A 144,179-nucleotide genomic window follows, 5' to 3' on the forward strand; every position below is an offset into this window, starting at 1 on the left:
AATGAAGCCCCCCCCCCCCCCCGGGAGCCTTTTGGGCTGACCCAGAGATTAAAAACCTTCAAACTATGGCCCTCCCTATAGATACCAAATGAAAAGAGAACAAGGACCTTTAAGCTTCCCCTATTTTACACTATTTTAGACAGAACCACAGTTTGGGTACCTCTAAACTAAGGTGTTTGCCATAGATACCAAATGAAAAGAAAACTAAACATGATAATAAATGCCACCATCAACAGGGATAAATTGAATAGTGATAGGCTGGTATCTATAGGGAATAGAAAAGCATACTGGCAGAATCCATCCATATAAAGAGAAATAAAAATATGCTAAGCCTTTGTACTTTATCATCTATTGAATAGCAATATATTAAAAGGAAATCCCCTACTAAGGAAAGTGGAATATTTGCCTATAAGAACATAGCGTGAGTGGAATAGTAAGGCACACAAGGCTTATACTGTATTGATGTGGTTTATTCCCATGTGATGATGCTGTCAGGGAATACAATCCAATCTACACCCGGAGGAGGAAGGTGAGAATAATTACATTTCTAATGCATATTAAAAACATCTAGAAGGCTGAATAAAATGTGTAGAAATAAAGTGAAATGATGAATGCCGGGGAGTAGGACTGCAGAACAACGCGTCTCGCATCTCATAACGACTTTTTATTCTTCAGTCTCGAAATGAAGAACTGCAAGTGAGAAGTTTTTTTTTCTATTATTATTAAAAAAACGGGGGAGAATAATTGGCTTCCAATATTTAATTCTACAGGTAAAAGTTTTGCTAATGTACAGGGCAATGAATGGGTATTTAAATGGCTTCATCAGCCTTAGTAAGTCAGAGATTTCATTACAAGATTCTTGTAAACCCTCCCGTGCATGAAATTTTCATTAGTTTTTAAGGTATTGAGTTACATTCCCAGGTGTGAAATGTACATGGAAGAACTATATAGAGCAGGGGGCCCAGGGCCCAAAAGATTTATGCTGCACACTAAAAAATTTCTAACACAGGTATAGGATCTATTATCTGGAATGCTTGGGATCTGGGGTTTTAGGAATAAGGGATCTTTCCGTAATTTGGATTTCCATACCATAAGTCTGATAAAAATCATTTAAACATGAAATAAACCCTGCAGGATTGTTTTGCATCCAATATGGATTCATGCAGCTTACTTACCATCAAGACAAGGTACTGTTTTATTGTTACAAAGAAAAGGGGATCATTTAAACATGAAATAAACCCAATAGGGCTGTTCTGCCCCCAATAAGGGGTAATTATATCTTAGTTGGGATCAAGTACAGGTACTGTTTTATTATTACAGAGAAAAGGGAATGATTTAACCATTAAATAAACCCAATAGGGCTGTTCTGCCCCCAATAAGGGGTAATTACATCTTAGTTGGGATCAAGTACAGGTACTGTTTTATTATTACAGGGAATAATTTAAACTTGAAATAAATCCAATAGGACTGTTCTGCCCCAATAAGGGGTAATTATATCTTAGTTGGGATCAAGTACAGGTACTGTTTTATTATTACAGAGAAAAGGGAATCATTTAACCATTAAATAAACCCAATAGGGCTGTTCTGCCCCCAATAAGGGGTATTTATATCTTAGTTGGGATCAAGTACAGGTACTGTTTTAATTTTACAGAGAAAAGGGAATCATTTAACCATTAAATAAACCCAATAGGACTGTTCTGCCCCCAATAAGGGGTAATTATATCTTAGTTGGGATCAAGTACAGGTACTGTTTTATTATTACTGAGAAAAGGGAATCATTTAACCATTAAATAAACCCAATAGGACTGTTCTGCCCCAATAAGGGGTATTTATATCTTAGTTGGGATCAAGTACAGGTACTGTTTTAATTTTACAGAGAAAAGGGAATCATTTAACCATTAAATAAACCCAATAGGACTGTTCTGCCCCAATAAGGGGTAATTATATCTTAGTTGGGATCAAGTACAGGTACTGTTTTATTATTACTGAGAAAAGGGAATCATTTAACCATGAAATAAACCCAATAGGGCTGTTCTGCCCCAATAAGGGGTAATTATATCTTAGTTGGGATCAAGTACAGGTACTGTTTTATTATTACAGAGAAAAGGGAATCATTTAACCATTAAATAAACCCAATAGGGCTGTTCTGCCCCCAATAAGGGGTAATTATATCTTAGTTGGGATCAAGTACGGGTACTGTTTTATTATTACAGAGAAAAGGGAATCATTTAACCATTAAATAAACCCAATAGGGCTGTTCTGCCCCCAATAAGGGGTAATTATATCTTAGTTGGGATCAAGTACAGGTACTGTTTTATTATTACAGAGAAAAGGGAATCATTTAACCATTAAATAAACCCAATAGGGCTGTTCTGCCCCCAATAAGGGGTAATTATATCTTAGTTGGGATCAAGTACAGGTACTGTTTTATTATTACAGAGAAAAGGGAATCATTTAACCATTAAATAAACCCAATAGGACTGTTCTGCCCCAATAAGGGGTAATTATATCTTAGTTGGGATCAAGTACAGGTACTGTTTTATTATTACAGAGAAAAGGGAATCATTTAACCATTAATTAAACCCAATAGGACTGTTCTGCCCCCAATAAGCGGTAATTATATCTTAGTTGGGTTTAATTATTACAGAGAAAAAGGAAATTGATTTAAAAAAGTCTGAATTATTTGATTAAAATGGAGTCTATGGGAGACAGGCTTTCCGTAATTCGGAGCTTTCTGTATAACGGGCTTCCGGATAACAGATCCCGTACCTGTATATCCAATACGTTCTTCAAGGGGCCAAACAAACAGAATGTAAGAGGAGGCCACCAAAAATACACAGATTATCATACAAAACACGATCTTGTCTGTATGTGACCACCTTTGACACAACAAGAATTACCTGGCCCAACAGTCCCCAGCTTAGGGTCCTACTTATAAGGATATTAAAAAGTCTTCTACACTGCTTGACCCATAGTAGGTGCTGAGAAAATGTTCAGGCTTACTGGTGCACTCAGTGGTTTGTAATATCTAATAGTATGAGACCTCCCTTTCTGCAAACAATTATTTAAACAACAAGCATCCACAAGGGTTCTTTCCTCACCCACTCGTCCCTACATCACTAGTGACCATAACAGCCCCTGGGAATAAAATGGGACTCTCTTCTTTCACATCTTTTAATATGCAGAGTAACCAGGTGGTCACTAGCAAACAAACCCTATAATAAAAATACCTCACATATGTGCCTTATTGCTAGATAAGAAGGCCCTGAAGGCAAAAAAAACACAATAACAGGAGCAGGCAGGCAGCCAGATAACAGGAACACTTAAGGTCCAGATATACCGATACTTCCCTGACCCTATATAGGTGCTCCCCAGTCGCACTGCCGGTATAAATACGTAAGAAATTCACAAGGACTTGGGAATGCAGTACCACAGGTCAAGATGCACTGCTAGGGACATATGCCCACTGCCTCAAGGTTAGTAGATTGGTCAATTCTTCCACTAACTTAACATAGTCGCACTTATTCCTTGGCCAAATCTGGTGCCCCTCCATAGATACTGTCCTTTAGCAAAATCATAAGGGAATTCCCATTCCTGTGGCATTTAGATTAGTGCACTGCTTCCCTATCCCTGATGCCCTGTATTCTGCACCATCCATTCATTCTTCATCTAAATCATTTGCCCAACCCCTGGGCATGGGTATGCTCCACACATTGCTTTCATCTTTGCCCACAAAGCTCTATCTTAGTCTCTAAACCCCAAAATATTTCCCACATCACAAACTATAGACCTCAATCACTTGATTCCTTTTGAGTCATTGTTTCTTCTATGCCCCCTCCCATACAGGTCAGTCATATGCAGAGTTCTTGAGATGGTTGGACCCAGAGGTGCAGTGAAGTAGGGTGGTGGTAGCATTACACTGGGGAGCTGCTTTTATCAGCATCTGGATAAAATGAAAGGAAGAAAATTAGAAATACAGATTAGTAGACAGTCACAACAAACAGGGAAATGAAGGGGTTGTTTATACAGAGCTCAGTATCTCTAACTAATTAATAGTGAGATAGCAAGTGTGAAAGCATTATAATGCTCTGTTATTGCTTTATGATAAAACTAAGAAATATGCATGAGTTTTAAGTAAAATAATAGGCAGAATGTAAATGGCAAAGGTCCAACTGAGATCAAATTTATAATAAATATATTGCAATTATATGATTAAGGCCCCTTGGATTGCTCTATTTACTAATTTCATGACTAATTTATATTGCAACACCAGGGCAAGGACTAGATTGAGTATATGGTACTCAGAGTGAGTGTGTGCCCATGTAGCCCTGTATATAGAAGTACTAACCCACTCCCTGTAATTACAGGTGCAGTAGGTGCTCCCCCTGTCTATGTATGTATTTATATTTATATCTGAATATTAGTAGGCCCCTGACCTGCATATAAGAGAAGTGGTACAGTAGTACAGGTATGGGACCTGTTATCCAGAATGCTCGGGACCTGGGGTTTTCTGGATCTCCGTGACATAAGTCTGCTAAAAATCATTTAAATATTTAATAAACCCAATAGGATTGTTTTGCCCCCAATAAGGATTAATTATATTTTTCTCTGTAATAGCAATGAATAGCAACATGTCCTGCGTATAACAGCATTACTAGAGGCATCGGACCCCTTATCCGGAAACCCATTATCCATAAAGTTCTGAATTATGGAAAGCCCATCTCCCATAGACTCCATTTTAATCAAATAATTCACAATTTCAAAACTGATTCCCTTTTCTCAGTAATAATAAAACAGTACCTGTACTTGATCCCAGCTAAGATATAATTACCCCTTATTGGGGCAGAACAGCCCTATTGGGTTTATTTAATGGTTAAATGATTCCCTTTTCTCTGTAATAATAAAACAGTACCTGTACTTGATCCCAACTAAGATATAATTACCCCTTATTGGGGGCAGAACAGTCCTATTGGGTTTATTTCATGGTTAAATGATTCCCTTTTCTCTGTAATAATAAAACAGTACCTGTACTTGATCCCAACTAAGTTATAATTACCCCTTATTGGGGCAGAACAGCCCTATTGGGTTTATTTAATGGTTAAATGATTCCCTTTTCTCTGTAATAATAAAACAGTACCTGTACTTGATCCCAACTAAGATATAATTACCCCTTATTGGGGGCAGAACAGCCCTATTGGGGTTATTTAATGGTTAAATGATTCCCTTTTCTCTGTAATAATAAAACAGTACCTGTACTTGATCCCAACTAAGATATAATTACCCCTTATTGGGGGCAGAACAGCCCTATTGGGTTTATTTCATGGTTAAATGATTCCCTTTTCTCTGTAATAATAAAACAGTACCTGTACTTGATCCCAACTAAGATATAATTACCCCTTATTGGGGCAGAACAGCCCTATTGGGTTTATTTCATGGTTAAATAATTTTTTAGGTAGACTAAAATTACAGAAAGATCCCTTATCCGGAAAACCCCAGGCCCCGAGCATTCTGGATAACGGGTCCCATACCTGTAGTGTAATGGTACCTTTATATCAGTAGTAACCCCCGGGTCCCTGGCCTACATACAGAAGCTGCTATACAGTAGCAGTGCCTCTATAAATGTATACAGGCCGGCCCATGAGAATGGCAGCAGTCGGCCCGGGCATTGGGAGCAGTTGTACCTCACAGCGCTGAGCCGCCCCCTCCCAATCCCGTACAGCAGGGCAGAGGGCCAGGAAACCCGCAAGCAGCCAATCAGACGGCAGAGAAGGGCGCAGAGGGGCGGGGCCAGGAACCTCTCCTCAGGTTTTGGCTATTTTTTTTTATTTATTCTTCTCCCTTTCTGCCCGTGAATCCGGGGCCGGGCCGTGAGACATCGGGGGAAGGCGGCGGATCGCCGGATCCATTCGAGTAACGGGAGGAGGGGGGTGGCGCAGCCCATAGCGAGCGGTGCGCAAGGAACGTCAGAGCTCGGAAGGGACGGGTCCCAGCGGGGAGAATATCGGGGAGGATGGTGTCCGGGATCATCTGCAAGGCCGTGGTGTGAGTACCCCCTCCTCTCTCTATGGGTTATTCTGCTGCCTGGGCCCTCCCTGCTGTCAGTATGGGGTTCGGCCCTCAGGGCTTCCCTATGCAATCCTCAGTACTAGGGGACATAGAATATTACAGTATTCTTTAGTAAGTCATAGGGGCTCTACCTATATAGGGCCCTGGGGCCAATTGGCTTTCAGATGGCAACAGCCTTATAGAGATAACTGTATCTGGGAGATGTGTGGCCCCTGTGGCAGCCAGGCATTAGATATAGTGGCCCCTGTGGCAGCCAGGCATTAGATACAGTGGCCCCTGTGGCAGCCAGGCATTAGATATAGTGGCCCCTGTGGCAGCCAGGCATTAGATACAGTGGCCCCTGTGGCAGCCAGGCATTAGATATAGTGGCCCCTGTGGCAGCCAGGCATTAGATATAGTGGCCCCTGTGGCAGCCAGGCATTAGATATAGTGGCCCCTGTGGCAGCCAGGCATTAGATACAGTGGCCCCTGTGGCAGCCAGGCATTAGATACAGTGGCCCCTGTGGCAGCCAGGCATTAGATACAGTGGCCCCTGTGGCAGCCAGGCATTAGATACAGTGGCCCCTGTGGCAGCCAGGCATTAGATACAGTGGCCCCTGTGGCAGCCAGGCATTAGATACAGTGGCCCCTGTGGCAGCCAGGCATTAGATACAGTGGCCCCTGTGGCAGCCAGGCATTAGATACAGTGGCCCCTGTGGCAGCCAGGCATTAGATACAGTGGCCCCTGTGGCAGCCAGGCATTAGATACAGTGGCCCCTGTGGCAGCCAGGCATTAGATACAGTGGCCCCTGTGGCAGCCAGGCATTAGATATAGTGGCCCCTGTGGCAGCCAGGCATTAGATACAGTGGCCCCTGTGGCAGCCAGGCATTAGATACAGTGGCCCCTGTGGCAGCCAGGCATTAGATACAGTGGCCCCTGTGGCAGCCAGGCATTAGATACAGTGGCCCCTGTGGCAGCCAGGCATTAGATACAGTGGCCCCTGTGGCAGCCAGGCATTAGATACAGTGGCCCCTGTGGCAGCCAGGCATTAGATACAGTGGCCCCTGTGGCAGCCAGGCATTAGATACAGTGGCCCCTGTGGCAGCCAGGCATTAGATATAGTGGCCCCTGTGGCAGCCAGGCATTAGATACAGTGGCCCCTGTGGCAGCCAGGCATTAGATACAGTGGCCCCTGTGGCAGCCAGGCATTAGATACAGTGGCCCCTGTGGCAGCCAGGCATTAGATATAGTGGCCCCTGTGGCAGCCAGGCATTAGATACAGTGGCCCCTGTGGCAGCCAGGCATTAGATACAGTGGCCCCTGTGGCAGCCAGGCATTAGATACAGTGGCCCCTGTGGCAGCCAGGCATTAGATAGATATAGTGGCCCCTGTGGCAACCAGGAATTGGATATAGTGGCCCCTGTGCTAGGTAGCGGGGTGCAGGCATTGTGGGACACACCGGTTAAGCCTCTGATAGTGCGTAAGGCCAAGGTGGGGGGGTCCTCTTGCCCCCCAGCTTCCTAGGGGCCACTGGGGGTGGGAATATTCTAAGGACAACAGCTATAGGTTGTGTAACTTTTTAGGAAATGTAAATATGTACATCAGTCCCACCCTTGTTGCTGAACTTCAACCTGAGGGCTGCAGGTTGGACATCTGTGAATGATGTAATCCTGCCCTTGTCCGGGTGAACTGCAACTCTCGCCATCCCTTGCTGGGACGTAGGGTTCGGCAGCAGCTGTCGGGCAAAGGTTGAATATTGATTCCTGTAAGGCAGGAATGTATTGGCCAGCGGCACTTATCTCTTTATCCCCGTGGCATTTATTGGATTGGTGAGGCAAAGTTTAAATAATATCTAATATTGTGCAACGTCAGTGTGCGTCCCTAAGTGATAATACCAAACCCGTGTTAAGGGGATCTTTAACATGTGGCTGTTGCTAAACTACAAGTCCCAGCATTCCCTGTAAGCATTGCATGGAGGTGAGGCCTGTGCCACATATTGAATGACCCTTCTATTCTGCATAATGTACAATATCCTTGTTACTTGGTCACAGTTGGAATCCAGTTCATGGCCACTGAGCAAAGCAAATCAAGAGTTCTTGATAGGAAATGAATGCTGAATGGTGATTGGCCCCCAGTTGAACAGTATCCATGTGGCCTGGTGTATTTATTTCTCTGCTCAATAATAAACTTTACTCCAGGCCTAGACATGAATTTTGTTTCCCGGTGTATATAGTAAGCGGGTTTAAATGGCTGCTGCGGAACCTCTTGGGGAGAGAGAGTGAGCAGGATTCCCTGCCGATGACACATATTTTGATTGTAAGCTCTTTACCTCCTGCCTGTAATATGTATGACTGATGTATACGCCCTTTAGTGCAGTGCTGCAGAATTAGTTGGCACTATATACATATAATATTCAGCCTCCCTGGCAATAAAGTTACAGAGTACCAACGACAGAGAGTCACCCGTTTCCTCATTCCATTCAGATGAATGGCGGCTGCTGGCAGGGGCGGGGTTAAACAGCAGTATATTCATATTTAAAAAATGCAAGTGGTATGGCATTGGGTCATATAATGAGACTCCTAATGAAAGGGGCGTGTTCCAAAGTAATTAACGGCTAGGAGAGATCAGAGAGCCATAGAGATCCCACTGGAACCAAAGAGCCAATATTTTATCATTTATTTTGAAATATCTTAGAAAACGAAAACCTGAAACGTATGTCATGACCCAAATGCACAGGGGTTACTATCTAGTAAAGTCAAGGGAGAAGCTAAAATAACTTATGTTCTACCCCTGGCTGGAGGGTATATAGGTATTAGGTTTGGGTACTGAGTTGGGCAGCCATTAATATAAATACAGGTATGGGACCTGTTATCCAGAATGCTTGGGACCTGGGGGTTTCTGGATAAGGAGTCTTTCCATAATTCAGATCTCCTACCTTAAGTCTGCTAATAAAATAATTTAAACAGTAAATAAACCCAATAGTATTGTTTTGCCTCCAATAAGGGGTAATTATATCTTAGTTGGGATCAAGTACAGGTACTGTTTTATTATTACAGAGAAAAGGGAATCATTTAACCATTAAATAAACCCAATAGGGTTGTTCTGCCCCCAATAAGGGGTAATTATATCTTAGTTGGGATCAAGTATGGTACTGTTTTATTATTAAATTTTTTAAAAAAATGTGAATTATTTCATGAAAATTGAGTCTATGGGAGATGACTTTTTCATAATTTGGAACTTTCTGGATAATGGGTTTCCAGATAAGGGGGTCCGATACCTGTACCTGGCATTCCCTGGGCAACTAAAAGGCTCTCTACTGGTGAAATGCCTTCTGGCCCAGTGGTAAAGTGCAGTATGAACATAGGAGGGTAACGTTGATTTTCCAGTTTCACTATGAATCTGCTTTTATGTGAGACTAGTAGGCAATAAGTTTCCCCCCTCCAGGCTACAGGCTTTGCACCCTCACCTTATGTAAAGGCCTGGGCACAGTATTATGGCATTCCTGTTAATATCAGACAGTGGTGTGTTTACCCATATGGGTGCCCATTGCACACTTATGGCTCCTTTTGGTTCTGAATAGTGGATAAGCAGATTTGGTTCTGACCAGTGGATAAGTGCGTTTGGTTCTGACTAGTGGATAAGCAGATTTGGTTCTGACCAGTGGATAAGTGCGTTTGGTTCTGACTAGCAGATAAGCAGATTTGGTTCTGACTAGCAGATAAGCAGATTTGGTTCTGACTAGCAGATAAGCAGATTTGGTTCTGACTAGTGGATAAGTGCGTTTGGTTCTGACTAGCGGATAAGTGCGTTTGATACTGACTAGCGGATAAGTGCGCTTGGTTCTGACTAGCGGATAAGTGCGTTTGGTTCTGACTAGCGGATAAGTGCGTTTGGTTCTGACTAGCGGATAAGTGCGTTTGGTTCTGACTAGCGGATAAGTGCGTTTGGTTCTGACTAGCGGATAAGTGCGTTTGGTTCTGACTAGCGGATAAGTGCGTTTGGTTCTGACTAGCGGATAAGCAAGAGGAAGCTGTGGCCCTTCTCACTTGATTGGCATCACATGAAATATTCAGTGTGGAAAAACTGGCTGCAATGTGATCCCAGGGACTGTCTGTCAAACTGCGCCCTGAGGGGCTGGACGTGTTCTGACATTCAGCCTGAAATCAGCTCAGTCCATATCTGTTTGCATATTGGCCGTTAGGGCTGTATATATCACTGTTTGAAATTGGAAAGTTACTTTGTTTGGGAAGCCCTGCTGCAGGGGCGGAGAGAGGGGTGCTTTGTGAGAAAGCCAGGGGGCATGCATGTACCCCAACATGGCATAAAAAATACCTCATTGGCACAAGTAATATGACTGAGTCCCTCTCTAAGATAGAGGAGTCGGGTATAGTGGGAACAGGGAGGTTCGGAACTGCCTCTTACACCAGTCAGGAACTAGTTAATGAAGGCTATTTGTTTCATAACAATAAATAAATATCCAACATCCTGTAAATTAAACCCTTCTAAACAGTGCTTAGTGATGTGATCAGTTATAATCAGTGCTTAGTTAGGTCATTTCAGTCACATGACTTACTTGTGTATTATATATATGTGTGTGTTTGTGAGAGTGGTTGACTTGGCAGGAAAATTCATGCATCACAACATCTGAAGTTAAACAAATGAACATGACTTGATGGTATTCACCCCACATCACATGATTTTGCTATCTTGCATTGTGTCAAGAGATGGGCTAATTGATAAAATGGTGACATTATTCAACCAGGAAACCCTCTCAGTTAGGGAACTATTGCTCCTGTGGCAGGGAAGCTTTTGGCAGGCGTATTATGGGTTCAGTTTACAGAAATGTGAGCATGCCCCATGCATTATTTGTAATAGATCATGGCAGACAAGTCTAATTGCCTTCTGCAGGAGATGAGCAGAAACCTAGACCTTGAGGTTGCAGTGGATGTGGTTGTGCTTAACCATTTGATACAGTATGAAGTAGTAAGTATTTAATGAAGGACTATTAGACTAAAACAGACTTGGATTGATAACTCGCTCAATAAATGGAATGTGTTCCAATATGGAATACTTGTCCTTGTATAGGTGCTGCCTGCTGATTGGTTGCTACAGGTGACTAGACCTGTAGCAAACTTTGCCCCTTTTACTAGAGTACTTTTTTTAGAGTAGTTTTTTGTTAAATTTACATTTTATAATGATATATTTTCCTGTGTTTCTCAGTTGCAGTTAGTGAGCCAACCTGCTGGTTTTCTAAGTCGGGGACCTGGTTTACAAAGTTCATAATAGATAAACTACACTAAAAAAATGGTTAGTATAGTAGGCTAGTGATCTTGAGCCGATCCACTGAATGTTTTCATTTATTATCCTTCAATTTGAACTTCATAAAATCCTATAACTGTGATGAAGAAATAGTTCATGTGCACAATAAGTCACATCTCCTGTACTTCTATAGCGTTACTTTCCCTTTAACTCTGCACAGTAGGCAGAGGGAGATAAGGACAACACATAAGGATTGGCATTTTATGAGGTTCTCCCCCCAGCCTGTATCTAACGCTTCCTACTAGAATTATTTGGCATCTCTCTCTCTTATTGCTGACTTTCTGGTTCACTGAGTTTCTATCAAATGATTCTTTTTTTGCCAACTGAAACAATGTGATCCGTATCGGGGCTCAGAACAGAATACAAAGATACTGCTTGGTTGCCAACTGCAAAGCAAACAGTGAATGGCCCTAGCTGCCCCGATATACAGACTGGCCAAAAAGCATCTCCTGGTGACCCAGGGCCTATAGCAGGGGTACCCAGACTTTTCCGCACCGTGATCGACTTTGGCTCCTCCCCATGTAGGAGGGAGGAGTGCGCCGCACTTCCGCATTTCAAGACTTAGACGCGGTCCAGAAGTCCACGGTTGATCGACTGGTCTACCGCGGTCGACGGTTTGGCCACCCCTAGCCTATAGTATGTATCTAAATCTCTAAGTCTGATGTTTCCTCTAGATCAGGGGTGTCAAACTCAATCACATAAGGTGGCCGAAATCTAAAACACAGGCTAAGTCGAGGGCCAAATTTTTTATTAATGTACTTAGTAAGATACCAAGGGGTATATTTATCACAATGTGTAAAAAGTGGAGTAAGACATTACCGGCGATGTTGCTCATAGCAACCAATAGATGCTTTGCTACTGTTGAAATCTGATTACTGATTGGTTGCCTTGGGCAACATTACTGGTAATGCTTCACTCCACTTTTTACACAGCATGATAAATATACCCCTTAGTCTTCGTTACTATGTGAGGAAAATGGAAATTGATCAGGCTGGATGGTCAGACACACTCACCAAGGGCCACATAAAACAGCCACGTGGGCCGGATTTGGCCCCCGGGCCTTGTGTTTGACATATATGCTCTAGATCCTCTACATTCTATAGGGGGACCCTATATTAGATGTCACCTTCAAGTTCCCCCTCTATCAGGAATGAATAGATGGGTGTTGGAGCTACAGCTGCTCTTTCATCCCTTGATTTAATACAGACAGAGGCGTGGTTAGTCCAGATAAGGGTGTGGCTTGTAAAGTTGGAGGCATAACTGCGAGATACCATATTCAATGAAATTGGTGTCATGGGAAAAGTCTTGCCTTTTGATGATTAAAACAGTAAAGTCAATTTAGGAAACATATAAAAACCTGTATTGGGGAGAATTATATGTTTGTGCTCGATGCAAGTTTTAATTCTAAAGAGAAAAGAAGTAAGTGCATGTCCGTCCTCCATTATAGGGAGGGACTGAGAATTGGGGTCTTTTTAGAAGTCCACATTGCCCCCCATTTTGCAGCAAAGGTAAAGGCCCTAATCTTTAAACGGGCACCTGTTTTGTGGGCTATAAAAGGACACGGCAGAGAGGGAGTCGCTCTGTAGCATCAATCATCTGGAAGCAAAGAAAGGCTCCAGACATTGTAGACAGAGGGTCATTAATCTCTGCAAGTTGCTTGATGTTTTGGCCATGGCCGGTGATTTATGGAAGGCAAAAGAAAGATCAGGTAGAGCTCTCCTTAAAGGAGCAATAAAAAATATAGTATATCTCATAGAAAATAACGTGCAGTGCTTAGTAAATAAAGTGTAATCAAATGGTTTTCTCCTTCCTTCATCTAACAAAGCTGCAGTTGTGTCTTGCTTTATGGCTAAGGTTGTTTAGACCACAGTGGTCAGAGATCTTGTCTCAGCCATTGCCAACATTACTGCAGGACTATGGGCTCTTAGGCTAATGCCCCATGGAGAGATGCCCACAATGAATCTCTGCTAATGCAGACGACTAGTTGCCCCACAATGCCTTTCCATCAGCAACAAAGTGGATCACCCGTGGAAGGGCAGACGTGTCGCTTTATTTTCCGTGTGAAGTTTCTTGCAAGAGGAAACTTTGCGCGACTTCGGAAAAATTAAGTAACACGTATGTCTTTCCATCTGTGAATCGCTTTGTTGCCGGTCAAAAGGCATTTGGGGGAGATTAGTCGCCCGTGGTAGCAAAGATTTATTGTGGACGATAGGGCGTTAGCCTTAATGATATTAATAAACTGATTGAGATAAGGAGCATTAATACACATGAAAATCATTGGAATACACTCCATGTTAAACCTTTTCTTCAATAAATGCCTGCCCATTGGCTAGTGATTACTGCCAGTGTATGGTGGGCTGCTAGACCATTTGTCTGTGGAAAATGGGGCTTCCAGTTGTTCCAGTTTGATCCCCAAAGCTGTATCAGTGCAAGTGCTTCTGTATATCTGTACTATAGATGTCTGCATAATACGTTGAAAAGGGCTTTGTCTGGCAATGGTGAAAGGATTAGTTGCCCTTTTACACCTGCTGGTACTTGTGTTATGGCAAATGGAGGACATACACTTGGGGGGCCCTACACAAGCATTAGGTGGCTGGCAGAGGGGTATAACTTTCCAGCTGGAGCTAGTAGGAGTTTAACGTTTAAAGGAGAAGGAAAGGTAAAAACTAAGTAAGCTTTATCAGAAAGGTCTATGTAAATACAGCCATAAGCACTCACACAAACGCTGCACTGACTTCTCTGAAAAAAGATTTCTTGTGTCTGTAATTCCTGTGCCAGAGACACGCAGCTTTCTGTTCTCTGCTCTATCCTGCTCCCCCCTCCCTCAAGAATGGGAACTTTCTTTACACAGGTGAAATATCGGGAGACTTAAGGGCACTATTGAGACAACTGAAGGTACGCCTGCAGCTTGAGATTAACTCTTTACTAGCCTTTCCTTCTCCTTTAAGTCATGCATTTGCGCTCAGATGATGTCACAAATATATGTCCATGCCTGCGCCAACCACTGATTGGGTGCTGTATAAAAGCTAGTGTATGTCGAGGACACACACTTATGGTAAACATAACACATGGTATTTTTACCATGTGTCCTAGCCCACAGCGCCGCTGACATTAGAAGTACATAATCGCTCAGTCAGGCACACTCTCCTGGATGTCACCCCAAAGGCAGCTGGGAATGGTAGTACAATAACAGCTGAAAGACTAGAAAAAAAGTGGCCCCATGCAGCTTACCCCAATTAGGGTTGACCGTATGTAGAGGTAAGTGTGTAGTTTGTATACTTGGGTGCAAACAGCATTACTCATCCCATTCCATCCGGCAGCGTCACTGAATAATCGATCAATTAAATAATATTCCTGTAATCCTCTGTGTGACTTGTCTGCCTGCGTGCATTGCTAACGATAATGAACGTCTGTTAGGTGAGTGTCCTCTCTGCTTCATATCCTGGGCATGTGGAAACAAAGCACCCAATCACATTAATATGCAGCGCTGAATGCTGGGAAGCACCCTCCCCGGGTAGGAATGCAGGCCTGTCATTAATAGTACCAGGGGCAGTTATAGTCGGGGTTAATGTGTGCCATGTGAGAATGTGTGCGCGCTGATATACTCATTATAGTGTCACTAATGTTATCTGCTTGTCACAAATGTCTAGCGAATCCGCTTATGTAAATAGGAGCACTTCTCTCTGGCCCATCTGGGATGTCATTTCCCAAATGAAACACTTCATCGCATGAATTCCACCCCCGGCCCAATTATAGTACTCTCCATAATATTATTACGCATTACATGTAGCCAGCTACAGTACATACTCTGAATAATCTCGTGTCTATCTAAGGCTAATGCCACTGCCCTCCAGTGGAAAACAGCAGTGGTCAAGGTGCCCATGTCCATTTTGCAGCATAACCAGGTCTGGACTGAAATTCAAAATAGGCCCTGGCATTTCAAGTACACAGAGAATCAAACAGACCCCCCCACCAGGCCAATAAATAGCGACTGTCCATCTAGCGCCCCGGTCCCCCCTTGTGTGGCCCCCACCTGTCTGGCTTCTGTGACTGCTTACCTTTGTGTAAGCTTTAAATGGTATCAGTACTGAGATTAACTGCCTCCTGCATTGTTCACACCTCAGGTTCAGGCTGTAAGTCCTGGAATTGTTTACACCTGTAAGTAGCTGCTACTAAATAGCTCCGTGTTTTCACCCTAAAACCTCAGACTCGGACTGTAAGCGCCCGCATTGTTTACCTTTTTACACCTTAGACAGACTGTAGGAGCAGTGCCAGCATTGTGTCATTGCACGTAGTACAGTACAAACTGTTCATGTTGAAGTGGTCATGATCAGTTATTTACATAGACATGATAGGTTTCCCTGTCTCCTACCCTGCCTGTATGTACCATACTCTGCCTGCCCTATGCTGCTTTTGTGTGCCATGCTCTGCCTGCCCTATGTTGCCTGTATGTGCCATAATCTGCCTGCCCTATGCTGCCTGTGTGTACCATAATCTGTGTGCCCTATGCTGGCTGTGTGTGCCATACTCTGCCTGCCCTATGCTGCCTGTATGTGCCATAATCTGCCTGCCCTATGCTGCCTGTGTGTGCCATAATCTGTGTGCCCTATGCTGGCTGTGTGTGCCATACTCTGCCTGCCCTATGCTGCCTGTATGTGCCATAATCTGTGTCCCCTATGCTGGCTATGTGTGCAATACTCTGCCTGCCCTATGTTGCCTGTGTGTGCCATAATCTGTGTCCCCTATGCTGGCTATGTGTGCAATACTCTGCCTGCCCTATGTTGCCTGTGTGTGCTAGAGCTGGGCGGTATGACCAAAAATTTATATCACGGTATTTTTCAAAATTATATCGGTATCACGGTATTTGACGGTATATAAATAAAAAATAAATAATAAATATTGGTGGCCCCCCCCCCAATTCAATTTCTGGTTTTCCAATGACACCGAAAGGAATAAATGGCACTTGAACTGCACACGCGTGATAGCTTTTCCTTACTTGTAAAATAGATTGGGCATAGCGGGAGCTTGCAGTAATGCAACATTTGTGCAACTGAAGATTAAATGAAAATAGATTCATGTTCTGTTCCCTGATGCTTTATGGCAGGTTAGTGATAGGCGTAGGTGCATTATGCAGGATGCACTGGTTTCTAAGCAGCCATTCAGCATGCAAATGCCCAGATGACCAAGAGGCATAAAGATTTAAAACCAGCCAGCTCAATCCTTTTAAATAGGGAACCATGATGTGAATGCTGCATTACTTCTACTACCACTGTGGGCCCCCCCCAACCACAACCACCCCCCCCACACCCCCACAACCCCCACAACCCCAACCCCCAACCCCCCAGCAGAACTTACCCAACTTGTGGTTCCTCCAGCGATGCGTCCTAGCGACGTCGCGTGCGCGCTGACGTCACATGTGCGCTGACGTCACGTACGCACGGGCGCAACCCGGATATAATTGGAGAAAAATAGCAGGAGGCGCGCATACCGGTATAGCGGTATGTTGAAAATTCATATAGTTTTTTAAAAAAAAAACGGTATACCGGTTAAACCGGTATACCGCCCAGCACTAGTGTGTGCCATACTCTGCCTGCCCTATGCTGCCTGTGGGTGCCATACTCTGCCTGCCCTATGCTTCTTGTTTGTGCTATACTCTGCCTGCATATGCTGCCTGTGTGTGCCATACTCTGCCTGCATATGCTGCCTGTGTGGGCCATACTTTGCCTGCCCTATGCTGCCTGTGTGTGCCATTCTTTGCTTGCCTTATGCTCCGTGTGTGCCATACTCTGCCTGACCTATGCTGCCTGTGTGTGCCATTCTTTGCCTGTGTGTGCCATACTCAGTATTCAGAGCTGTACTTTCGATATATATAGGCATTGAGGCATGTACCTAACATGCAGCTTGGGCTATGGGTGCCTATATATATTAAAAAAATTCACATGTATTTATCGGCAAGAGGTGGCGGACAAGGGGGGTGCTGGGTACTAATCCATTGCTTAGTCAGTATTTGTATGTAATCTGTGTAGGTATACACCATCCTAGTGTGCAGCATTGCAGAATATGTTGGACCTTTGTAGATACAGTATGTGTCGCAAGTATGGGATCTATTATCCTGAAAATCATAATCCAGAAAGCTGGATAATGATAATTTTCTATTGAGTCCTTAAACAAACAGTTCTTTTTTTTCTCTTATAATAATAATCTGGAAAGTCACAGGTTCCAATAATAATTGCACTGTACCTATTTACAAGCTGGGCATACCTGGCAGTGTCAGTCTAATGCTGCATTCCTGCCATTGGGGATGTTTGCTATATCCTTATCTCTATCCGCACACCTTGCTGTTTGCCTTGCCCTATACCCCTATTTGATTTCCTCCTGTAGCAGATAACCCTACAGAATGGTGTAGTCATCCTTTTGTCCCCACTGACCTCCTGCCTTCCAGCCTGACCCATGGCGGCTTTGATTAATTGCCCGGCTACCTTCTGTCTCATCCTATATATCTCTCTGATTGGATCCCCCTGTCCTTCCTATAAAGTGCTTTCCTTTTATTTCCAGTAATGGCTGCTGTCTCGAGTGATCTGTGCAGTTACGTCTATCGCTGTTCCTGGCATTCTGCGGAGCCAGCAGATTCTATCAAAAAGCTCATTTATTTCTCTTATTGTTTTCTTTAAAAATATGCTTTCACTTGTACTGGCCAAGATAGCCCTGTTCGATATGTGCACTTGCTTCCTGTTCATTTAAGCTTTGATTCTATGTGACATATACTGCGTTTATATATAGTGTATATAGGCCGCTATATTGAATTTGAATATATAATTCATTATTATATTATATAGTATTATATAATTAATTTGTATAATTTAAAAATTTAAGTCTAATTATTCTAGCCCCAAGATATTCAGTATTCAGGAATATTCAAGCCCTTTGTCTCAGCCTACACGTTCAGCCTTGCCTAAGCAAACTTTGGGGGTAATGTAATAAAAGGCACTATGTTTGCCCATGAGCAGTACCCATAGCAACCAAGCAGCGAATAGCACAGGATACATGTTTAAAAGCCATTGGTTGCTATGGGTTACTGCACCTGGGCAAACTTAGTGCATTATATTATATAGCGGGATTGTCTCTTAAGCTGGCCATACACGCACCGATAATATCGTACAAAACCTCGTTTCGTACGATATTCGGTGCATGTATTGCGAGTCGACCGATATCGCAGGAAGCGGCTGATATTGGTCGTCTCGCCGATTGGGCAGGTTAAAAGATTCTGATCGGGCGCCATAGAAGGCACCTGATCAAAATCTCCCTTCAGCGCTGAATCGGCAGAAGGAGGTAGAAATCCTATTGTTTCTACCTCCTTATCTGCCGTTTCAGCCCTGAACGGTGTGTGGTCGATTGTACGATCTTTCGTGCTACCGATAGTCGCACGAAAGATCGCAAATTGCCATGTGTGTGGCCACCTTTAACCTATCTACCCTGCTATTGTGTTAAAAAGCCATTACAACAAACTGAAGGAGGTGTGGCTCATGACTCTATGATGTGTCACATGATGTCATAGTGGTAAATGGCACATTGTGTAAGAAAACCTAATTGGCCCTGTTTGGGTCCAATTAGTGAAACCTGGACCTGACCCAGACCCACAATCTGCATTTTTACCTGGTTGGACCCACTACCCTTATCTGCAGTCCAACCCACCTCTATGAAACTGTAAGTGATGTCATTGCAAACTGGACGTGACATCATCAGAAGGCAGGAAATATGAAAAAAGAGTAAGGGAGTCAAATTAGTTTATATTGAGACCTGCGCCCATACCTGCTACCTGCAAAATACCTTCTTATTTAGGGTAACCCATAAGTACCCCAACCAATTCAGGACTCATACAAACATACTTACACAGGGGAAATTTGGGACAATAATAAGATATAATGAGGCTCAATACTATAGTATACACTGTATGGTGATGGCTGCTCTAATGTTTTAGCTAACACTCTTAATTATATGTGGTATATTAATTTCAACAGTGGCCTTGTTGTGCCATAAATGTCATTCTGACTGTTTATCCAAAAGTTGCTTAGAACTACATTTTTTATCGTGACACAAATAATAGTGTTTGGGTGAGGTTTCCCTTTATCCTGTGGCTCTCTAGCATACTGGGACTGGAAACTGAGCAACATGGCAGTTTTTTTTTAATATTTGTGTGTGTGACGTGTTCCCTTCTTCTGCAGTGGAAACTATAGCCCTTGGGTACTTGTGTCATTCTCTCTGTTGCTATTCAGCATAAATTATTCTTTGTTTTTCATGTGGAAACCAAACAGGACAGGTCTATGGGATGCACGTGGGGTGGAACATGAGGGGTAGCAGACTCGTTATGTAATAGGCAGCAGTCAGACTTTTATGGCTCTTATTATTGCATTACTTTTTATAACCTTCTACTGTGAATTACAGGAGTGGCTACGTCAGGCTGAATTGGGCCAGGTTTCCTTTAAAGCATTGGGTTACAGACCTTTTTTTTTTAAAGTTGGTCAGGGCTCCCAATAGCTCATTACAAGGTTACAGATGTAGGAAAACTTTACTGTATTAGCCATAGTTACAGGAAAATCTAGGAAAGCATTTTAAGGGGGGCATAAATACCTAGATGATTGGGCAGTTTGGCTGATTTCAGCAGTTCTGTCCAACTACCTGGGCCTGTATGTTACTCAGGGTGGGGGGGTAGTTAAAAACGTGTCAGATCACAGTTGGCCTGTTCACTGATGCATCTTCTCGGCCTTGGCATGGGACATGGTGTTTGGCTCAAATACAAGCCCCAAACAACTCCTAACGTTGCATAGAGCTCCAACCAGACCTCTCCATATGTTGTCACACACCCCTGAGCAGCAATGGCACAAATCTCATTCAGAACCTATAGTACCACCTTACCACCAATTTGCTACCCAGCTCCTTAATACAGTTCCTTCTACACATTTCCACAAGCCTTTAACAATTCAATTCCATATTTTTCTTTCTTACTGCAATCTTCACCTCCCAATTAACCTGCACTAATCACCCCTGTGCTGAAAATCCTTCATTTGACCTCTCCAGTCTTGGTACCCTCTATCCTGTTTCTATTCTTCTCTTTGAACTTCAAGCAACTGGTGTCCATCCAACTGAGATTCCCATAGCCACCAAAGACCACCTCACTGCAAAAGCCAAAACTCTTCCCCATTACTAATAATTACTAATATCTCAGAAGCTGAGATACTGATCGATATCTAGCTGAACAATTAGCCAGGTATCTATCGGGCAGGCTTGAAAATCCCGTCGGACAAGGACCGCATCCGCATTTTAATGCATCCCTCTCCCAACGGGACCTGAATTGGTCTGTGTTATGATCCAGTCTTTTGGCCCTACAATTAAGGTCCCCATACACGGGCCGATTGTAGCTGCCGATATCGGTCCCTTGGACGGATTCGGCAGCTTATCGTCCCTTGTAGGGGCAGAAATGAGGGGCATGCCCGACTGATATCTGGTCTTAAATTGGGCAGATATCGATCGACCAGGTTAAAAGATTCAGTCGGATTGGGGACCACTCCCCCAGGACCAAACGATTGAATTAGCCCCCAATATCGCCCACCTGTAGGTGGGGATCACTTGGCGTTCTCGCCAAGCGAGCGAATCTTAACGTGGGGACCTTAAGGTGGTCAAATCGGGCAGACATCTGCTCATTCAGTGACCTTGTTTGGTACCCATGTGTATGGCCTGCTTAAGGCTGGCATCAAGCTCTTTATCATCTATCTATTATGTGCTTCCAATCCAGTGGGTCTGGATTCATAGATGGAAACAGGTCCCTAGCTTTTTCCCTAGCCTTTACTGAAAGATACCGTATTGATACCAGTATAGATATTTCCCTATAGAATGCACATTATTCTGTTGGAAAGTTTCCGGTATAGTGGGTCTTTAACTCATTATGTTGAATGGAAAGTAAAATCTACTGTGCTGGTATAAAAGTACCAATGTGCCAGTGCTATTGACTTTCATTTTCCTGTTGCTCTTTGATCTTTGCCATGCCATGTGTTTACCGGCAACATGTGCCAACACAAGATCAAAATGTTTTTCCATGTTAAAGGGCTGAAGGTCAGTGGTCTCAGTTCAGGTTTCAGGGACACAAGTATAAATGATTTACAGTTATAAAATATGTGACTGTGTTCTTATCTTTTTGTGTGTGTGGTCCCTAATAGAGGTGCTTGAGCTGCTTTTCAGGCTGATTTATTCTGGTGCTTTGCTAGTTTCCCAGTCCAAATGAAAGCCGGCAGTAATAATCCCAGCACAGTGCTGTTTAATCTGTGTTTGTATTCATTCGAGCACCAGAGCAAGGCCGTGTCTGGAAAAAACTACGGTCACAAACAGCTTTTTAATGAAGTGCCGGGGACACAAATGTGAAATACGCGCAATGAAGCAAATCATGGGGAGTAGCTGGGTCTTGAATTCACTTTAAAGGAAAGTTTTTCTGCTGAACAGAATGTGGCTGCACATATTCCAGATCCCGGTGCAACTGGAAGGGCTTGGGGGTTGCTGTGCCACGTTGCAGGATACATTGAACACTGTCTGGCAACTCTTCTCTGTGGTCTCTGCTCAAGCCTCTACGCCGCGTAAACATTTACTTTTCTTGAAATTGCTGAGTACACTTTTTTATTTCAAGGGTAACTACTATTCAAATACAGGAAACAGACCAAAGCAATGGACAAGGAACAGTTATATATGAACATGAACTAAAAAAAGGACATTTTGCAGTCCAGTGGCTTTGCTGATCTCCTATGTGCTATTCAGCTTTTTGAGTACAGGTATGGGATCCATTATCCTGAAAACCTGTTGTACAGAAGACTCTGAATTACGGGAATCTCCCATTGACTCCATTTCAATGATATAATTCTTAAAAAATGATTTCCTTTTTCTCTGTAATAATAAAACCGTACCGTGTACTTGATCCAACTAAGATATAATTAATCCTTATTGGGGGCAGAACAGCCCTATTGGGTTTATTTCATGTTTAAATGATTCCCTTTTCTCTGTAATAATAAAACAGTACCTGTACTTGATCCCAACTAAGATATAATTACCCCTTATTGGGGCAGAACAGCCCTATTGGGTTTATTTAATGGTTAAATGATTCCCTTTTCTCTGTAATAATAAAACAGTACCTGTACTTGATCCCAACTAGGATATAATTACCCCTTATTGGGGGCAGAACAGCCCTATTGGGTTTATTTCATGTTTAAATGAACCATGGTGGCAGTGTACTGTAGATGAACTACCCTCAATGGTGTTAAAGAGAGTTGGCCTGGGGAAAGACATAAATGATTGGGGCATGCCTAAGTGACACTTCCTTGTCATTGAAGTGCTGTGTTGAAACAGCTAGGGGTGACCAAGGTGGGGGCATTCACAGAGATGTGCCCAGTGATGTGCTGCTTGGCATGGAAGCCAAACCTGATAGGCTGACCAATTGTGGTTACACCCAATCTTTTATCTAACTAATTGGACTGACCTGTGAGATAGGTGATGATAACTGTAGAACTTTCTTGGGGTGCCAAATAAGGGCTGAGATTGGCTATTTAGACTGGCAGCCTATAGGAGACTCTGTTTTTTTTGCAACCAAAACTTGATCCCAATCCAGTAAGTTAAAAATAAGCACCTGCTTTGAGGCCACTGGGAGCATCACCCAAGAGGTTGGTGAGCAGCATGTTGCCCCCGAGCCACGTGTTGGGGATCACTGATTTTGGGGTATTACTGTGGACTTATCTTGGCACCAGACGCACTTGAGAGAAGATCTTTGGTATTAGCCACTGATTGCTTTACTGTAAAATGGGGGAAACAATTTCAATTGCACTTCTGGAAAGAAGCACAGAACAAATCTGCATTTGGGAATAAACGTGCAAACCTCCCCCCTCCCCACAGGTTACTGTTTGCTGTGCCATAAAGGACAGACTGTTATTACAGATTGCCTTCGGTTCTGCCAAGTGTCTGTATAAGAACTCACTGGATCCAATTTAGAATTTCATAAGAGCAGTTAGGTTTTGTCTGGTGTGCAGCACAGTCCCCCACCCTCGTTCATTGCTCTCCTGTTTCATTTCTTATTCTTCGACTCTACAGTTTTACCATTTTTGGGTACAGCCGTCGGTGCGGTGAATAGTGAGAGCGCAGGCTTTTGGCTTCTGTCTCTTCAGTGTTATTTATACATGATATGAGCATTATAAACCCTAATTCCTCACACAGGGCACATTTCTCACAGTCGGCCAGGTAACCAGAAAGAGCACAAAATGGTAAAGTAACAAGAAGCCTCTGTAGTGACTACTGACCAAGTGCAGTGTTTGGCTAAGACATAGATGAATCTCAATGTACTGTATTTATGAGCCAATCGTTTATCTCGGGACATAATTACTGCTCAAGGCTTTTCCAGAGTGGCAATCCCAAAGGTAGAAGAGCCATGCCCATAGTAAGTGATACTTGTGGAGCATTAGGGGGCGCGCTGCATGGTGCCAGGATTGGCCCTTCTTTGCTCGGGTCTATAAAGATGTTTATGTTGCACAGCACAGTGCCAGGTATAGGGGACTGATGTGAAGAAGAATGATCAGTATATATACCAAGCTATTGAGCTGCCCCATGGCCCCTATAAAATGATAGAAAGTGTTTGCCCAACCTGTGCTTCCATTTATGAAAAAAATGTGACCCCGCAGATGGACATGCACCCCAATCAAGTTCAACATACTAAAACCCAATCCCATGACCCAACTAAACCACACCCATTTTTCCTTTAAGCTCCACCCCTCAAATCACATTTATGCTTTTTCTTTTAGGGCCCTCTCTGAAATTCAGACCTTGTCCCTGTACCCCACTCCTTTCTATTATTTACCTGTCCCTATATGTGTCTATATGTGTCACTTTTAGCCCAGCAGGGGGTTTATTGGTGAGCAGGGGCATTTGTACCAGGCTAGAAATTCTGAGCGATCAGAAGTCATGTTGTTGGAACATCTCCAAACCCAAATTCCGATGGCACGTGGAATGGTGTGGGGCTAATGCCCAGTCCTGCTTACTCATTCCAGTTGGTTGGGTGCCAGTATTACTCTTTACTGAACCTGCTGGTACCCACCTCCTTGCCCTGCTCTGTATGGATTCTGGGTCTGACTATGAGCTGATCGGCACTCAGGGATATATTCATATTAAAGCTTCTTTCATTATTCTCCTGGCTTCAGGTTACTTATGATTAAAGGCAAGTAATTGCCCAAAGCCTGGTATTTTTGCATTGCATAAAAAGGAAAAAGCAGACAATATGTCACAGAGGCAATAATACTAGGATATTTAATATCATTGTGGAACAGAAAAGCGCAAATAGCCTGTAGTGCCGGTTCCATTGTATTAGCACTTCTCTATTCCTTCTCTTTTTAGTGACAGATACTTTTACAACAAAATGTAAGCGTTGTCAGATTTCCGCTGCCAAGCTGCTACATTTCTGCATCGAAAATGTTACTTATTAATATAAATTAAATAATTATATAAATATAAATAGACAAACTATGTCCGTTGGGTGTGAGAAGGTGGGCTGCACCCAAGGAAGGTGTATTCAGAGGCTGTGGTTGCCGGCTGTGTCTTTAAGCTAATGAAATTATTAATTAGCTGTCTCTTGCTAAATTCTTTCAGAAGTCAGAACCAGTAGTGCAGAGAATATAACCAGAAAGACAGTTAGTGTTTGCAGCTGCAAAATACAAATTACAAATAACCTGCAGACCAGGGAAAGTAAGGGTTTGTGTTCGTCACGGTTTATAAAATTTAAACCCAAACACTTTAGCCGGAGCCTGTGTTACAGTAGCTGTCACTCGCACGCTTCCCCCCTATTACTCACGCATTGGATACCCCATGGATCGGCCCTTATGCCGCGTGACTGAGTCAGCAGGCAGACATAAAAGCATACGGGGGTAGGTGTCTGAGTGGGCGAGTGGGGGCTGGAGACAATACGCACGCAGGGAAATATTGCATAAAGTCACCATTAGGGGAGCGCTGTTATTTACTTTATGTAACCAAAACAAAATTAACTGTTTAGCAAGGTCTGACATTCTGCCTGTGTATTATATGGTAAAGTTGCTAGGAAATATTCCTCTGTTTCCTTGCTTTACTGTAGTCGTTGTAGGATTGATGGCAGCAGTGCTGACAGGGTGAGGCCTGGGCGCTGGCTGATATGTATGGGAGGCCTTGGGTGCAAAACGGATGAGAACTGCTGCACTGAAAACATAATTTCAAGCAACTTTTGAAAGCTGCATTCGCTGAACTCCTGGTTGTTTCTTTTCAGACAATGTTGCAAAGGTCAGTCTCCTCCAGCAAGTCAGGTCTGTCAGGCTGCTGCCTTGTGTTACATTGTTTCAGTCAGAGCTCCCAGGGCAGAGAATAGAAAAGGACAGACAAAAACTGCTTTTAATAGTAATTATATATACAAATCAGTCAAAAATCATTGCAAATTTGTAATGGATGTATATTGCTTAGAATTGTGTTTTCTTTTATTAGGTAAAAAATTATATTTTGGGTTGACTTTAAAGGACAGGTCAAATCCCCAAAATCCATTAGCTTACTTTATTAGCTTTATTGCATAGGATGCAGTGCCCTGTGCCAGCGGAGCCCAGAAAGTTGACTATAGTGGAAGCGACAGACTGAATGCACACTGCACAGAGAAATACATATAACTGTCCTGCCGCCTCCTGAAGACTGTAATCCTTATTGTCTGGAAGTGCTGCTAATGGCATTTATCACCACAAAAATGTGCCCTCAAGTGTTTTTTTTTTTTTTTTTTTTACCATTAACTGTTTTTTTAGGCTGTTGACATCCCAGTCACTACCCCAAAAACTTTAAGATTTGGCTTATTGCACACAGAGCCGTAGGCCGCTTACCATAGACATATTATCTGCTGGCATTTTTCAGCTGGCAGAGAAGCATCTGATTGTGGCAGTTGTGTTTAATGGTTGTGAGTGTTTTTGGCTGAAATCTGCCAGTAACTAGTAGTGGGTGGTGGACTACTAGTCACTGAATGACAGGCTGCATCACGCACTATCAGGCACCCCCAAGGCCCCCCCACTGGCTGTAGAGCACTAGTAGTGTATATGCTCCCTGTGCCATAAGCCTAAAGGTCCCCATACACCTTAGGATCGCCAAGCGAGCGGATCTTCTCCCGATATCCCCCACCTACGGGTGGGCGATATTGGGAGAATCCAGGCTAATTCGATTGTTTGGCCCTGGGGCCAAAGTCGGTTCGGGGACTGCATCAACGAGCCGATGCGGTCCATGATCCGACTAGATTTTTAAACCTGCCCGATTGAGATCTGCCCGATTTCAGGTCAGATATCGGTCGGGCAGTCCCACCGGTAGTGCCCATACACGGGCCGATTAGCTGCCGAATCTGTCTAAGGGACAGATATCGACAGCTAGAATCGGCCCATGTATGGGGACCTTGACAATGCTGGGCAAGGGATGGTACACGGCAGCCCTGCTGATGTGACCAAGAGAGCGAGTGCATTTTCTGTATATGAAACAGTGCCCCCTAGGGAATGTGGTACTAATAAGAATGGAAGGATTTTTTCCTTAGTTTATTTATTTATAGCAGTTGAGCAGATACTTATTTTTTGTTTTCTGCTTGTAAGAAAACTCATAAGGGTTCCTGCAGCACCATACATCAATAAGCACAGCACATTGCACTGAAAGAATAGCTAACACTATGAATGACACCAGTAAACACTAGAAATGGCACAGTGCAGTTTTGTGTCATGAGAATCGCAGTAGGCACAGCACATTTGCACCAAAAGAATTAGGCGCCCACATCACTCGTACGCCGAACAACAGACATGCCAGCGAGATGCCAGAATTAAAGCTAGATTGTCTTTGTAAATATTGAGTACAATTGCCCCTGATATAAGGCAAGAATTGCAGTTTTGTCCATTTTGTTGAATTGGATGCAACTTCAGTAGGCACAGTGCAAGGGAATCATGACAGTGCGAAAAAAAACTGTGCATTGTGGGAAAAAAACATGGCGATTGGGCTCAAAATTGCACTTTGCTCACTGCGCATGTGGTTGTTAATGAGCCCTATGTTTTGTTATGTAACATGGATAAACTGCTCAGTATGAGCCCTTTTCCTTCTGTAACAGGCGTTATTAAAGAGCCTTTCCTCTATAGACCAATCAAGCTCATGTTTAAACTGGATTCTTTTTATCTGGATCATACAGTTATTACTCTTCCTTCCCACATTTTTACAATTACAGAGCCGCGGAGTTATTTCCCCGTTGAGGTGTCAGATCTAAGATAAGTGATGGCCAAGTGGGCGCAACGTCATAACACAAACAGCTTCGAGTCTTGGATTTCCATAAGCGTTCCAATGACCCAAGGCTAGTACAGTTATTAATCATAAGCCATAAATAAATGGAAACTGCATCCACAATAAACACCAAAGGGGAATCAGATTACTGTTTTATATAAATCCTGTCTATCCTTAAAGGGGAACTCCAGCTTTCTAGCCAAAATTTGTTAAAGAGCCCCACACAACACAGACACCCCTAATATACCTATCACTGTAATCTGTTCCTTCAAAAAGTATGAATAAATACCATTTTTATATGCTGAAATCCAGCTGCAAAACAGTTTTCCTCTTTCTGCATCATTTGAAATCCTGGCAGGGGAGGAGGGACTAAAACATTGATGTTACAAATTCTAACAACTTCTCCACAGCTTACAGACAGCATGCAGGAACTACATAACCCACAATGTATTGCATTGAGATGTTCCTTTTGGACAGGCGACTACTGTTACATTTTATTTGAGTCTCAAAGTATTCAGCCAGATCAGCAGGGGAACAGGGGGTGGGGCTTAGGGAACTGTTCCAAACCATATTATTACATTAAAAAACATATAAAAGGCTGCATATTTTTAATTGATGTATATTGCATAGTTGCTAGAAACTATTTTTACTTTTCAAAAAGCTGGTGTGTTTGGGTGCAGTTCCCCTTTAAACTCAGACATCATTGGGTTGTATTTTCTGCTCCCTAATATAAATGGTACTGATTGGATGAAGCCATTCCCACTGTAAAGTTTGTTACACACACATCTAAGCAGTGATTAGTTTTGGCTCTCACTTACCAATGAAACGTAAATAAAAATGAGAGAACTCCTACTTGCCAACATTTGCAGGCCTATTGGCCACAGGTTACACCCAGATGCACCCCATTTCTGTGAGGAGTGGGAGTAACATGTGAGGTAATATTGATAGTGTTAAATTAATAGCATAAAAATAAACTTCTTTTTCCAACAATACAGTCGCCCACAGAAGATCTTTTTGTATTGGCAACTTCCCTTTAACGAAATGGCCTTGGCAATCTTGGCTCCGAGGGCAGGGCGTACTTTCCGTGACTTGTTTCCATGGCATTTGTGGCTCTCCTCGGAGTAACCATGGCGATGTTTGTATGTTCGTGCTGGCAGGCTCCCAGTGAATGTAGGCCCGAGCCTGTTCCACTCACCGTTATGGCTCTCACTAGCGCCTCCGCCCGATCCTTTAGTCGCTGAGCGAATTGGATTTTTCTTTGTTCGTCTGCGCAGCCTTGGCCAAGGCAAATAATGAAGCATTAGCCTGGTTCCAGTGGAAAGAGGAGGCAGGTTCCAGCAGCATGGAGGGAATTATTATTATTATTCCAGCCTCGTATTGTCCGGACAAAGGCCACACACTTTTTTTTTTTTTTTTCCTCTCGGTGAAATTGAATTTTCCACTGTCTGTTTTCCTGAACGCCAAACCTGAATATTGGGAAGGTTCTTAGGCCGTGGCTTGGCCTGTTTACTGGAATCTTAGATTGTGGGGAGTTCTGGGGGTTTGGGCCTAGAATGGAGACTGTTTTGATAAAGGCACAGGTACAGCATTTCTAGCTTAGTTCTGGGCTTTTATTTGTTTTAGTTCAACCTCCACTGTTAAGTTATATAGGGAAAAAACTATTTTGATTTTAAATATCACCACAGGGTATTGTGACCCTATCAAGGCATAAGGCCTTTTACCGTTTATAGCCTCCTACTGTCCCATAGGGTGCATTGTTTGGCCCAATTTTGCCTCGTGGGCTGCGACTCCTGTCATTGCATGTACATACAGGGCAGACACAACGCGACTCCTGTCACTGCATGTACATACAGGGCAGCCGGCAGACACAACGCGACTCCTGTCACTGCATGTACATACAGGGCAGCCGGCAGACACAACGCGACTCCTGTCACTGCATGTACATACAGGGCAGCCGGCAGACACAACGCGACTCCTGTCACTGCATGTACATACAGGGCAGCCGGCAGACACAACGCTGTGTGGCACATTATATTGCATTAATGGTTACACTAGTGGCGTCTCCAAGTGTCGATTGTAACTGATGACATTGCTGTAAGAATATAGTTTAGAGGCTATTCATGTCTCTTGGGTATTTTATGGGAAATAACGTACCCCCTTTCTGTATGACATTAGGATATTACCTAAGGATTTTCATGACCATGTTTAGGCCCAAGGCTGCAAGTGGAGTTCATTTGTTCTTCCATAAACAAGGAGCACAACATTTTATATAATATTCACATTGTGTCATGTTGCACGAATGACATATATATATATATATATATATATAGGGAATAACGCAACCGGTATTGTGAAATATAATATTATAAGTCATATAAGGAGTTCCATGACCATAGAAAGGGCCAGGGCTGCAGAACTCTGAGTATCACTCGTGTATTATAAGGGATAATGTACCCCCTACTGTAAATGATAAGGATATTAGCAGTCACTGAGGGGTTCTGTGCCCATATAAAGGCACAAGGCAGCAGGCTGAGTTATACAGGGAACTCTGAGTATCACTCATGTATTATAAGGGATAATGTACCCCCTACTGTAAATGATAAGGATATTAGACGTCACTCAGGAGTTGTGTAACCATATAAAGGCACAAGGCTGAGACCTTTTCTACAGGTCAGGCAAGGCCAAGGTAACTTCTAATATTGTCATAATTTACAACAGGAGGTACATTATATTTTATACCTCACAAGTCATGTGACTCAAATGATGTTACCAAGTGCCATTTATAACTGATGACCTCACTACACAGAGTTTAAGTGTATGTCCATGGCTCCTGGGTATTATAAGGATAGGTTTTACAGATTATAATGCTACAGAAGTGGCATGTATGCGTGAATAGCTGCCATCCTATTAAAGCAGTCTATAACTCAAACAACAAAGTGGGAAACTGCCTACTCTTTGGATTATCTTTTTAACCCTTTACATGCCACCAACCTAGAATCCCTGGCGCTGACATGAGAGTACCAGATGCTGTAGTTCTGTAGCTTTGTTTACCCATTCTGTGAACAGCAAAGAGTTAAATTCTGTTCTTGAGGGTTAAAAACACCCAAGCCAAAAGTCTTTAAAAATGGCAGCGTGGGAATATGGTATTTTCAGTAAATGCAGCGGTGATGAGTGCCGTGGGCCTGGCTGGGTTTCCCTTGGAATATATAGCGTCCATTTACTCGGTACTCGGTGTTCCTTCGTTTGACTAAACACTCATCTTCCATGTTTGTGTTCCGGTTGCCAATATTTTTTCCTCAGCTCCAGTTTTTCATATATGGTGCCGAATAGAATAAGCCTCTCTGTATTTTGAAGCGAGGGAATGAATAATATTGGTTTGGACATGTCTCCGAGTGATATTTACCATTTGGGTTTCTAGTTCTAAGAAGTGTTTGGCAGAGCCGGCGGTGAGGCTTTCCAGCTGCCTATCCCCTGTCTCTGTGGGCTTTTCATCATTGCTTCTGGATTAGCTAGGAAAGTAGCAAATGAAAATCATTTGGGCTTAAAGGGAAAGTACACCCATAATATCTAAACAAGGAAAGGAAAAAAGAAGAAGAAGCCCAGATAATAAGTATGGAGTAAATATATCTTTGTATGGGTGTACATATAATTATGTTTCTTTCCACTGGAACATCATATGGTTCATTTTGGCTCAAGCCCCAGTTTAAAGTCCAGTATTTGGTCCTTAAATTATTTGAATTCTACAGATATGTGAAATCTCCACAACTGCAGTCGTTAGGTAGTTTCTTGGATATGTAGTATAGCTATCACCCTAAATACCACCCTAATTACCCTTCAGATATCCTTCCATATCTCGTTCTTAACCAGCCTTCATGTTGGGACCCCTAGCCCTGCTCAGGGCAGCCCACAGTTTGTGAACCGGTGTGCTATGGCATCTGAACTTGTTTACTGGTGGCTATCCAAACCCTGGGGAATGCCGCTGGTGCCAAGAGAAGGCCGTTTCCAAAAATATACACACACCTCTAAATGTCACTGAGAAGGCTGGGCATCTGCAAAATAATGTGGGTATTAGACTAATGTCCCACAGAGCGAGTTAGTCGTCTAGGCCTATGCCTAGGCATTTTCACTGGCGACTCCTATTGTTGTTGGGGAAGGGGGTAGGTAAAGAGAAATGGGGTTATTGGGTGGGAAGGGGGTAGGTAAAGAGAAATGGGGTTATTGGGTGGGAAGGGGGTAGGTAAAGAGAAATGGGGTTATTGGGTGGGAAGGGGGTAGGTAAATAGAAATGGGGTTGTTGGGTGGGAAGGGGGTAGGTAAAGAGAAATGGGTTTAATGGGTGGGAAGGGGGTAGGTAAACAGAAATGGGGTTATTGGGTGGGAAGGGGGTAGGTAAAGAGAAATGGGGTTATTGGGTGGGAAGGGGGTAGGTAAAGAGAAATGGGGTTATTGGGTGGGAAGGGGGTAGGTAAAGAGAAATGGGGTTATTGGGTGGGAAGGGGGTAGGTAAAAGAAATTGGGTTATTGGGTGGGAAGGGGGTAGGTAAAGAGAAATGGGGTTGTTGGGTGGGAAGGGGGTAAGGTAAAGAGAAATGGGGTTGTTGGGTGGGAAGGGGGTAAGGTAAAGAGAAAAGGGGTTATTGGGTGGGAAGGGGGTGGGGAAAGAGAAATGTTGGTATTGAGCAGGAACAGGGTAGGTAATAGAAATATGGGTACTGGGTGGAAAGGGGGAAGGCAAATAGAAATGTGGGTATTGGATGGGATGGGGGTAGGTTAAAAGAAAAGTGGGCATTGGGTGGGAAGTGGGTAGGTTAATATAAATATTAGATTTGGAGGGATATTGGTAGATTAATAGAAATGTGGGTATTGGGCTGTAAGGTGGTAGTTTATTAGATTTTCCACCTTTTTCCTGCCCTTGGATGACGCCACTTTTGGTTTTATGATCATGTCTCTTCAGATTATATAGTGGGTAGTGGGGGGGGGGGGGGTACTGTTTAACCCAGTTAGTCCCACAATGTGCATTTTAGATTCCCTCTCTTTTCAGAATCGGTGGGTATAGATTTGTTGCAATTCTGGCCTGAAGGTGGGCCGAAAGCCTTGTGTGCCATAGCCCTGTGGGGAAACCTACAAGCAAGTTGTGCAAATACGGCTGCAGGTTTTCTTTCCCATGAAACATAGGTGGGACCCTGACACTGATGGAGACGGGAAGGCATTAGGGGAAACACATGCATTGCGTGCGCCGGGCCTGCTTTGTCTCTTACACGCTTTACAGAGTGTTATGGAAATCACATTCTTGTATTTGGCTGGAGGTGACTGGCTCGGCTCCAGCTCCACAGAAGGTTTTTAGAGGTTTCCTGGGAGTGGCGGACTCTGTAAGAACACAGTGTTGGAAAATGCTCCAGCAGGATTCTACTGTGGGTACAAGTTTCCCTTTAAAGAAAATATGAGGCTTGCGGTAAGGCTGCTAAACCGTTTCAGTTTAAATAAATGAAGGTCAGATTAGTTCTTCTTTTATGTGCCTTTTTATTGTTCAGTGGAAGGGCAGCAGAGTGTATTGTGCAAGGCTCCAAGCACACAGAACATTCCCTCTTTGTTGTAGGAACTGCCATATTGCTTTCCTTTCCCTATAGACAGCAATATTGGCAGCAGGTGGGGGTGCTGGGTTGTTTTAGCCGGTGCTGAAATCCAATCAAAATTGCTGCTCTCTGACAAAAATGCAAAGAAAACCATATAACGGAGACACCATAAAGCCATACTCTGATAATGTTTGTGCTCCGTTCAGGTAAAGTATAAGGAAGATAAACAGGAGGATAAACATTGCTTGTGAAAAGAGCTCCCTTCAGGCAATTGGGTTTTAGGAGGAGATTGAGCAGAACAAATGAATAACTCGTTTGGCCTAAAACGTATGGTTGTTCATCGAATTGCACATATTTTTTATTGTGTAACTTACTTTCATATGCTTTAATAACAGATCCCATTGGTTATGGCAGGCTTGAATAAGTATCAAATAAAAGTTTTTTGTATGATTGCCATGTTGTGGGATTTAAAGGGACATGTTATAGGTTATATTGGTTGTTGAAGGGCCAAGTTATGATCCAGCTTGTTACCGTCTATGTGCTGATGTGTTTCTCGTTGGAAACCCGCCCGGTAAATATCTGCCAAATTTTCCGTCAGGAAGGCCCTCCTGAAAGCCCCATACATGTTCCAATAAGTTGCTGAGGGGCCAAGCTGACAGTTGGTGTCTGAGTAGTCATCTTTAAAAGAAGCCAAGAATGGGGCCGGTATTAAAGATTTACTGGCAACATACTTGTGGGTACATTTGTAGTAACTAGTCCATCTGCCCCCAGCCCAAATCCATTCCACCCCATTCTCACTTCCACTAACCAAATACCTCATCAGAGTCAGTGCTGACTGCAAAACTCCACCTCTTGATGTCATAACTCCTCCTGTTCTGACATGACCCTGTCTATTTGTGGCACAGTCTGCCCCCTGGTGGACCCACGTTCTGCCCCCTAAAGGTGGCAACCCTAGCTAGAAATCAGAATTAGTAAACTTCCACTGAGTTATAGGGAAAACACACACTTTCTATTTGTAGCTTTATTAAGGCCTTCACTAGCACTTGACTTATGTGTTATGTTTCAGAATATATTGCAGAGTATATTGAATAAAATATTATAAAATATAGGAATATTATAAGTTACAGAGGAATTCCATGACCATATAAGTCATATAAAAGCTGTAATAATATGTAATAAAATGGTAATAATATGGTTACCCTTTCCCTTATCTTTGCTGATTCTATTACTGGCTTCTTGAACAGTCACTTTCTATTAAGCTGGCCATACATGCCCAGATCTGGTCTGGCCGCTTGGGTGATTTATACCATTTGTATGGCAAGACGGAGGGTGGAAAATTAAGCTGGTTGGGCAAAAGAGAGACTGGAGCTTCTCATTGCTTCCTACTCTTTCAGTTGTCGGACTGTATGGAACAAGTAAAAAGTGGGCATTCAGATATATAGACCCTCAGATGCTCATATGATATCTGTCAGTTTGGGCCAGATGGCTGGAGTTTGACCTATGTATGGCCACCTTTAGGCTGGCTGGCAGCAAGTCGTAGGAGCTCTCCTGCTGTGTTTAGAATACCCTAGTAAAGACCAGGAGGGCTTATCCCCCATGATGCTTGGCCTGATAGACCTGGAGACAACAAGGGCTTTTTCTTCTACTGTGAGAACAGTGGAGCTGTGGAATTCTCCCACAGAGGAATTGGTACTGGCAGATAATAGATAGTTTCAGGAAGGGACTGGGTGCCTCTTACACAACTACGCCAGTTAGGGGATATTTGAGTAAAGAGTTGAACTTGATGGATGTTTATATTGTTTCCTCCTCCACAACAACTTGCTGTGTTTAAGGAGAAATTCACCTTGAAATTCCTTTAGTGTGACACTGACAGTGACTCTGACTGCTCTTTTATTCCTTGGCCTCTTTGGCATTTAAACTATCTGACCCTAGCGCTGACCCTAGCAACAAGGCAAGTGTTGGAATGACAGAGTAAGGCATGAATAGAAAAGCGCTTGAATATAAAGATAAAGTTGCATTGATCTCTTCATTATAAGTTTTCCAAAGGTCATCTTCTTTTTTGGCATAACAGATCTACTTCATCACTGCACCATTGCCATTTTGTATAACTCCCTGAGCATACGCTTGCCCCGAGGGCAATTGGGAGGGCCGGGTTTTGTGCCAGCTATGAAAGTGTGCATATTTTGTACTTGGAAGCAGCGGGATAGAGTTACATGGTGTGCCTGGCTGAAAATACTGAAATGTCTATCATTTGTATATGGGGGAAAGGAAATGGCTGATTCCATTGTGGCAATTTACCCCCATACCAACCTTCTCCATAACCTTCTCAGCCACTTTGCGAGTATTGAACCCTGACCCAATGCAGTATGGAACCAATTTTTGCACTTTGCACCCTGCTTTGCACTTGTTAAATAAGAACGAGGCCCAATATCGCCCACTATCGCACTGTAGTAAACACCTACTACCTATATATTTTTTATAGTAAGGAGCCCTTTATCAATGCTGTAATAAATACTTATTAAGTGTGATAGCTGATTATATTATCCGGTAACAAAAAGCTTTATCCAGCCGTTTATTCCAGGTGGGGGGAATTTGCTGCCAAACGGGGAACAGCTGTCAGGTTCACAACCCATTTCCATACAGATTAAACAGATTTCTGAGAAAAGGTTTGCGAGATAACGTGAACCATTTATTCCCTACCTATTGTCTCTAGTGGAAGTGTGCCGATCAATAACTAAGAACTATTGTGCAACCGCAGCGACAAGCGGGAGCTTTTGTACAAAATTCCCAGTTTTAAAAAGAAAATATTTGGAAGGGGGTTCCCTTTAAGGGCATATAACCAAAACCCCTGTTAGGCATATATATTTCCTTTATTAATGTTTACTTTCCGACCAAAAAAAAATAAACAGTTAACACATTATTAGAATGCAAGTGCTGCGTTTGCTTAGCTTTCATGTTAATAACTGCGTGTACGCAGGTCTTTTCATTAATGTTCGTTAGCTCTCCAACAAATACTTATTACGAATGCAGCGCGGTTCCTCAGAGAGCAAGCCAAGTGGATATGCACGGCAGAAGGAAGCCATGTGGGCAAGTGACAGGTATAATAGGTGCAGATGCTGAAATCATCACGCGTACGGTGCATTAGGAATTTATAATGCATTCTAATATGTGTTGTGTGCTGTATTTCTTCTACCTGTTCTAATCACTGAATACAATAGGCTGTGCTCCCCTCACTCTCCTATCCATTAGCGCTTTAACAGGAGTTTTTATATATTTGTAATTGATAGCATAGTAAGCATTCAGAGCGCTTTCATTCTCTTGTGTTGCCAGGGTTTGTTATTAAAAAGAAAAATAAAAGCAAAAGCTTGTTCAAAAGTCTGGTTTAATACCTGGGTATAAATCAGCCCCATAAGGACAACTAGAAAGACTGTGTCTATAGTAGCAGTGGGGGGATAATAGCCTGTGGGATAGCAGGTATAGTAGGGAGAGATGGTGCCTATAGTAGCAGTGGGGGGATAATAGCCTCTGGGAAGGGACTGGGACTGTGGGATAGCAGGTATAGTAGGGAGAGATGGTGCCTATAGTAGCAGTGGGATAATAGCCTCTGGGAAGGGACTGGGGCTGTGGGATAGCAGGTATAGTAGGGAGAGATGGTGCCTATAGTAGCAGTGGGGGGATAATAGCCTCTGGGAAGGGACTGTGGCTGTGGGATAGCAGGTATAGTAGGGAGAGATGGTGCCTATAGTAGCAGTGGGGGGATAATAGCCTCTGGGAAGGGACTGTGGCTGTGGGATAGCAGGTATAGTAGGGAGAGATGGTGCCTATAGTAGCAGTGGGGGGATAATAGCCTCTGGGAAGGGACTGGGGCTGGGGGATAGCAGGTATAGTAGGGAGAGATGGTGCCTATAGTAGCAGTGGGGGGGATAATAGCCTCTGGGAAGGGACTGGGGCTGTGGGATAGCAGGTATAGTAGGGAGAGGTGGTGCCTATAGTAGCAGTGGGATAATAGCCTCTGGGAAGGGACTGTGGCTGTGGGATAGCAGGTATAGTAGGGAGAGATGGTGCCTATAGTAGCAGTGGGGGGATAATAGCCTCTGGGAAGGGACTGGGGCTGTGGGATAGCAGGTATAGTAGGGAGAGATGGTGCCTATAGTAGCAGTGGGGGGATAATAGCCTCTGGGAAGGGACTGTGGCTGTGGGATAGCAGGTATAGTAGGGAGAGATGGTGCCTATAGTAGCAGTGGGGGGATAATAGCCTCTGGGAAGGGACTGTGGCTGTGGGATAGCAGGTATAGTAGGGAGAGATGGTGCCTATAGTAGCAGTGGGGGGATAATAGCCTCTGGGAAGGGACTGGGACTGTGGGATAGCAGGTATAGTAGGGAGAGATGGTGCCTATAGTAGCAGTGGGGGGATAATAGCCTCTGGGAAGGGACTGGGACTGTGGGATAGCAGGTATAGTAGGGAGAGATGGTGCCTATAGTAGCAGTGGGGGGGATAATAGCCTCTGGGAAGGGACTGGGGCTGTGGGATAGCAGGTATAGTAGGGAGAGATGGTGCCTATAGTAGCAGTGGGATAATAGCCTCTGGGAAGGGACTGTGGTTGTGGGATAGCAGGTATAGTAGGGAGAGATGGTGCCTATAGTAGCAGTGGGGGGATAATAGCCTCTGGGAAGGGACTGGGGCTGTGGGATAGCAGGTATAGTAGGGAGAGATGGTGCCTATAGTAGCAGTGGGGGGATAATAGCCTCTGGGAAGGGACTGGGGCTGTGGGATAGCAGGTATAGTAGGGAGAGATGGTGCCTATAGTAGCAGTGGGGGGATAATAGCCTCTGGGAAGGGACTGGGGCTGTGGGATAGCAGGTATAGTAGGGAGAGATGGTGCCTATAGTAGCAGTGGGGGGATAATAGCCTCTGGGAAGGGACTGGGGCTGTGGGATAGCAGGTATAGTAGGGAGAGATGGTGCCTATAGTAGCAGTGGGGGGATAATAGCCTCTGGGAAGGGACTGTGGCTGTATCTATCTGGATATTTATATTTCTGCACTGCTGATTCTGTCTCCTGACACAGTGTAGCAGAAGCCAGCTGATTAACAGACCTAGAAGATGACTGACTTCTACTATGATGTTTCTTGAGTCGGAACTCGTTGTAACGAGTTGACTGAAGGAGAAAGAGACACCAGAGTTTTATATGTAATGTTTTCTCTGTAAAGTTCCTGTGTCCCATCCCCCCGGTGGATAAAAGCTTGCCAGCTAGAAGGATTGGTGCCTGGCCGGCTTCCATCTCTCTGCCGCTCGCTAAGGCCATGAATTACAATCTGTTGTGAAAGTGCAGTTTCTTACGGGTTGCCATAGCAACTGCAGAGAGGGAAATTAAACCAACGTGGCCGTGTTTTGCAGAACCACTAGGGAGGGACTGAAAGGAAAGTTAAAAGGACATGAAATAAATGGGATATCTTTGTAGTAGGACTGAATTAGGAACGGGGAGTCATTTAGAGCTGCGCTGGCATTGTCATGGGGGGATGTTGCTGTGGGAACCTTCTTTTTCCTTTTCTTTGTCTTTCTACAATATTACAGTGCAGGGAGCCTTTTGTGTTATTACCGGTATGATAGGCCAATATACATGATATTGTTGTACTACATCTCCCAGAACTCACCTAGCCTACTTATGCTTTAGGAGGGATGCTGGGAGCTGAAGTTCAGATTACGCAGATCTGGGGACTGCTATAATGATTTTTATTAGGGGAAACATAATAATTCCCCCTAAACTTGCTTCTAGCGACCTCCCAGTATTTGGGTGCTGCCCGCTGCACTCTCGAAATGGTCGCAACGCGCTGTTTACGCTTTTTAGCCTTGCAGACCTTTGCCTTGCTCCAGCTTCACCCCCCGCAGTGTGAATGGTTTAACCCACGTTTCTGTACCTGGGGCAGGTTAACCCCCATATGTAATCAAAGGCACTGAGTTTGCCTAGGAGCAGTAACCTACAGCAACCAATGCAATGTTTGCTTTTAAACAGGTGACCAGTAAATTCTACCTGCTGATTGGTTGCTATGGGTGATTGCTCCTAGGCAAATTTAGTAACCCCCTATTTCACCCCCAAGATACCTTACCTGCTGTATCTGCGGTACCATGCAGCAAAACTATTTAAGTAAATGCTGCTGACAAAAGTTTATTATATCAATAATTATTTTTTATTTCCCCGATATTAGGATTTTATACCCAACTTCATATACATATGGAATTTTAAGATTCTAATATGAATGGTATGTGGACACACACACATATATACAGTATATGTTGACATGTGATATATATACAGGTATCGGATCCCTTATCCAGAAACCCATTGTCCAGAAAGCTTCGATACGGAAAGCCCATCTCCCATAGGCTCCATTTTGATCAAATAATACAGAATTTTAAAACTGATTTCATTTTTCTCTGTAGTAATAAAACAGTACATTATAATTGATCCCAACTAAGATATAATTACCCCTTATTGGGGGCAGAACAGCCCTATTGGGTTTATTTCATGGTTAAATGATTCCCTTTTCTCTGTAATAATAAAACAGTACCTGTACTTGATCCCAACTAAGATATAATTACCCCTTATTGGGGGCAGAACAGCCCTATTGGGTTTATTTCATGGTTAAATGATTCCCTTTTCTCTGTAATAATAAAACAGTACCTGTACTTGATCCCAACTAAGATATAATTACCCCTTATTGGGGCAGAACAGCCCTATTGGGTTTATTTCATGGTTAAATGATTCCCTTTTCTCTGTAATAATAAAACAGTACCTGTACTTGATCCCAACTAAGATATAATGAATCCTTATTGGATGCAAAACAATCCTATTGGGTTTAATTAATGTTTTATTGATTTTTTAGTAAACTTAAGGCATGGAGATCCAAATTACGGAAAGACCCCTTATCCGGAATACCCTTGGTCCCGAGCATTCTGGATAATGGGTCCTATACCTGTGTATATATATAATGGGTTGTATGCTTTTCGTGGCAATTGGGGAAACATCTCTCTAGAACCCTTTCCCTCCTAGAAAGGATTGTAATGAGATAAAATAGTGTATGAATAATGCTCCCCCCCAGCCTGTGGGTATTGATTCCCATATTTTAAGTTTAGCATGTGGCTACCTTGCATATACCTTCAGAGTTTGCCCCCCCCCCCCCCCCCCATTAGTCACACTTGGCATGATAAAGATGCTTTGGGCTCAAGAGAAATAAATTTCTATTCTACGATCCAGAAAAAGCCTCTCTCTTCTGCAGTGCTGTAATCAATATACAAAGCGGAATCCCCTGGTCATTTAGGGAGGGGATCATTTACCTTGTGGGAACTTTTATGATCAGTGTTAAAATCTCACATCAACTCGGCCCCCCTGGCATAAAGAGCCCATGCCATTGCCCGCATCAGAGGAGGAATTACGATATTGCTGTTAGTGCTTTAAACGATCAAATGTGCAGCACAAAAAAAGCTATTTTTGCTATTGAATTGCCTTTTTTTGTGTGTAAAAGGTTACATATAAAAAAGATAAGGCAAACTAACCCGATGGATGTAGCAGTGTTTCATCCTGTAACGGGATACTGTAGGTGACATTGCTTGTGTTGCTAATAAAGCTAAATTTACCACCATGGCAAGGGGAGTCCTTGAAAGTCCTCAGCCACCATTACCATTACATTTTATTTCTGTTTGTTTACAGTCCCATTTTAGTTAATTGCCTCCTCCCCCCCCCCCTTCCTTTTGATTAACTATGAATAAGACATCACAAGTGCGAAGGCCGGACGCGTGCTATCTGGCGGAGGGCTTTCATTATACTAAGGCTTATCTCTAGGCAGGGTGTCGCTAATTATACCCAACTCCTTTATTCCTTTCTGCTTGTGATTAACAAAGAGAGCTGCAATATACCGATGACGTTCCGGACGCCAATTCCCTGCACATTTGTGCAAGAACATACTGTCAGGGTTTTTTAAGGTTAGACTGCAGTAGAAAAATGAAGGCTGCATTAATTGCTGTGCGCGGCCGCGAGATGTGAAAGCGGGGCATTTTAATGCCAGCGCTATACGCGCCTGAGCAAGGCTGCTCATAAATCTCGCTGTGCGGAACACAATAAATTAGATTCGCCTGAAACCCGGCTTCCAGATAAAAGGCTGGCTTTGTTCCCATTCGGTATATAAAAGTCACATGCAGCCATTGTCTCCCGTGTTAGCATGGCGTGTTGTGTCCTGCGGAAATGTCTTTGTGTAATGTCTGCTTTTCATGGTAAAATGGGCCCTATTTATAATAAGGGGTTTCCTGGCTTTATTAGTAAATTAACTTTGTGTTCATTATTATTTTTTTATATGAATGTATACCTATGAGTGGTATCTGCACTATGGGTGCCTAGGAAGAGTGCCCTAGACTTTTTAAGCCTATTTGCAAGGCCAGCCTTTGCTGAGGGCCCCCAGCGCCGGATTTAGGGGCGGCACTCTGCCCAGAACGTGCGACTGGGCAGCATGCCGCCCTAGGCTCGGGCCTCGCCACAAATCCAGGCCTGGGGCCCCCTTTAGCTTAGGTTAAAGGAATGGTTCACCTTTAAGTTATAGAATGGGCAGTTCTTAGCAACTTTTCAGTTGGTTATAATTTAATTAATTATATATAATTACTGTATGGATGCACCGATTCCACTATTTTGGATTACGACCAAACCCTGCATCCTTTGTGATCCGGCTGAATACAAAACCAAATCCGAATCATAATTTTCATATGCAAGTAAAGGTGGCCATACACGGGCCGATTGTAGCTGCCGATATTGGTCCCTTGGTAGATAATCAGCCCATGTAGGGGCAACAACAACTGGCCCGCTCGACCGATATCTGACCTGAAATCGGGCAGATATCGATCGGGCAGGTTAAAAAATTCAGTCAGATCGGGGACCGCATCGGCTCGTTGACATGGTACCCAAACCAACTGCGCCCTGGGGCCAAACAACTGAATTAGCCTAAATTCCCCCGATATCGCCCACCCGTAGGTGGGGATATCGGGAGAAGTTCCGCACGTTTGGCAATCTCATCTTTACGTGTATGGCCACCTTTAGGACACGGAAGGGTTAAAGACCCTTGATATGAAAATCACGTGATTTAAAGAATTCGATTTGGTTCAGCCAGAGGCATAGATGTGGCTGAACCCTGATAAAGGCTGAACCCTGATAAAGGCCGAATCTTGGCTGAATCCTGGATTTGGTGCTTTCCTTATTATTTGCCTCCTTATGACTCTCTTCAGCTTTCGAATGTGGTCACTGACCCTGGCAGCCAAAAAATATTGTTATTGTTTAGTTTTATTACTTATTTTGCTATTCAGTCCCTCTCCTATTCATATTTCTCTCACTCACCCCTGGTTGCTGGGGTAATAATATAGGCCCTAGCAACCAGAAACCAAACCTTAAGGTGGCCACGCCACAATTACGATCTTTACTGCAACCGTTGGTCTTAGGAAAGATCGTTCCTACCCTCCATTGATGTTCAGGGCTGAGTCGTCAGATATGGAACTAAGGAAATGCAATGTTAGAAGGCGGTGTTTCTGTTCTTTTGGCCATACAGTGTGTGAGGATACCTTCAATAGTATAGCGAAACTCAAAATGGATATATAAAATGTATAATAATACTATCTAATAGCAGAAGTCTATTAATAGAAGGCTTTATGCTCAGTCTGTTGTGAACTACAACTCCCAGCATGACTAACTCTGAGCAAAGAGTTTCCTCTGTAGAAGCAAAGAAGGTATAAATGTTTTAAATGCATTTTAAAGCTGTTGCACAGATTTATGATTTTTTTTTTCTTTTTTACATTAGGTTGGTGTTTGGCATGTTGTACCCAGCGTATTACTCATACAAGGCTGTGAGGACGAAAAATGTGAAAGAATATGTAAGTACCGTATTTATATCCTTTAGAGCAGGACCTAAATAATTACTGGCATTTATATGTATTTAATGTATGGGGGTATTGTTGTGTTATAAATGTTCAGCGTTTTATGCAGTGTATGGTTGTCGACATTAACAAAAAGTTAATAGATCCTTAGATTTCCATGGAACAGTGCCACTATGGCTAAATAATAATCAGAGCCCGAGGAATGGTTGTTCCCTTTGCATTTGTAATTATACTTCATCTTTTTATAACAATAACAGTACTCCAATAACCAAGTACCCATGGTGCCGCGTTGTGATTGACTGCCCCTATTACTTGTATAGCATTCCAGCCCTGTTAAGCATTACCTTTATGATTCTTAATGCAACTCTCCTTATTTAAAGGAACAGTAAAGGTGGCCATACACGCACCGATATTATCGTACGAAACCTCGTTTCGTACGATAATCGGTGCGTGTATGGCATGTCAGCGAGCTGACCGATATCGCAGGAAGCTGCTGAAATCGGTCGGCTCGCCGATCGGCCAAGTTAGAAAATTTTGATCGGGCGCCATAGAAGGCGCCTGACCAAAATTCTCCCTTCAGAGCTGAATCGGCAGAAGGAGGTAGAAATCCTATTGTTTCTACCTCCTTACCTGCCGATTCAGCCCTGAATGGTGTGTGGCGGATCTGACGATGTTTCGTGCGACCGATGGTCGTACGAAACATCGTCGGATCGCCACGTGTATGGCCAGCTTAACACCAAAAAATAAAGTAAATAATATATTAAGTACCATTGCCCTGCGCTGGTAAATGTTGTGTGTTTGGTTCAAAAACACTACTATAGTTAATATAAATAAACTGCTGTTTAGCCCCGGGGGCAGCCATTAAATTTGAAAATAGGAGAAAAGGCACAGGTTACATAGCAGATAACAGATAAGTTGAAAAGCTTCCCATTGTATTCTACAGAGCTTATCTGTTATCTGCTTATGTAACCTGTCCCTTTTCTCATTTTTCTACACAGCAGTTTATATAAACTATAGTAGTGTTTTTGAACCAAACACACAACTTTTACCAGTGCAGGACAACAGTACATATATATGTATATTTGAATGACTTTGAAACTCTTTTATTTGTTGGTGTTACTGTACCTTTAAATTAATAAACCAGTTCAAGTAAGATACCCCAAACACAAGGTTATAAGCTTAATGATGGAGAGAGATGCCACAAGCGAGAGGCAGAGGTTACAAGGGAGAGAGGCTGCAAGAAGGGGGCTGCAAGGGAGAGAGGCTGCAAGAAGGGGGCTGCAAGAGAGAGAGAGGCTGAGGCTGCTGGGGAGAGAGACAGAGGCTACATAAAGGGGAGCTGCAGGGCAGAGAGAATGCAAGGGAGAGAGGCTGCAGGGGAGAGAGGCAAAGAGTACAAAAAGTGGGATGTAGGGCAGAGAGGCTGCAAGGGAGAGTTTCTGTGAGGGAGAGAGGCTGCAGGGGTGGGAGGCAGAGTACAAAAAGGGGGCTGCAGGGCAGAGAGGCTGCAAGGGAGAAAGGCTGCAGGTGAGAGAGACAGATGCTACAAAAAGGGTGCTGCAAAGGAGAGAGGCTGCAGGGGGGAGAGGCTGCGGGAGAGAGGCATGCTACAAAAAGGGGGCTGCAGGGCAGAGAGGCTGCAAGGGAGAGAGGCTGCAAGGGAGAGAGGCTGCGGGGGAGAGAGACGGATGCTACAAAAAGGGGGCTGCAGGGCAGAGAGGCTGCAGGGGGAGAGAGGCTGCAAGGGGGAGGGGCTGCAAGGGAGAGAGGCTGCAAGGGAGAGAGGCTGCGAGGGAGAGAGACAGATGCTACAAAAAGGGGGCTGCAGGGCAGAGAGGCTGCAAGAGGGAGAGGCTGCAAGAGGGAGAGGCTGCAAGAGGGAGAGGCTGCAAGAGGGAGAGGCTGCAAGGCAGAGAGGCTGCGGGGGAGAGAGACAGATGCTGCAAGGGGAGAGAGGCTGCAAGGGGAGAGAGGCTGCAAGGGGAGAGAGGCTGCAAGGGGAGAGAGACAGATGCTACAAAAAGGGGGCTGCAGGGCAGAGAGGCTGCAAGGGAGAGAGGCTGCAAGGGAGAGAGGCTGCAAGGGAGAGAGGCTGCAAGGGAGAGAGGCTGCAAGGGAGAGAGGCTGCAAGGGAGAGAGGCTGCAAGGGAGAGAGGCTGCAAGGGAGAGAGGCTGCAGGGGGAGAGAGGCTGCAGGGGGAGAGAGGCTGCAGGGGGAAAGAGGCTGCGAGGGAGAGAGGCTACAGCTCAGAGTGAAGCTGCAGGGAAGAGACTACAATAGAGAGAGGCCGCAGTAATGTGTTAATTCTTGTACATCTAAATGTGTAGTTCCTGTAACATGCAATGAGCTTGCTGAGTAAATGCAATTCTCAGGGTTAGGGGAGCCAGATGGTCTTCCTGTCACATGTGAGTCCTATGGCAGCAGCAAGTCTTACAAGGAGAAATGTTCTTGCCAATATTGAAAAAAAAAACAAAAAAAACAGTGAAATTCCCTTTTGGGCCCCCGAGCCATGATTTTTAGATAGAAAATTGTTTCCTGTATGTGAACTTGTCTGGATATCTTGGCAGTGTGTTTGTTGGGTCTGAAGAGACGCGGCTGTAGGATGAGGAGCTTTTGTAAACACCAAGTCTGTTGTGATTCCCGCTGTCCATATTTTGGATCCTCTCTTCCATGTCTGTAATTATAGGAGTGGCGTTAAAACGTTTAATACTGAATTAAAGGGGACGTAGTGCTTTATAAGTTGTAGGTGCCTTCCATAGATTTTCTATTATTATACTATACAATTGAAATAAATAACTGGTCACAGTCTAGCAAGTCTAGTGCCTTCCTGGCAACTGGTACAGAGACCCCTTGGTATATGCCAGCCGAGCTCTGCCTGCTGCAAGGGAGGGAGCTTCACCTTCAAATAAACTGCTAATTGGGCCTTATTGAAGCAGCTATCTATTGGTCCAATTTTTTAAAAGCTTTCAAATATTTAGCCTTGCCATAACAGAAAATAATATCTGGTTGCCGGCGGGGGTCATTGACCCCAGCAACCATAAAACTGTGAGGCTTAAACTTTATTATTGTCATTTTTTTTTTATTCCTCATACTGAATTTGTATCTATGTACTCTATTATTGAACTTTCTTTCTGGCTTCCCACCTCCTGCGGTTAAAATGCAAAGTATTCAAAAATTTAAGGAAAAGAAACTGAATCCCAGTTGTAAATGGTCATATAACATCACTTGATCAACTTCATACTAAAAATTAATGTTGGGATTAAGGGAGACAACATTTTGGAATACCTATAATTGGCAAGTATTAGGTACAAGCTCCCCTATTGCAAGGGCCATACTTATATATAGGTACCCGAGGGCCCATGCCTTTGGTGGCTCTTTGGGTGGGCAGTCCTTGGGTGCCTATATGACTAATTACATTTTGTTGGACACAACCCTGTACTCCATACTGAGAGTCATAATTATTGGGAGCATTGTTCCTGACTCCGCATGCACTTTCAGTCTTGCACAGGACTCCATTGTTTACAGTCTGAAGATCATCCCCCATATGTAATAAAAGGTACTACGTTTTTCCAGGAGCAGTAACCCATGGCAAGCAATAAGATGTTTACTTTCAAACAGGTGACAAGTAAATGCTACTTGCTGATTGGTTGCTATGGGTTGCTGCTCCTGGGCAAACGTAATGCCTTTTGTTACATAACCCCACTTCTTTATCATCTTGGTGCTTGTAGCAGCAACATCCCCCTTTAATTTGTTGCAGTAAAATGTTTATGCATGATGATCTACCTTTACATCACAAGATGGTTACTGATTTGCCCAACGGTGCCGCTCTAAGCGCGCCCAACATTGCACTGGCCATAATTACTATGTATGCTCCGGGTATAAAGTGGGAGAAACAATTGGCAGAAATGTTAATCTCCCTTTCAGACAAATGGCGTGGGGCTGCAGAGCAGGGAAATGTAATATACGTACAGGAAGCCAAGAAGGGAAAGGGAATCATTTACATATAAATAGTTTTACAATGTAGGTCAGGATTCAGCGATGGTCAGGCTGATGGATGAGGTTTGCAGCTGTCCCTTTTGATAAATACACGTCTACACCTGGAATCTGATTACTGCGAAAAATGACTGCGCTACTGGCGTGTTCCGCTGCATGCTAAAGGCCCTTGCCGAGCTCTGCTCCTAATGCTAATGCCTGCCGCAGCCTCTGGTCTGGCACCCCGTGCAAGGGGGCATATGAAAAAGGCATTCTCCATACATTGTTTAACCAGCCGGAACCGGCAGTGCAGAGAACAGACCGATATGCCTCTCAGTAGCAGTCATATTGGTAATTTTAAGCGGTTTATATGGCCTTTGACAGTTACATCTGCAGCTCTGCACTTAGTCTTAATTTTTTGCTTTTTGTTGGCTGATTTACGTTCCTATTCCAGCACTCTCCGATCTAAAATTGTAATATAGGACATTAAAGGGCCACCCTAACACCACAACTTTTTGAAAAGTAGTCATAATTTCCAGCAACTATGCAATATACAACAATTAAAAAATATGCAGCCTTCATGATTTTCAATGTAATAATATGGTTTGGAACAGTTCCCTAAGCCCCGCCCCCTGTTCCCCTGCTGATCTGGCTGGCTACTTTGTGACTCAAATAAAATGTAACAGTAGTCGCCTGTCCCCAGCCTGCCCTCAGCCTGCATCCTCCCAATCCCACAATTCCCTGCACACGTGATGTCAGTAAGGAAAGAAGCATCACAGTGCAATGCATTGTGGGTTATGTAGTTCCTGCATGTTGTCTGTAAGCTGTGGAGAAGTTGTTACAATTTGTAACATCAATGTTTTAGTCCTTCCTCCCCTGCCAGGATTTCAAATGATGCAGAAAGAGAGCTATTTTTTGTAGCTGGATTTCAGCATTTAAAAATGGTATTTATTCATACTTTTTGAAGCAAAAGATTATAGTGATAGGTATATTAGGGGTTTCTGGGTTGTGTGGGGCTCTGGAAGCCAGAGTTCCCAGAAATTGAAAAAAGAAAGCCTATTTAGGTTTTCTTCATAGAGTGGGATAGGATATTAGAGCTAGTAGCGGTTGCTTCCCGGCTGGAAGAGATGCTAATGCCAATGTTGATAGGGAAGAACGATGAAACTATAGAAAGGCCGGTATTTTTTTCTAGAAATCCCAGAATCCTTCTGAAAAGACTTTGGATAGTGGAAGCCAGGAATCCTTGGCATATTTAAAGGGAGCCGTCACACTTACATCCATCTGCTGTGCTTGTTTAAATCTTTACTACAATCTTTATTAGGCAAATAGCCTATGTATAACTATACTGCTTTGTAAATAGTCGCACTCTTCCTATAATTAAGGTGTTAAAGGAACATCATTGGGGCTAATTAAGGATTCAGAAACCAATAAACATTTTGTTTGGCTTCCAAGACAAGTATGTTGCCGTGCTGAGATTTGGCAAGGCCACGCAAGCACCCACTAGAAGTGGGTGGTTTTGTCCCTGGCCTTTGTACACAGAGGCCCAAACAGCCCCCTATAGGCCCAATAAATAGTGAGTGTCTATGGCATCTTACAGCAGCCCCTCTGGCATTTGCCAGAACCCACAGATTGCCAGTCCGGGCCTGCATGGGATTATTATGGGTGTAGCTGTATAAATAGGAGGCACTGCTCCATTAGAGGGCTAATCAGTATCCCTTTAGAGAGCACTGATCATGGTAAAATTGTGCCCCCCCCCCCAGAGGTTCGGGCTAATGGAAACTGCACTCCAGATGTGGGAACAACACTATTTGTGCCAGTAAATGCTCCTAGCAAGCATTAGGCAGGTGCGGGCAGCCATTAGGGCTCTTTTTCCAGAATGTGTTTGACCATAGTCTTATTATGTAAGCAGTTGATGTGCAATCAGTGTTAGTGCTCTTGACAGATACCCGGTGTGTGGGGCTCAGCCCACAAGCAGCAAGCAGAACATATGTACCGCGTTTAGCTTTCTAAATAGCCTGTTTCTGCTAAACCAGTGATGATCTCTAATAAACTGGAAGCAAATATGCTCAGGGCTGTTAAATTGCTGTATTTGGTTGTATTTGTTTCTGCTTGCCTTACACGCCAGAACCTGTTTCCTGCCAAATCCAGGTTTTTTTTCTCCTTCTCTTTGTGTTTTCTGCTTGCTTACTGTATGGTTGACAGTTAATTAACCTGACACTTCAGAATATGGTTTGATGGTTGCTCGAGGGTTAAGGTTTTTTTTTCCCGGTATAACATTGTGGCTTTGTCTGCTTGCTGGGGAGTCACCGGCTGGTTGTGCTTCAGCCTCTCCGCTGCCCCTGTCAGCTCACGTGTCTGATTGAAGTCTCTTCTTGCCAGCCTGGTGCCAAAAATAACATTCCGCTCTGAGGGAAGAGAAACCTGTAACGCACCCTTGGTTGGCTGGTGCTGGTACCGTGGCATAGCGAAGTGGCTATAGCGGCGGCAATAAACCCAGTAGGGCAGGGTAAAGGGTGCCTAGGCCCAGGGGGCCCATGCATGGACACTTTACTTGCTAAAAGTACTATACGTTGTGTTATAGGTATATTTTGTATTATTATTTTCAGAAATCCTCTATTGGGGTCCTCCAGTTGTTGTTAAACTATCATCCCCCCTCAAGCAGATAAATACGTGAAGCTCAATGCTGATATCTTGGAAGCACCTCGCCTCTATAGGGTTAAAGGCAAGTGGCTCCATTGGTGCCCATTCACATTTCCAGCGTCTAGTGACGGCAAACAGATTCATTACACTGTGGCAGGAAACAGCAGCAGGGAAGCAGTCCTGAGCGTCTCTCCATGGAGACGGGATATTAGCTTTTTTCTGATCAGAATGATAAAATTACATTTTGCTAGGATACAAAAAAAAACCCAAGGCTGGAGCATTAGTTGGTGTGTTGCCGTGGAAACCAGAGTAAAATGCGTTGTGTTCTTCAGGTGGAAATGGAACCTTCTGCGTAATTATTGGCTTCATTCTCCGAGGGGAAGGAAAATGTAACAGGAATATTGTGTACAGAAGGGGGGTTGTATATACACACACACACACATGTATATAAATATATTTATATAATGTGTGCGTCTCTGTCTATTTATACATAATGGGAAGTCCATCATTATTGGCCACATCTTCCTCAAAAGATTAGGCCAAATGTTGTTCATTCAGTTGTCTAGAATAGTGATATGTGGGTATATCCGATACCCATGGGGGCTTTACGTTTGGGTTGCTGGTGTGGGTTTGGGCAGATTTGGCTTTTTGTATTGCCAGACCCGCCACTTTGACCCTCTTCTGGTGAACGTTACCTTCTGCTGAACCCTCCCTGTTGGTGATGTCAGTGGCAGGCCCCGCCCCTCCATTACATCACCAGCAGTTTGATTAAGGGTCCGAAGGCTCGGACGGGTGCAGGTTTCCTGAAGTGAGTTAGGGTCAGGTGTTAGGGAATGACTTGAAGCTGTGGTATGGTACGGTAAGGGAAGATGGTATTGTAACTATGGGATCGTGGGTACAGTAGAGGTGGCCATACACAATAAGATCTTCTCCCGATTTGCCCACCTAAGGTTGAGTTAAAAAGGTGGAGCCAATGCGGTCCCGATCTGATGGGAAAATCAAACCTGCACAAATGTGACCTGGATGATTTTTGGCCATCAGGGGCCCCGTACATGGGTAGATAAGCTGCCAAATCATCCTGTAGGACTCTAATCGGCGGCTTAAATTTACCCATGTATGGCCACCTTAAGACTAGATGTGTCAGTTCTTTATATCCACCAACAGTTCACCCTTAGGCCTGAAGAATTTCCTGAGTGCCTGTTTTATCTTTATGGAATAGAAATGGCTTTTAGCACTTTGCTATGGGCAGTGACAGCAGTGCACCATTTTGTCTCGTCCCCATTCTCTCTGAGAGCTTGGGATATAACACTAATGTACCTACGTATGACGCAGCTTAAAGGGCAAGTACACACTACTTTCCTATGTTTGGATTGTGTTTTTCCTGTGGAAATATTAAGAACTGTATGTGCAGTTATATCCCTCAGGTTAATGTTCTCCAGTTTCGCTGATGTTCTTCCTTCAGTTTCAGCCTTTCCCAGACAGCCATTGCCTTAGCCTTCCTTGCTACCAACCCTCGCTGCCTGTGGTCAGTTGACTCCTGCTGGTCATTGTGTGAAGTCATGATCATTTTTAAAGGATAGTCCCTTATCTAGCCCCCCTCCCCTTGACAGCTCAGTAATTTGCAACTGCGGCTGCGATGATCATAGGGAAACACTTTTATGACAAATTGATTTTTTCCATTATTCCTTGTCACCAGCTATGTACGTAGCGCTGGCAGGTAAGAAACAAATGTACTATGATGGAATAATAATCTTTTTTATGCATTTGTTTTCTAATTTTTTTTTGGTTTCTTGTCCTTCTCCCTGGCTGTAGTTCCGCCTCAGATGCCAAGGCCAGCGCTATTGCAGGTGATTTATAGCTCGGAGTAGAAGGGCTGCAAGATTGATGTGCATTGACCTCTATGAGGTGGTTGCTATGTTCGGCCTACTCTGGTTTCTGTTGCTAAGGCTTCGGCGCCCTAGGGGGAAACCTGATGCAGAGGCTCCGTGTCGGCTTTTGAGCGCTGTGTGACTGGAGGATGAATAGGGCAGCGTGTGGGAAATCATAAATGTGGCCACATGTATAAAATATATATAAATCTGATAGGAGGAGAACAAAGCCTGGCGCTCATACCTAAAGCTAAATCTGGCTTGCTTGTCCTTGTTCTCTCACATTTATAAGGGGCCGCTTGCGTGCAGAGGAGCGTAACACCATTTACTTATTGTCTAGGCCAGTCAAATACCGGCTAGGTGGCAACCCTAGTTACAGCCCCACTTGCCCACATGTTAGTAAAGACCTCAGCAATATTTAATTTTGCTTATATTTTTAAATGGTTATGGCACGGTTTCTATTTGACTTTGGGAAGTGGAATGACTAGGTTACATTTTCCTTACTTAGTATCACACACAGCAGCAGTTTGGTCATGCTTTACGGCTGATATTGTCGATATCTGTATAAGAGAATATGGTCACCTCATTGCTGGATTGTGATCCATCAGCAGACCGAGTCCTATTAAAATATGTAACTTTATGAAAACTGGCTTCATTAAGTTTCTGTGTTTTTATATATATATAGGTGTGTTTATATCGACTGATACTTCATATTTTATAGAGGTCCATGCAGAATATTAGATCATGTTTTCAGTCACCCCCACAGTGTTTCCTAACCGGCCTTTAGGCTGGTCCCACCCTATCCCCTGCTCCGGGGGCTCCCCAAGGAGGTACAGCTGCAGTATTTGGCAACGTGGCCTTTAGAGCAACCAAAGACTTTGATTTATTCTAATTTGTAGCCAAACACAAAATGAAATACAATCTGTGCTTTTAAAATGGAGTGGATTTTTTTCCTTGCCAAGGAAATCTTTCCCATCCAAATTAATATCCTTACTCCCTTCCTCTGCTTTTATAGCGGGCTCAGCCATTGTCTGGACATGCTGCTTTTTCCTCTGAAGTTTTGTGTGATGACAAAGTTGTATTTAATAGTAATGGAGGGTGGTTTTGCCCCCTCGCCCCTTTTTAACTAGACACATAAAAATCTACATGTTGAATGGATTATTGGCAAATAAAAGAGATATTGCATGGCTGCAAAACAATCAGTGCATTCTCTATTCAGTATCTCAATTCATTGCTAATAAACTATGTAGGATGTGGTTTTAAAGGAAAACTATTAACAGAATTTGGCTAGAAATGCTCCTTATTATCTTGTGGGTTTCTGTACCTGCCTAAGGACCTTTAGCAGGGAAGATCTGCCCCAGTATCGTCACATTTTATTTTATGCTATTGTCAGTTATGGGTGCTTAGGAACTGAATCAATTCAAGGCTATTTAATAATTAATGTAGATTCACATTAAATATCTGTTTAGAAACCAGTGAATTTTGCATTATAATTTAATGTGCATTTGCGGCCTGCACTTCATGTTGCTTTCTAACTTGTCTGAATGTAGTACAGGTATGGGATCCCTTATCCAGAAAGTTCCAAATTATGGAGAGGCCATCTCCCTTAGACTCCATTATAAGCAAATAATTCTAATTTTTAAAAATGATTTCTGTGTTATCTGTAATAATAAAACAGTACCTTGTACTTGATCCCAACTAAGATATAATTACCCCTTATTGGGGCAGAACAGCCCTATTGGGTTTATTTCGTGGTTAAATGATTCCCTTTTCTCTGTAATAATAAAACAGTACCTGTACTTGATCCCAACTAAGATATAATTACCCCGTATTGGGGGCAGAACAGCCCTATTGGGTTTATTTCATGGTTAAATGATTCCCTTTTCTCTGTAATAATAAAACAGTACCTGTACTTGATCCCAACTAAGATATAATTACCCCTTATTGGGGGCAGAACAGCCCTATTGGGTTTATTTCATGGTTAAATGATTCCCTTTTCTCTGTAATAATAAAACAGTACCTGTACATGATCCCAAATAAGATATAATTAATCCTTATTGGATTAAGGCTATTAGGCTTATTCACTATTTACATGATTTTTAGCAAATTATGAAGATCCAATTTACGGAAAGATCCCTTATACGGAAAACCCCAGGTCCCAAGCATTCTGGATAATAGGTCTCATACCTGTACCAATAGGGGGCAGGAGAGGGGTATAACCCTCTTGGATAGAGGGGTGTGTAGGATGCTCTATCCATGGGGTTAGCAGCAGGTCCTGTACTCTGGAAAACACATGCAGCCTTCTTTGCACGTTTACACTGCCTTCTGCAACATAAATCTACCATATTGTTATCTGATGATGAGTTATGATCTAAGCCGCTATGCTGTTGCAGCCATTAGGTCACTTTAGAAATCAGCAATTTTATAGGCAAAGTAATGGCACTACCACCCAAAGTAGAAAATAGCGTATCCCTCTGATCCGTGTCTCTTATTCATTACTGGTAGCGAGCGCCCCCTATCAGAGGAGGGATCCATTGCACCATGTTGGATCCACCACCATCCATGTTGGCAGGAAGGAGACCTATAGGCGTCAGGGTGGCACGTGTGAGCTTTTTAGTTGGCCAGTTCCATAGTTTCTGCTCTAAAAGATAAAACGTACTGACTGTCTTACTAAAATCCTTTAGTTTATGTTCAATCTCCCCGGGGATTCGTTGCTGCACAGAATCGTAACATTCTGTTTTTGTTTTGATTGGTGGAGCCATAAATCACAGTTGCCGCAGATCTGTAAATTAGGCTTTGCTTCCTGCAAATGAAACTTGTCTATTGTTCCCTCTCTCTGATCTCTTCCTTGGCTCCGACGGGAAAGACACCATGTTGAACACATTAACTTTTCCAACACAACTTCAGCAGAACATATATCCCATTTATATCAGGGCTGTATTTCTACTTTATTTTCCCCTAAAGGGAACACCAAAAATACTGGATTTTTATGTAGTTGTATTCAATTCTTACTAAACTATATTATTTTGATTTGTTTAAGAGACATAGAATACCTGAGCCATTCATATGCTGTAAGTCATATGCTTTACAGTGGTGCCTAGGGACGTCACAGTTATAAAGGGTGCTTAGTGATGTCACAGCTAAAAACAGTGCTTAGCGATGTCACATAACTTGTGTATAAAAACAATAATATAATCTCTGTTGATAAACATAAGCATATTAGTACTTTTATGTGATGGTGGGGCCTTATCCTTATAATATCCTTATATTTTACAATAGGGGGTACAGTATTCTCTATATTAGCGGTTGTGCAAATAGCCATGTTTTTTTTACCCATAGTGCAACATTAATTACACTTGGGCACAAGTCTGGTGGCAACCTGTTCTAGGGACCCTGGAGCTGATGATGGGTTTAGGGTGGCGGTAGCTCTTGGGCAGGGGTGGCCAGACTTTCTTCAGTCGCGATCAACCGGACCGACACGGAATGCGTTGTAGTTTTGTGTCAAGCAACTTTCCAGTTTGGAAATTTACCAGCTGTCTGGTTGCTAGGGACTAATTTAACCTAGCAATCAGGTAGTGGTTTAAAACAGACAGGAATATGATATGAGGGCCTAAATAGAAAGCTAAGTAATAAAAAGTAACAATAACAGTAAAATTGTAGCCTCACAGAACAATAGTTTTTTGGCTGGCGGGGTCAGTGACCCCCATCTGAAGAAGAGAAGAAATATCTTAAAAACCATAAAAAATTTAGACTAATTGAAAAGTTGCAAGAATAGGCAATTCTATAACTAAAAGTTAACCTGAAGGGGAACCATCCCTTAATGAATTGCATAAATATATGTCCATTTTTGAACACCCGCACTTTATCAAAGTTTAAAAGGCCTCATTCTGATAGAACTTTTGCACAATAGGGTTTTCTACCACTTTTACCTTATTTATAAAGAACTTGATGTGATTCAATGCTGAATCCTTGAATCCGAGTATGTGAATAAATGTAATAACAAAAGAACTGTCCTGAATTCGGCCTTTGGTCTCATAGAGAATAAGCCTGATGATAAATGGGAGCAGAGTAATGAAAGGGACAGAGCAAATAAAGGGGCGAGTGCTTGTGTGGGTCACAATTACATATTTGTTTATCTGTCGGCTATTGGAACATTATACATTATTATCACACCGAGCATTTTAAAATCAATGGAAAGCGTGCAAAGGTCACATTTTTATTTTGTTTTATTTTTTTTAAAAAATGGAAAGTGTTCGCCGCCCCTAAACAATCGACAATGAAATTGGCTGAGGAAGCGCGTTCCATAAATTGCACAGCTTGAATGGGGAAATGGAATTGTGAAGCCAATGAAACAATCTCCAGACATGTGGTCTGTCCTCAGGAATTCATTATAGACCGGCGCGTGCAGCTGGAAGCAAATTGAAAACTAGGCGCAATAATAGAGTGTTGAACAGGGGAAAATGTGAGGGCTAAACTGCAGGATGGGAAAAAAGAAAATGTCATTCCCACACCCCCCCCCCCCCCCACTCCGCTGACAGCCGATCCATCATCCCGTGTCACACTCTGAATTCTGCACCAAGCCGCAAGCTTTCAGTTAGAAATCTGACAAATGCGCCCACATTTTATTTACAAATAGGAATAACAAAGGGATATGGGAAAGCCTTCTGCTGGAAGTGTCTGGCTCTGCATCCAGCTAAATTGTTCCTTTGAAGGAAGGCGTTGCGGGTGTGCCCAGCATTACCCATTGTAAGTTATTCATTAATTATAATAATAACCAAAATGGCCTTGACACAACCCAACTTACCCAAAATAAACTCCAAACTAAACACAAAGACTACCTCATACCATACCCCCCAACTGTCCCGCTTTCCGCGGGACTGTCCCAGCTTTAATAGCGCATCCCGGATAGTTCAGTGAATATTCCGTAATACAGATATGCGGGACATTCATTGAACTATCTGGGACAGCGGGATGCACTGGCTGTAGCTGGGCACTCCTGCTCTTTATGCGGCTTCTTGTTCGGCGGCGACAGGCCCTTTTATAAGTTTGCACCTCGTGCGCGTTGACGTAACACATACACACGGGGCACAACCTTATAAAAGGGCCTGTCACCGCCGTATAAGAAGCCACATACGGAGAGGAGCCACTGATGGAGGAGCGTCTATGGGGGCACTGTGTTTGGGGGGGTACTGTCTATGGGGGCAATTGGGGGCACTTTCTATGGGGGTACTGTCTATGGGGGTACTGTCTATGGGGGCACTGTCTATGGGGGCACTGTCTATGGGGGCACTGTCTATGGGGGCACTGTCTATGGGGGCACTGTGTATGGGGATACTGTCTATGGTTCAATTGGGGGTACTGTCTATGGGGTCAATTGGGGGCACTTTCTATGGGGGGTACAGTCTCTGGGGGCAATTGGGGGTACTGTCTATGGGGGGCACTGTCTATGGGGTCAATTGGGGGCACTTTCTATTGGGGGGGCACTGTGTATGGGGGCCACTGTGTATGGGGGCCACTGTGTATGGGGGATACTGTCTATGGGGGCACTGTGTATGGGGGGTACTGTCTATTGGACCATTGGGGGGTACTGTCTATTGGGCCATTGGGGGCACTGTGTATGGGGGGCAAAACTGGTACATAGTTATAACTCACTTATAATTGACTGCCCTCTCTTTATATTTGTATGTTATATGTAGGAGTTGCTATATTGTTTTCCTTAGGTAGTACAGTATGAGGGTATAGCACATTTTGCGTCTGATCCCGCCATTTCATATAAAAGGAGTATTTTTTAAAAATGGGGTGTGGTATTTGGGGCGTGGCCACAAAATGGGCGTGGTCAGATAAATTTGTGCACTGCACGCGCCAAATCTTTGTTCCTCTTTTCATTTTTCAAGTGTTGGGAGGTATGTTCATACAGTCATATTTGTGTCTGTAAATTACCCACCCACTTAGATTGTATAGATTTTATTGATAAAGCACCAGTATATTCTGCACCTCTGTATCTATTCCCTCTATCTATCTGTACTCTCCCTTAATGCATTGCTGACCAATGCTAAATCCCACAATTCCCTGCACACGTGATGTCAATAAGGAAAGTAACATCTTAGTGCAATATGCATTGTGGGTTATGTAGTTCCTGCATGCTGTCTGTAAGCTGTGGAGAAGTTGTTACCGTTTGTAAGGTCGAGTTTTTCCTGACCCATATATCACTAGTAGCCAGGGATTCAGCTGGGGAGGGGGCAAGGGGCCCTGTGTGGGGGGAGGCTATAGAATAAAAGTGGAGGGTAGTTCTTTTATAGATATATATTCTATATAGAATTATTATATATAGTTACAGGTATGGTACCTGTTATCCAGAATGCTCGGGACCTGGGGTTTTCTAGATAAGGGATCTTGTAATTTGGATCTCCATAACTTACGTCTGCTAAAAAATAATTTAAATATTGAATAAACCCAATAGGGCTGTTCTGCCCCCAATAAGGGGTAATTATATCTTAGTTGGGATCAAGTACAGGTACTGTTTTATTATTACAGAGAAAAGGGAATCATTTAACCATGAAATAAACCCAATAGGGCTGTTCTGCCCCAATAAGGGGTAATTATATCTTAGTTGGGATCAAGTACAGGTACTGTTTTATTATTACAGAGAAAAGGGAATCATTTAACCATGAAATAAACCCAATAGGGCTGTTCTGCCCCCAATAAGGGGTAATTATATCTTAGTTGGGATCAAGTACAGGTACTGTTTTATTATTACAGAGAAAAGGGAAAACAATTATTTAATTATTTCATTAAAATGGAGTCTATGGGAGATTGCCTTCCAGTAATTCGGAACTTTCTGGATAACGGGTTTCTGGTTAATGGATCCCATACAGTTCTGCGTACATTGTATGTTACTTATTAACTTGGGAACAGCGAATCGAGATCTTTTATTGTAATACAGAGGGGCTGAGTATTACATTTTCAGAATGAATCCACAGAACAGTTTCGCTTATTTCGGTTTCTAGCAGTGATTTAGTGATGCCGCTGGTCGGCGGATTACTCCAAAGCCTAGTTCATAGGGAGGTCACCGATTCATTACTGCCTTGCAGGGTGGTAATTTCAGCCTGTGCATGTTCCTTTTGTGCTGCTTACTGAGGCTTAAAATATCCTGTAATTCCTCCGAGAGAGACTAGCGAAAACATCATCACAAGGCTGTCTGGCCTCCCCTCCTCGCTCAGATGCTGAGAGCTCCCTGGAAATGGGACGGGTTGCAAGCGGCGCACGCAAAATAACGCACCCAATACGGTGCACAGAATGTAAAGGATTTTATTTCACCTTTAAGGGCCGGTAGGTCTATGTAGTGATCCAATAAAAGTCCTTAAAAAATTAAAAATAAATTAAATAATACATATTTAAAAAACTGAGCTGTCAATCATATATTGCCTGCCCCGCCTCTATGCCTGCAGCATAGAGGCGGGGCAGGCAAAATATGATTGACAGCTCAGATTTTTAATTACAGTTACTTTCACTTTCCATACAGCACTTTCTAGATATTAAATGCATACGATTTTGGGCTGAGACAAAGCTTTGCCTTAATAACAAGGTCCCCAAAATGGCGCCAGCCTGATGGCTGTGACTGTAAATTCCAGAACTGAAGGGGAAAAGAAATTAAATAGTTAATATAGTGTAAGTAAAATTTATTTTGCTCAACTATCATGATAGAAAAGGATTTGGAATTATTCTTTAGGGTGACGGGTCCCCTTTAAACTGCAAACTGTAGCTAGGGAAATAAATAATAGTATATTCTTTATTCATAGTAACATTTTTTGGTGTTCTTGCAACCAGGGTCGGGCCGGGTCAGCAGGTTGCCAGAAGGCGATTGGTCTTTTGGGCCACCCAAGCTTGGCCCACTTTTTGTCTAGGGCTGGGGTGGGATACATTTACTTTGGCCAGGGCTGAGCCAGTCGGCTGTGATTGCCTGGGTGCCTACAATGTAATGTAAACCCTTTTTCGATTATTGTATCTCTTTAAAGGACATGTAAAGCCTACATTTTCCTACAATGTATATAAGTTGGGCACGTCACCCCCACCCAAATGGCATAATTTGTACTTCATATATCCCCTCCATTTTCCAGCACCATCACATCGCAAATAGCAGCTTTTTAAAGTTCATGCAATCAAGAATGCAGGCTTACACAGGCAGAATTTACTTTGATAAAAAGTTCTGCTTGGTTTGGGCGCTGTAATGGTTAAGTTGAGCTCAGGAGAGGAGGTTAAGAGAAAAAATTGTAGCAGACAGCTAGAGCTAAGTTTCTATGGGAACCAGCAATGCCATCTTTTCATTGGCTGCTAGACTGGAGGACGTGTTCTTGTAGTAATCTAAGATGAGAATAACTGAGCATGCTCAGTAGTCAATAGCCAAAGTAAATTCCTGAGGGAGGGGGTTGAGTGAGTTACAGGAGGAGAAGGAATCCTAAGTCATTAAGGAGATGCTGCAGCCTTGCTATTAACTTTTTAACCACCAGAGTGGCAGGAATGTAAAGATTTCAAAGAGGCTTTTTACTGATTACATTTTTGTGTGGGGGGTTTACATGTCCTTTATTTGCCACTTTGCCTTAGCAGAGACAGCCCATTCAGTAACTATATAGGTTTAATGGGGAATACTGGTTTAACAGCATGCATTTAGTTTATAGTGAGGGATTTAGGGCACGGGTTAAGGTGATAGGTACATTTATTTCAACCAATAGACCTCCAGTTAACCTATAGAAGATGACAAAGTGACATTGTAGCTGAGCATACGGTATAACTGGCCACTGAGGGGCCTGGCAGCTGATCAGGCGGGGGAATAATGACTGAAGAAAGGAGCCGGGAAAATGATTGACGGAGCATTTAAATATAAATGGGATTCCTTAGTTCAAGGTAGCGCTATCGAACAGCCCTGTCTGCGTTATTATTGCCAGCCGGTTATTTATTTTATTGGCACGTAATTGGGAATTCCTGCTTTTCATCATTCACCTTGCGAGATTATCTCATCTGCTCTTTCTCTTTGCATTAATGGTAAAGCCATTCCCTTGTAACAAAGGAGGCTGCTTTGTATTCCGCTGAGCTTTACACCCCCCCCCCCTGTTTAAAGGCAAAGCTTCATCACATTTTAACAGTACCGATATGGGATCTTTTATCAGGAATCCCACATGCATAAAGCTCCGAAATGTGACAGTGCCATTTCCATAGGGTCCCTTTGAAACAAATAGCCAAATATATAGCTATTTTCCTTGCCCAAGCTATTATTAACACGTTAATGTCTGAGTTTGCAATTGTAGCTTTGCCTTTTGCAGTCATTATATTTAGACTGGCTACCTCCTATTGTATTATAATTATTTATTGTATTATAATAATGATGTAGTTATGCACCTCAGTTACTGTCACGTACAGGGTACTGTTTTATTATTAAAGAGAAAAAGGAAATTGTTAGAAAAAAAAGAATTATTTGCTTGAAAAGCACTGTATGGGAGATGTATTTCTTGTAATTTGTAGCTTTCTGGATATTGTGTTTCTGGATAAAGGATCCCATACCTGTAGCTATATATAAATGCTCCTCTCTGTGTACTATATATATATATATATATATATATATATATATATATATATATATATATATATTATATATTATATATATATATATATATATATATATATATATATATATATATATATATATATATATATATATATATATATATATATATATATATATATATATATATATATATATATATATATATATATATATATATATATATATATATATGTATGTATGTTCCCTATGCTTTCAGACTTTCCATTTATTGCGACTTCTTCTTTGCTCTGTTTTCACTTACATAGCCTGCCCATTTTAGTATTCTTCATGAATATTGGATCCAGTTGTGGTACATCACAGCGAATGTGTCCATTGTAGGTGTTCTAAGAAATAGACTTGTAAATAATTCAGTAGGGAAACCAGAAACACACGCACATCAGGTTAAAAGACCTCTGTTTGTGTGTTACTTGGTGGACTAAAAGTATAAAAAATATTGTTTTCCCCACTATAGATGAAGGAACAGGCTGGATAATAATTATTATTGGGTGGCCAGTAAGTTTTTATGCATGTTTGACAGAGAGGCACACACTTTCCTAAACTGGATTTCAGGAGGTTTTTGGTCACTGCCCCTGCCTCTTTATTCCCCCATCCAGCACAATTACTTCATGGTTGCACCCAAGCTCCACGTGCCCCAAAAGATATGGGAGGGTTGACGTGTCTACTTTGGTCTCCACTCTTTCAAGTCCTTTGTGAGATTCTCATGGCATATTACTTCAGCCCAGTGTCCCTATAGCCGTCACTACAGTGTAGTTACCAGGGGGGTGGATTTTTCTGCATTCTGAACACCTTCAGTACCCTTAATGTAAGGTGGGCTTCAATCCTCTAGAACATAATCTAATACCTTATGTCAGCATGCAGGAATCCTGAAGTTCCAGAGCCATGATCTCCAAGGTCTAGCAAGATGTCCAAGATACCAAGAAGTAGATGAGATCTATTCATTGTTTAAGCTCATCCCTTTATCCTCTGTGGGTCTTGAATTTATGTTCCTTGTATCACTACTACATGACCAGGTTTCAGTGCATCTCTGCTGGTTCTCTGCCCACCGAGGTGAATACACAATAGGGGCTATTTATCAACACCCGTGGGCAGAAACTCAATGGCAACCAATCAAATTGTTGCATTCATTGTTCTACCTGCAGCTGGCTGAAAATAAGCCATTCACAAATTTGCCAAGTGTTTATAAATGAGCTCCTGTGTGTCCATAAGCCTTAGGAAGAATTACTGCTTGGGCTTTGTTCCTCCAGTATCATTAGTGGCCTTCTTATCTGACCAATTACTTTGTTCATATTGCCCCAAAACTCAGTAAAGTCCCCTGGAAAAAAAGAGGTTGAATATGTGCCTATAAAGTCTGTTTTTGACGGCATTAATATTTTATAGAACTTGAAGGAATTCTTATTCTTGTCTGGCTGATCTGCCCTTTAATATTAACAGAAAATTACCTCGCTGAAGGAAGCCAATTGGATTAGTAAATTATACATAAGCACAGATATTCCGCTGTATGTCTAATTGAGTTTATCCAATAGGCAATCCAATCATATCTCTTGCATAAACCATTCTGTACTAAATTAACACATATTTACATATATTCTGCGGCTGCACTCTTCCACTTCTAATGCTTAATAGGATTTCTGGCTGTAATGAATGTTAAGCTTGGAACCAATTATACTGAAGAACCTACTCACAGACATGTGTAGAGCCTAACCGGTACCTGTCTAGCGGCCAATCAGATTGCCGGAATGTATCTTGGCATGGCATAAATTACATTAGCCTCCCTCTGACAAAAGTACTAAAGGCAAAAGACAGTTTAAGCCACTTAAAGGCACGTCATACCACCCAGTTATGGATTTAGAAACAATGCCGGGCTTTGTATTGCTTTCCGCCATGAGTAAAACAAATGTAATCTCGTGTCTAAAAGCTTTTTTTATTTAAAATAGTAATTGGTTGGTAAAACAGAGCAAGCATTGCACAGTTTACATGCTAATTTAGCTACAAGGATGGTGTTTTTCATTGTCAGCGAGTGAGATTATTTTGTATGAGCAATCATGGCTGCCCCCACTGATAGGAAGAAACACTGGGGAAACCATGGCATATGTTTTACTGAGGACTGATAAGAATATAAAGAAAATGTTATCCTTTATTCATGGTAAAATGACCCTCTAAAGAACCAACATGATTTGTATATTTAATCCTGTAAGCGTTGGGCACACACCACACAATGCAGGGCAATGTGTTTCTTCAGTGGGTTACAAGGTAGTCCAGAAATTGAGGCTAAAGCTTTGGCTCGCTGGTACTACCATGTCAATGATGTATTTATCATCTGGAGAAGGGCTGAAGAGGCTTTTGTAAGATATACTTTTAGTTTGTCAAACATTAGTCTTCTTAGACACCTTGATTGTCCTCATCTTGCCAGTCTTGAAAAAAAAACTGCTAGTAGAGTAGATAATGTTCCAGACCCAGGCTGGGCCTTGGATGTTATGTGGCCTATACATGGTGCTTCACATGTCCAGAAAGGCAAATCAATGAACTACATTTTTGTGGCCTGTTCAAAGAGAGAGACATGCTACATGGTTATTGGTTTGAGATACCTAAACTAGATCATCAGTTAGAAGAGCAGAGTGGACGGTAAACTAGCCAGGGCGGTGCATATTCTGAAACTGGCCATAAAGGTATGATATTAGCTATTAACTCATTCTGGAGGAGCTTATTGGCCTATGTATCGGTAGAACGCCAATGGGCGTTGAACGCCATATCATTATATGGCCAAAAATGAGAAGGGCAGGTTTGATAATCTTGTTGGTTGAGATGAAGACACTACATTGACCTGTTGATGCTGTCCTTGCCTGTAAGGTCTCCATAGGCCCTTTCTTAGTTATTGGATCAGAGTGATTTGCCCCAGCATGTGGCCGGCTAAAGGTCCATTGGTTCATTGAGCAAATGATTGAATCTGGTGTATAGCCAGCTTCCAGCTTTGGGATATTTTAGGGCACCCTTTGGAATGGGCAGAGTTTATCTACATAAGAGGTGATTATGAGCATTACTGGCAGGACCACTGTTTAAAGGTACAATAAGGCCAGTTAATTACACTGCTGTGGTGCTGGTTGTGTATACAGTAACTATTTTTTTTAATTCTAATTAAATGTTTATCAGTTAAGATAAGTTCTTACTTTTGGCATATGCTTATTCATTATGTACATGTTTATAACACATCGGTGCCTCTGTGACAGGTATTATTCCATGCCGGGGAGCATCATGCCCAGGGATTCGCAACATTACCCAAGTGCCTGAAGGCCCATACACAATGCCCATACAATAATGCCTTATGCAGAGAAACTGACTTTTACCTATTTAGATCCCCCTTTCCTTTTGCCTTAGGATATTCTGCACAGTCCCCTTGTCAATTGGCATATTTATTTGTTTACATAAAGAATTGCCTGGTTGCATATGTATATTCCTAATAGAAAAGCACCAAGTGAATATAATTATACGTGAAGTTTGTGCTATATTGTAAATACACACCTCCTAGTTACTTTCACTGGGAGCAAATCTAAAGCATTCTCCTTTTTAAATATCACAGTATTTCTTTGTTTTCCTTTCCAGGTCCGGTGGATGATGTATTGGATTGTATTTGCTATTTACACTGTGATGGAGACAATAGCTGATCTAACCATATCCTGGTAAGGTTTCAACACTGAATATGGTCGGCATTATAAGAAGATTTCCATATACACAACATTGAATTTTGTATCCATACCTGACCTTCCCACTTTACCTTGTATAAATTGACTTCTGCCTGATAATGAGCTCTTAGCCCAATTAGTTCATTCTTCTTGGAATGTGGAAAAATGTTTCTATGATTTAAACGTCCAGTCTTAAAGCTGTTAAGCCCCTTTCCCTTACTGCTGCTTTTGTCTCAGGCTTACAGGTAAGGAGGAGTGTATTGTGCAGATGGGTTTAACTATGAGGGCCATCTGGTTTCCTCCTTGCACAATTGCTATTTATCAACAAAGTGTTTTCAACACAAGCCCCATTCATTGGTCTCATATTTAATATAGGTCTATGTTGTCAATAAAATTGGCAACATCAAATTAGTGACCCTTTGCTGGTTTTTGCCAGACCCAAACCATATCATAGCAGGTGTAGCCTTAACCCCATTTTAAGCTCCTTATGTCAAGTCAGAAATGGCCACTTGAAGCTGTAAATTCATTAGTAACTGGAGACCAGTATGAAAAGAACTTCTACCAGCAATAAAGAAAGAAGAAAAGAACGTCTTAGGCTGACTGTTGTGTGGTGAAGGCAACATGTTTTTAAAATAAATATTAAACTATTAACCAGCCACAATTTAACAGTTTAATACATACAAAAGAACATCACAGGGCTTTTATGGGTCATTAATTTGTTTTACTATATTGGCCCTTGGTTTTCTTATTTATTTGCCACTTTGTCTTCTCCATGTCTTAGGTTTCCATTGTATTATGAACTGAAGATAGCCTTCGTTGTCTGGTTGCTGTCTCCCTACACAAGAGGTGCAAGTCTGCTGTATAGAAAGTTCCTTCATCCTCTCCTTTCATCAAAAGAAAAGGTAAGGGTGTGATATATAGTGAAGCTCATCACCTTTAGATCTTTTTTAGTTAATACATGGAACATCTGAAGATCATGGTATAAATGTTGCTGACTTGCAGGGCTGGGCTTGACTTGCTTTCGATGGCACTGACTGCATGGGTGTATCATGTTTTTGTATGTTCCTACTGTGTTTACTGGATACTGGTAGGATAATTGGCTTCTGCATTAGTGTTCATGTGATAGGGATATCAGCTTGTAAGCCCCAGTGAGTCTGATCCCATTATTGGTTCTGTATAAGTATGATGGCAATGTCTGCCTTAACCAGAGGTAGCAAAGCAGCTCCATTGTCTGGAAAAGTTTGTAACAGCTGTGGTTTTACTTCTACAGCCCAGATCTGAAGTGGATTGTGCAGGGGAATAGCTATAATATTGTAGATGTTTGGTATTATGCTAATGCTTAATGTGGAGGTATTCCACCATAGGACTTTATGCCATACCTCTTGGTCTTTAGACCATGTCCTCTACTAGGTTTTTGTCAGGAGTTTGTAACACATTAGAAGGTGTATGGGAAGGCTTGGCTTAGGCAATATTGTAAATGGTAGCTGGGTGATTATCAGATCAGCTAGGGAAAATAATTATACATTCACCTCTTAAAGTTTCCATCCAATAAATACAAAGGTAAATTTTTTTTAAAAAAAGAAGCCTTTAAAAGGGACATTAAAAATGATCTTCTTACAGAATGTGTATGCATGTATAGAAGTAGGTATATATGAATATTGGATGTAGCCAAAGCAAACAGAACTTTTTTTGCCCTAGGCTGTTGTACCTGGGTGCTTGTTACACTGTGCTTATGTTAATGTCCTTTGTTTTACTGCCTCTAAGTCCAGGGGCAGATATCAAAGTGACTTCTGAATCACAACTCCCAAATAATGGAATTCATGTTTAAACAGAGTTTCAGCTAAAAGTTCCGTTCTGTCATGAAAAGTGAATGACAGAGATTCCATTTTTCATTTTGTTAATGGTAGAAAATTGCATATCAGAACGGACAGTGTACTTGATCCTTATCCTACATTGTATTCCTGGCCCTTTATTTGTAATAGGAAGATAAGCCCCAGGGGAACAGTACTGAGCTTTGCCAAGAGTTCAGAGGAATATGTGGACCACACCTGAGGCAGATGGTAAGGAGGCCATACACGGCAGATCTCAGCTGCTGATTCCACTCCTTAAGACCGTCTCCGCAACTTATCTGCCCGTGTACCGGACCCTCTGACAGGCCTCCCGACCAATATCTGGCCCTAGGGCCAAACAGTCACATTAGCACGATATTGCCCACCCAAGGTGGACATATGGGGAAAGATTTGCTCTTTTGACGACCTTGCCAAATGAGCAAATCTTACCGTGTAGGGCCACCTTTAGACCAGTAGTTGTTGGAATTTGTCGATTCATGCACCTTGGATCTTTGGTGAGGGCCCCTCTTAGTTCATATAGGAGAATATTGCTGTATCGGCCTTTTAGCCTTAGTTCCAACAATTTATAGAACAACATACTGGTGCTCTCTACCAAATGTTCATTCATGCTAGGTTATCTACTAATGCAAATAGACATTCTGCCCAAGACTCACCCTACGTTTTACAAAATGCAAATACGAGCATCTCTTTGCTGACATTTTCTGACTAAATGGTGTTTTTCGTTTGTCAGGAAGGTTTTTTTTTATTATGTTCTTTATGAGACTGGTGGTTATTTATTCCCTCAGGTTTACAATATCCCCTTTAACATCTCTATCTCAATGTAATGTGTGTTTCCTGGGCCACAGAGAGGCTGGGATCCAGCAGACGATGCTCCCAAACTTCCGTACTGTTGCACTTGCTTTCTCTTAGCAGCTGAACAGTTGCCTTGTTTATTTATATTCTTTGGCTTTTTTCCTCTTTGTGCAGGTGCTGGAGATAAAAAGGAGAATGTTCTTCTATCCATAGACCGACTTTTCATTCATTGGACAGTCTTGCTTTCTAGTGGATGTTTTTATAGAAAGTGTTGCCAAGCGGCTCAGGCCAAAATACAATAGATATTATAGATTAAAGGTATCATGGAGTTGTGCTCAACAAGCTCAGTAAAAGGATTGTGTTGGATGTGCATTTTTTTTTAGTAGCAGTAAATCTTACTGGTGAAGGACAGTGTAACCAAAAGCACTTTCATTTTTCCTGGCACATTTTTTTACCTGTATAGGGCACTGATCCATAGTCTCAATGTGTGTGCTTTACAGTGATGAAACGCATCAGCCTGGTTTCTTTTTCTTCATTTTACTAAGATGGGGGTATTTGTAGATCTGCAGCAGCGGGGGCATAAGACTTGTTGAGACTTGTTGAAAGCTAATTAGGAAACTGTTGAGCCATAGAGTACTGCATTGGGTCGGGTACCCTTGTGTATCTTCTGTGTTGTGGGTTGGACTTGCAGATGCAAGCCAAAGGTCTCAGTATATGCTAATCTTACTCCTTTTTTTAATCTCTCACCTTCTGATGATGTCATTTCCAGTTCCAGTTGTCGACACTTATTATTTGCATTGATGACACTTCTGGTTTGCCTGGACATGTCTTTTGGTTTGTATATACATGACTCCTGGTTTGCCTGGACATATCTTCTGGTTTGCCTGGACATATCTTCTGGTTTGCCTGGACATATCTTCTGGTTTGCCTGGACATATCTTCTGGTTTGCCTGGACATGACTTCTGGTTTGCCTGGACATGACTTCTGGTTTGCCTGGTTGTCTTCTTGGCTTGACTTCTGGTTTGCCTGGATATCACTTCTGGTTTGCATTGATGGCACTTGTTGTTTCATGTTGCCCAGCCAGTAGCACTTACGGTTTGAGTTCTGGTTTGTGTTGACAACACTTCTGATTTGCATTGATGACACTTCTGGTTTGCATGACATGACTTTGATTTGCCTGGTTGTCTTCTTGACTTGACTTCTGGTTTGCCTGGACATGACTTCTTGGGTTGACTTCTGGTTTGCCTGGACATATCTTCTGGTTTACCTGTTGTCTTCTTGGCTTAACTTCTGGTTTGCTTGGTTGTCTTCTTGGCTTAACTTTTGGTTTGCCTGGACATGACTTCTGTTTTGCCAGGATATATATAACTTCTGTTTTGTGTAGATGGCAGTTCTTATTTCATGTTGCCCAGCCAGTAGCACTTATGGTTTGAGTTTATGACACTTCTGGTTTGTGTAGACGACACTTCTGATATGCATTGATGACACTTCTGGTTTGCATGGACATGACTTCTGATTTGCATGGACAGGACTTCTGGTTTGCATGGACAGGACTTCTGATTTGCGTTGATGGCACTTCTTGTTCAATGTTGCCCAGCCAATAGCAGGTTAGGTTTGCGTATAAGGCAGTTGTTGGTCGGATTGGGTAATGGGTCCAAGGGGGTAGGTTATAGGCCTTTGTTCCTAGCAGCCACTTAAGATTTATACTGTTTACCAGGCTGATCTTTCCAACAAATCCTAGCCTCAACTACATTAGTGTTTTTTAATTTTTTAATCATAAAATGTTTTTAGTAGTTTAACTCCATGATGCTCCCTATTTTAGAAAGATCTCTTTTCCATAAAACCTCAGGTCCCAAGCATTCCATATGATTATTCCGTGGTTAAACAGAAAGGAACCCCTCACTTTGTTTCTCATGCTAATTTAAATACAAGCGGCTGCTTTAATAGATTAATACCCAAGCATGGCAGATTGTCAACGCCCGAGACTTGGCCTGGAACCCAAAGTGACACATGTATCAGTTGCATTAGTTCTCTTTGTTGGTGGCTTGTGCTAGCCGCTTGTTTTATGTTGTGCTTGTGCTTATGTATATTTTATATGTCTGCTCGTAACAACAGATGATCCTTGTTATTTCCAACAGGAGATTGATGACTATATTGTGCAAGCCAAGGAAAAGGGCTACGAGACGATGGTGAACTTTGGCAAGCAAGGGCTGAATATAGCTGCTAACGCTGCCGTGACGGCTGCTGTAAAGGTAAGATGATATTCCAGTGATTTATCTTGGTTAAAGGAGAAGTGAACCCTGTTGGAAATATTATTTTACAATTAAGTGAAACCATCATTAAATGTACATTTTTCATGAAAGCATCAGGTTCTTTCATTTCACTTAATCTCAGAGCTGCCATGTTGGTGGATGCGTTTGACCTGGGGGTGGTGGCACAAGATAGATGTGCGTTATAAGAGTGAAACTGGGGATTTGATTTCTAGTTCTGCATTTATTATATTATATTTGACATTCAGGGGGTTTGGGTCTTGGCATGCCACTTGCCTACTCCCCCTTAAAATGATGTGGTGTTCTGGTTTTGAATTCAGCAGTTATGTTAAATAAGGAAATGCTTATACACTGTCATTTCAGAAATTCCTTCTCAGCCCAGAGTCTCTCTAACCCATGTCAGCCTGTAGTATGACCCACTGAATCAGTACTTTACAGCCCACGGTCTTCCTTATTAAGTAGGTCCTTCTCAATCTAGTCTCGCCTGTTGAGTTGGTTTCTTACATCTGAGTCCTTCTCTGCTCATGGTCTTTCCTACCAATTCGGTACTTCTCAGCCCATAGTCTAACCTACTCAGCCCATGATAAATTGGGCAATACACTGGGTCTTCTCCATTGAGTTAGTTCTTTACAGACTACAGTCTTTTTTACTGAGCTAATCCTTTCAATTCTGGACTAAGTATAGGCTCAGCTTCTCAGCCCAAGACGTTTTACCTAATCAGCTAGTCCTTCTGAGTCCACAGTCTTACTTTTACCCACACAGTGAACTCTTTTTAGTCTATACCCGTACTCAGTAAGATACTTAAATACCAAAAGAATTTTACCCACTGAAACCAGTCCCTCTAAGCCCACAGTTTCACTTGATAAGCTAGTCATTCTCAGCTCATAGTCTTACCCACATAGTCAATCCATCTCAGCCCATAGTCAATCCTTCTTAACTCATTGTCTAATTCACATGGTCAGTGCTTGTCAGTCCATAGTCTTACCCACTTAACCAGTCCTTTAAGCTCACGCTCTTACCTGCTGATCTGGTCTAATTCAATGAGCCTGTCTATCTTAGCCTATAGTCTTGATCTCTTAGTTGGTTCTTCTAAGCCATTGTCTTACCCAGTGAGCCCATCCTCCTCAGCCCATTGAGTTTTACATGCTGCCAGTCCATTTTAGCCTATGATCCTCCTCTGAGACAGGCCTTGCCGGTCCAGTCTAAACTATCAGAGGCGGTTTTTGCCATGGGGTTTGTTGCAAGTAGTTACAACTGGGGTGGGAATTTACCTCCTGGGTTCAGGATGCCACCTTTGCCCTTTAGAGCATTTAATGGAAGCAAGTCAGGGCCAGAGTACTCCCTGTTATTAGATTGTTATGCCCTGTTTGTAAATAGTAACAGATCATTTGAAATCTCCCTTATGTACTTTGTAATATTGTTTGTGTTTCTAAACAATAGATAATTAAAACAATAGGCCGTAAACATTCTCAACACTCCACTGGCTTATTGGGCACACTGAATGCTCTTACACTGCCCCTTTAACCATACAGGCTAATGTATTTATAATATGGCTGACATGTCCCGAGTGTCCGCCCATTACTAGGCACATTTGACATGCCCGTGCCTTCCTTTTATTTTCTCTATATTTACATAGTTGTAGATATTTATATAAATGGGAGCCAAACTCTTTCATGTGGATCTGCTGTTAGCAGTCACTTTGGCAGACTCTTTTATTCTATTAAAATGCCTTTTTAAGTATAAATACTTGTTTATGCTATAACGAGAGGCCAAAAAAAGCCGTTTGGGCTTTTAAAGGGGCGCTGTCATCGCATTATTTTATTGTTTTTACTAAATCTCTTTTATTGTTTGTTTGAGGCGTTAATAGTGCTGTGTAGTTTCCTGTCACGTAAGAAATTCAGTTTTTATAAAATAATATAAAAGTATTATAGTTCTGAGTGCTCCTCCAGGCTTTTAAAGGGATACTATCATTAAAATAGGTTTCTTATTTTAATTCTAAAAAGGTCTTAGTGTTTTATTACATAACAAAAAAGTGGTATCATTCTAATGCAAAAGCCCCACATGGAAGGGGGGTTGTTACTGACCCTTTCTGCACCCGCTGGAATTGTAGGGCACCCTAAAGGGATTTGCTCTGCCTTAAATCTTCCTACAGCGGGGGGAGGTATGGCACAGCATGTATGAGTAGTACATTCTGGAAAGCCAGGCAGTAACAGAGGCACTGACGTTCTCTGCCTTTGAGTCTGGGCTGAAAACTAATATGCCCTCTGGGGTTTTTAAGCGAGGGGCCAGTTCATGGTCCCTCAGACTGTTGGGGGGCCCAGACTATCCCTCTCTCCCCCACCCCCCTGCTCCGTCCGTCCCTCCTCCCTCTCCCAGCTTCCTACTCTCTGCTGAGTCCGCTCTCTTTCAGCTACTACCCCCCCACTCCCGCTCTGTCCGTCCTCCTTCTCCCATCTCTTCCCTCCCAATGCCCGCTGAGTCCTCCCTTTTCCAGCTCCCCCCCGCTCCGTCCGTCCTCCCTCTCCCAGCTCCTCTCTCCCAATGCCCGCTGAGTTCTCCCTCTTCCAGCTTCCCCCGTCCTCCCTTTTACTCTTTCATTGCCCACTAAGTCCTCCCTTTTCCAGCTCCCCACTCCACACTGAGTTCTCTCTGCTGCCAGGGGTGCGAACGCAGCGGGGGGACAGGTAAATTACCCTGAGGAGGCTGGATACGGCCCGTGGGCCGTAGTTTGAGGATCCCTGATCTACATTTTCATCCTCCTCCTCAATTAACTGGATCTGAACATGTCCTACCATATATTCTTTTTAAGATGGGCCAGACCAGTTCATCGCTAGGGCTGGCATGGGTCTGTAGATATGTATTACTAACCACATACACCGACCAATGCAGTTAGCGGCTCATTGTATCAGCTTGTGTGCAGCCAGCATTGCTTGTTGTGTGCTGATGATATTATATAGCGTGTTCCAGGCCAAGCCTGCATCTCCCATTATGTTTGCTCTCGGGAACACCAGACGTTCTGCGAATGTTATTCAGGCAGTAGCGTTAATTCTCCTGCCAAGAGCACAGACAACTATAGTTTTCTAATATTGCTAACTCTGTACTGTAATTTAGTATGTCTGGAGCTTGCACATAATAGAAAATGGCAGATCTGTAGACTTCAAGTGCTTTTTTATGTTCAATAGCAATCTCTTTCTTGGCTCCCAAGATGTCTTTGTATTATGACTTCCAGGATGCACTAGTAAAGGTAGCCATACATCCTTTACACCTTATCTGCCTGTGTATGGGCACAAACGACGGGCCTGCCCAACCAACATCTGGCCTGAAATCATACAGATCTCGATCTGGCAGGTTTGATTTTTCCATCGGATCAGGGGCTGATAGTTTTAATTCAATCGTTTGGCCCCAGGGCTAAATGACCAAATTAGCCTGATATTAGCCACCCGTAGGTGGGGATATAAGCAGAAGAGCAGCTCACTTGGTGATGTTGCCAAGCTAGCGGCCCTTACCATGTATGGCCACCTTTACTAACGGAAGTGGCATATTTGGGATATGGTTATATTGATGACAACTCTTTATCTTTAAATCCCTTCTGCCTAAAATACTGTATGCAGGGCTGTCTAACTGGCAACCCATTAGCAAGGTTTACCTCTACAAAAGATTTTTATGGACCCATGACCACTTCATTGACCTCTTTGGGTGATATAAGGCCTCATTTACCAACTAGGTGCAGGGTGCAAAGTGCAATGGACATGTGCAGTGTGCCATTTTTTTATTTTTTATTTTTGCATTCTATCTTCATTGCCACAGGTCTCTGCCCTCTGGTCCTTGATTTTAATGTCATGGAATGTACAGTCTCATGTAGGAAACAATACTTGATTTGTGTGCCTTTGCCTATTTAGTAACCAATGGTAAATCCAATGCCTATTTCCTACATTTAAATGTACACTTTTGAAAGCTCATTGCTATTTTTATTTTGTCCAACAGAGGCCACAAGCAAGTTACCTTGCTCCTGCTAATATGAATATACACAATATTCAGGTATAATAACAATATTGGCACTGTACCAGGGTGTATCGCTGAGAATTGATAGAGAAGGCAGGGTATATGTTCTGCAGTGTGCAAATAAGCAGTGCTACTGCCCTTGTAATAAAAGTCTTTTCTCTTTCTCTTTTTCCTTCTTGCTGCCCTTGGCCAATTCTGTCAAACTTTCCAATCTGCCATCTGTCTACTCTTCTCCTCAGTCAAGTGAAGGTAACTGTTCCTTATATGACTACATGAGATACAGCACGGCTATCCTATAACCATCTTCTAACATAAAGCTTTTCTTGTTTTTGGGAAGCCTTGCTAGATTCATTCTGTGTATTAACTTTTGTATCTTGTCTTGTTTCATACTCTTTTGTATTTTCTTATGATCTGGCTTTTCTCTTTTTCTGGGCAAATTCATATTATTAGCAAAAGCAGATAGACATACCAATGGAATTACCATTATATACTGTCACACGATATTTTTTTATATACATATGTGGAAGGTGCATGCCAGCCATTTTCCCACTGGCCCCCCATACATCATGGACCTTCAGCAGTTGTGGATCCGCTAAACCGGGGATTACTAACCTGAGCCACACTCAGATGTAAAAAGTGTTCGCGAGTCACATAAGCTTGAACAAAAATCTTTGGGGATGCCAAATTAGGGCTGTGATTTCATAGCCCCATCTGGACTGCTGGCCAGTAGGAGGCTCTGTCTAGAGCAGAGATCCCCAACCTTTTTGAGCCACAGTCAAATGGAAAAAGTGTTGGGGAGCAACCTGGGGGTGCAAATAAGAGCTATAATTGGCTATTTGGTTGTCCCTATGTGGACTGGCAGCCTATAGAACCCTCTGTTTGGCTTTACACAGGGTTTATGCAACCAACACTTGCCCCCAAGCCAGAAATTCAAAAATAAACACCTACTTTGAGGCCCCTGTGAGCAACATCCAAGGAGACGGGGAGCAACATGTTACTCACGAGCCACTGGTTGGGGATCACTGGTCTAGAGTAAAACTGTGTCCCAGAGTTGCCACTGGTTGGGGATCACTGCATTAAACCTACACCCCTAGTCTAAACATTGAGGCTACATACCTATCATTACCATTGTGATTTATTGATTTCCCAACTCATATTTTAATGTTATAAATGGCGGGGCACAGGTTGAGGCAGCACGGATATGGGGGTAATAAAGATATAACTAGCAATGCGCATCTCCTTAGCCGCACATATTGATCTAGGTACTTTAGGAGGAACAAATGTTGTTTACCATTTCCGTCCGTACAACAGATGGGGCCATTATTGGTAGACTATCGGTTTAGGAACCCTTTGTGCTGTCTGGTATTTGTTTTCTTGATCTTGTCCTGTACAAAGGCAACGCTCAGATGCTCTATATCAAGAGCAAAACAGAACAAGTATGTCCACAGCTGTGAGTCAAGTGCGCTCTTAATTCTCTCTGCATATAATGGATGCTGAGACATAAGAGTCCTCTTCGCCGTTACATTTACCTTCAAGGTGGGTTTGATCTCATCAGAGAGCTCATTTTGTTTTGTTTTTCTCATCTCTGCTTATTAGTTGGACGATAAGAGTTTGGAGTAGCCGTAAAGAGCTGGAATATTATGTTTTATTAAGTTTTGCCAGACAAAGAGCTTTATGTGGGGAGTTTTCTGTCAAAAGCAATCCGGAGAAACCCCAGATGCCAGGAAGCTTTTGCGCCTCCTGAATATTGTTCCTGGCTCCCGAATGTTTAGGGGAAAGGTAGCCAGCTGTATAACTCCAGCCACTTTGGAAGTGAGGATGCTGAAAACTGTAGTTCACAACAGCTTAAGGCAGGGATCCCCAGCCAGTGGCTCGGGAGTAACATGTTGCTCACCAACCCCTTTGATGTTGCTCCCAGTGGCCTCAAAGTAGGTGCCATTTTTAATCTTCTGGCTTGGAGGCAAGTTTTGAAAACGCAGAGACATAGTTTTACTCCAAACAGAGCCTCCCGCAGGCCAGCAGTCTACATGGAGCCACCAAATAGCCAATCACAGCCCTTATTCGGCACCCCCAAAGGACTTTTTTCATTCTTGTGTGGCTCCCCAACACTTTTTACATCTGAGTGTGGCTCACGAGTAGAAAAAGTTAGAGATTCCTGGCTTAAGGGTTATGAGGCACAAGGAAGAGACATGCACACGTACACTATCTTGATTGGTGCACCCTATGTGCATATTTAATTTGGCTACCTACCAAGCAGGGAACTACAACTTGGTGGTATTATAACAAGTTTGCAAAATATGATTATTAAATGTATTAATGGCAGCCTGGTACATCTTCTATCCTTGAAGTGAAAAGTAGCTGCAATGTTCATTGCCTCAAGTGAGGTACAGGTATCGGATCCCTTATCTGGAAACCCATTATCCAGAAAGCTCCAAATTACGGAAAGCCCGTCTCCCATAGACTCCATTTTAATCAAATAATACAGAATTTTAAAACTGATTTCCTTTTTCTCTGTAATAATAAAACAGTACCTTGTAATTGATCCCAACTAAGATATAATTAATCCTTATTGGATGCAAAACAATCCTATTGGGTTTAATTAATGTTTTATTGATTTTTTTAGTAGACTTAAGGTATGGAGATCCAAATTACGGAAAGACCCCTTATCCGGAATTCCCTTGGTCCCGAGCATTCTGGATAACGGGTCCTATACTTGTATTTTCTTTTGATTTCAAAGGAACAGCTCCTCTAATGGTCATATATAGATGGTTCCACTCTGTTGAATTCAATGGATAATTCCAGGCTTAGGGAAATCATGAAAAGGCTGCATATTTTTTAATTGATGTACATTGCAAAGTTGCTGGAAACAGTGTCTACTTTTTAAAAAGCTTAAGTTGTGTTTGGGAGGAGTTCCCCTTTAGAAACAAAAATCTTTAAGATATAAGGATTTCTTTGAGACAACCTTTCTTCATAACCCCTAATACTGCTGTCTGAACAACAGTAGGTCCTATTCACTGGGAAGTGCTGGGCATCAGTCTGCCCTCTTTAAAGGAGGCACAAAAGCCATGTATACTGGGTATTGCATCTGAAGACCATTAGTGACATCTGAGAGAGGTTTGAGGTTTGGTCCAAAACCAACGCAGGCACCTTGTGGTCCTCCATTCTAGCTGATAGGCTACTAACCAAATTGGTTCCCAATAACTGTTGATATATGGGCGTATAAGTAACTCTAGGACTGTTTTTTTTTAATACATTTTATTTCTGGACTCAAACATTGAAGAAAAGCAATAATTTGAGGCCCATTAGTGATATTTAACAAAGCAGAACAAGCCAATGCAATCTCTATCTTGACCCTTCCATGTATAAGTGGAAAATCTCTCCTAGTGAAAAGGCTGTGGAACTGCATCCAGCACTGATGTGCCGGGCACAAAACAAAGGTACTGTGTAATTGGAAAATGACTCATGTATTTGTTTGCAAATTACTGAAATTAGTCTCTAAATGTCAGGTAGAAGCCTGTTATTTTCCTCCGTTCTAGGGAGCCTGAACCTCTCCCAGAGAAACGTAATTAATTGATTACATTCGAGTTCCGGAACTGGGAAGCAGAATAGGACTAAATGCTGTTTTTCAGCTTGAAAAATGTTTTGTAATCAGGCTGAATCCTGCGGTTCTCTTAATCGTCGTACGTAACTATTCTGTTTGAGGACTGGGTGTGAGAATTGCTATTGTAGCTTATTTATAAATCCCCCACATTATCTGTGCGGATGTACAAAATAGATTCAGTGGGGAAGGGGGGGTTTGAATTGGGAATGCTGCGGGGCATGATGGGAGCTGGATTTATCAGAAGCTGGATTGACTATTTAAGTTTCACTCATCACAGATGTCACTACGTCAGACAAAGACCTGTTTGACTATTCCATCCTTCCTACTTTATGGCAGCAATTGTGGAAGGTCATAGCAGTAACGGGCCAACTGTCTGGGCACCCTAGGCAACCCGACCGGCCACCTTGCCCCCTCCACACCCCCTCACGCAAACAAGCATACGTGTGGTGACAGCATAGGAGGGTAGCATGTGGATTTGTGTGATGGTGACACGGCAGGGGTGACCCAGTGGGGACAAGGGCCTAGTTCTGGTCCTGGGTCATAGCACACTACCAATAATTTTCATACCATGGTAGTCGGTCGTTTAGTCAATGGAACAGGTTAGAACATTTCGATTGGATAACTATAAAATCCGCGCATGTATTGTGTATCTGGCGAAATCCTTGGTGGACCCACAATGGAAGTCACTTTCGTACGATTGGTGTCTGCCAACTATCTATTATCTCGGATAATAGTATTGACTATGAAACTACCCTGGACCCCTTGTGGTGAGTCCTTTAGAGCATGTTTCTAAGCAAACTTTAGACATAAAATGTGCTTCTGTTATAATTTAATAAAGCAGAAATCCATCTAGAAACTAAGTGCATTCTAACATTGAGATATATTTGGCAATATTGCAACTGAAACCTACTCTGTTATTCAGAGAGTTTTCCACTGCTTTTTCCCACCTCTCTCCCTCTAATGTAAAATTAATGTATTTCCCTACCCGCCACCTCCGACACATTAATGTTTATTCTTTACGCGCTCGCTCTTTCCCCAACCTCACATGCCCTCTACCATCTGTTTTCATCAGTCGCAGAAGCCATTAACCACCTTTCCCACCTTTCTTTATATCCACCGGGCATTGACCAGCTCACAGCCAGTTTTCATGTCCATACATCAAGTTGGTTGTAGTTGTCTTCTAGTTGCAATTAGTCTGTGCTCATTAAAAAAGGCAAAAGTGTCTGAGAAGGAAGGAGATGGAACTTTATGGATGCCATAGGTACATAGTTAAGCAGGGTGTTTTTAAGACCAAAGCCCTCAAGTTCAACCCCTCCAAACAAACCTCAGTATATAAATACCAACCAATCTTTATACGCACATATATAAACTATATATACCAATATCCATACCAACTTACTGTAGATCTTAAAGATCAAAATAGCCTTGGATATTATGCTTGTTCAAGAACTCATCCAAGCCCCTTTCAAAGGCGTTTATAGAATCTGCCATTACAACATTACCCGGCGGGGCATTCCCCAACCCCACTAAAAGTTCATAATTACTCCTTATATACCTATAAATTGATCCCTGCCAGGTATGTAAAAAAAACTGCTGGAAGACCCATAGAATATGCAGACTTTTAATTGGACAATCCAGTACGCACGTGTAATTAAGAGAGATACTGACAGGAACTGGGAACTCGTGGTGAAGGTCAGTAGCTGTTGATATGAATTATTGTACAGGACTGCGGAATGTGTTGGCGCTTTATAAATAGATGTTGATAGTAATAATAATATGAATAGACCAAGATAAAAAAACAAATGAATTTGTGTTTGTAGCACAACACAAACCTTCTATAATGGGTCAGGGAGAAAGCTGGTATTGAATAAAAAGAAAAGCAATACTGTAGAATTACTGCCTCTCCCAGATGGCTAAATCCAAGATAAATCCTGCCGTGTTGTAAAATATGAACCGATTTTCTATTTTCTCTTGCAAGAAAAATATGTATCACAGCTCGACCCATTTAATAATACATAATTAAACAAAAAAGGGGGAAAATGACATTACTTTTTGTGATAGAATGTATGGTTCCCCAGCTAAAGGGTAGATTTAATAAATGCCATTCCCGTCGAACACGACTCTATACTGCACAAAGGTAATGGTGGAGGTCTTTTAAGGTCGTGAAGATTGTCTGCTGGGAGCTAAATCTTTCCCTCTGCCACCAGACCGTATCTTCCTTTCAATTAAATCTGATTTCCAAATCCTTTTGCAAAGGCTACGTCACAAAGATTTATGACTTTGGCCCAAACTGCTTTAAAATAAATAAATCCCAAATATATGGATTACGGTGTCTCAGTGAGCCATCGGAAACATTCCGTTCTGCTCCACGTACGGAATCCTTAGCCATAGCGGTATTGCCTTCAGGATTTGAACAATTACATTGATTAGGCTTTGTAGTTCAATAGGGACAGCCATTTGCAATTAAGACAAAAGTCTTGAAAATGGTTCTTCACTATAGGTCCATAGAGACACCAGGGTTTTAAAGGAACACTGTTTCTTATGTAGGGATTTTTATAATAAATATATTAGGGACTGAATGTATATTTCCCTCAAGACTTTGAAGATGTTGCTGCCTAAGTTAACGGTTCCTACACTACCTAAGGAGCCATCCTTCTTCAAGCTTATTTATCACTTCCCATGGGCCTCCTGTTGCCAAAAGGGTATGTGGTCTTAACAGTCCAGGGTTGTGCCATGATGTCTTTGGGGGCATGGCCTTAAATGTCTACAGACTACATACAAGCTTACATGCCCTGTATTCAACATTATTCTGAACCATTTAAGGTGAATTACAGCTACAAAATATACATTATTGTGATACTTCTACATTTTGGCGACACAGGTGGGATTTTTTTTTCTGTAAATAGAAACGGGCAATTGCGTATCTGACCAGCTTAGATCCTGTCCCCCACCCCCTGTTACTAATGGAGTTGCTGACAATAAGCTATAGATGTCATTACTTTTCTTAAAGGTCACCTTCAGAGCAGATGTGTGCGTGGTGCGTCTTCCCAAAGAATCCACTGCTGTGATTTCCTAACGCGACTCCTTACTCCAGATAATACATATAAGAAATTGTTCTGTGTACATTACACTTCTGTCTGGAATGATAACGGCACACAGAGCGTGAATTAGGCAATTCTGCTGTGTTTTGATGGATGTGGCTGGTCATGGGTTTGTGTGTGGGACCCGCAGTCGACAGGGTTGGTGGCCTACTTCTGCATCTATCCAAGCCATTCTGAACTACAATATTTAACACCTATCAATACAAGGGAGCCAGAGCGGAGAACTGCCAACCGGAGGCCTTCTACTTCTATATATTTATATAGCAGGTGGTCTGTTTTTGAGACTAAGGGCTACATTCATCCAGTCACAAGTTCAAATCCCGAATGGGAAAAATTCGGATTGGATAATTTCTGAAGATCGCAAATATCACGAAAATGCTTACGAAAAAATCCTATTAGTCACATTAATATTGTATTGGCGATCTAAGAATTTCGTACCGAACGATTGTAAACAGTGGGAAAACCTTTCCGACTTTGATCCTTGTGTGCTTGATTTTGGAAGCCTCCCATAAGAATCAATGGCACTCTGCAGCTCCAACCCGGCCCAAGGAAAGTCTCCCATAGGGCTCAATGGCACTCTGCAGCTCCAACCCGGCCCAAGGAAAGTCTCCCATAGGGCTCAATGGCACTCTGCAGCTCCAACCCGGCCCAAGGAAAGTCTCCCATAGGACTCAATGGCACTCTGCAGCTCCAACCCGGCCCAAGGAAAGTCTCCCATAGGGCTCAATGGCACTCTGCAGCTCCAACCCGGCCCAAGGAAAGTCTCCCATAGGGCTCAATGGCACTCTGCAGCTCCAACCCGGCCCAAGGAAAGTCTCCCATAGGGCTCAATGGCACTCTGCAGCTCCAACCCGGCCCAAGGAAAGTCTCCCATAGGGCTCAATGGCACTCTGCAGCTCCAACCTGGCACAAGGAAAGTCTCCCATAGGGCTCAATGGCACTCTGCAGCTCCAACCCGGCCCAAGGAAAGCCTCCCATAGGGCTCAATGGCACCCTGCAGCTCCAACCTGGCCCAAGGAAAGTCTCCCATAGGGCTCAATGGCACTCTGCAGCTCCAACCTGGCCCAAGGAAAGTCTCCCATAGGGCTCAATGGCACTCTGCAGCTCCAACCTGGCCCAAGGAAAGTCTCCCATAGGGCTCAATGGCACTCTGCAGCTCCAACCCGGCCCAAGGAAAGTCTCCCATAGGGCTCAATGGCACCCTGCAGCTCCAACCCGGCCCAAGGAAAGTCTCCCATAGGGCTCAATGGCACTCTGCAGCTCCAACCTGGCCCAAGGAAAGTCTCCCATAGGGCTCAATGGCACTCTGCAGCTCCAACCCGGCCCAAGGAAAGTCTCCCATAGGGCTCAATGGCACTCTGCAGCTCCAACCCGGCCCAAGGAAAGTCTCCCATAGGGCTCAATGGCACTCTGCAGCTCCAACCTGGCACAAGGAAAGTCTCCCATAGGGCTCAATGGCACTCTGCAGCTCCAACCCGGCCCAAGGAAAGCCTCCCATAGGGCTCAATGGCACCCTGCAGCTCCAACCTGGCCCAAGGAAAGTCTCCCATAGGGCTCAATGGCACTCTGCAGCTCCAACCTGGCCCAAGGAAAGTCTCCCATAGGGCTCAATGGCACTCTGCAGCTCCAACCTGGCCCAAGGAAAGTCTCCCATAGGGCTCAATGGCACTCTGCAGCTCCAACCTGGCCCAAGGAAAGTCTCCCATAGGGCTCAATGGCACTCTGCAGCTCCAGCCTGGCCCAAGGAAAGTCACGATACCAAAGCTTGAATGAATCCGAAACTTTCTTACTCTGCGCGACAATAAGATTTTGTCGCACACATTTTGTCGCAAGGTACGAAATTGTCGCACAAAATACGCTCGGAGCGTTCGTGCATTAATAAATGTCCCCCTTAGCTTTCCTAAATATTAATTATTTTAATCCTTTGCATGTGGGAGGCCAGTGGAAGGGCTCAGTCTCCACATTTTAGTGGTTAGAAAATAGAGTGGCCCCTGGGACTTGTAGCATCCCCCCAACTGGTTGCATCTCAAAATCTGAAACCATGGGGAAACCATCTGCTGCTGAGGGCCAATCCCAAAACCCTTTCTAATTTATCCTCAAATCTATTCTGGCTCGTACATTCTACCCAAAAACGAGGCCTGCAAGAGCCAGCCAATGAGGGCAGCTGCATTCGGTCATTTTTATCGGAGCTGTTAAACAAGGTGTTTATTTGAGGTATGGTATTTACAAATGTGATTATTATGGAGACATTTCATTAAAAAGTCATTTGGACTGAAATTGTAATCTTTCAGATCATTGGTCCTGGACTTCCTTTGAGCATGTGGAAGAGTTCTCATGACCGCAAAAGATCATTGTAGGAAAAAAAAGAGTTTTGGGAGGGATATGAAAGGAAAAGCTGCAGCGCATTATCTAAGGCCAAATCAAAGGCAGATGAGAAAATAAGAGAAGGGGTCCCTTTTTATATGTAATTTTTTTTGCTTTGCTTGGCTTTTGTTAATCAGAGAATTTTCTAAAAGAACAAGACGCTCAGTACATTCTGCCTATTGGACAGACAATGGCCTGTAACCTAGTTCTGCTCATTTCCAGGTCTGTGCTAATGAGTTTGAGATTCTGTTTCTCTGCACTCACCCCCTCCCTCAGAGCCGAAGCCACTTACGTTATAGGAAATCTATGGCCGTATTTCTTTCTCTGTCTCTTCCCCCCCCCCATTCAGTATGCCTATTATTGGATTTCAGATGTTGTATTGACCCATCTTAACCTTGACTTCTCACGTCGTAACTTCTGCCTCCTATGGAATGTCAGCACAAAGTAATGGCCTTGGATCTTGGTTTCACCCAAATTAAATAACTGTCTTGCCTTGTCTGTTTCCCCATGAGTCCAGCTGCATCACAGCCCTAAATCCCTCCCAGTCTAACTTCTTTCCATTTCATCCCCTGACCCATCAGAAAGTGCTAAACCTGCCTGTGCTGCTCTTTAGATGGGGTTTGTTGGGTTGGAACCACCTACTGGTGCTCTTGTCTCTGTGTGGCAGTATCTCCAGGGCATTATCTTTAGGCTATACCTGCTTACCCCTTAAGAGAAGACAATATGCAATATGCACCTAAATAAATAGTGGTTGGGTTGGATATATGTTCTGCCTATTGTTTTGATTATATGGAGAGCAACTTATTGCCCAACCCTGATATAAATCCTCTCTCCCCTGACATACAATCCAAATGTAACTTCTAAAAGCCTCCCATGTACTAGCCACTCCTCTCAGATACCATCACATTTGTCTTTCCATGCAGAGTTGGCTGGTAAAGCACCACTTATTCCAAAAGGCACATGATCTAGCAACCACCCACTTTATGGCTCATTGTTTTGCAGCTAACGAGTGCTTAAATTAATACATACTTCTGATCATTGTTCATTTTAATTATCCGTCAGCATGACACATAATTATTTTTTGTTAATCGTTATAGATAACAATCTGTCATGTGTCCAAGTCATATAACCGGCTTGAATTATGATCATTGGATACCAGTATAATCACTCTCGGACATAGTGACTTGTAAGGCACTTGATTAAAAGCTATCTAACCAAATGGACCGCAGGCCAAAGGGTTCCATTAAGTTTGGGTTTATGCTCTCAGAGAGGGAATCTGAATTTAAGTTTGAGGGAACTGTACCTTTTGTGCCTATGTTGATTCAGTTGATGCTCTCTTATTCAGGAACATTGGGTAATATATGGAACCATTAGATGCTCTCTTATTCAGGAACATTGGGTTATATGGAACCATCAGATGCTCCCTCATTCGGGAACATTGGGTAATATATGGAACCATCAGATGCTCCCTCATTCGGGAACATTGGGTAATATATGGAACCATCAGATGCTCTCTCATTTGGGAACATTGGGTTATATATGGAACCATCAGATGCTCTCTTATTCGGGAACATTGGGTAATATATGGAACCATCAGATGCTCTCTTATTCAGAACATTGGGTTATATATGGAACCATCAGATGCTCTCTTATTCGGGAACATTGGGTAATATATGGAACCATAAGTTGCTCTCTTATTTGGGAACATCGGGTTATATATGGAACCATCAGATGCTCTCTTATTCGGGAACATTGGGTAATATATGGAACCATCAGATGCTCTCTTATTCGGGAACATTGGGTAATATATGGAACCATCAGATGCTCTCTTATTCGGGAACATTGGGTAATATATGGAACCATCAGATGCTCTCTTATTCGGGAACATTGGGTAAAATATGGAACCATAAGATGCTCTCTTATTCAGGAACATTGGGTAATATATGGAACCATCAGATACTCTCATATTCGGGAACACTGGGTTATATGGAACCATAAGATGCTCCCTTATTCGGAACATTGGGTATAATATGGAACTATCAGATGCTCTCTTATTCGGGAAAATTGGGTAAAATATGGAACCATAAGATGCTCTCTTATTTGGGAACATTGGGTAATATATGGAACCATCAGATGCTCTCTTATTCGGGAACATTGGGTAATATATGGAACCATCAGATGCTCTCTTATTCAGAACATTGGGTTATATATGGAACCATCAGATGCTCTCTTATTCGGGAACATTGGGTAATATATGGAACCATAAGTTGCTCTCTTATTTGGGAACATCGGGTTATATATGGAACCATCAGATGCTCTCTTATTCGGGAACATTGGGTAATATATGGAACCATCAGATGCTCTCTTATTCGGGAACATTGGGTAATATATGGAACCATCAGATGCTCTCTTATTCGGGAACATTGGGTAATATATGGAACCATCAGATGCTCTCTTATTCGGGAACATTGGGTAATATATGGAACCATCAGATGCTCTCTTATTCGGGAACATTGGGTAAAATATGGAACCATAAGATGCTCTCTTATTCAGGAACATTGGGTAATATATGGAACCATCAGATACTCTCATATTCGGGAACACTGGGTTATATGGAACCATAAGATGCTCCCTTATTCGGAACATTGGGTATAATATGGAACTATCAGATGCTCTCTTATTCGGGAACACTGGGTTATATGGAACCATAAGATGCTCCCTTATTCGGAACATTGGGTATAATATGGAACTATCAGATGCTCTCTTATTCGGGAACATTGGGTAAAATATGGAACCATAAGATGCTCTCTTATTTGGGAACATTGGGTAATATATGGAACCATCAGATGCTCTCATATTCGGGAACACTGGGTTATATATGGAACCATTAGATGCTCTCTTATTTGGGAACATTGGTGATACAGTGACCCAGTTTAGGTGGACTGGTCCCAGACTGGTGAGGATGGGATGAATGATGTTTACCTCTATGTGAAATTGGAGGGTTGGCTAATGCTTAGACTTTTGCTTGGGCAGAGTTGGAATCCTCCATCCATGTAGTACTTGGCTGCTGCTCTGGAGACCCTTGCCCATTTATGATTCCTACCACAACTGCTTCCCAAGACACTTTCAGATGTGAAACGCGTGGTTGTTTTTCCTGCTGATGTTTTCTTAGGATTGCCACACAAGACACACTGAAGTCTCCATGCACAATATAACCTTACCTCCTACAATGTGCTAACCACACGGCTTAGGCTCTGCTGCCAAGGATAGAGTGTGCGCCGCTCTTAAGCAGAGCATTAATATAAACACTATGCTTAATGCTTGTGTATCAGAGATATTTTAACGGTCTGAACTGTTTTGATTCCATTGATCTGTCTGGCTCTGCGGAAGATGTTGACTCAATAACAAAAATAAATACACTTTGGACATGTGGCGTAGAACACAAGTTTCCTTCTATAACCCAGGGCGTTCTTTGTTTCTGCACAGAGCCAAGGCGCAATTACGGAGAGGCTACGTAGTTTCAGTGTGCATGACCTGACTGCTGTGCAGGGGGATGAGACCTCAGAGAACCGGCCTTTCCCACCATTCCCTGATGCCCAGAAGAAACCGAGGGCGTCTGTCAGTGATTCTTCCGGTAAGTGTAGCCTTGAACATCCTCAACCAGCTTTTTCTTTTATATTTTACTAAGGTGTATTACCTATTGTGCTCAGCAGAGTATGACATTGTTATATAGCAGCTGAGGTTGAAAAATGACACTTATCTATTAGTCTGTGCTCAGATAATTCTCAGCAGACTTCTAGCTGATCCGCAGGAAGGTAACCATGCTTTGATACTATATCCAGTTTGCCTCAGAAGGGTAATAAATTCCATTTTGACACCAAAACATTATTGCTTTACACTTGAATAATGACTTCTTGTATAAGCATTTGAAGCAAGCCCCTGGGCATTAGGGCTCCTAGATCCTGAGGTGGCCAAATAAAGAGTGAAAATATATTGTGTATTCATTGTAAAACCTGCGAAGAGGTCCTGGGAGTCGTAGTTCAACAACAGCTTATGTCACTGGCTTGGTCACAGCCTTTCTGTATCTCCTTGGTTCCCACTTCCATGGAGATCAGGCATTCAAATTCCCACAGACCCTTCTAGATTTACCCGGAATATATGGTGAATGTATAACATTATATAACTAACCTAAGAGCTTGTGGAAGCAGCCATAATTGCTCAGCAGAGGTAATACCTATGAGAGCTTTTATGACAGTGACCCCTGTTGGCCATTGAAAAATGGCGGTTGCAATGCTTTGTATATGTCTTTCAAACATGGGATTGGCATTATTTTTCCCCCCCAAAAAAGCCCTTGCTTCCATTTAAACATACACAGTCCGTGTTGTAGAGGCTGCAGAATACTGATAGCGCAGAGAGAGTTAACAGGTGCTTGTGTGTGAGTAGCCACACTGACCAGTGATCCATAGTAGCCCTATTTCCGATGCCTGCCCCTGGGTACGAGTCCTTATACCAAGCATCATGCTGAGCGGTTTGGTTAATTCTCTCTCTTCGCTAAAAGCACGGATAGAATATTTAATAAGCTTCCCTTTGATAGGATCCCGTTTGAAAGATATGAATTCATAAGCCTTTGTGCCATGTACACAAATGGAAGATAAAAAGATTTCTGCCAAGGTAGACTGGGAATTATTCAGCACTTAGGAAGCCTGACTACAATACATAATGACTTTCCCTACGTGAAAAGGAAATGTAATTATACGGTGCAACAGGGATAGAAAAACGCCTGGTGATTTACACATCCCAGCATCCCCTGTTTGGCATTCCTGCAGTACAGTTATTAATGAGCTTTATTCTTATGTAGCCCTGCTGATTATATGCAAGGTCACCGGAATATTTGCCACATGGGTGGCCGACCATATCGGGCTGATCTGATTGGCTCCAGGCTAATGATTGGATTAAAGAGGAGACCTATGCTCACCTGTCTGGAAAGGAATACATCCATAGACCTGGGAATTAGTGATGAGCAGCTTGAGCCAAAATCAGCTGCTTGGGAGAGTTGATCACTCCACTTTAGTGGCTGATTTTGGCCATGTAGGCAGTGGACAGTAGGCAGGAGTTGGTGGGTCGTAGAAGGAGAAGAGGACTTTGGACTGGGTTGGGTGTGGGTTTGGAACAGTGGGTTATGGTCGGGTTGAAAAAATGTTGACCTGCCCTACATGAGGCAAGATATCTCCACCAGAGCACTAAGGCCCAACGTAATAAATGGTGGGCTTTGGTCAGAACTCATGGGGCCCCCATAGTATTTAGTGATCAGGGCCCCCTGCAGGATTCTCAGTGTTCCTCACCTGATTAGAAATTGTGTGGTGGGGTTAATGGGTGTCATTGATGCTCCATCAGCTTTTGGAACTTGCAATGAATGCCCAACCAGGAGCATGCCCAGTTATCCAGGTCTGTATTAACCTCAACTATACCTGCTCCTGGCACAAGATTGCTGGGAAGAGAACATCCAGCAGAGCAAAAGGGGCATCTGCCAACCCATTGCTTTCCTTGCTTGTTCAGAAACAGAAGATAAGAATTGGGGCTCCAAGGGGATGGAGACGGGTAAAGGAGGCCTCTCCAGGGGGGCTAACTGATAAATACCTTTAAATGCATAAAAAACTCTTTCATTCCTGGTGTAACCGACCCTTTAAGACCCTGCTTTGACCCTTCTGTAAGATGTTTGGAGGATCCCCAGGGACCACTTAGACATTACAGCAATCAATTAACAGACCTCTCAACATGGCATTATTGGGGTCATATCATGGATCAGCCATAAAGGACAAGTAACATCAAAAGACAGAAATGATTCCTTGGAATTAATGTGGAAGTTATTTCGTATACTTTCCAGGTGGAAATGTTTTGTAGAAGGATCTGTTGGGTTCAGCAAAGGCTTGGATCAGGGCTGCCCAACTGGAGGCCCACGGGCCTGATGTTGCCCCTCAGGACACTTCTGTGGCCCCTAGACTACTCAAGGGCTCTACACATCTCTTTGGAGGGCATTATAATCTGGCCCCTGATCACATAGTATACTAAATAATTGCCCCATTTTCTGGAAAGAGTTGGACAGCGATGCCGGAACCAGACGTAGGTGCCATAGGAATTGAATTAGCCGTAATAGTAAAAAAGGCAGTGCTACAAATGGGGGAACAAAACATAATTGTATTAATACTACTTTAATACAAAATTGCAGCAACTTGATAAAATTAAGTCTTATCCAAAACAGATGGGGATGTCCACCCCTTGGGTTGTTATTTTCTTGCCGATCAGAAGTCATGTGGCCGCTGTAATCCAAATAAATGCAGGACGGTTCATAATAATCTGTGTGCTGCTTAGATGCAACGTACAATGGTTTGTTTTGAGTAGAGGCAGGAAGCAGAGCCTAATGTAATCCAGATGTCTGCCCTGTATTTGGGTCTTTAAACCGAAGATTACTGGTGCCACCTAGTGGTCATATAGTACTCACATTTTATAAACCGACAAGGAAAAGACAGTCCTTCAGCTGAGGGTTCTGGAAATACAAACCTTTAACTTCTCATTGATCTGAAAGGCACAGCTGATATTATATTAGGCTGGAGTTGCACAGTAACAGTCACATTCCCAAGGGTTTCTTGCCTGACCAGGTCACAATCTGCTTTATACTAATGTAAAGTAAAATTCTGCCCAAAGCTGTTATTCTCTTCTACTCAGTAGTGAACCAAGGCCACCCCAACCATCAGTGTAATCATATCAATGAACCTTTTAGATAAAGGGTAACTGAGCCTTTCTTGTGTGTCTGATCCTGAGCACACCTAACGTCTCTAGCATAAAGCAAGGCTGGGAAGGAAGCAGATAGACTCATGTGAGTACCAGGAAATAGATTCCCCGGTGTAAAGCCAAATACTAGTAAAAAGCCCCTGGTTTACTTATTGTCTGCGCCCCCCCAGCTCTCACTCAATTGGTTGGATCATTATGGGAGTAAGTCTTTGCAATGCCTTAAGCCCAATGCGACAGCTTCAGCCACAAGGGAAGTGTCAGCAGTACGTTGTTTTTAAAGTGACAGTGGGATGTTTCTGCAAAAGTGTCGCTTTAAGAAGTCTACGCATGGGATAAGCAAGCATATGAGAAGATTTAAGGCTTGTTGGAACATAAATACTGCGTGCCCCATGCAACAGCTTCCCTTTAATTCATAGCAGATACAAATAATGAAGTCAAATAGTCATGTTAGTGCTCTCCGGTGTCTGTTATTCTTGGACGTCAGCGGTGTTTTATCTTCATTTTTTGGAAGTGAGATGTGTCCAAGTTCAACAAGCCCCGTCCCTTCTTTTAAACAAAGCGCTGGTGGAATGCTGACATGAAAGCCCTGCAACAAAGCTGCTTCCCCCTCCAGCGCTCTTTATCTGGTCCCTAGAAGTGCGCGCAGAGCGCCAGATGCAGCATTCCAGATGCTCTATTAAATTAAGTAATTCCAGAGTTGCTCTAGATGACAGCCCTTATACATATACATGTATAGAGAAGAAAGGAGGGTTTGGTTCTGTTCCTGTCTTTTCACATCTCCAAGTTTCCATATGAAGGGGAGATACATCACTATCCCAAATGTCCAGATACAAAAGAATAAGTCTCCTCTAGATCTTTACCTGACCCACGTGGGTGTGTAACTTACACCTTGGGTGCCACTGGCTTCTGCAGTAGCTACGTTGGTCTGAGTGACCATGTGTATACAACACAACAGCCATTAACTGTTAGGGAAGCCTGGGGGTTTTCCTTGGTGCAAGCAAATAACTCATGTCTGCCCCCTAGAGAATCTGTAGAGCTGCACAGCACACACTCACAGCTTTAGGGCATTAAGGGAGAATAAAACACCCCCTCCCCTTCAAAATGTGCCTCCTGCAATTGCCCCCTTGCCCTATGCCTAAGCTGAGAACCCAGAGTAGCTCCTCTAGGTCTGACCATGTCACATCTAATGTGCAGTCTCCCATTGTTGGTCACTGAACATGGGCACTAGGACCCAAGGCCAGATCGGATTCCAGTGCCCACCAGGGGTGGCCAAGACATTGATTGCAGTCCACCAGTGGATCCGTGGATTTCTGGTGGACCGTGTAGATCGCTGGGGGAAAAAGTCTGGCCACCCCTGCCATAGACAGTCACTATTTATTGGGTGTATAGGGGGCTGTTTGGGCCTCTGTGTACTGGACTGCCAGGTCCTATTTTGGGTCTCAATCCAGAACTGGTATCCAGACACTGTTCCCCCAGTGATGCAAGAAATAAATTGTTGCTTTAAAGGGGAAATATATTGTCATAACCATTTTTCCCCTTGGCATTATATGTGAAGGATCTATTATCTATCCCTATACAAACCGTGCCCAATGTGACAAATTTCACCTTTGTGTATTAGTGTTTATAACCCATCGGTAAAACCCATGTGTATCTTGTGTGTAAACCCTTTCCAGTGTGTATATATTATATTAGTTACCTACTAATGCTAAATGCGGCTCTGTCCTAGGGGGGGTCCCTGCTACCAAGGGTGGGTGTAATCTTTGTTCACAGGGGGTAAGAATAGGCTCAGTTTTGTTTTCATGTGTTTCTCTCTTATTTTAAGGTTTCGGTTCGTTAAGGAAAGATTCGGGTGACGACAGGACAGACGAAGATGTGGAAGTGAACTCAGAGGACGAGGTTTATTCACAGAAGGGGATCCGACGGTCACAGAGTGTGCGATCTGTAAAGGGCATAAAGGGTCGCAAGGAGGTACGTTCTGTACTTGGGGAATTTGTGGTCACTTTGTTTGACTGACCTTTTTCTTCTGATTTTTTATTGTCATATAAAGCTTACTTTCACTTCAACAGGCCTAGATTTAGATGAGGAACCCATAGAGGAGTGAGACAGGCTTTATTGATAAAACCAGAACCCTACTCTACAGGTTAAGGGGTGAGGTTTGGTGTGCCAGATGCTTTAATAAAGCTCACTCTATCTGATGTTTGCTCAGTCTTCCTAGTGGCTCTCTACTGATTATAACCCTACATCCATCTCAGTAAGTCCATTAAATAAAAAGGAATCACTAGCTGATGTCCATAGACTTAAGATATGTTGGTTTGGCGAGGTCAATAAATGAGCAGATACTTTCGGCTTTGGTTAACCAGATCTTGGCCAAATTGTGCTGATTTGAGTACTTGGCCTCAGAGCCAGGGTTTAGACCTATCAGGAGAGGACTACCCCACAATGATATTTCAAACCTGTCCAATAAATATTTGGTTGATCCCTAACTAGGTATCAGTTGGGGGGTTGTTTTGGAACCATTCATGGAGCAGTAAGCTTCTAACTTGGAGTTGGCAGACAGTATTGGCCCATGTGTAGACTGCTTAGCCCTCAACATCTGCCCAAATCTGTCATGACGCTTGTCTTCAGTTGCCACTCAGCAAGGTCTCTTCGCTAGAGCAGTTTAATAGAATAAGGGTAGAACACACTAACAATATAATATAAAGGCACATTTCTGGACATTAGGGTCACATGACATACTCAACCATTTGGCCTGTATTTTGCAGATACGATATGCATCTCTGAAGCACAAACCAAAGAAGAGACCTCAGCTGTATTTCTGAGTGGACACCGCACACCGCCTCCAACTAACCGCTGTGCTACAGTGATGGGCACGTCATGAAATATTCTACATTTCACACCAGCATTAGTTTCAAGAAGTGTTATTTTATCCTCTTATTTATGTTGTTTAAGGAACTGTCAACCTATTTCTGTCCAGGGATTGCTGACATGCAACCCCTCCACTCATCCATGCAGCAGTGGTACCAAAGGTTGGCAAAGTCCTGACGTCGACCATTGATAGTTACCTCATCAGCAGGGCAGGTTTTATGGATGTTCTAGAGTGCCCTGTTCCTTTTATGGCTAGAATAAGGTTCACTGCCTGGATCTTCTTGAGCGAAAGCCTTAAGTGAATAGTAATACTTAATATTAGGTTTCATTTTGGGTGAACTGTACCTGGTCAATGACCAACCTTAGACCTATGGCACACTGAGGTGCTTTCATTGCCAGTACTTACTAGATACAATCGATGACTGCCTACTGGCCCACCACATCCATATCTTTCTGCCAGTGACAGTGATCTGTGTTGGCTAGTGGAGTTCTGCTTAGTAATCCAAGTATGGACACTCAAAACACTATGTGTCCCAAGTCCCTAGGGAGACCAGTTGGGAGACACGGTCCTTCCCTGCCTTGATTTTCAAAGTAGCCCTATAGATATCATTTTCAGCCATGTATTTTTTCAGACAGGCCATCAAGAGGGCCCAAAAAAGTCAGTCTATGGGCGCTGAGTTAGTGGCTTTTATCGTTTTATCGTAAGTATGGCCCATCGTTAGTTCACTCTTCCAGTGAAGACTTGCACTTTTGTATCGTTCCGAGGACCATCTCAAACCTTGATGCAACTTTCTTATATCTTGAATGAACTTTTCTCTTGTGTTTTTATATGGCGTCCTCCTGTAATGTGCTGGTCTGTATCAGTAGTCAGAGGAGTGTGCGCATCAGTGTTTAATAACTAATCTTGAGTGTTTTATTACATGAACAACCTGTATAGAACCTGTATATTTTTTTTTTTTAACAAGGCAATAGGGTCTTGAGATGCTGGATACCTCATGTATTCTCTTTTTAATTCTACTAATCGGAAACAGTCCCATTGGGAACAGTGAGATTTTGCTCAGTCTTAAATCTGTGCAGGTAACTGGCTAATAACTAACAACTGTGCTTTGTATTGAAACGCATGGGAAAAAGAAAAACATTGAGTCTTTTTAATGACATACCAAAAAGGCAATAGTAATAGCAGATGAGATTACAATTACTTTCAAACACATTCATTACTATTTGCATAGGTTCGTAAGCATTTAGGTTACTGAACAAATTTCAATTTTAATTTTTTTTAATTTAAATTCTTGTCGTGCGTGTTTGGTGCCTTTTGAATTTATTTATTAATCTTTGTTTTAGACCCTTTTTTGCGCTGTACATAGGCTAACTCTCAGCTTCCTTTCAACAAGAATATCTTCTTTTCATGCCTATTCACCATTTCTTCTTAAGGACTCTGGAACGTGGAGTAGATTTCCTCCCTAAGGAAGTTTTTTCTCCCTAAAAAGTGGCATCAGAAAGCCAGAGGGGCCACCAATCACCGTTCTATTCCTAGTTTATGGGAACTGAAGAAAAAAATCCAGCATGTCATTCTCACCTGGTAAAAGCAACAGTAGCGACACGTCGATGACATTCCCATAGGTAACAATGGATGGTGAATTTGGACATCTGGTGCCACACTTTTTTGGGGGGCAAAATGCTTGAATTGCTCCACGTCCGGCAGTAACACGTTGAATCAGACGTGATATTTTACTTGAGATTTTATTGATATGTTTTTAGATGCAATTCTGTCATTGCAATGTAATCAAGTGAGGGTTTTGCTCTGATTCGGGAAGAATACACGCATTTCGGTCACTGCGTTTTCAAAAGGGGAACAATTGTAACCATTTACACGACACGAAACCATTAAACCTACAGTGGCAGCCAAAGGTACCTTTATGGCAGCGCTGCAGATTCTACAGCAGGGGGCATGTACAGGGTTAAACCTGCGGATATTAGGGATTTTAAAGATTTTATTTCTACCTAGAATTGAGCCGTTATGGTCGCGTACAGAGGTCCTCTCTGCTGGATTGTGGGGCACCTTGTAGGCACTTCTGCCCATTGGCCAATATTCGAGACATCAGCACAAGTAGGCACAAACCTTTGTGTATGATGTTTTACTGAGCGCAGTTCCATTACCATTACGTCCTAATGAAGCTTAGGGCAGGGGATGATGTTCCTATTGAAAATGAAACTTCGGCCAGACGGCAGAAAGACAATGGCTGCTTTAGGCATAATGAGCAATAACAATATCACAGAAGCTTGGGCAAATAAAGTAAATAGGCATTTGACTGGACGTTTGTTTCCTCTGCTCTAACTTGTGTCCCGAGCCATAGGCCAGAATATGGCCGTTATTAATATTGCCTTACCTCGTGCCCAGCCCTCCAATCCATTTGTCGTATTTACAGCAGCCAAGATGCCTTCACTTGACTTCATTTAGAATCTCCGCGGCAAATTAGAGAGGCTTCCGATGGGGTTTTTGCCTTCCTCTGGATCAACTAGCAGTTAGGCAGGTTATATATAGGCATTATGGTTGAACGTGATGGACGTACGTCTTTTTTCAACCCAACTTACTATGTTACTATGTAACAAAGTTTGAATTCAAGTTATGGTTCCTTCTATGCAAACCAAAGTGCCTTGTGTTGGAGGGTGTATCTCACAGTGTGAACGCCATGGCTGTGCCTAGACATAAAGCAGCCCCCACAAAATAAAGAAACCCAAGATTTTTGGTCGTATTTTCTGTTATACAGTGTGTATTGGATAGAACGTCTGTAGCAAAGCACAGGGTCACTCTACTAAATGTCTTCCACTTGGCCTTCATTTAATAAACTCCTGTGTTGTGTTTTAGCCAAAGATCTACTGGAATGAGTGAAATACTTGCTGTAGGGATTATGATTATTTGCCCATTTTTGCCTCCATTGGGATGGGTAGTTTGTGGCCTTCCTGGTTCTCTGCTAGGACCTCCAACAGCCTATACACTGACTTTAGCTGTTGGTGCAATGCCGAGAGTGTCGCTCAGCAAACCTTGGGGGTTCACAGGTTCCTTATCTGTGATATAAAAGTATAAGACACTGTTTGTGTTGCACTTTACTAACTGGGTCTGTTCCAGTGAGCGCAGAGCCAAAGCCTATAGCAAGTACCTGCAGGCCAACTGGGCCAGGCAAAAAAATGGTGGGAATGGGTGGAGAAATGAACAGCCCTGTGCAACACTACTAGGGAGCCATTTCTGCTATGGAGACTCCCATTTACTGCTCAGTTTGGCTGCCATGTCCCTCTTGGCTTTTTGTAGCAACATTGTGACAAGGGACATTGTACAGCATGTCATTTTCTGTAGCCGGTACCAAAATTCACTACTGTGATTGGTTGGGAGCTGTTTCCTGTTTGATTCTGGGCCTCCCCTTGCCTGCATGTAATTCCAGCATATTTATGGTTCTGTTACTGTATGAAGCGCTTGCTGGGAATGGATGTATTAACGGATCAAATACGTTTGGTTTTCTCTCTGCTGGAGTTTTGATAATGCTTGAACTTTTGTACCACAGAATTGGGAGCTGCTTACTGAGCACGGGAAATGCAACAACGCTGGAACATTTTTTTGCAAATGAGCCAAATAAAATCTTCTAAAACCGACTGTTGTTGTGTTCAATCAGCAGGGACTTTGCACACGTTCAGTTGGGTTGGGGGTCAGGGCATGGGCAGTTCTTCCACTATTAACCAAAAAGAAGAAAAGGGCACAAAAAAGTCCTGAATGTAGAACCAATCACCAATTGGACAAGGTGGGCTTGGTGCCCCGACTCCGGGCCCTCAGCACAGCGGCAATTTATTCCAAGTTCCATTAGAATAGCCAGAATCTCCACATTCCCTACGCGTTTCATGGTCTAAGGATACTTAGCTTATAATTAAGTGTGCTTAGGATATGCTGATTAATTTAATGGGATTTTGAATAAAGAATTTTTTTTACCTTGATGGCCCCTGGTGGAATCCTTTGAGTGCCTGATTGCCCATATGTCTATCTACGGAGTTTTTCCGCTCCCATCTCGGCTAACCCATATTAAAGGAACCTGACCGTGGGCATTATTTGGTGGAACTGAAAAAGGGCTTTACCTGAACTATTGGCACAAAGAAGAAAGTATGAAAATTGTCATTGTATAAAGCTGTTAGACTTGCTTTCACTGGGCCCGACAAAGATCCCTCCTCCACCAAACTGTGTCATCAACTTTATGTAGTCAGACAGGCAATTGCCGAGCTCAGACCGTTAGACTGCCCAATGCTGAGGTGTGATTGGACTCTTCAGTGAACATGGTTCCAGTACTCCATAGTCCAATGACGGTACTATATAGCTTCCATACACAATTTCCTTATAGCAAGGCTTTTTTTTCCTGTCCCATCCAGACGTACAACTTCTAGTAAACACAACCATATGTAAAGGAAAAGCCAAAGTAGAAACAACTGCAAAGTGCATTTAATCACACAACATGTTTGGGGTGCACAATCCTTTATCAAGTGTGAATACATCAAGTGCAACCAACAATGAACTAGTCACATGGGCAGGAAGTTGCATCACCAAATACCCCCCTGCACATCACCCTTCATAAGTGTATTAGTCCCCGTGTGAGCCACTGAATATGACCACAAAAGTCAATGTCCATACAATAAATTCATGAGAACAATCCCAAAGTGTTCATTCTAAACGGTCCATATGATAAATTCACATTAAAGTCCCAAAATGTCCATTCTAGACAGTCCCTATTGCTTGTGCTAAAATGGAAACAATAACCTTAATAACTAGTGCTTCCCATAAGGCCTACTAAAGGTAAGTACAACAAACATGTCACAATAACAGAAAGTCATATAGCAATGAACATACTGCCTTTAGACTTACCTAATCTTACCCAGGGTACCTTGTAATAGCGGTGAACCTGTTCTTGGCTATAGGCAGTCAGCAAAGTGCGCACTTGATGACATTAAGCTTGGGCATGGCCGCTCTCCCATAATAACTCACACTCCCTACAAAGAGTATTTGTGCTGATGTTGGTTCAGAGACCATTTGGGACTCTAGTGAGTGCTCCAGCTGATTGTAGAAGGGAGGTATCTGGATACTTTGGGCCGTACAGTCGGTGTCACTCTATCAGGTGATCTGACTTTGCCTCAGCTGAGATCTGAAGCAGCTTCTTATGTTTACATTACATTTGAGGATAAAGTTGTGTTGTTGCGCAACATAGAAACTAAAATAGGAACCAGAGATGATTAAAAACACAGAGTCTGGCAGTGATACATCTGTGTGTGATGTACAAAGCCCCAGGTTGTGGGTCGGACAGCTGTTTGGATGTTCCCCAAAGGCGGCAAAGGGCTGATTCAGCATGTTAGGTGCATATTGGGCCTGGAATCCATTGGCACACACCGACACCTAATCAATACATTTGTGCTCGGCACAGCATCTATTATAATCATCTTATTTCACTTTTGAAATAAATTAATTCATCGTGGCATTTAGATGGGTATCGGACTGGAGCCAAAATTAAGGGTAAAATTATATCTCTTTCAGAAAGTCATCTGTCCTGTACTCTGCAATGTGCAACATCTGCTTTAATGCTATTGGTAAATAGATACAAAAAAATTATTTGGAGTCAGTGGGTGTCAGTAGCAACAGTCCTATTGGGTTTATTTAATGGTTAAATGATTCCCTTTTCTCTGTAATAATAAAACAGTACCTGTACTCGATCCCAACTAAGATATAATTACCCCTTATTGGGGGCAGAACAGCCCTATTGGGTTTATTTAATGGTTAAATGATTCCCTTTTCTCTGTAATAATAAAACAGTACCTGTACTTGATCCCAACTAAGATATAATTACCCCTTATTGGGGCAGAACAGCCCTATTGGGTTTAATTACTGTTTAAATAATTTTATTATGGTATGGAGGAGATCCAAATTATGGAAACACACCTTATCCGGAAAACCCCACGTCCTCAGCATTCTGGATAACAGGTCCCATACCTGTATTAATCTAATGACTTGGAGGAAAGCATTGAAAGCAATGTATCAGTGTTTGTCAATAACATAAAACCATACACTATAGACCAGCTTAATGCACCCATGATGTGTCACTATTGCAGCAAGATCTTGGCAGCTTGGGCGGCTAGTTGGCAGTTGAGGTTCCATGCTGATCATTTTAAACTTATGGAAATGCAGCCACTTATACCCTTAATGGAACTAAGGCAAATCTTTGATCGAGGAGCACCATCTAGGGTTGCTTATGGATAATAAACTTACCTGTAACAAGCGTCCCAGTCAGCCGTATCTAGAATATGTAGTGCAGTTTTGGTCTCCAGTGTCTGAAATAGACATTATTGATATAGAGAAGGTCCAGATAAGAGCGGCTAAGCTGATAAAGACTATGGAAGGTCCTGGTTATGAGGGGCGGCTGGCAATTATGCCATGGTTTACACTGGAAAAGAGGCGCTTGAGTGGGGATAGGGTCACTATGTATAAATATATAAGGGGACAATACAGTAGAGCCATAGGTCCATAGGAAATAAGGGCATCCCTTGCGGTCAGACAATATTTAACTGAATGACCGAGTGTTTTCTCTGACTAAATAAAAATAAATAAATCGGACATATTTCCAGACTTGTATGCGATCAGCCAACAATTGTAACAAACAGAGAAAGATTTGGCAAAAGAAAGACCCTGCACTGACGGGTTCCTTTGGGGCTCTTTTGGCATTAGGCACTGTGAGTGTAGGGTCTCTGATAAGTGGGTCCAACCCAGGCAGATCCAGCCGCATTAGATGGGATTTTATGTATTAATCCATCATAAGTGACTCGTGTGTATATTGTTCTCAGCCACAAAGCCTTGTGTTCTGGGCTTAAAAGGAAATGTATAGCCCACCCAAGAAGCTTGCCTGATCGACTCCAGATGGAGGAACGGGTGAACTTTTTCCTTGTTTTACAAGGAGACTTTGAAGAAAGAGAAGAAAATTGAAATTATGGGAAACCCTGAATCGAGGGAACACTTGCGAGTTATATTTAGTGATTAGCAAAACAAATGACCTTTCTGTTTTTAATTAGCAGGTAGCGAGGTGGCCTTGTAAGCCCCACCGGGGCAGGGGGTGCTGGGAATGGTGCCCACGTGCAGGGTAACTATGGGAAGAACTTTTATAACCCAAACAAATACTGTTTAGCGATTGGTTGTGCATGAGTAGCTGCTATAATAATCTGGGGGGAGATATTTAGGGGAGGGGATGGAGCTCGCATCAATTGTACAGGGAGGTTTCTGACATGCCAAGGCATATAAACACAATAATACTGAGGGGACGTCTAGAAGCAACCAATCTGCAATTAGCTTTGAACAGTTTTCTACAAGTTAGGAAATGAAGGCAATTCCTTGATTGGTCCCTATTGGCAAAAATGCAGAAAAATGATTTATTTGATTTTTTTAATCATTGCTTGATCACTATAATGGTTTCAGCATACAAATATGAGCAGTACTGTCCAACTGGCAGAACCTGCGCCCCCGTGCCCCCCCCCCCATATGTCTGCTGTGACTGTTTGCTTTTGTGTAAGATATAAATGGTATCAGTACTGAGGTTAACTGGCCCCCTGCGCTGTTCACACCTCAGATTCATGCTGTAAACCCTGTATTGTTCGCACCTGTAAGCTCCTGCATTTTTTACACCTGTAAGACCTCAGCCTCATACTGTAGACATTGTTCATCCTTTCACACCTCAGACTGTAGGAGCAGTGCCAGCATTGTGTCACTGTTCATGTTGGAGTGGTCATGATTAGTTACTACCATAGACATGGTTTCCCTGTCTCCTTCCTCTGTGTGCCATACTCTGCCTGCCCTATGCTGCCTGTGTGTGCCATACTCTGCCTGCCCTACCCTGCCTGTGTGTGCCATACTCTGTCTGCCCTATGCTGCCTGTGTGTACCATACTCTGCCTGCCCTATGCTGCATTTGTGAGCCATACTCTGCCTGCCCTACCCTGCCTGTGTGTGCCATACTCTGTCTGCCCTATGCTGCCTGTGTGTGCCATACTCTGCCTTCCCTACCCTGCCTGTGTGTGCCATACTCTGCCTGCTCTACGCTGTCTGTGTGTGCCATACTCTGCCTGCTGTACGCTGTCTGTGTGTGCCATACTCTGCCTTCCCTACCCTGCCTGTATGTGCCATACTCTGCCTGCCCTATTCTGCCTGTGTGTGCCATACTCTGCCTGCTCTATGCTGCCTGTGTGTGCCATACTCTACCTGCCCTATGCTGCATGTGTGTGCCATACTCTGCCTGCCCTACCCTGTCTGTGTGTGCCATACTCTGCCTGACCTATGCTGCCTGTGTGTGCCATACTCTGCCTGCTCTACGCTGTCTGTGTGTACCATACTCTGCCTGCCCTACGCTGTCTGTGTGTGCCAAACTCTGCCTGCTCTACGCTGTCTGTGTGTGCCATACTCTGCCTGCCCTATGCTGCCTGTGTGTTCCATACTCTGCCTTCCCTACCCTGCCTGTGTGTTCAATACTCTGCCTGCTCTATGCTGTCTGTGTGTGCCATACTCTGCCTGCCCTATGCTGCCTGTGTGTTCCATAGTCTGCCTTCCCTACCCTGCCTGTGTGTTCAATACTCTGCCTGCTCTACGCTGTCTGTATGTGCCATACTCTGCCTGCCCTATGCTGCCTGTGTGTGCCATACTCTGCCTGCCCTACGCTGTCTGTGTGTGCCATACTCTACCTGCTCTACGCTGTCTGTCTGTGCCATACTCTGCCTGACCTATGCTGTCTGTGTGTGCCATACTGTGCCTGCTCTACGCTGTCTGTGTGTGCCATACTCTGCCTGCCCTTTGCTGCCTGTGTGTGCCATACTCTGCCTTCCCTACCCTGCCTGTGTGTGCCATGCTTTGCCTTCCCTACCCTGTCTGTGTGCCATACTCTGCCTGCTCTACGCTGTCTGTGTGTGCCATACTCTGCCTGACCTATGCTGCCTTTTGTGCCATACTCTGCCTGCCCTACCCTGCCTGTGTGTGCCATACTCTGCCTGCACTATGCTGCCTGTGTGTTGCCAACTTTGCAATATACATCAATAAAATAAATATGCAGCCATATCATGATTTTTAATGTAATAATATGGTTTGGAACTGTTCCCTAAGCCCCGCCCCCTGTTCCCCTGCTGATCTGGCTGACTACTTTGAGTCTCAAATAAAATGTGACAGTTGTTGCCTGTCCCCAGCCTGCCTTCAGCCTGCATCCTCCCAATCCCACAATTCCCTGCACATGTGATGTCAATTAGGAAAGGAACATCCCAGTGCATTGTGGGTTATGTAGTTCCTGCATGCTGTCTGTAAGCTGTGGAGAAGTTGTTACCATTTGTAACATCAGTGTTTTAGTCCCTCCTCCTCTGCCAGGATTTCATATAATGCAGAAAGAGAAGAACTGTTTTGCAGCTGGATTTCAGCATATAAAAATTATATTTATTCATACTTTTTGAAGGAACAGATTACAGTGATAGGGATATTAGGGGTTTCTGTTCTTTGTGGCTCTTTAACACATTGTGGTTCGGAAGCCTGAGTTCCCCTTTAAAGCAGAATGGAATTACTGCAATCAAAACTTCCACCATTAGATGGCAGTCTAACCACACAGTCTGATTCCATTCATTATAAAACTGTTCTTTACTTTGCTGCAAAATTGTGTCCATCTTATACATAACACAATGGGTAGATTTAGCGCAAACTGGGAGAAAAACTCATTTTATTTGTATTTCAGCCAGCGGATAATGGGCAGTTTATACCCACAATGAATGAGGCTTTAATGTTCTTAGTAGAACAGAAAAGCAGCAATAACGTGTATTACTCCTCCTTTCTCCTTATCAATAGATCCCATCAGGGGAATTCTGCGGCACTCATTGTGTTTCCCAAGGGATATTTTTCTAACCTTTAGTGCTCAGAAACTTTTCCTGTTTACCTTTTCTAACACTTACCTGTCACATGATTAAAATGTAAAGGCACATGAGATGCTGTAGGTTGTAATCCAGCCTGGTATTTGCTGTGGCCCCCAGCATCACAATGGGCCCCACAAAATAAACATATCCTGTTGTGTAACCATTCTTCCATATGAGGGCGCTAGTTTGCATGCAAAGGATACTTGTGCCCATGTCCAAAATATGCCCAAAGTCCCAAACAGCCCCCTATAGGCCCAATAAATAGTGACTGTCTATGGCATCTTACAGCAGCCCCTCTGGCATTTGCCAGAACCCACAGATGCCAGTTCAGTTCTGGTTGGTGGCCAAGGACAGGTCCGGACAGGATACATAGTAATCCCTGGCATTTCAAGTACACCAAGGCCCAAACAGCCCCCCCCACAGGCCTAATCAGTAGTGACTGTCTATGGCAGAGTCGGACTGAGGGGTGTAGGGCCCATCGGGGCTGCCACCACAAAGGCAGGGGCCCCAGACCCCCCCCCCCACCAAGGGACCCCTGCTGTGGTCCTGCATCAGGAGACTGGGGTAGGGACGGCAAAATTGGGCAACTCATAGATGCAAGAGAACCCAGGAAATACCAACAGCCCCCCTGGGGGTATTTACAGGGTTTCAGAGAAGCTGCTCTAGTGCCAAGTGACTGGGGCATCAGTGGCATTATTGTTAAGTCGGATAGGTGCAGCATAAGTGACACAATCCCCACATTGTGCATTGTGGGTAAAAAAAATGCATTTTGTATTCCTTCCATAAATAAGCCCCATGGTATTTGCTCGGCCTGGGCCCCATCAGGGCATAAACTGGGCATCTGCAATGTCTGGGCCCCAGATCTCTGCCCTGATGGGCACTTACAATTCTATAGGCTGGAAACGCTGCCAGTGTAATATCTGGCTCTCGCTGTTATTTCCCTACCTGCCACTTAATGGATTACAGTACATAAGCCTCAGTGCATTATTCATGGGCTCTGTTTGTCCTGGCAGAGTCACAGTCACGGCGGGGCCCCCCTGCGGCTTTATAAACAGGGCACACACTTTATATAGAACTGGACTTCAATAGGGCCCAGCATTATCAGAGCAAGATGTGCCTTTGTGCAACGACTGTAACTCTCATAGGGCTTCTCTGCTTTCCTCCTACTCTCGCCTTTTCTCCGGGTAAGTCCAACATAGAGCATTCTGATTCCGTTTCATAGGGGGCCAGGTACTTACTGCCAGGTACTGGCTGCTAAGGGGCACACTCGCCAGTTATACTGTTAGAATGTTATATTATTATAATATATATTGTATTTTCTCAGCTCTCCAGTTTGGAATTTCAGCGGCTATCTGGTTGCTAAGGTCCAATTCACCCCAGCAACCAGGCAGGAATAGGCGAGGGACTGAATAGAAAGATGAGGAAATAAAAAGTAACAATTACAATATTAGCAATAGTTTTTTTTTTGACTGTGGAGGTCAGTGACCTCCCATCTGACGGCTGGAAAGAATCAGAAGAAACTTTGAAAATGAAGACCAACTGACCCCTGAGAATCTATCCAGCGTGGCAGTGCCCGGAGGGAGAAAATGTATTTAAATATCTCTGTTTTCTCTTTTTTCTCTGCTCTTCATATTGCCTTTCCCATGAGTCAAGGTCCCACCAAGGAAGCAGGAGCGTTGGAAGAGAATTTGCCGCCACCCAACAATCCAGGTAAATAAATGAGAATCAATAGGGGCTGTTATAAAAGTGACTGACCCCGTAGGGTAAAATAACTGTGATGAAGACATAAGACTGCACTGGGGGGGCTTGAAGCAGTAACAGGGGGTCCAGCTTTAAGGTCATTTTGGGTAAGATCTGTGGAGAATGCCTATTTGCTCTTCTAGATGAACCTGTGAGCCCAGCTTGATGGCCAATTAGGCAAAAAACGTATTTGTTATAGATGTTCTTGGAACTATTAATCATGTCCAATAATGCTTCACAGAGAGGAGTTACAGGAAAAATTATTATCCCAAACACAGATCACAGACTGGACTTCTAGCATTCTTTCTCAAATCTGACATTTAATGGCTTCCCAAGTCTTTCAGCCCCACAGTTTGGGAACACAGGAACATGGGAACCAAAGGAAACCAAACGGGGGAGCTTGGATTTCCTTCCCGAGTGACCAGCCCTTATCATATCAGAGTTTAATTGACTGAAGTATTGATGGGGGGCCCCCAACACACACAGTACCCAATGGTTATACAGTTATGGGTATATGATTACTGTGCCTATATTCTTATACTGCATCACCTTCCTTCTTTCACTTAGGGACCAATTGCATTATTTGCAATATCAGTGTTTATTAGTGGATTCCATTCATTGCTTGTGTCAACCTGATCCCATCCTTCATCTTTCCAATGATCATGTCCCATCTTCCATCTTTAGCTTTTCTTCACCCTTTGCCGCCACCTCTCCAAGCCGTGCAGAATGACTTCTCCTCGTTCCACTTTCATCTTCACTTACATCAGCCCAACTTCTGGATTCTGCTAGGTAACTTATACTAATAATGTATTAACATCACTTGTTATACCATTGGATACAAGCTGAATAATGATACTGGATCTACAGGTTATGAGGCTGGGTAAGGGGCTGCCTATCACAAAGAGAGAGCCTTCCCTGCTGTAGTAGAACCTGATTAAAACTGGATAGTTGGCACTTGGTGAAGCACAATCATTTCTCCTATAGGCTCAACCTTTTCTCATGGTAAAACAACACAGACTAGAGCTGAAAGTTGAGCATATCAGATATTCCAGTTCATACTTTTTCCTCTTTTCATGAACAGTTTGACTCTCTGTCCATAGAAATGCCTCTTGGTCTTTTTAACCAGACCCACTGCACAGGAGAATTTCAGTGATCACATAACTTCATGAAGTTATATGAAACCTGAAGCTATAGGAAAGCATAAATTCCTTTTTGTAATGCTGGCCATGCAGTCACAACCAGAAAACGTCCCTTGTTAATGTTATTATTGGTAGCTATGGAAAGCACCTCTCAGTCCTGTGGCCAGTAGTAGAGCCTGATGCTAAAACATGGACTCATATAACTAAGCAGAGTGCACGTAACTTTAAAATTACCAGTTATGAATGTAATATAGGATATATATATATATATATATATATATATATATAAAAGCCAAGAGTTTTGTGTTGGGGGGATATGATCTGTCTTATCCCATTATTTGCAATGAATTTGGATGGTGGGACATTTACCAAGGGGCTCTTTGAATGCTCCTGGGCCAATAAGGGCACAACGTCCAACGTCGGATGTAACGCTATAGGTGCATAAAAGGGTGGGATTTAAAAAATGTTGGATATTTGGGAGGATATGGGGCTAATAAAGAGGGAATCATTCTCTAAACCATGTACCTTTGCAAAGTTCTGCAACTTTTGCCACAAAGTGGAATATGGTCAATGTCAATACTTCCCTGGTGACTGTTTTGCCGTTCATCTATCCCTGCAGTGCAAATCTCAGTCTGTATGTTATGTATTTTTTGTATCATTTTGTTTCAATTTTTAATTTAGCCAATGGTATTGAAGGCACAGATGATAATGTCCATGAGAATGGATCACACAAGGATGAGGAAGCCACAACCTCTGACTTGGGATCTTATGGTGATGACCCCAACTCTAAATCAGATGATGAATCTCCCTCCAACTCAGATATCGCTGAACCTGCTGTGAAAGATTCTAAGTCAGGATCAGATGGTGATGGCCCTACCTCTGACTCAGGCCATGATGAGTCTCAAATCAACTCAGTTATTACTGAACCTAAGTCAGGATCAGATGGTGATGGCCCTACCTCTGACCCAGGCCATGATGAGTCTCACCTCAACTCAGTTATTGCTGAACCAAAGTCAGGATCAGATGGTGATGGCCCTACCTCTGAATCCGGCCATGATGAGTCTCAAATCAACTCAGTTATTGCTGAACCTAAGTCAGGATCAGATGGTGATGGCCCTACCTCTGATTCAGGCCATGATGAGTCTCAACTCAACTCAGCTGAACCTGCTGTGAAATCCAGTCAGGATAAATCTGCCACCCAAGCACAGAATGAAGGGGATAAATCAGCTTCTGGATAAAAAGAGGGCAGGTCTTTCTCAGGATCAGACAAATATATATTTGCCTCTAGATCTGGAAATAAAGAGCCAGCTTAACTATCTAACTATCTGATCTGTACACAGATTCTGGACTTTCTCCAGATACATTATACTACGAAGATGTATTCTACTCAAAACACTTTCAATAAAGTTTGCATTAATGTTCTTTGTTTCAGTAGAATGAAATGTGAAAGATGGGGATTTTAGAAAAATGGCATTTAGCTTCTGATAAAGACTGTAGCTGTCATTTGCTAAAAGGGCCGGCAAAGTAAGAATGACAAGAGCAGAGCGCTATGTTTTTTTTTATCCACAATGCACCTTGCTCCCCATGTTTGTGCCTGCCATTGTCAGATGCACATCTTTTTCTATTATTAAGATCAATCAGCTGACCAGATGGCAGTCAGTATGGGATGTTACTGCTGCCAGTTAGCTGGCCATCTCACCAAAACAGGAAATCTTTAGAAACTAAAATGTATAACTAAAGTATATCTTTCCCTGGATTCTTCTGTACATAGTGCGTTCCGCCTCCTATGGCCATAACAAATCATATACAGGTATAGGAACTGTTATACAGAATGCTTGGGGGAATTTGGATAAGGGGGTCTTTCCATAATGTGAAACATCTTATCTTAATTCTACTAAAAAATCAATAAAACATTAAATAAACCCAATAGGGCTGTTCTGCCCCCAATAAGGGGTAATTATATCTTAGTTGGGATCAAGTACAGGTACAGTTTTATTATTACAGAGAAAAGGGAATCATTTAACCATTAAATAAACCCAATAGGGCTGTTCTGCCCCAATAAGGGGTAATTATATCTTAGTTGGGATCAAGTACAGGTACTGTTTTATTATTACAGAGAAAAGGGAATCATTTAACCATTAAATAAACCCAATAGGGCTGTTCTGCCCCAATAAGGGGTAATTATATCTTAGTTGGGATCAAGTACAGGTACTGTTTTATTATTACAGAGAAAAGGGAATCATTTAACCATTAAATAAACCCAATAGGGCTGTTCTGCCCCCAATAAGGGGTAATTATATCTTAGTTGGGATCAAGTACAGGTACTGTTTTATTATTACAGAGAAAAGGGAATCATTTAACCATGAAATAAACCCAATAGGGCTGTTCTGCCCCAATAAGGGGTAATTATATCTTAGTTGGGATCAAGTACAGGTACTGTTTTATTATTACAGAGAAAAGGGAATCATTTAACCATTAAATAAACCCAATAGGGCTGTTCTGCCCCCAATAAGGGGTAATTATATCTTAGTTGGGATCAAGTACAGGTACTGTTTTATTATTACAGAGAAAAGGGAATCATTTAACCATTAAATAAACCCAATAGGGCTGTTCTGCCCCCAATAAGGGGTAATTATATCTTAGTTGGGATCAAGTACAGGTACTGTTTTATTATTACAGAGAAAAATAAAATCATTTTTAAAAAACAGAATTATTTGCTTATAATGGAGTCTATGGGAGATGGGCTTTCTTTAATTTGGAACTTTCTGGATAATGGGTTTCCGGATAAGGGATCTGATATCTGTACTGTAATTTGCTTTATTCTCTTGAAATAGCTTAGTATTCCAGTTTGTATCTGACCTATTTGGCGGTGATTCAGAGACCGCCTATCTGCACTCTGTGTCGGTGGGTTTGATACTGGGAAATAAGGAAGCCTTACACAGAACTGGTAAATACAATTAGCCACATAAGGGAAATATTTACTCAAGACCCACAGACCTTCCTGTTGCTGGACAAGTGTCATAGCGAATCTAATGTTTTTTATTATAATGGTTTAATAACAAAAAAAGTGTCTTGGATTTCTTATTTGTGTCCATCTCTTTCATATGGTGCAACTAAGTGTTATATATTTATCTCTATGAGAGAGAGATGTTAATTGATTAAAAAGGGACAGTTCACCTTTATTTAGCTTTTAATATGATGAGACAATTTGCAATTGGTTTCCATTTTTTATTTTGTATGGTTTTTCAGTTATTTGTTTTTTGTCTAGCAGCTCTCCATTTGTTATTTTAGCAGCTATCTAGTTGCTAGGGTCTAATTTACCCTAGCAAGTAGGCAATGATTTAAACAAGAGAGAGGAATATGAATAGCAGAAGGCCTGCATAGAACGAAAAGTAATGAAAAGTAACAATAATAATACATTTATAGAATCAGTTAACATGTGCTTACACAGTGAAAATAGCTTCTTGCAGCCCCAGGTGCCCGCTGTACCCACTGCCCGGGCAGGTAAATACAAAAATGAAGAAAACAGCAGCACTCCGGTTGTTTTGAAAAATGTGAATCTTTACTAAAGTGCCAAAGGCAATGTTTCGGGCTTCACTCCAGCTCTTTATCAAGCCTAAATTTGTAGCAAATTTGGAGCAATAATTTTTGGCTGTCGGGGTCAGTGACCCCCTGTTTAAAAGCTGGAAAGAGGCAGAAGAGAAAGGCAAGTATTTAAATAACTATAAAAAAAAAATAATGAAAACCAATTGCAAAGTTGCTAGGAATAGGTCATATTTCACCAGAGGTTCTCAGACATAGGAATATTATATCAGTGATGGCTAAGGAGAAACAAATGAGACATTATTTCCCGAAACATGATATTGTTACATCTGGGATCTCTTTCATGAATGGTTTGCAGACCAGGAGGTATCATTACTGATATAATTATTTTTTGAATAGATTGCGATAGAGGTCTCTGCTACAAACCATGTCCAGTGATCAATGGTCCTCCAATCTGTTGGAAAGGCTTAATAAGGCCCAATAAGGGCTTTGTGACCTCCCCAGAGGCTCCAATTAAGGCAAACTTGGCCACGCTTTGCAGCGCAGCTTCATGGGCATCTCATCATACCTTAATGTCTCATTATGAAGGTGGTGGACTTTGGGAAGGCAGTTCTTTCTTTGTCTATTTCTTTAAAATACATTGATTTTCTCTGAATTCCTAAAGGCTTATTTATTAGTTTTTGAATTTATGAACTCAAATTAAGCTCAAATTCATTAAATTCGTATTATTTTCAATCAAAGTCTACAAACTCTCAAAATCATTTGAGAAACTCGAATTAAAAATTTTGCCTAGGACAACCATCATTGACTTGGACATGAACTGGAAAGTGCAAATTTGCCCAGTGTTTATAAGTGACCCCCTGTGTATGATGTCCATGACATCTGCTAGCGACCTCACTATACCCCAGTTAGTTAGATTATTACATGGGTCAATTTTGACTTATACTTATTAATTAAGTTTAACTTGGAAGGGGCTTCTGTTCAGGGTTGGGGGGAGGAGACCAACACATAATGATGCTGACAATGAGGATTATTGGGAATTAAACAAATAACTATGACATAAGTATGACAGAATTTACCCTTTTATTGAAGCCTGGGTGTGCTTCAAAACCCAAGTGCAAGAGGGTGCCGGTGGACTTAGTCTTAAAAAAGACTATGTCCCAAATAAAAAGGTCAAAAGGTGCAAGTGAAAGTCTTCAGAGGCTAGGGTGAGCCCCTTTATCCCCGACCTCCACAGCCTAATGGCACAGAGCAGGCAAGGGTCTTTGAACTCCCTTCACCGCAAGGCTAGGGGAGTCCCTTTATCCATCCCCCTCCCATCCAAAGACTTCAAAGGGGTCCGGACACAAGTGGATCAACGAAGAGGTCCCATCAGTGATTTGCGCCCGCTCCAGGGGCTGGTTTCAGGTAGAGAAGGAGCTTAATGGCCACACATCCCTCCCCTAGATTAGTACAGCCCCAAAGGGTATTGCACCCAATCCAAGAAAGTGCAAAAGTGCAAATAAGTGCTAAAAAATAAACAGGGGTGGGATAAAATTCATAAAAAGTGCAGTGACCTGCCCCAGCCGATTGGCTGAATAACTATGACATAAGTATGACAGAATTTACCCTTGTCTACATGCACTTGAAGCTCAGCCCTGGCTGGGAGTTTGTTAGAAGGAAATGAACATAGCAAGTACATAGGAGGTGTTACAGATGTGTATAATTGGTGATAGAAGACACCAGGGAAGGTGTTGTGCTTGTAACACCCTTAGAAATAGCTTCAAAATGTGCTTGAGCGGCCAACATCCTGACAGGAAGGCATAACATTTTCACCTGAACGGCATCAGTTCTGTGGCAGTAGCACTGACTTCCTGTTAATACTGACAACGAAAATGATCATTTCTGCTTAATTGTTACTGAAACTGAGCTTTTAAGAAACCAACTGATTTGCTGCAGGGTATTTCAACGTCAGTGGGTGCAAACTGCTTGGTACTGACCCCGTGTGTATATTGGGTACGACCTTGGGGAAGGAATGAGAAGGCTCAAGAAACACAAAGGTAAGAGCCATTGGTTAAAAAAAAAATCTTCCTTGTCTAGTTGTTTTGGTTAAGAAGGCAAGTTCCTATTTAGTTAGCCTTTAATATGTCTTAGATATTCTCTCCTCAACTCTGTTATTTGCATTGCTACGTTTGGCTGTTCCTATGGTGTCTCCACTAACTCCCGTCTCTCTTCTGTAGTCTATGGGGCGTGTTTACTAAGACTGGAGGTAAATATCACCGGTGATGTTGCCCATAGCAACCAATTAGATCTTTGCTTATGATTTTTAACTTGTAGGTAAATTTTCAATAGGAAAAACGATAGACTTGATACAAGAAGAATGGGTATTGGGTCCCACTGTCACCCCTGTCCTGACCAAATCATCTCAATATTCACTTTGTAACTCCTCCAAGGCTAGAATAGAACATACGTGTATATCACCAAAATCAAGATGAATACCATTAGAATTTTTAAATCTGGAAGACAATAGATACATCTATTCACATCCACTAAAGTCTCAAAAAGATTAAATTTCTTAGATAAACAGAAAGAAAGACCCTTCCCTAAAAGTTCCAATTCAACGTCTGAAACCCCCTTGATGATAAGTTCAATATCGTTTGGTCTGTTTATTTCTTTTTTTTTTTTTTTGAAGAATCCGGATTTCTGTGTTTATACACGTCAGTAAAGGCATCAGTCTCAAGTAGTTGAACTTTGAGAAAAGAAATGGGAACCTACAGAGTTTCATATTTTATTTTCTAGAGAAGAGTAATAGAGATCTGCAGTGGGGGTGGAATGGAAACTCATGAAATGAAACTCCGTACCATTTACTGTGTGTCCGTCTTTAGTCAGTTAGAATATTTGTGCTGCTCTGGGCTATGGCATCCCTCCCTCTCATATCCTGTGGGCTAAAACCCACCGTCACCCAAACGTAGCCGTGTAGGAAACAAATGAAACAGGGGCAGTAGAAAGATGAGAAGTTGTGGGATGGGAAACGTCATTAGTACCATTAGTACATTTTCCACTTTCCATCACATAAATACAAACTGTATCTACTGTACAAATCCTGCAGAGAGATGTTATTGCTCAGCATCACCCCCATTTAGTCCAGTCACTCATAAACCTGTTTTTGCCTAATGTTTCCCAAGGTTTACTAAAGCCTAGAGCCATAATAATCACCTTGCATCAAGTCATTGCCACTTTCTATCAACATGATGTGTTTTCATTTTTTATTATTTGCATTTTTTTTTAAAAAAAATTATTTAACATTTGTTCAGTAGCTATCTGGTTGCTAGGGACCAGTTTAACCTAGCAACAAGGCAGTGGTTTGAAAGAGAGACAGGTGTATGAATAGAGGGCCAAGATAGAAGGATTAATAATAAAAAGTAACAATAAAAATACAACTCACAGAGGAACATTTTTTGGTTGCCGGGGTCAGTGACCCCCATTTGAAAATTGGAAAGAGTCAGTATAATTAAAAAACTATACAAAATAAAAAATGGAGACCAATTGAAAAGTTGCTAAGAATAGGCTATTCTATAATATACTAAAACCTGAAGGTAAAACATCACTTTAACTAAATGCTTTGTTTTTCATGAATACGTAACATTATAGGCTTTTATTTATAAAACTGTATAAATAACTTCAGTGTTTTCTGCATTTCTTGTTTAGGTCCAGAGTGTTTGCTCCCTGCTGTTCTGCTTCCCTCACTTAGCCTTCTGAAACTGGGTGAAGTAGCAATAATTGTTTTTGTGGGTAAGAGATGGATGCTTTCTGTTTTACACTAACCAAATAACAGATACCTACAGTATATAAGGGAAACGTGTTTAACCTACCAGCCACAGTCAAATGTAAAAAAGAGCAACACAAGCACCATAAAAGTTCATGGAGGAGCCAAATAAGGGCTGTGATTGGCTATTAGGCAGCCTCTATGCACACTATCAGCTTACAGGGGCTTTATTTGGTAGGAAATCTTGTTTTTATTCAACCAAAACTTGCCCCCAAGTCAGGAATTCAAAAATAACTCCCTGGTTTGGGGGCACTGAGAGCAACATCCAAGGGGTTGGGGAGCAATGTGTTGCCCCCGAGGCACTGTTTGGGGATCACTGCCTTAGTGAAATCAAGGGATAAGATACCCATGATAGAGGCATAGAGTGTTCTAGATTTCTATTTAGCACACTCTATGGGGCAGATTAATCAAAACGTGAAATTATAGCTCAGTGCATGCCTACCATGCCTAAATTGAGGGGACACTCAGCTCCATTTTACATTAAGGTCAATTTCCTCACTGGTCCTTGACTACTTAGCTTTTTTTATCCACATGGCTTCCCTTTGTAACAGTCATGTGTAACCCTACCTTTTTGTGGATTTTGTACTCAAGTACCTGCAATTTAATTTGAGATCGAGAATGTTTGAGCATTCCTGGCTGCTGAGGGGGTCTTTTTTTTATATTTGACTTATGTTCACAGAATGGATAGTCTGACCTACGCGCACCTTTCTTCAGGGGCCCATAAGTAAACAAAAACCACTGTGGTTTCACATGTGGCAACACTCCTAAGAGTACTTTTATTCCCCTTCGTTGGATGGCTGACAAAATTATCTTTTATGACTGACGAGCAGCAGCTACAGCTTAAAAAGGGGGGAGGTACCAGTTTTAGGGGACCCTTGGAACAATCTCTGCTGTAAATTATCTTTTTTTACCGCTAAAGGACACAAAATACCTTTCAATGAGTGAGCCTCTGTCTTGTTCTCTCAGCCTGGCTACTGTTATAATGGTATTAGCTCATGAAGGGAACTCTACGGTTATTAGCCTGTTTTATAAGATTACTAAGTAGTGAGTTATATGAAGCCATACCCACATCACTGGCCATCTTGAATAGACACTCTCTTTTTCAATTGTCAATCTCTTTCAATCATCAAGTTAGCATCCAGAAACATAAGGGTTTTGGCCAATATTTCAGTTGTAAAAATAACAGTAGGGTTTCTCACATACCATTTTGTCAAATAATGGCACATCTCTTTTCCAAATTACCAAAATAGTGTCCTTAAACAAAGGTACAGGGCTATATTCCTACTGTATGGAGAGTTAAGGAAAATATATTGTTCAAGCTTGTGGCCAAATAAAATCAGGAAAGGAGAGAGTAACCCCTGGCCCCATTGATGTCCCCTCAGTTTTCAGACCTGAAGTAATTATGCTTTTATAAGTGGTTTCAGCACTGATCCCATTCCCGAAATAATAAGGCACCAAGGGGTTCAGTCAATGACTTTTGAATTTTAGGTAAAAGGTACAGTAGTGAAGCACATTATTTAAATTCTTTCCTACCTGTAGTAATTATGTTATAGATAAATGCATTCTCTGCCAGTGCATCAGGTTTTTCCTGAGTAATTGTGTTCCGCCTGGGAGTAGGTCCAACAAGAGAAACATGACGTTAGTGTAGAGACAGACATAGTTGTACCAGTGGAGTCAGAGAGCTGGGCAAGGCATGGAATGAAGAGGACAACCACCATAATTTGGCAAAAGAGAAAAATCAATGCACCGAGAAATGAATAACCAGAGAGATTAGAAGCACCAGGTCAGACAATGTAGCAAGAAGAACCCCAAGAGTCAGGCAAAGGGATTGGCAGGTGGTGTTGGCAAGTCAGCAAAAGCACAACCATCAGATTCAGGCACAAACAGGAGATTCCAAAGCCACTAAAGGCACATCAGATACATCTGTAAAGAATTCATATGATTTCTGATTGAATTTGCCGCAGAAACCTTAGATCTGAGAACCTCACCGATGAGCTCGGATTTATATAAAGTTCTTCACTTTTTGTCTTAATTCCTCTCCCATTTTTGCTTCTAGTGCTCAATTTTCCCTGTAAAATTTCTGAAAGTACAAAGGAAACTTCCCAATGCATCACTTGCCCAGTCACTTCACCACCGACCCCTGTTACAGAAAATTCACCCCTCCTCGCAATTATCTCCGACCTGTGTGTCACCGAAGGTAAGAGACGCAATTTAGTTCATGGCTAAAGGTGGAAAACATACACAGATAAAGATTTTGTACAAAATGATATTTTATTATAAAATACAGATAGAAAGAACAATGATATGTTCCCTTCCTATCATATAATAAAGATCATATGTGTTTGTTAAATTTATAAATGGAATTACTAGCATTTTCTGTTTTCTCGCCATTAGATAGAGATTGTGAGCTATGCCCTTTGAACTGGATGGCGCATAAGGGAAAGTGCTATTACTTCTCAGACAACAGGGATAGCTGGGCAACAAGCGCGGACAAATGTAAGAAGATGAAGGCTGATATCATTTCAATGGAGGATCCTGAAGAAGAAGTTAGTTTCACCCACCTTTTTATAGGAAAAAAATGTACCCGTGTAAGGCTGGGGCTCAACACTATATATATAGAGATATATTGATATAGCTTGGCATTCACATAATGGCTGAGTGTTCCGTGATGGTAGGATTTGCAGAGATGAGCAAATACATTGAGCAACAATACACCACCCAATCATATATCAATTGTAGCAAAAGATGAAGAACTACAGAGTATGGCGCAACTCTGTGTGTATCGCCCATTTGGGCATCCTTGCACGGGGAAGACTTCAGAAGGGGCAGGTAGAGGGGGGCACGTAGCCACCCCCCATCCCTTCATGAATTTCTCATCTCAACAAGAGCAAGTATTTGCATGGGAAAGAATCCAGTTCCACATAATTGCAACACCATAAGGGAAATGGTCAATCCATTCAAACAATATTGGGGCTCATGTAAAAAAAAAAAAAAAAACACTGGGCAAATTTGTACATGGGCAGTAACCCATAGCAACAAGTTACTGGCTTTTTTCGGCCAAATTCTAATTTTGGCTCTTGAAATTACCAGGAGTTGTTTTTTGCCTTTTCTGGAAACTTGCAGATCCCTTAAGCAATCTTCTCAACTTGCCTCATGGTAGCAGCTTTTAAACAATGAAAGCAAACATTTCATTGGTTGCCATGGGTTACTGCACAGGTGCAAATTTGCCCAGTATTTATAAATGAGCCTTATGAGTCTTCAAGTCCAATCATAAGCGGCAAATAGCCAGACTGATAATAAAATAATCATTAAAGAAGCAATGCCCCCTTTATTCTACAAACCATGATGGTGGCAATGAATGTCTATTGTACTCCCCTTGTAAGCAGTGGGTGTACAACATGGCAGCCTGGTGGTGAGGCCTAAGTAAGTACTGAATTGCATAACAATATTCCTGTGCTCTGTGTTTTGTGTCCAAGGAATTCATTTCTGCGCAAGTCAGCATGAAGGGTGGTCACTTCTGGATTGGTCTGATCAAGAGGGATTCCACCTGGTATTGGAAAACTGATGACAAGTTTGAAAAAACAATGTGAGTTGATAGTTTTTGTGCTAGAATTTCTGCCCCAGACTGTGCTAAATGGATGAAGGTACACAAAGTACAAAGTGTGACCACTGATCTACTCCAAAAAGAAGAGGGGTTTCCATTACCGATGCCTGTTAAGTTCTCTCCATCTTGTTATTTTACTACAGTCATTTTTTCTTACAATTCCAGCATCAATACACCTGCAACTAAGTGCAAGTTATGCTACAACACAAGACATTTATCAATTTGTAGATGGCAAGCAAATTGCTTCTGTGCCATTATGGGAGTAACACAGGCGGGACGTATTTTAGTTCAGCCTGTATGTGTGGGCACAGCGCACAAATGGAACCTTGGTGCACGTCAGATGCAAAGAATAAAGGAAAAAAGGCAGAAACAAGTAAAAGGGCAGCTTTAAGCTGGAGGGTAATTGACTCTCAAGGGCTGAGGGGAATATTCATGAAAGATCGAACAGGGAAAACTATGGCAAAATTTTCAGTTGAATTGATTTATTTATTAAAGGAGGACTAAAGTGTAACATAGAACCATGGTGAAAATGCCCAGGCCCCCACAGCCCTTTAGCAGGGAAGGTCTGTGCCCCCAAAGATGCCCCAGTAGCCCCCCATCTTCTTTTCTGCTGATTCCCTGCCCATACTCTGTGCTGCTGGCACTTACCTGAACTTAGGGACCCACTCACACTATACAGTGTATACAAAATATAAAAGTCATGATACAAGGCTGATTAGTATTTAATTCAGATTCACATCATGGCAGCATAGACGCCAGCACACTCTGCATCAGAATCTAATAATCAACCCTGTAGTATCAGCTAAGACAGATACACCTCACTTTCTCCTTACTGATTTCTGGCTAACCCTAAGCTTAGCTTATTAAAGGATAAGTAAGCCTTTTATCATACAGCCCCCGGAATAACATACCTTTCTGCCTGTACTTAGTCTTATGTAGATTCTGTGTCACAAGCAGCTCAACTTAAGCTCTCTCAACTACTTCCTACTCTAGCATGAAACTCCACCCCCTTTTCTTTGCTGAGCACTCCTTCTCTCTCCGACTGTGAAGGTCAAACAGGTGTCTACTATACATGTCTGACTGATTTCCTTTGGAGCAGAGGCAGCAAGCATGTGCAGTAGATACTTCTGTTTGTAGAGTCAGCGAAGGAGAAGTCAGCAGAGAGAATGGGTGGAGCTTCATGCTTGACTAGGAAGTAGCTGAGAGAGCTGGAGTTGAGCTGCTCCTGATAAAGAATCTACATGAGACTTAATGAAGGGAGAATGGTGTATTATTCTGGGCACTATTTAGAGTCATTTTAGAGATAGAAAAAAAGGTTTCTTTTTTTTCTTTAGCAGTTGCCCAGAGCAGACTGAGCATGTGCAGAGCAACCGACACTCCTAACAAGATGGTGACCACCTTAGCACAATTTTAAAGACCTGAATCATTACTGTTACAGAGATACTGGATCTTTAGGCTGGCAGGATTTTAGCCACTTTTCTTTATAGGATTTAGATTACCATTTAAGACAATAATGGTTTCAGTTTTTCCCAATAAATTGTTTTATTTTCTATGGGATATTTGTGCTCGGCACAGCTAAGCAACACTGAGCACTAACAATGCTCCAAATCCAATGTAAACTCATGTGGTGACAAAGGGTTTCAGCTATTTTCTATTACTATTTTCTGGAATTAATTGTTCCAGCAAATGTTCATTGTGCTATAAAACTCAATTTTCCCTAGAATTATACCGAGTGTATTCAATCTCTGTATCCTAATACATCCTTTCTGCCCCCAGACAAGTACCAAAAGGATCAAGAGAACAGAACTGCACAACCTTTGGCAAAGAAAAATCTGCTGAAAGTTGCTCCAACCCCAACAAATGGATATGTGAGAAGAATGCATCGGTGTATTCAGCATTGCGTCCCTTTTAGCTGCCTTGCATTCAGCTTCCTGAACTGCTTTGAGATTTGTTTATAAGTTGCTTCATTTTTTTTAAAATAAATATATTTATGTATACCAAAAAATGGAGCTCCGCCACACTTAATTTCATTGGAACATCATTTATGACTTGAGTGTTTGTCTAAAAAGCTGGAGCAAACTTTATTTTTACATCACACTCTGCACCACTGAACAGCAAGTTACAGTATGGAGATGGTGAACCATCTAATGCAAACGGTGTTGGACTAGGAGGTCCTAAGCCCTGTCACCTCAGGGCCCTCAATACCCAAGGGCCCTCACTCCTGTTGCAGGCCCCCCACCCAAGTTACGAGCCCCCCCACACAAGTCGCAGCTCCGGGTAAACCGGATGCCAACCTGCCTGCCTGTTCGCACCACACATTTTACCTTCTCTTTGCACCCACAGGGAGCAGCCCTGAGTTGGTGGGGTTCCTCCAGGATTTTTCCCAGTGTCCCATTGGCTTAGTCTGACCCTGAACCCAAATATTACATTTTACTCCACCTGTTTTCCTCTCTTCTTCCCTGCATATTGGGTATTTTGCACCTTAAACTACTGTTCCAGTATATCAAGTTTCCCTACTGTCTCCAATTTCTAAACATATATAGTATATGCAGTGAGTGACTTTGCAGCTCTGGGGCACAAAGATGTGTGCCTGACTACGAATGGTGTCCATATCTGCGGCACTGGAACATAGCGAATAACAATACAGACAGGTTTTTGCATTTTGGGAAATTTTTATTAATCATAATTTTTTTCATGTTGGCAGAAACTGTGTCTCTGTGATTATGTTCAGACTGAAGGGAGATTTAGGGAGGGCCTACTGATTTTCCTCTGTCATTGATTTATTGTGTTCTTGTATCAATGTGGTTTGTTTCCCTAGGGATGCCAGCGATGACCTTTTGGGTAATGTCTTACATATGATCTTTTTTGCCTTACTTGTTCTTCTCCTCCAGTAGGTGTGGCATTTTCCTTAGCTTCTGTCTTTATTGGCTCTTCCTGCTGTTTATTCCCATTCTCTCCTCCTTTTCCATGTCCCTTCCCATGTTTTTTACCTTTCCCATGTCTCTTCCCTTCTCCTTCTCCTTGCTCTCCATTCCCTTTCTTTTCACCATCCCCATGTCCTTTCTGGTGTTTTTTACCTTTCCCATGTCTCTTCCCCTCACCTTTTCCTTGCTCTCCATTTTCTTCCTCTTCCCCATGCCCTTTCTTGTGATTTTTACCCTTCCCATGTCTCTTCCCTTCTCCTACTCCCTGCTCTCCATTCCCATTCTCTTCCTCTTTCCCAAGGCCTCTTTTGTGTTTTTTACCCTTCTCAAGTTTTTTCCCTTCTCCGTCTCCCTGCTCTCCATTCCCATTCTCATCACTTTTCCCATGTCCTTTCTTGTGTTTTTTACCCTTCCCATGTCTCTTCCTCTCTCCTTTTCCTTGCTCTCCATTCTCTTCCTCTTCCCCGTGTCCTTTCTTGTGATTTTTACCCTTACTATGTTTCTTCCCTTCTCCTTGTTCTTCATTCCCATTCTCTTCACCCTCTCCTCTTCCTTTCTTGTGTTTTCTCCCCTTTCTATGCTTTTTCCCTTCCCCTTGGCTCTTGCCATGCTCTTCACCCTCCTTCTGGCCATTTTCTTGACCTCCATCTTTCTTATTAGACTCAGAATCTGCCCCTTTCTCATTCTCTTTGCCTTGTAAATCCCCCTCCACATTTATTTGTCCTTCTTCTGCCTTTACATCTGCATTTCCTTTTTCAGATTCACGTTTATCACGTTTGGATTCTTCATGATGATGAAGCCACTTTAGGTCTTTTTCAGCTAACAGGAAAAATATAAAATATCTTAATTAAAATATCGAAGGTGTCTGATTTAAGTTATATTTTCCCCGTTTATGACATTTGTAGCAAGTAGACCTTAGTGGTTAGGCTCATTATGGCAGCTGCTGCTCATGTATAAACACAAATAGGTACATATAAAAAAAGGCAATAGACCATCAAGTTCAACCTATCCAGTGTATATACATTGCACACTATGAACATGCAGACGTGTAGATACACTCACTTATGACAAGATCACTTTAACCTTGGATATTATGCCTGTCCAATAATTCAGCTAAGCTACTTGTGCAGGCATTAATGGGACCTGCCATCACAACATAACCCAGCAGGGTATTGCTCAACCTCACTGCTGTAACGATGAAGGCCTATTTGCAATAGTTGATGTGAAAGTTCAGTTTCTCAAGTCTAAAGTGGGGACCGATTGTTCTTTGTTTCTCAACTATCTGTATAATGTCCTCTAAAGTACTTGGAAAGAGTAATAATTTCCCCTTGCAGGCATTTTTCCTCTAGGGAAAAGAACCACAACCCTCCAACCCTTTTACCAGATTTGTAGCACATCTCTGCCTTCTTTCCAGCTCTTTAAAGTCCTTCATAAGGAGTGGTGCCAAAAACTCAAGGTGAGGCCTTACTGGGAATCTACATACATACAAACATGCATACATCTATAAAGATGGTGCATTTATCCCTTCAGTTAATGCCCTTAGCAATTAGTTCACTTTAGTTGACACTGACTGACATTGCCTAGTGTTGCACAGTCAATTATCCACAAAAACCTCAAACATTAATCCATGCTTTTACAGGGCATGTACTGTATTAGGGGCTCACACAGAAAAGGTTCTAATGACAATCTTCTGAACATTATAGGGCTTAACAACATACTGTATTTTCTTAGAGATTTCCAAATCATAAAAAGATTTCTCAGCACTAGCAGATTGTTTAGTTTGTTTTATTGCTGTGTAGTTACTTAATTGTAAATGCCCACCAGCTTTATGGCGGCATTCCTCTTGCCTGCATTGAAAATAATTTGTAGGGCAGATCAAGCTACATGCCATGTTCCATACCACTTTTTATGTGGTGGAGCTCAATAGCAAAAATTCCCCTCTCCCCCGTCCAACATGTACCAGTAATAAAATATTTTCAAACCAGTAGCAGTGATTGTGCTCCCTACACTTGTACCTGTGCTGCTTTAAGTCCAGATGGTGGAATGGTCACCACAGCTTAATATGGGCTTGAGTGGCAAAATTAGGAAAACATGCCCCTATTTGTTAACATGGCTCAATATATATACAGAGCAAGGAGTCCTCAAGAGCCTCAATAGATTGTCAAGGGACACTCATCTCGCATTTTTGTAAACCACTGTTCTAGATGGACAAAAGCGAAATAATAAATGGTTTCTAACGATTACTGTGTGTGAATAGGCCCTACAATGTCTTTGCTGCTAGTTTTAGAAGGTACTTACAGGATACAGCTTTCACACACTTCATTCCACACGGTGTTTCACAGCATATTGTGTTATTGGTACATTCTCCATCGGTGGCACAGGTTTGCAGACTGGTGAAGTTGGGAAAGCGCCTGGAATGACCTTTCCAATCATGTTTCCCTTTTGGTCCATGGTCTTCTTTATGTCCATGTTGCTCTTTTTCTCCGTGGTTCCCTTTCTTAGAGCACCCTTCTCCACCTTCCCCAGATTCACATTTGTGACCATGTTTCATCAAATGCTGTTTAACCTTTTCCATGGTTTCTGGGTGGCTCCTTATGAAATCCATTGGGCACTGCCCTTTCTTCTCATTGTTTTCATTATTGGAGGCATCTGGTGAGACATAAATATCATTATGCAGCCATAGGCCAAACGTCAAGCTTTGGTTTTTTTGTTCTTATTTTAAGTGAAAGACAAAGTTCCCATTGCTCCCAGCATAGGACAGCACTGTGACACACTCACACAGTGGCCCCAGCATTTCATGACACAGTATTATGCATTAGCAGCTTAGCAGTGGGTGGAGTACTGAGAAAGGTGGTGGCCACAGGAAGCTGTTCCTGCAGCCCGGCATCTCTGTGTTAAGTTTTTGAGTTCTGCTACACCCTGCACTGGGTCATTACACATGGGACATGCAAAGTCAGACATTTATATAAGGCGTAATCTGAAAAGTATCCAAAAAGTAACGTTTTTAAGACCATGGACAAAGTGATTGTAGACCCACTGTGTGTTTCAAGGAAAGACCCATCTGTACTATAGTAAATACATCCCTAGTTTCTGCATTATTCCTATTACTTGTATTTAGCTCCAATGTTACCTTACATGAAAGAAATGATGTCTTACCTTCTGCGTGAGTCTTGATCGTAAAGACCAACAGCAACACGGCCACAACTTCAATCTTCATGGTGATTTGATGGTCAGTGTGACCCAAACACCAATGATGAATGTTCTGGTGAGATTTCCAGAGGAAAGAAGGCTTATTTATACCAAGCTGTGGGGGGTTGCGCCCTGGGAGTACACGTAAACGCATTGTCAGTTTATTCCAGTTCATAGAATTTGAAAGGATGAAATTATCAGTAACCTTTTTTTAAGGAAATAATCTGTCTTTTTGCGCAATGCAATATGATGCCCTGATCTGAAAACTGCAATTTATTCAATTCAGGTGGAGTATTTTCTTTAAGATATTGATAATATTAACAAAATTTTTCTTTTTGTAGGGTGGAAAAAGGTCAGAGCAATTTAGGATTTGAGTTACGCAAATCTATTTAATACTGTCTTTGTGGTGTTGTTTTCTGTATGGGAAATGTGTAAAGATCCATTGTCTATTTGCTAATGTGGCATTTTTTAATGCACATGACTAAAACGTGAGGGTATTTTACAGCGGTGATGACTATACATATGTAGCCTTTAAACCAAATAGGTGGGTTAGCCTGAAGAACTGTTTGTGGGTGCAATCAAAGAACCCCTTATATGACCCTGTGGCTAACGTCTGTATGTATCCATATTACAGATACTTTTTATAATTGGCACTTATGCCTTTCAACAACAGAACAAATACATCTATGGTGTTATGGATAGGAAGCAACCTATGAATCCCAAAAGGCAATAAAGGATAGAAATGGCTTTTTATAGGATTGGAAAAGGGTACAGGACAGACAGGCAGGGGAATGAATCATATAACAGACATCTTACCAATCTTATCTCATGAAAACAACTGTAAAGCAGATGGATGGTTTTACTCTAAAGCTGCCCATACATGGGCAGATCCGCTTTCTTGGCGATGTCTGTCCTGCGCACCCAGTAGTCCAGGGGTTCATCGCTCCTCAGAGTGTACAAGACCAGGGGTCCCCAAAAGGTGGCCACAAGCCCCCTGGGAAGCCTGCTCCTGTTGGTCTTCCTCCTCCACAAAGCCACCTTCCTCCTCTGACTCCACTTCTGACACCTCTCCCTGCATTGCAGCAGGTGTCTGGGCTCGTTCTGGTGATTCCGCCCAGAAATCTTGCTCTTCCTGCTCCTGGTCACGCTGGTCTACGGCCTCATCTGTCACTCATCGCACGGCACGCTCCAGGAAGAACACAAAGGGTATTAGGTCGCTGATGGTGCCTTCGGTGCGACTAACCATGTTTGTGACCTCGTCAAAAGGGCGCATGAGCTTGCAGGCATCGCGCATAAGCACCCAGTAATGGGGGAAAAAAATCCCCAGCTCTGCAGATCCAGTCCTACCACCCAGTTCAAACAGGTATTCGTTGACGGCTCTTTGTTGTTGCAGCAGACGTTCAAACATCATTAACATGGAATTCCAGCAAGTCTGGCTGTCGCAAATTAAACGCCTGACTGGCAACTTGTGCCGCCGCTGAATGTCAGCAAGGCGTGCCATGGCTGTGTAGGAACGTCTGAAATGGCCAGACACCTTCCTGGACTGCCTGAGAATGTCCTGCAATCCTGGGAACTTCGAGACAAACCGTTGGACTATCAAATTTATAACATGTGGCCATGCAGGGCACATGTGTTAAATTGCCCAGTCTCAGTGCTGCCAACAGATTGCTTCCGTTGTCACACACCACTTTTCCGATTTTCAGTTGGTGTGGGGTCAGCCACCGATTGGCCTGTGAGTGCAGAGATGACAGGAGTGCAGATTCGGTATGGTTTCTGCTTTCCAGGCACGTCATGCCCAAGACAGCATGACAACGGCGTACCTGGCACGTCAAATAGCCTATGGGGAGCTGGGGGTGCACAGGTGCGGAGGAGGACACAGCAGCAGAGGAGGAAGAAGCCGAGGAAGAAGCCGAGGTAGAGAGCAAAGGAGGAGTAGAGGTGGTGGCAGACCCGCATGCAATCCGTGGCGGTGACACCAACTCGGCTGTTGTTGAGCCACGCATTCCCTGCTTCCTAGCCATCACCAGGTTCACCCAGTGGGCAGTGTAGGTGACATACCTGCCCTGACCATGTTTGGAGGACCATGTGTCAGTAGTCATATGGACCTTTGCCCTAACACTAAGTGACAGAGATGCGGTGACTTGGCTCTGCACATGCTGGTACAGGTGTGGTATTCCCTTCTGGGCAAAAAAATTGCAGCTGGGTACCTTCCACTGCGGTGTCCCAATTGATACAAATTTGTGGAAGGCCTCAGAGTCCACCAGCTGGTATGGTAAAAGCTGGCAGGCTAAGAGCACAGACAAGCCAGCTGTCAGACGCCGGGCAAGGGGATGACTCGGAGGCATTGGTTTCTTACGCTCAAACATGGCCCTCACAGAAACTTGGCTGGGGGCAGATGAGCAGGAACTGGTGGTCAAGGTGGAAGGCGGAGTGGAGGGTGGTTGAGATGGGTCAAGGACAGCAGAGGTAGAGCAGTAAGATGCTGGACCAGAAGGAGGGTGGCTTAGCGTTTGGCTGCTGCCTTTGAGGTGTTGCTCCCATAGTGCTTTGTGTTTGGCGTTCATGTGCCTTCGCATAGCAGTTGTACCTATGTAGGTGTTGGGCTTCCCAAGACTCAGTTTCTGACTGCACTCATTGCAAATTACAGCGCTTTTGTCAGAGGCACACACATTAAAAAAATGCCACACTGCTGAGCCTTTTGATGCGGGCTTTCTTGCAGTAACAGTAGAAGCTGGCGGGTGCGTTGGCTGGCTGACCACAGGTGCCGATACATGTTGTTGCCCTACTGTTCCCTGCGAGCTGTCCTTGCTTCTTCTAAGTCTTATTCTCCTCCTGCCTCTCTGACTCTCCGTCTCTCCATCTGAACTATCCTCCTCTTGCTCTCTTCTTCTGGGCACCCACAAAACATCAATCTCCTCATCATCATTCTCCTCAGATGCATCAATTTCTTCTGACAGCTCACAGAAGGCAGCAACAGCGGGGACCTCATCACACCTTATGTCCATCTCTGTTGTGTTGCCTGCCTGAATTATGATATCTGGTGTAACGTCCGCATCTCCTTCATCTTCTTCTGGCAATAATGGTTGCGCATCACTCAGTTCAACAAACTCATGTGAAAACAACTCCTCTGACTCATCCAGTGAAGAAGGGGCGGCGGTGGTGGAGGAAGTGGTACGTGGGGTGCCCATAGCAGAGGAGGATGAGGATGTTGTGGCAAAGTTAGAAACAGTAGAGGATGGGGTGTGCTGTGTAAGCCTGTCAACTACCTCTTCAGCATTTTTGGAGTTCAGGGTAAGTGCCTTCAGAACACTGGTTGATTTCCTAGGGCCACAGGATATCATAGTAGCACCGCCCCTAGTGCCTCTGCGTGGTGGCCTGCCTTTGCCTGGCCGTTTTTTTTATTTTTACAAAACAACAACAACTTGGGTGATGTTTCTGCACACGGAATAATAATAAAAAAAAGTGATCTCTGGTTGGTGCTGGTGGTGAACTACTAGGAGCAGCACACCAGTCCCCAACACAGCTAGACTAATAGCACTGGGCTCTATAAATTACAGTAGCAAAGTAAAAAAAACACAAAAAAAAATGATGTGAATGTGTGGTTGGTGCTAGTGCACTACTATGAGCAGCACACCTGTCTCCAACACACACAGACGAAGCTGTAGTACACAATGAAAAGAAGACTAGAGTAACAGTTATCAGAAAATAAAAGCAGGGACTATTGGGTTACAGCAGATGAGATCAGCAGGACAGCTGTCCCCAGCAGCTACATACAGAGCAGTAGAAAGTAGATTACTAGTCAGCAAAGCTACCTAAACTGTCCCTCAAACCCCTGCAAAGCTCTCTCCCTATGTGCTAATACAGAGCAGTAGAAAGTAGATTACTAGTCAGCAAAGCTACCTAAACTCTTCCTCAAACCCCTGCACAGCTCTCTCCCTATGTGCTAATACAGAGCAGTAGAAAGTAGATTACTAGTCAGCAAAGCTACCTAAACTCTTCCTCAAACCCCTGCACAGCTCTCTCCCTATGCTAAATCTTCAAGCACACAAAGGCAGAATGGGAGGGAGAGCTGCCTGATTAGCTGCCATGTATCTGCTGGCTCTGGGGTGAGAGGTCAAAATTTGGCGCCAGCTAAGGCGAACCCAAATTGCGAACATCGCTAAAAGTTCGCGAACTTGCGAACACCCGATGTTCGCACGAATAAGTTCGCCGGCAAACAGTTCGCTACATCTCTACTGCACAGAAAGTTACTGATAAAATTGAGGAATATTGGCCTGAAATATAATATTTATAAGTGGATGGAATACTGGCTGAAGGATAGATTACAAAGAGTGGGGTAAATGGAATATTTTCTAATTGGACCAGTGTGGTTAGTGGAGTACCACAGGGGTCAGTCCTTGGTCCTTTGCTTTTTAACTTGTTTATTAATGGAATGGACCTGGAAACTGGGCAGCAAAATGGAAAATGTTTAACAGTTATGCACATTGGTACAAATAATTTAAATGCAAGTTATATACTAAATGGTAGTGTGTTGGGGAGATGCTTAATTGAGAACAATCTGTTGATATTTTATTCCAGGCAATTATTTAATTCTAGGAAGTGTCATTCTGTGGCTACTACAGCAAATAAAGTGCTGTCTTGTATGGTCAGTATGGGTCTGTATGTGAGTGTATAGATAGGTCAGTATGGGTCTGTATGTGAGTGTATAGATAGGTCAGTATGGGTCTGTATGTGAGTGTATAGATAGGTCAGTATGGGTCTGTATGTGAGTGGATAGATAGGTCAGTATGGGTCTGTATGTGAGTGTATAGATAGGTCAGTATGGGTCTGTATGTGAGTGGATAGATAGGTCAGTATGGGTCTGTATGTGAGTGGATAGATAGGTCAGTGTGGGTCTGTATGTGAGTGGATAGATAGGTCAGTATGGGTCTGTATGTGAGTGGATAGATAGGTCAGTGTGAGTCTGTATGTGAGTGGATAGATAGGTCAGTGTGGGTCTGTATGTGAGTGGATAGATAGGTCAGTGTGAGTCTGTATGTGAGTGGATAGATAGGTCAGTGTGGGTCTGTATGTGAGTGGATAGATAGGTCAGTGTGGGTCTGTATGTGAGTGGATAGATAGGTCAGTGTGAGTCTGTATGTGAGTGGATAGATAGGTCAGTGTGGGTCTGTATGTGAGTGGATAGATAGGTCAGTGTGGGTCTGTATGTGAGTGGATAGATAGGTCAGAATGGTGTTGTGTGTTCTGGGTTCACTTGGAAGGGTTGAACTAGATGTACTCTTTTTTAAACCCAATATAACTATGTAACTATATGTTGGGTATTTCACACCTGAACCCAAACAGTTTATCAAGTTTCCCTACTTTCTCCATTTATCAGACATATACAGTAAAAGCAGTAGGTACCTTTGCAGCTCTAGGGGCACAAAGATGTGTGCCTGACTGTGAATGTTGGTTTAGTGGGCACAGGGAAACATGTAGATTGCAACAAAGCAGCACTGGAACAAGGTGAATAACAATCACAATATTGTCTTATCACAATAACAAACAACACATTGTTACATTTAGGGAGATTTTTATTAATCATACTTTTTTTCATTTTGGCAGAAACTGTGTCTCTGTGTCATGTTCAGACGGAAGGTAGATTTAGGGTGAGCTTATTGATCTTCCTCTACGGCTAATTTTCTTTTATTTGTGTTCTGGTTTCCTTGTGGTTTGTTTCCTTAGTGATGCTTACGTTGATCTCTTACATATGATCTTTTTTGGCTTCAGTAGGACTTGCACTAGCTTCTATCTTTACTGGCTATTTCTGCTGTCCCTTCCCATGCTCTGCTCCTTTTCCATGTCCCTTCCCATGCTCTTCTCCTTTTCCATGTCCCTTCCCATGCTCTGCTCCTTTTCCATGTCCCTTCCCATGCTCTGCTCCTTTTCCATGTCCCTTCCCATGCTCTGCTCCTTTTCCATGTCCCTTCCCATGCTCTTCTCCTTTTCCATGTCCCTTCCCATGCTCTGCTCCTTTTCCATGTCCCTTCCCATGCTCTGCTCCTTTTCCATGTCCCTTCCCATGTTCTATCCCATTCCCATTTTTCTTCCCTTCTCCTTGCTCTCCATTCCCATTCTCTTTCTCTTCCCCAAGGCTTCTTTTATGTTTTTTACCCTTCTCAAGTTTCTTTCCTTCTCCTACTCCCTGCCCTCCATTCTCATCACGTTTCCCATGTTCTTTCTTGTGTTTTTTACCTTTCCCATGTCTGTTCCCCTCACCTTTTCCTTGCTCTCCATTTTCTTCCTCTTCCCCGGGTCCTTTCTTATGTTTTTTAACCTTCCCATGTCTCTTCCCTTCTCCTACCCCCTGCTGTCCATTCCCATTCTCTTCCTCTTCCCCATGTCCTTTCTTGTGCTTGTTACCCTTCCCATGTCTCTTCCCTTCTCCTACTCCCTGCTCTCCATTCCCATTCTCTTTCTCTTTCCCAAGGCCTCTTTTGTGTTTTTTACCCGTCTCAAGTTTTTTCCCTTCTCCTTCTCCCTGCTCTCCATTCCCATCACTTTTCCCATGTCCTTTCTTGTGTTTTTTACCCTTCCCATGTCTCTTCCCCTCTCCTTTTCCTTGCTCTCCATTCTCTTCCTCTTCCCCATGTCCTTTCTTGTGTTTTTTACCCTTCCCATGTCTCTTCCCCTCTCCTTTTCCTTGCTCTCCATTCTCTTCCTCTTCCCCATGTCCTTTCTTGTGTTTTTTACCCTTCCCATGTCTCTTCCCCTCTCCTTTTCCTTGCTCTCCATTCTCTTCCTCTTCCCCGTGTCCTTTCTTGTGTTTTTTACCCTTTCTATGTTTCTTTCCTTCTCCTTCTCCTTGTTCTTCATTCCCATTCTCTTCACCCTCTCCTTTTCCTTTCTTGTGTTTTCTTCCCTTTTTATGTTTTTTCCCTTTCCCATGGCTTTTGCCATGCTCTTCTCCTTCCTTCTGGCCTTCATCTTTCTTAGACTCAGGATCTACCTCTTTCTCTTTGCCTTGTACATTCCCCTCCCCATTTACTTGTCCTTCCTCTGCCTTTACATCTTCATTTGCTTTCTCAGCTTCACGTTTATCTCGTTTGGATTCTTCCTCATGTTGAGGAAGCCACTCCAGGTCTTTATCAGCTAAAAGGAAAAAATTGAAAATGTCTTAATGAAAATATCATAGGCCATTAAGTTCAACCCATCCAGTGTATATACAGTACACACTATGTGCATACACACCTAATATATATATATATATATATAACCTAATATGCCCTAACACCAAAGTACTATTTGCACTGCTTCAAGGGAAAATTCAATTTCTTAAGTCTAAAGTGGGGACAGCTTGTTTTATGTAAAATAGCACTTTATTCACATTAGTAGGCACTGACTGACACTGACTTGTGCTGCACTTTTACAGAGCATGTACTATAAAAGGGGATGGTGGAATGCAGGCCTGGACTGGGATTCAAAATAGACCCTGGCATTACAAGTACAGAGGCCCAAACAGCGGGGAAAACATCCCCCTATATGTTAACATGGCTCTATATACACAGGAGTCCACAAGAGCCGCCTCAAAAGATTGCCAAGGGACATTCACCTCACATTTTTGTAAAGCACCAAATGATGAATGGTTTGCCTGTGTGTGAATAGTCCCTGCAGGGTCTTTCCTGCTAGTTTTAGAAGGTACTTACAGGATACAGCGCCCACACACTTCATTCCACACGGTGTTTCACAGCATATTGTTTTATTGGTACATTCTCCATCGGTGGCACAGGTTTGCAGACTGGTGAAGTTGGGAAAGCGCCTTGAATGTCCATTCCAATCATGTTTCCCTTTTTCTCCGTGGTTCCCTTTATGTCCATGTTTCCCTTTTTCTCCGTGGTTCCCTTTATGTCCATGTTGCCCTTTTTCTCCGTGGTTGCCTTTCTTAGAGCATCCTTCTCCACCTTCCCCAGATTCACATTTGTGACCATGTTTCATGAAATGCTGTTTAACCTTTTCCATGGTTTCTGGGTGGCTCCTTATGTAATCCATTGGGCACTGCCCTTTCTTCTCATTGTTTTCATTATTGGAGGCATCTGGAGAGACATAAATAAGGTTATGCAACAAGAGGCAAAACATTCAACTTTGTATTTTCCTTTTTCATTTTACAGTGCTCCCCAAAGTATCAATTGTCTCAGTCGCTCCCAGCATCCCCCAGCACTGTGGCATACTCTGCCACAGTGGCCCCTGCATTTAATGACACAGTGGCCCCAACATTTTATTACATTTCATTATAATTTGAAACATTTTATGACTGAGCCTGCCTACTGTGTCAGAAGTTGAAACTTCCATGTAAAAAAATATACTTTCAGTTGGTCACCTCAAGGTCATTTAGTATTTATATATACATGAATGAATGTATCCTGGTGCAATCAGGTCCATCCATCTGTACAATAGTAAATACTTTACAACCCCAAGTTTCTGCATTATTCCTATTACAGGTATGGGACCCATTATCCAGAATGCTCAGGACCTGGGGTTTTCCGGATAAGGGGTCTTTCCGTAATTTGGATCTCCACACCTTATGTCTACTAAAAGATTATTTAAACATTAAATAAACCCAATAGGAGTGTTTTGCTTCCAATAAGGATTGATTGTATCTTATTGGGATCAAGTACAGGTACTGTTTTATTATTACAGAGAAAAGGGAATCATTTAACCATGAAATAAACCCAATAGGGCTGTTCTGCCCCCAATAAGGGGTAATTATATCTTAGTTGGGATCAAGTACAGGTACTGTTTTATTATTACAGAGAAAAGGGAATCATTTAACCATTAAATAAACCCAATAGGGCTGTTCTGCCCCCAATAAGGGGTAATTATATCTTAGTTGGGATCAAGTACAGGTACTGTTTTATTATTACAGAGAAAAGGGAATCATTTAACCATTAAATAAACCCAATAGGGCTGTTCTGCCCCCAATAAGGGGTAATTATATCTTAGTTGGGATCAAGTACAGGTACTGTTTTATTATTACAGAGAAAAGGGAATCATTTAACCATTAAATAAACCCAATAGGGCTGTTCTGCCCCCAATAAGGGGTAATTATATCTTAGTTGGGATCAAATAGAGGTACTGTTTTATTATTACAGAGAAAAGGGAATCATTTAACCATGAAATAAACCCAATAGGACTGTTCTGCCCCAATAAGGGGTAATTATATCTTAGTTGGGATCAAGTACAAGTACTGTCTTATTATTACAGAGAAAAAGGAAATCATTTTTATATAATTGAGTCTATGGGAGATAACCTTTCCATAATTCGGAACTTTCTGAATAATGGGTTTCCAAATAACGGATCCCATACCTGTATCTGCATTTAGCTACAGTGTTACCTTGCATGAAAAAAAGCATGGTCTATAAGAAATGATGCCTTACCTTCTGCGTAAGAACTGATGGTAACGACCAACAGCAACACAGCCACAACTTCAATCTTCATGGTGATTTGATGGTCAGTGTGACCCAAAACACCTAAGAAGATGAATGTTCTGGTGAGATTTCCAGAGGAAAGAAGGCTTATTTATACCAAGCTGTGGGGGTTAGCGCCCTGGGAGTACACGTAAACGCATTGTCAGTTTATTCCAGTTCATAGAATTTGAATGGATGAAATTATCAGTAACCTTTTTTTAATCAAATAATCCGTCTTTGCACAATGCAATATAATGCCCTAATCTTAAAACGGCAATTAATTCAAAAGGTGGCGTGTTATTTTTAGGATATCGATAATATAACAACATTTTCCTTTTTGTAGGGTGGCAAAAGGTCAGAGCAATTTAGGATTTGTGTTACGCAAATCTATTTAATACTGTCTTTGTGGTGTTGTTTTCTGTATGGGAAATGTGTAAAGATCCATTGTTCATTTAAAAAATGTGGCGTTTTTATGCATACAACTAAAATGTGAGGTTAGTTTAGACCTGTGATGACTATACATATGTAGCCTTGAAACCAAATAGGTGGGTTAGCCTGAAGAACTGTTTGTGGGTGCATTCAAAGCACCCCTTATGTGACCCTGTGGCAAACGTCTGTATGTATCCATATTACAGATGCAGTTCTAGAATTGGCACATCTTCCATTTAGTGTATAGACTGTGTTTATGTTTATAAATATATATCAGAATGACAGAACAAATAAATCTGTGGTCTTATGGAAAAGAACCAACCCATGTATCCCAAAGGGCAATAAAGGATGGAGATGCACAGGACAGACAGGCAGAGGAAGGAATCATATAACATACACTTTGGATTACTTTTTGTAGTTGGCACATATGCCATTCAACAACAGAACACATACATCTAAGGTGTTATGGACAAGAAGCAACCTATAAATCCCAAAAGGCAATAAAGGATAGAAAAGGACTGAAAAAGGGTACAGGACAGACAGGCAGGGGAAGGAATCATTTTGGATGAACTGGACTTATTTTACCCATCTTATCTCATGAATACAACCGTACAGCAGATGGATAGTTTTACTATAAGGTGGGACTATCCAGAGGGCTCCAAGCTCTGTATCTTGGGAGTACCGGGGCTCTAGAGGACTCACTGAGCCAGACACTGCAGTAGGTAATTTGCCATTTTATGGACCATTCTCATGCTTTTGGTTTGCATGTGGGCCCTCCAAATTCTTGCTCTGCCACTGATGTTAGTAGGGTTTAACTAAAAGAAATATAACACTACTTGTAGCTCACGAGTAGGGATGCCAGAAACCTTCTAACCTGCTCAGCCTCAATTAAGCTCTCTTGCATGGCTGCCTGTTAAGCAAAGGATAGCTTACAAAATCCTTCTGCTGACATTCAAAGCCCTTCACTCCTCTGCTCCTCACTACATTTCTTCACTGGTCTCCCTACATGTTCCTGGTCGTCTCCTCCGCTCCTCTCAGAGCCTCCGTCTTTTTACACCATCCACACCCACTGCGCTCTCTCATCTTAACCCTTTCTATCTCGCTGCTCCTTACCTCTGGAACTCTATCCCTGAATCCCTCCGTAGGGAAAACTCACCCACTCTCTTTAAGAAAAAGCTCAGCTGTTACCTTCTGGAGCACTAAGTCATTATTTTGCCCAGTCCTGCGCTTAAGGGCAAATGCCCATACCTGGTGCACTCTTACCTTCCAGTTTGTGCCTGTATGTTACCCAACCACTTAGATTGTAAGCTCTACGGGGCAGGGACCTCCTTCCTACTGTGTCTCATACCACATGGCACTTACTGTATATATATATTTATTGTATTTATTTATTATATCACTTGTCCTCCCTGTGTGTAATTGTGTATTCTGTAAGATTTTACAGCGCTGCGTACCCTTGTGGTGCTTTATAAATAAAGTTATACATACATACATACAAGAGTAAAAAAAGGGAATTTGCAGGTATGTCCAGTCTTTTCTTTCCCGCTTTTTGCACATTTTTCTATGGTTTTCTCTCTTCCTTCCCCCTCTCCACTTTTGCCTGTTTCTTTTTTTTTCAAAATGTTCCCTCCTTCAGTTTGCAAAGCCCCCTTTTGTGCATTTTGCAGGTTGTCCTACATGTTGCGTTCCTAGAAGGGCATCCCATCAAATGTAGTTTTGGCCCAAGCCATTAAGAAAACTATTCATGAGAATGAGCTGGAGTGAGTGCAGAGATGTGCAACCAGACTTGTAAACAGAATAGAAGAATAATGGAAGACTGTCAAGGTTTGGGTTGTTTTTCTATGAGAGGACGATTACCCTTTGCATGTACATTAGAGGATATTATAGACATTTGGAGGAGGGGGGATCATTTTTCACATAGAAAAGAACCACATTACTTAATTATGGTTTGATATTTCAGGAAACCGTAATTTGGTTGCTAAATCCTGTTGTGTTCAGTACTTGGTATATACTGTATATATATATATACTGTATATGCTAGGGATAATTTAAAGTGGATGAACTAGATAAGTAGTTATCTTTTTTCAACTCAAATTAACTATTTCTATGCCCCTTAAGCTAATGCACGGATTTTGCATCAGGACGCATCTACTTATCCTTTAATTCATTGTGTAACAAACCAATGTGGTAATGGCAGATTCTGTTAATGCCTATAAGAGGGGCCTGGATGAGTTCTTGATCAATCAGAATATCCAAGGCTATTGTGATACTAATATCTACAGTTAGTACTAGTGGTTGTATTTATAGTTTATGTATGTGAGTGTATAGATTGGTAGGTGTGGGTTAGGTGTGCTGGGTTTACTTGGAAGGGTTGAACTTGATGGACTCTGGTCTTTTTTCAACCCTATGTAACTACAGTATGTAACTATGTAATGACTTATTTCCTTATGCAGTATAATATATAATCAACTCATTTTTATGCAGTTAGTCTCTAACACATAATACTCTAAATCAGTGCTGTCCAACTGGCGGCCCGCGACCCCCCTCTGTGTGGCCCCCCCACCTGTCTGGCTGCTTTGATGGCTTACCTTTGAGTAAGCATTAAATGGTATCAGTACTGAGATTAACTGCCCCCCCTGCATGGTTCTCACCTCAGATTCAGGCTGTAATCCCCCTGTATTGTTTAAATATGTAATCCCCTGTGTTTTTCACACCTTTTAATCTCTGCATTGTTCACCCCCTGCAGTGTTCACACCTCAGGCTCAGGCTGTAATCACCCCCATTGTTCACTTCTTCACACCTCAGACATAGGCAGAGTATGGCACATACAGCCAGCATAGGGCAGGTAGAGTATGGCACATACAGCCAGCATAGGGCAGGTAGAGTATGGCACACACAGGCAGCATAGGTCAGGGAGGGTTTGGCACACACAGGAAGGGTAGGGCAGGCAGAGTATGGCACACACAGGCAGAGTAGGGCAGGCAGAGTATGGCACACACAGTCAGGGTAGGGCAGGCAGAGTATGGCACACAGGCAGGGTAGGGCAGGCAAAGTATGGCACACAGAGGCAGCATAGGGAAGGCAGAGTATGGCACACACAGGCATGGTAGGACAGGCAGAGTATGGCACACACAGACAGCATAGGACAGGCAGAGTGCTGCCTGTGTGTGCCATACTCTGCTTGCCCTATGCTGCTTATGGGAGGTGAACCTGGCGGGGGTTTGTTCTGGGAGTTTGTTAGCAGTTGGAAATAGCCATTAAATGGTCCCAAAAGTGTGTAATTATGTGCTGGGGGTTTCTCTGCTATCCACAGGGGAGGAGGAGGCATATGGAATTTAACGGTATATCTTAATATGACATAATTCTTTCACATATGAATGATGGTTGATATCCCCACAGTAAGGACTAAGCATTTGGGATTTTGCTGTGCTACCACCATTGTGAAAAAATAGGTGTGGTTTGAAGTGGGTGTGGTTTCAAAAAGGGGAGTGGTAAAAACTGGCTTCCATTAGCGGCCCTCCACCATGTATGCTAGAGAAATTCCGGCCCTCGGCACCGTAGAAGTTGGACAGCACTGCTCTAAATGTTCACAACAGACCTAACAGTTGCGGCTGCAGTCTACTTCTTTGTGTTTTCTGGCAATGGTTTCACTGAGAAGGCTCGGAGCAGTGGCAGGGGATCCTCAGACTGAGTTTTAGCCCATTTGTCCTCTTAGATCCAACTAAAAGCACAGCTTAAACGCCATTTAGGCTGCATGTATCCTAGATATTCTTGGAACTATGGCTAAATGACAGATATACCAATGTTTTCCTATATCTTGTAGATTGTAAGCTCTTTTGGGCAGGGCCCTCTTCACCTCTTGTATCGGTTATTGATTGCTTTATATGTTACTCTGTATGTCCAATGTATGAAACCCACTTATTGTACAGCGCTGTGGAATATGTTGGCGCTTTATAAATAAATGTTAATAATAATAATAATAATAATAATCAGTAACCTACTTATGTACTAAGGGGTAGCTGTGACCAAAGGTTGGCCCATACAAATGGTGCAACACAGGCTTGTAGGCACTCAAAGGATCCACAAGGGCCAAAAGTTACATTAAAAAATTTGGGAACCTTGGACCCTGTGTGCAACTCCACTTCAATTCAGACTTGAATTGTCCTTTACGCATAATTTTGATGGCGAGGGCTTATATACAGTAAATCTGCTTTAATATCTCTAAGATGGGATTGCTTAGATACGTATCACATTATATTGTTCATGTTTCCTCTTTGCAATACTTTTCTATAGTATCTTATATATATATATATATTACTTTTGGACTCCTTCTCCCAATATGACTATTATATAACAAATGAATAGGGCAGCGAGTTAAATGAAAGATCTTTATTCTGCCCCCCCCCCATTTTTCTCTAAAAAGATACAGCCAATATACAAATGCTGCCTTATCACTAAGTTTATCAGAAGGTTTATATATCTTGTTTATAATATAACTTGATTATAGGTGTTTTCACTGGACAGTTCTTGTTATGGTTTTCTATGCTTCACTTTTGTTTTTTTAACTATATATTGTCTGTGCTATTTGTTCTTGAAAACCCTAATACAAAATTACATGGATAAAAACATATTTTGGATTACATTTCCTTAATACAAAGGGATAAAACATTGCTGAACTTTTACTTATGTAAGAGAGGATTAGAAAGAAATGTCATCCCACCCTCTTGTTTGTTAAGAGGTAGGCAAACAAAACATCCAGCCAACTTAGCCACACAAGGAGAAATATAAAATATTTCTTAAATCCAAATGGATATACGTTTTTCTTAAATTTTACACTCAGAACTTCCTTTTTACACAGGAATGTTCTTAGCAAGTATTTAGTCCTTGCACTGGCCATGTCTTTTGATAGGGAATTCCACAGACTGACTGTTCATACAATAGAACATGTATGCTGTGGGCAAAAATAGTAATAAGTAAAAAAACACTGTTCTCTGATCTAACAGTATACATGCCAATATAGATAAAACTCCTTTTTTCCAGTCTCAGTAGTATTGTCTTGTCACAAGAACTGTCCTTCTTTGGGCCCAGAACAGGTCTTTGTGGAGCTATAATTTTCCTTTCTCTGTTGGTACATATCCTGTACTCTGATCCAGAGGTTTCTATATGCACGGGGATGTCTCCCAAGTGGGGCACAAAGCAGTAGGAGTGGGATTCACCTTGATGGCCCTTGGTGTGCTCAGCTTCATTCATTTTGATCTTTATCATCAGCTCCTTCCCACATACCTCCATGTTTTCAGTTCCTTTCCTATGTCCCAATCAGTGTTTAGCTTCTACCTTATGTGCCTTTTGATGGGTATCTACCCTTCCATGTTCTAATACCCATAGTTCCTTTCTGTGTCCCTGACCCTTTCCCTTTTATTATGCATTACCATGACCGTTTCCCTACTCTTCTCCATTTCCATAACTGTCTACTGCCAATAGATTCGCCACATAAGTGCCACCTAGAATGCTATATTTATTCAGCAGAAAGCGTTACTATAGTGTTACTCTGTAAAGAGCCCTAGAAGCCCCCTCTGGTAGCAGCTGCCATTTTAGCTTGGTCTTGGTATCTTCCTGCTGCAGTTATAGCTGTTGGAAGCTCAGATCACACATTCCTAAGAGAGGGGGAATGAGTTCTTATGCATTCTTATGGGAGGGGGGAGCAGGAGAAGGGAGGGGAAGGGAGCAAGAGGAGAGAACTGAGCAGATTCAAGCCCCAAACCTGAAGATCCCTAAAAGAGAGGTAGTCTGATACCGAAGAACATGTTCCCAAGAAAGGAGACAAGAAATCCTTTGTTTCTTTTGATAGAGGACTCAGTGCAGCATTTCTGTGAGTGCTTATGGCTGTATTTACATAGACCTTTCTGATAAAGTAAGTAATAGTCTTTACCTTTCCTTCTCCTTTAAGCTCTTTTTCTTTTCCATGCCTCTTCCCATGGTTATTTCATTTACTATGACTATGACGAATTTTTTTGGCAGGCACAGATCGCAGCGAATTTTCGCATTTCGTCATTGGCGATTTGTTTTGCAAAACTTCCGAGAAAATTCGCTGCTGAACAATTCGTCGTGTGTCAAAAAAATTAGCGGTCTCATCAAAATAGGTGTGGTCGTGTCAAAATGGGCGCAGGTGACAAAAAAAAAGACACGGGCGACAAAAAAATTGTGCGACAAACATGTTTCGCAAATTTTGCTGCCGTTTTGCGAATTTTTAGGCGAAGTGAAACGGGACAGATTCGCTCATCACTACCTATGACCATTTCCATGCCACTTTCAATATTCAGCTCTTTTGCACAGCCATTTGCACAAGGTTTTTGCAGCCATTTGCTTACTCAGCCTAGGCCCAGGTGTTGGAAACTGTCCTTAGAAGCTTTTAGCTAGGAGATCATCTGACAACCCACCTCTGCGGTAAGGGGCAGCTAGGTTAGACAGTAAGGGCAGCTTATGGCCCCACAAGGAGGCTACTGTAGTGAGTAGTACTGCTAAGGAGATTGTGGAGATATTAGTGTGTAGGTTAATGGGAAGCAATTGGAACTTCTAGTGAGGGCACTTGGAAGAGTTTGTGCACAGTGGTGTTGTACAAGACAAAGTAGGGGGACTTAAGGTCCCCATACACGGGACGATTATAGCTGCCGATATCGGTCCCTTGGACCGATTTGGCAGCTAATCGGCCCGTGTAGGGGCAGAACCGAGCGGCCTGGCCGACGGATATCTGGTTAGAAAATCCAGTCAATCCAATTCTGGACGATAAGTCACCAAAGGACTATAGGCAGGGGTGATTCCCTACCCTGTGGCATCTCATTACTAGTCTTAGTTTTTATTTCTAGTTTTTTAATTATTTGAATTTTTGTTCAGCAGCTTTCTAGTTTGGAGTTTCAGCAGCCATCTGGTTGTAGGGTCCAAATTACGTTAGAAAACAGGGAGTGGTTTGAATGATACACTGGTAGATAAATAGGAGATTACACGAACAGAAAAATAAGTTATAAAAAGTAACAATAACAATAAAACTGTAGCCTCACAGAGCAATTGTTTTTTGGCTTCCGGGGTCAGTGACCCCCATTTGAGAGTGAAAAGAAAAAACTGGAATGCAAATAATTCAAACACTATGATAATAAATATTGAAGACCAATTTAAAATCTGCTTACAATTGGCCATGTTATGACACATTTAAAGTTAACGTAAAGGTGAACCACGACTATGAGCGGCTAATTGCCATACCTGGTAACTTTTGGAGAGCTGCATTTTGCAGTGAGCACAACCTGATCTGGAAGAATGGATGTGATCCACTGCAGGGGAAAACAGGGCAAAATGCCTGTGTGTAAAAGCCCTTAGTGGGTGTTAGTGGGTGTTAGTGGGTGTTGGTAAAAAAAAATAATGGATAAGCAAGAGTACTGCGTATGTAAACAGCCTCTTTTATCTTTATTTTTGTAATTATGACCTGCCACTGAGGTTTTGTTGCTATCTCTTCTTTCTCTGTTTCCCTAAATTATTTTCACTAACGATGGTGCTGCCATACAGCTTGATACCAGAGTTTATATAAGTTGTGGACGTGGAAGCTGGAGATATGGAATAACTGCAGATCACAGTGGTGTCATTTTCTCCCCGATCCCAGGTATCCCTTGCACCGATCCAAGCCCGGCACAAATGTAGTATAGTAAGAGCCGGAGAATGTCCTGCAGTGCTCATGCACCCGCCTAGGATACATGGGATTTGGCAATGGCGGTTGTGCATAATGTCATGTAGGGCCTAGCTGGGTGCTCTTTTTAAAATCTTATTACACATTTAGGTGTAAACAAATCTCCTTCCAAATCTCAGATTCTCACATGCAGTCAACTCCATCACCATTTAGCAGGGGCGGGAAGAGATGCATTAAGATAAGGGAACATTGTGTCATACTTACCATGAACTTACACACAGTACAGTTTACCACTGGTTAAGCATTGATTCTGAAGTTTCTGATTTCCTTAGGATATGGCTGATGGCCCATGGGGAGATTAATCGCCCGCAGTCAGAGCCGGATTTCTGATTAGGGTGCTCTGAGGCCGCTCCCTATGGCCGCCCGACCACCTATCTCAACCGCGCATGTGCACCCCCCCCCTCCCTGCGCACATGTAAGCCACTTAACTCATATGGAGCAGTGGGGAGAGGAGGCGCTAAAGTTTCTGCGTGTCCTCTACCCATTGCTCCATATGCGGGCAAAATATTCCGGTGCAGCTGGGCGGCATGCCGCCCCTAAATGTTTGCCGCCCTATTCCCGGGCCTTTGTGGCCTCGCCACAAATCCAGGCCTGCCCGCGGTTAAATCTCTGCTACCATGGGGAACTAATCTCCTCTAAATGCCTTTCAAACAGGCAACAAAGTGAATCCTAGTGAAAAGGCATACACGTCGCTTTGCCAAAGTCTCACAAAGTTGCCTGCAGGAGGAAACATTGCACGACTTCAGATGCATGCCTTTCCACCGGCGATTCACTTCATTACCATTGGAAAGGTGACTAATCTCCCCGGATCCCCAAGCATAGGCATACCTTTGCATATTCTTCAGATAGCTTTAGACACCCTAACAATATGAGAGCAACAAAGATGTGAATCATCTAAACCCCATATAAAGGGCATGGAGCCATGGTGTTAGCATCTGCTACACATTCATTTCTGTATATGAGGAGATATTATGTAGGCCAGTGTCAGAGCCCTAAGATACTGCTTTCTGGCAGGGGACACTGGCCAACCCATGAATCCCAGCTATGTCAAATACACAGTGCATTTGACCAGAATGAGAAGCCCATTACAAAGCTTTGTACAATAACTGGTGTGTGTATGGTGGGCGACCTATACTGGTGAAGGCCGACCTAAGTCAGGCAGGATGGAAAATTTTGATTGGGTATGCAGTCATACCGCAGAATAGGAGCACATTCCTTGTCTGGAATCAAAAGTCACTTTATTGCAGGACCCCAGTTTCATATTCCAGAAAGACCGGTCTGAAAGTCTTACTGAGAACAGCAGCATTTACCTGAGGCTTATGGAACAGCATTCTGGGTTGCTGAGTTAGAGAGTAGGCGGGAGCACCTCCATTTTCTATTGCTGGGAGCTGCACAGCCGGAGGCATCACATGATCACCTGATCCCGCCCAGCTGGGAGCTGCACAGCCGGAGGCATCACATGATCACCTGATCCCGCCCAGCTGGGAGCTGCACAGCCGGAGGCATCACATGATCACCTGATCCCGCCCAGCTGGGAGCTGCACAGCCAGAGGCATCACATGATCACCTGATCCCGCCCAGCTGGGAGCTGCACAGCCGGAGGCATCACATGATCACCTGATCCCGCCCAGCTGGGAGCTGCACAGCCGGAGGCATCACATGATCACCTGATCCCGCCCAGCTGGGAGCTGCACAGCCAGAGGCATCACATGATCACCTGATCCCGCCCAGCTGGGAGCTGCACAGCCGGAGGCATCACATGATCACCTGATCCCGCCCAGCTGGGAGCTGCACAGCCAGAGGCATCACATGATCACCTGATCCCACCCACCTTGGAACTGCACAGCCAGAGGCATCACATGATCACCTGATCCCGCCCAGCTGGGAGCTGCACAGCCAGAGGCATCACATGATCACCTGATCCCACCCACCTTGGAACTGCACAGCCAGAGGCATCACATGATCACCTGATCCCGCCCACCTTGGAACTGCACAGCCAGAGGCATCACATGATCACCTGATCCCGCCCACCTTGGAACTGCACAGCCAGAGGCATCACATGATCACCTGATCCCGCCCAGCTGGGAGCTGCACAGCCAGAGGCATCACATGATCACCTGATCCCGCCCAGCTGGGAGCTGCACAGCCAGAGGCATCACATGATCACCTGATCCCGCCCAGCTGGGAGCTGCACAGCCAGAGGCATCACATGATCACCTGATCCCGCCCAGCTGGGAGCTGCACAGCCAGAGGCATCACATGATCATTCTCTGGTGGGAGCTGCACAGGCGGGTAACCAAAAGCAACACAGAGGCAAATGGATAATTGGTTTTAGTACCTTCTGAAAGGGCCCAGTTCTGTAGCCATTTCTAGAAGAAAGGCTAATTGTTTTTTAAATACCTCAACCATAGGAAAGTCTGATGAGGGAGGCAGCTGACCATGAACCTTTCCACCATTGAAATAAACATAAATCCCCTGCATTGGGAATAAAGAAAACAAAAGAGTAACAGAAGGCAGTAAGGCTGGGGCCCTAACCTATTATGGCTTAATTCTGACTGACCCTTTCGGGCAGACTGGAGGAGCACATAGATGGGGGGACAAGCACTCGCCACTAAATGTTCTGCCAGCAATACAGGAAGGCAACCAAAACACAGGCAGACATTGGCTACCAATAATTGCACACCAGTGCCATACCTGAGCTGATACACACAACACTCCAAGTTATGAGGTAATGCGCGGGGAAGGAAAGGTCTTATGGACCAAATCCCCTGTCCCTGGGACCCTCACAGGCAGGCCTAATGCTTTCCCAAGGTTAAAAAGAAAACTTTGCTTCCAATGGGAGCCAAGAAAGGACACCGGTAGGAAAGTAGGGAAGGTCTTTTAAAGATTTAGGAGGTTCCTGATGGGAATAGGGGGGAGGAGCTGTCCCAGTGAGTACTGATACGGAGTTCATCAAGTAAAATATTAATTCCAATAATTAGTGTGGCAGGCCTTCCAAAGCAGTAAATACTTTCTATGCTGCTTGTAAAACCTCCTTTCCTCTTGTCTCAGTGGTAACCTCCAAAACTGTTCTCTGAATGAATTTTTAGCTGATTTTATATATACAAGTTATCACTGTATCACTGTGCACTGTTAGCACTTAACCAAACCCAGAGCTCAAAACTGAGTCCAGTAAGTATATAGGTTAACCAGTGGTTTTTAACCAAATGTTCGTTTTTTATTACTTGCCCTTTCTGCACATTTTGATATAATGTCCCAGCAGACTACTTGCAGTTGCCAAGTCTGCTATCTATTGTTATCTCTAAATCCTTCTCCAGTTTGGATTGGCTAACATTTATCCAGTGCGAGCTGCATTTTGTTTATTTGACAATTAGCAATTGGTACTTATTTCTTAATTAATGTCGTTTTTCAGTTATTTGGCTATTCTGTTCAGCAGCTCTCCAATTTGCTATTCCAGCAGGTTACCCTAGCAACAAGGCAGTGGTGTGAATAAGCGACTGGAATATGAATAGATGAGGGCCTAATTAGAAAGTTAAGTCATACAAAATAGGAATAATAATAAAAATTTAGCCTCATTAGAGCAATAGTTTTTTGGCTACCAGGGTCAGTGACCACCATTTCAAGGCAGAAGAAGAAAATTATTAAAAAGAAATAATGAAGACCAATGGAAACAATATCAAACTCGTTAGCCAAGCTGTATCCCATTATTGGCTTGCTCTGTTCCAGTTTATGAATTTACTAGATTTCAGCCATTACTGCTGACATATTTACTTACTCTCACAGAGTGCATAGCATATGTACGGCTTTGATCCCCATTGGCTCATTTCTCAGCAGTGAATTTGTCTTTTGAGACAATAATGGTACAAACAGAATTTGCTTGTTCTAACATTTTAATGCTGTAATTTGTTTCTACATTTACACAAACTGAATCTTTGTGCTGACAGTTGGAAGGAGATATGGGGGGGGGGGTACAGGAGGAAGAGGGTAGAATTATAGTTTTCTTGTGTCTGCAGTTATGACCTTCCTTTATTTCTCAGGTGGATCAGTCTCTGCGGTCTGTTTTTCTGCAGGTTTTCCATTGTGCTTTCCCTTTCCCTTACCCTTTCCCTT

At 42.8% G+C, this 144,179-nt stretch overlaps 6 protein-coding genes and 1 long non-coding RNA gene across 7 annotated transcripts in view; 3 read left to right on the forward strand and 4 right to left on the reverse strand.

The window, feature by feature from the left end:
• Window positions 1-449: 449 nt before the first annotated feature.
• On the reverse strand, window positions 450-5,634 carry LOC105947747. The gene is made up of 3 exons (XR_001171201.3): window positions 5,546-5,634; window positions 3,791-3,943; window positions 450-690 (listed from the first exon to the last, which is right to left on the reverse strand). It is a non-coding gene; the product is annotated as an uncharacterized LOC105947747 (long non-coding RNA).
• A 206-nt stretch (window positions 5,635-5,840) lies between these two features.
• reep3 (receptor accessory protein 3) lies at window positions 5,841-96,222 on the forward strand. Its single transcript, XM_002940751.5, has 8 exons — window positions 5,841-6,042; window positions 43,091-43,163; window positions 64,863-64,939; window positions 65,724-65,844; window positions 69,724-69,837; window positions 86,410-86,557; window positions 91,535-91,680; window positions 92,475-96,222. The coding sequence occupies exons 1-8, from the start codon at window positions 6,011-6,013 to the stop codon at window positions 92,529-92,531; spliced, it is 768 nt and encodes a 255-aa protein (XP_002940797.3). The 5' UTR covers window positions 5,841-6,010; the 3' UTR covers window positions 92,532-96,222.
• Window positions 96,223-103,490: 7,268 nt separating this feature from the next.
• On the forward strand, window positions 103,491-106,817 carry LOC105946135 (dentin sialophosphoprotein-like). The gene is made up of 4 exons (XM_018090694.2): window positions 103,491-103,705; window positions 104,175-104,231; window positions 104,946-105,050; window positions 106,082-106,817. Exons 1-4 carry the CDS (start codon window positions 103,633-103,635, stop codon window positions 106,636-106,638), a joined length of 792 nt encoding a protein of 263 aa, XP_017946183.2. The 5' UTR covers window positions 103,491-103,632; the 3' UTR covers window positions 106,639-106,817.
• Window positions 106,818-110,657: 3,840 nt separating this feature from the next.
• Window positions 110,658-118,319, forward strand: LOC116412213 (CD209 antigen-like protein A). Its single transcript, XM_031905926.1, has 6 exons — window positions 110,658-110,982; window positions 112,631-112,714; window positions 114,805-114,945; window positions 115,143-115,294; window positions 116,225-116,334; window positions 118,129-118,319. Exons 1-6 carry the CDS (start codon window positions 110,958-110,960, stop codon window positions 118,262-118,264), a joined length of 648 nt encoding a protein of 215 aa, XP_031761786.1. The 5' UTR covers window positions 110,658-110,957; the 3' UTR covers window positions 118,265-118,319.
• Window positions 118,320-119,027: 708 nt separating this feature from the next.
• Window positions 119,028-122,548, reverse strand: LOC116412236 (ribosome-binding protein 1-like). The gene is made up of 3 exons (XM_031906003.1): window positions 122,433-122,548; window positions 121,575-121,925; window positions 119,028-120,095 (listed from the first exon to the last, which is right to left on the reverse strand). The coding sequence occupies exons 1-3, from the start codon at window positions 122,491-122,493 to the stop codon at window positions 119,167-119,169; spliced, it is 1,341 nt and encodes a 446-aa protein (XP_031761863.1). The 5' UTR covers window positions 122,494-122,548; the 3' UTR covers window positions 119,028-119,166.
• A 5,605-nt stretch (window positions 122,549-128,153) lies between these two features.
• Window positions 128,154-131,978, reverse strand: LOC116412468 (hornerin-like). Its single transcript, XM_031906776.1, has 3 exons — window positions 131,879-131,978; window positions 130,151-130,537; window positions 128,154-129,596 (listed from the first exon to the last, which is right to left on the reverse strand). The coding sequence occupies exons 1-3, from the start codon at window positions 131,937-131,939 to the stop codon at window positions 128,266-128,268; spliced, it is 1,779 nt and encodes a 592-aa protein (XP_031762636.1). The 5' UTR covers window positions 131,940-131,978; the 3' UTR covers window positions 128,154-128,265.
• An 11,963-nt stretch (window positions 131,979-143,941) lies between these two features.
• LOC101731963 overlaps window positions 143,942-144,179 on the reverse strand; it is a 3,662-nt gene continuing 3,424 nt past the window's right edge. The window contains exon 5 of the mRNA XM_031905871.1: window positions 143,942-144,179. This exon is cut by the window's right edge and continues 95 nt beyond it. Within this exon, the coding sequence (XP_031761731.1) occupies window positions 144,096-144,179 (84 nt within the window). The 3' untranslated portion in view covers window positions 143,942-144,095.

Source organism: Xenopus tropicalis, chromosome 7, assembly GCF_000004195.4.
Source record: "Xenopus tropicalis strain Nigerian chromosome 7, UCB_Xtro_10.0, whole genome shotgun sequence".
NCBI classification, from domain to species: domain Eukaryota; kingdom Metazoa; phylum Chordata; class Amphibia; order Anura; family Pipidae; genus Xenopus; species Xenopus tropicalis.

What these genes read in the sequence shown, in the direction of transcription:
- reep3 (XM_002940751.5), top strand. Translation starts at nt 6,011, where the DNA reads ATGGTGTCCGGGATCATCTGCAAGGCCGTGGT. An exon ending in ATCATCTGCAAGGCCGTGGT is followed by an intron (nt 6,043 to 43,090) that starts GTGAGTACCCCC and finishes TTTTTACATTAG; the next exon opens with GTTGGTGTTTGGCATGTTGT. An exon ending in CCGTGACGGCTGCTGTAAAG is followed by an intron (nt 69,838 to 86,409) that starts GTAAGATGATAT and finishes GTTTCTGCACAG; the next exon opens with AGCCAAGGCGCAATTACGGA.
- LOC105946135 (XM_018090694.2), top strand. Translation starts at nt 103,633, where the DNA reads ATGTGCCTTTGTGCAACGACTGTAACTCTCATAGGGCTTCTCTGCTTT. An exon ending in GCCGCCACCCAACAATCCAG is followed by an intron (nt 104,232 to 104,945) that starts GTAAATAAATGA and finishes TTCCATCTTTAG; the next exon opens with CTTTTCTTCACCCTTTGCCG. An exon ending in CAACTTCTGGATTCTGCTAG is followed by an intron (nt 105,051 to 106,081) that starts GTAACTTATACT and finishes TTTTTAATTTAG; the next exon opens with CCAATGGTATTGAAGGCACA.
- LOC116412213 (XM_031905926.1), top strand. Translation starts at nt 110,958, where the DNA reads ATGAGAAGGCTCAAGAAACACAAAG. An exon ending in AAGGCTCAAGAAACACAAAG is followed by an intron (nt 110,983 to 112,630) that starts GTAAGAGCCATT and finishes TTTCTTGTTTAG; the next exon opens with GTCCAGAGTGTTTGCTCCCT. An exon ending in AGCAATAATTGTTTTTGTGG is followed by an intron (nt 112,715 to 114,804) that starts GTAAGAGATGGA and finishes TTTTGCTTCTAG; the next exon opens with TGCTCAATTTTCCCTGTAAA.
- LOC116412236 (XM_031906003.1), bottom strand. Translation starts at nt 122,493, where the DNA reads ATGAAGATTGAAGTTGTGGCCGTGTTGCTGTTGGTCTTTACGATCAAG. An exon ending in GATCAAGACTCACGCAGAAG is followed by an intron (nt 121,926 to 122,432) that starts GTAAGACATCAT and finishes ATGTCTCACCAG; the next exon opens with ATGCCTCCAATAATGAAAAC. An exon ending in GTGTGTGAAAGCTGTATCCT is followed by an intron (nt 120,096 to 121,574) that starts GTAAGTACCTTC and finishes TTTTCCTGTTAG; the next exon opens with CTGAAAAAGACCTAAAGTGG.
- LOC116412468 (XM_031906776.1), bottom strand. Translation starts at nt 131,939, where the DNA reads ATGAAGATTGAAGTTGTGGCTGTGTTGCTGTTGGTCGTTACCATCAGT. An exon ending in CATCAGTTCTTACGCAGAAG is followed by an intron (nt 130,538 to 131,878) that starts GTAAGGCATCAT and finishes ATGTCTCTCCAG; the next exon opens with ATGCCTCCAATAATGAAAAC. An exon ending in GTGTGTGGGCGCTGTATCCT is followed by an intron (nt 129,597 to 130,150) that starts GTAAGTACCTTC and finishes TTTTCCTTTTAG; the next exon opens with CTGATAAAGACCTGGAGTGG.